General features: G+C 36.1%; 8 protein-coding genes, 2 non-coding genes and 1 pseudogene across 14 annotated transcripts; 6 read left to right on the top strand and 5 right to left on the bottom strand.

The window, feature by feature from the left end:
* Nucleotides 1-8,728: 8,728 nt before the first annotated feature.
* On the top strand, nt 8,729-11,764 carry LOC117925334 (probable LRR receptor-like serine/threonine-protein kinase At3g47570). The gene is made up of 3 exons (XM_034844328.1): nt 8,729-11,174; nt 11,388-11,695; nt 11,728-11,764. The coding sequence occupies exons 1-3, from the start codon at nt 8,729-8,731 to the stop codon at nt 11,746-11,748; spliced, it is 2,775 nt and encodes a 924-aa protein (XP_034700219.1). The 3' UTR covers nt 11,749-11,764.
* Nucleotides 11,765-22,263: 10,499 nt separating this feature from the next.
* Nucleotides 22,264-25,001, bottom strand: LOC117924948 (metalloendoproteinase 3-MMP-like). The gene is made up of 2 exons (XM_034843697.1): nt 23,988-25,001; nt 22,264-22,914 (listed from the first exon to the last, which is right to left on the bottom strand). Exons 1-2 carry the CDS (start codon nt 24,571-24,573, stop codon nt 22,541-22,543), a joined length of 960 nt encoding a protein of 319 aa, XP_034699588.1. The 5' UTR covers nt 24,574-25,001; the 3' UTR covers nt 22,264-22,540.
* A 1,549-nt stretch (nt 25,002-26,550) lies between these two features.
* Nucleotides 26,551-31,839, top strand: LOC117925333 (receptor kinase-like protein Xa21). The gene is made up of 4 exons (XM_034844327.1): nt 26,551-26,703; nt 28,547-28,805; nt 28,929-31,205; nt 31,319-31,839. Exons 1-4 carry the CDS (start codon nt 26,551-26,553, stop codon nt 31,666-31,668), a joined length of 3,039 nt encoding a protein of 1,012 aa, XP_034700218.1. The 3' UTR covers nt 31,669-31,839.
* Nucleotides 31,840-36,700: 4,861 nt separating this feature from the next.
* Nucleotides 36,701-36,828, bottom strand: LOC117925773. The gene has a single exon (XR_004653039.1). It is a non-coding gene; the product is annotated as a U11 spliceosomal RNA (small nuclear RNA).
* A 912-nt stretch (nt 36,829-37,740) lies between these two features.
* On the top strand, nt 37,741-38,707 carry LOC117925332 (annotated as a pseudogene).
* A 5,077-nt stretch (nt 38,708-43,784) lies between these two features.
* LOC117925331 (photosystem II CP43 reaction center protein) lies at nt 43,785-44,471 on the top strand (the record flags this gene model as incomplete). Its single annotated transcript, XM_034844325.1, has 1 exon — nt 43,785-44,471. A coding segment is annotated over one exon (654 nt), but the record flags the coding sequence as incomplete, so codon positions are not given.
* A 1,580-nt stretch (nt 44,472-46,051) lies between these two features.
* On the top strand, nt 46,052-66,360 carry LOC117925555. 4 transcript variants are annotated; one of them, XM_034844596.1, is made up of 10 exons: nt 46,054-49,025; nt 49,109-49,213; nt 49,367-49,519; nt 57,550-57,713; nt 57,884-58,031; nt 58,288-58,410; nt 58,544-58,631; nt 65,458-65,641; nt 65,870-65,920; nt 66,010-66,360. In XM_034844596.1, exons 1-8 carry the CDS (start codon nt 46,563-46,565, stop codon nt 65,622-65,624), a joined length of 3,411 nt encoding a protein of 1,136 aa, XP_034700487.1. In that variant the 5' UTR covers nt 46,054-46,562; the 3' UTR covers nt 65,625-65,641; nt 65,870-65,920; nt 66,010-66,360. The 4 variants fall into 4 exon arrangements, with proteins under 4 accessions (XP_034700488.1, XP_034700487.1, XP_034700486.1 ...); XM_034844595.1 differs by having other exon boundaries at nt 65,738-65,920; nt 66,010-66,297; XM_034844594.1 differs by having other exon boundaries at nt 46,055-49,025; nt 65,458-65,920; nt 66,010-66,297.
* Nucleotides 66,361-73,953: 7,593 nt separating this feature from the next.
* Nucleotides 73,954-75,602, top strand: LOC117925527 (transcription factor MYB36). The gene is made up of 3 exons (XM_034844550.1): nt 73,954-74,130; nt 74,280-74,409; nt 74,644-75,602. Exons 1-3 carry the CDS (start codon nt 73,995-73,997, stop codon nt 75,470-75,472), a joined length of 1,095 nt encoding a protein of 364 aa, XP_034700441.1. The 5' UTR covers nt 73,954-73,994; the 3' UTR covers nt 75,473-75,602.
* A 2,252-nt stretch (nt 75,603-77,854) lies between these two features.
* LOC117924930 (protein DETOXIFICATION 16-like) lies at nt 77,855-96,175 on the bottom strand. 2 transcript variants are annotated; one of them, XM_034843669.1, is made up of 8 exons: nt 95,824-96,175; nt 79,523-80,067; nt 79,332-79,418; nt 79,181-79,237; nt 78,862-79,100; nt 78,404-78,522; nt 78,226-78,312; nt 77,856-78,135 (listed from the first exon to the last, which is right to left on the bottom strand). In XM_034843669.1, the coding sequence occupies exons 1-8, from the start codon at nt 96,091-96,093 to the stop codon at nt 78,091-78,093; spliced, it is 1,449 nt and encodes a 482-aa protein (XP_034699560.1). In that variant the 5' UTR covers nt 96,094-96,175; the 3' UTR covers nt 77,856-78,090. The 2 variants fall into 2 exon arrangements, with proteins under 2 accessions (XP_034699562.1, XP_034699560.1); XM_034843671.1 differs by lacking the exon at nt 78,226-78,312 and having other exon boundaries at nt 77,855-78,135.
* Nucleotides 96,176-97,723: 1,548 nt separating this feature from the next.
* On the bottom strand, nt 97,724-97,919 carry LOC117925779. The gene has a single exon (XR_004653043.1). It is a non-coding gene; the product is annotated as a U2 spliceosomal RNA (small nuclear RNA).
* An 861-nt stretch (nt 97,920-98,780) lies between these two features.
* LOC117925330 (protein DETOXIFICATION 16-like) lies at nt 98,781-100,516 on the bottom strand. Its single transcript, XM_034844324.1, has 5 exons — nt 100,012-100,516; nt 99,821-99,907; nt 99,643-99,699; nt 99,317-99,555; nt 98,781-98,953 (listed from the first exon to the last, which is right to left on the bottom strand). The coding sequence occupies exons 1-5, from the start codon at nt 100,491-100,493 to the stop codon at nt 98,781-98,783; spliced, it is 1,038 nt and encodes a 345-aa protein (XP_034700215.1). The 5' UTR covers nt 100,494-100,516.
* Between the last annotated feature and the right edge of the window lie 25,615 nt (nt 100,517-126,131).

Here is a 126,131-nt window from a genome sequence, read left to right as displayed (position 1 = left end):
CTTGTTCAATATATCAAGCCTAAACATGCAAGGTGCAAAGGCGCAAAGCCATTTCCTACCGTCTGCTATGACTGCATTAACAACATTCCCATTAGCAATATCTTGAAAAAAATAATGTCAACATTTCGTTTGAAAGCTCAGATACAGAGGCAGGCTTTAATTTCAGTAAGAAGTGTCATCGGCCACTCTCACATGTGAGGTACACCTATGGATAAATAGCGAATGACTGACATCCAAACTTTATATATTTTACTTGATTAAAAAAGGCATCAAAGAAGAATAAGCATAGCAATATGCTTGACCACTTAAAGGTCTTATAAGTCAACAAACCGGGCATCCATGAAGCTTCTTCTCACCATCCTTTCCATGAAGTGGGGTTTTTAGAAAGTTTTACAAAGTGGGCATCTTGAAAGCTTATTCTCAGGGTAAGACTTTCTATCTCTTTTCCCAAAAACTTTAGTTTCCAGTGTGAAATGTCTCATTGTTGATAATATTCACAAGGAAATTCATATATTGCCTTTGTCTCTCATGCCAACCATTAAACTGTTACACTTGTGTCATTTTAGAAGACTCAAGTCAACCTTGCCCCCGAAACAAGTTGTGGGGTGGGGTAGATAGCCTCTAAGTCCAATGAAGATATGCAAAATTTCAAGTGGAGGTGAACTTTTTCTTTAAAACGTCTAGGACACTCCTTTGTCCCTCTTACCATCTCAATCACGTGTCAACCCCCTTTTTCATGTGGTGGTGGAAATTTGTCTCACATAATTTTTTTTTTCTTTTTTTTGAAAAGTTTGTTTTTTTGGACAAAAGTAAGTTGACCAAAATTCTAATTATATAGATAACTTTAGAATGGAAGGGACAAAGGTGAATAGGTGATGAATGAAATTTATTAAAATGACTAGTTGTGGGAAAATTATAATCATAAATTCATAAACTCTAATTTATTATTTGTCAAAATTGAGTGTGATTGTTAGATCTAATTTATAGTTATAAAGTACTTGACAAAGAATTAAAACAAGTGTCTATTAACAACCAAATTATATATGGGAAAATTATGTTTTCACTCCCGCTAGACTTGGTAATTGAGGTAAGATTTTCCTATCATTCATAATTAAACTCAAAACCCAATGAAAAAGTAGAAATTGAGAAGAAGGATATTATCTTTAAAAAATCCCTAAAATACCCTTAACTATTAAATGAAAAAGCTAATCGACCACCCCACATTTTTAATTTTTTTTTCTAGCTCTTTCACCCTTCTCTCACTTATTTATTAGTGAGACCAAGTTGAATAATTTCCTAATCATTTTTCTCCATCAAATTGAATATGAAAGATAAATGGTTAAAAATTATTATTACTAAATATGAGAAAACTTTTGGGTTAGAATTGAAAATCGTTTTCGAGTGAAAAATCTTTGTTTAAAATGGGTTGATTCACTGTGTTCTTCATCCTAACTCTCATATTGTTCTCATATTCAACTGATTGGGGTAAAATCCAAGATTCTTGTTGTGTGGACTCAAGAAGAGGTTGAGATTAAAGTTTGGAGTGGATTATAAGTGTTTTCCTGAAGAAGAAAAGTGGAAGCTGAAGCTTGAAGGTTTTAGGTAAGTAGTTTAGAGTATGATAGAAGGTTTGGGCTAGGCAAAAACCTTGTACTCAACTAATTTTTCTTCATAGTGGATTATTTGATTGCTTGAGGCTCGTGATTTTTTTTATCTCTTCGTAGGATTTTGACATTTAAAAAATTGGTGTCATTGTCTTTCTATTTTCTTTTGTCTTTGATTAGCATTTCGTTAGCTTATGATATTTTTTATTGAGTTATATTGAAGCTTAATTGGAGCATGAACTAATATTTGTTATTGGAGCTTCGAAAGAACAATATATATTTTAGTTTTTGTTGATTGATATCAAGGGGCATGTGAAAATGAGTGTGTTGATGCAATATCTTATATATTGTGTTTGGGAAGTGTTGTTTCATTTGCATGTGACTTGCATTGAAAAACTTGTTTGGGAGAGTGTTGGTGCATCCATTATTGCTTGTGATTTGCTTATTTGTTCTTATTGTTGAAAAAGAAAATTCATTCATAGGAGAAAAACACCAGAATTGTTAGCATTTGTAAGACACTTTCTCTAAATGTTGCAAAAACACATATTCACTCCCCTCTAAGTGTTATCCATAGGTGAGATTCATCTTCCATTTCCATAGCAATTAAGTAGCCACTTGGTTCACATCTTTATTTTTAATATTTCACAAGTTTTTATTTTTATTTTTTTTTATACATAAATAATTTGACCAGGATGTAATTATATCTTGATTATAGAGAATTCAAATCCTAGATATAATTTGGGCCTACCAAGTGTCAAAATGAGAGGTAGGATAAATCCCTCAAATAGAGTCTCCAAGGTGGCTACAAAAGGTAGGTTGTATGAGTAGCAATGGACCACAAGGGAATTATTATAGAGTATTGAAATAACACCTAAGGCATGTGCTAAAAGGACAAAATGAAGGGTCTACACATGTTTTTCATTTCATATATTTGGTACTGAATTAACATAATATTCTAAAATATTTTGATTTAATCTATAAATAATTATATTAGTTTTTTGAACTCAAAATTATTCTTAAGAATTGAAAAATTCATTAAAGAATTTAAATTATTATTTATATCTTACTTAATTTATAATTTATTTACCTAAATTTAAAAAATATAGTTATTTGTATAGGAGAAATAATAAAGTTATGATTCAATTTTGATGTACTATTTTTTTTTAATGATTAGATGTATTTTTTAAGTTCCAAATTATTTTTAAAAATTATTAAATCCATTAATAAATTTAATGCAAAGTGTCACTCGAGTTGAGGTTCATTTTTATAATGACAAAATTTATAAAAATATAATTATGTGTAGAAAAAAATTAATAGAGTTATTATGAACCGACTTTTATCTATAAATTTTTTAAATTAATGAGTTTATTATTTAAGTTTTAAATTATTTTTAAAAATTACTAGACTTGTTAATAAATCTAACATATTAAATCTTGTTTAATTTGGAGTTGATTTTTCTAATAAAAAAATTAGAAAATAATTACCACATGATTTAAATCTTAATAGAATTGAATGCTTAACATAAAGCTCGTATGTTTGTTTTTATTAAAATCTAAATGCTATTGTGTTAGGTTGTTTATTTTGTATGCTAATAATATTTGAAAATAAATAGAAAAAAGGAAAGAAGAAAGAAAAAAACTTTTTTTTTACTAAGATAAATGTAAAAAAAGTATCTCGGCAATCTTGAAATGAATCACCTCACTAGTCTACTACCTCAAGAAATCTTTACCATCCTTTCTCGATGAAGTATCTCTATAGCATATAACAGTTTTTCTAGACTGCAGACTCTTAGTAGAGCAAACTATGCAGAACAATTCTTGAGTAGGCTTTGGAAACATTATTGCTTTGGGATGCCATATACCTAAAGGGATTAGTTCTATGAGAAACTTGGTTACATTTCAACTGACCGGAAAAAATGGGATTGGCAATTGGAGGCTTGAAGCGGTAGAAAAGGATGAATTTTCTGATTTAAATGTTGAGAAATTTTTTAACATTATAGTTCCATTGATTTAAACGATGATTTTTATACTATGGATATTTGGGTTTATCATAAACCCTAGTTTTATTATTTGTTGAAATTGAGTTTAAGAATAAGATTTTATATCAACAGCCGAAGAAAAACCTTGATTCAAATTTAGTCCATTTTCTATATTTAAATTAACAAGTTAACTACATTTCTAAAGAAAAATAACCTCTCGACTTTTAAGAAATACCAGTGAACTTAATCATTCATATTCATTCTTGCATATTCAAATGAATACTTACATACTCATGGGATCGCATATATACTCATATATACATATCTATGAATACATAAATTTATGTATATTCCCATTTATACAAATATGCATACAAATATCTCGATTTTACTTACTGGATATTGCCTTAGTGAGGATGTCTGCTAGTTGGTCTTTTGCTTTGACAAATGGGAATTGAATTATCTTAGCTTCTAAGTTCTGCTTGATAAAATGCCGGTCTACTTCCACATGCTTAGTTCGATCATGTTGGACTGGGTTATGAGCAATATCAATGGCTGCCTTGTTATCACAAAGCAAGTTCATCTTGCAACTAGGAGGAAAGCCAATTTCTATCAACAATCTTCTCAGTCAGAGTAACTCACACAACCCTTTAGCCATTCCTTGAAACTCCGCCTCTGCACTAGATAGTGCTATTACTTTTTGTTTTTTACTTCTCCATGTTACCAGGTTTCCTCTAACAAATGTGAAGTAGCCTGATGTGGATTTCTTGTCGAAAATATTTCCTGTCCAGTTAGCGTCAGTATACCCTGTAATTTCCAAGTGCCCATTCTTTGAGAACATAATTCCCTTCCCTGGGGTTCCCTTAAGGTACCTATAAATTTGAGTCACTGCATTCATATGATCTTCACTAGGGCAATGCATGAACTGACTCACTACACTGACTACATAGGTAATATCAGGTTCGGTATGTGAAAGATAAATTAGTTTTCCAACCAATCTCTGATATCTGCCTTTATTAGTGGGGATCTGGTCAGGGTATTCTCCAAGCCTGTGATTCTGTTATATTGGAACATTTGTCGGTTTACAATCTAGCAATCCAACTTCTGATAATAGATCGAGAGTATACTTTCGTTGGGAAAGAAAGATACCTCGTTTAAATTGAGCCATATCAATTCTTAGAAAGTATTTCAACCTACCTAAACTCTTCATTTCAAACTCTGTTCCCAACAGTTTTTGAAGTTTCACAACTTCCTCAGTATCATTTCTTGTGATGATCATATCATCTACATACACTATTAGTGCTGCTATCTTGGCTTGTCGATGCTTTAGAAATAGTGTGTGATCAAAATTGCTCGTTTGAAACCCATACTTTCTCATTGCTAGGCTAAGGCGTCCAAACCAAGCTCATGGAGACTGTTTTAAGCCGTATAGGGTGCGCTGCAATTTACACACTGTCTTGCCATACGTTTCAATGTACCCAGGGGAAATATCCACATAAATTTCTTCCTCGAGGTCACCGTGGAGGAACGCATTCTTTACATCAAATTGGAGTAGCGACCAATCAAGGTTCGTTGCAAAGGATAGAAGGACTCTTACAGTGTTCAACTTGGCTACAGGTGAGAAGGTCTCCATTTAGTCAACTCCGTACCATAATCATTTCACTAAAAGTTTCGCTTTGTAGCGCTCAATCGACCCATCCGCCTTGTATTTGATGGAGAATACCCATTTGCACCCCACTATCATGTGGCATTCTGGTAAAGAGACAAGAATCCATGTCTTGTTTTTCAACAATGCTTCCATTTCTTCCTTCATCGCTTAGACCCACTTAGGGTCTTGTAGAGCCTCCTCTACACTTGTAAGAATGTGATGCGCCGATAATGCATTAGAAAAGCTTTTTAAGGATTTTGAGAGCTTCTCTGTTGAGACGTAATTGGCAATCGGGTACTTTGATTTGTGTGTCTCAATATCTGGAGAGTAGTGTTTTGGTGGTTTGCCATGATTGTGCCTATGAGGTAACTGATAACAATCGTCAGTTAAATGTTTTGTGACAAGAGGAAAACTTACCTCAAGAATCTCTTTAGGAATATTCTCAGAAGTTGGGTCATGAGGTATTGTAGAATGAGGGGGTGTCTCAGCGATCGGAGTTGGTGTCTCAATAGTCGACATTGGTGGCTTTGTAGTCTGTTCCATACCCATGGTAGTTGGTAGCTCTGTAGTCAGTGGGATGTCTGGGATGTCCCTGAACCAATTCAATTCTTCATTGTGTGTCTTCCCCTAAAGAGAAGAATTGGATGGATGATAGAACATCTCGGACTCGAGGAAGGTGACATCCATAGTAACATAGAGCTGCCTATTTGTTGGATCATAGCACCGGTAACCTTTCTGATTGGTGACATAGCCTAGAAAGAGACAACGATGAGCACAAGAGTCGAGTTTGGTGCGCTGATTGCAGTGAAGATGACCGTAGACAACTCATCCAAAGGTTCGGGAAGGAAGCGTCATAGTCGGAAGTACTGATATACTCACGGTTAAGGCCTGGAGAGGTGTTTTGAAACCCAGAATCCGGGATGGCATTCGATTGATGAGATGCACGATAGTTGTAACCGCAACATGCCAGTGAGAACTAGGTACATGTGCCCCTAATAGGAGGGCACGCGTGGTCTCGAGAATATGGCGATTCTTACATTCTGCTACACCGTTTTGCTTTGGAGTATGAGGACACGAGGTTTGATGTATCAACCGATGCTGGTGGAAGTACTCCTGGAATTGTCGATTCATGTATTCATCGTCATTATCAGAGAGAAGAACTCTGAGTTTGATAGAAAATTGGGTTTGAATCATTGTGTGAAAAGAGCAGAAGACAGTAAAAACCTCATCTTTGTTTTTCAGTAGGTAGATCCACGTCATTCGAGTGCAATCATCAACAAAGAGAACAAATTAATGATAACTTGATAGAGTAGATTTTGGGGATGGTCCCCACATATCATAATAAATTAAGCTAAAAGTTACATCACTCTTATTGTTATGTAAAGAATAAATTGCCCGGTGACTTTTGGCAAAAATACAGGTTTCACATTGAAAATCTGAGATGGATAAATCAGAAAATAAACTAGGTAGTAAATGCTTCAAATATCCAAATGACGGATGGCCGAGCCGTCGATGCCAAAGCCAGATTTGTTCTATTTTGGAATTACCTGATTGTCCCACATGATGTGCCTGTCCCATTTTGAAGTCATCCATATAGTAGAGTCCCCCTTTCTTAGTACCACGCCCAATAATTTCCTTCGTGAGAATATCCTAGATAAGACAAAAATTAGGGTACATCAGTGCTGTACAATTTAAGTCCTTAGTAAGTTGACTGACAGAAAGCAGTTTATGAGATATGGATGACACAAATAATGTATTGGAGAGTGACAGGGCTGGTGATAGCATCATAATTCCAACCATTTGTATTGATGAAATAGTGCCTTTAGCATTCGCAATGCTAATTCACCTAGGAGCGGTATGCTGATAAAAGTCCTGTGCATCAAATGTCATATGATCCGTGGCTCCGGAATCTAGGATCCACAAGTTGCATTCACTGCTTCTAGTAGATCCAAGAGATGCTAGACCTGGAGTGTTGTTGGTAGAGTCAGTAGGAATTAAAGACCAATGGGGTTTGCTGCTGCTACTACCATTTTATCAGTACTGGGCTCAATATTGGTGCCATTATGTTTCTTTTTAGCCTAGAGCTCGTGCCACCAGTCTGGGTATCTATGGAGCTTAAAGCAAGTGTCCTGTGTGTGTTTGGAATTTCCATAATGGGAGCACTTTAAGCCCTCTGTCCGTTGATTTGAATTTGGACTAGTGGGATTAGATTTATTGAGTACTAGAACTTCGTCTTTGCCAAATGGGTTGGGGCCCGTTTTCAACTCCTTGGAAGCCAACCCAATTCCCATCCCTTCATCAGAACTATTCCCCATCACTGTCTGTAGCACCATTTCTCGTCAGATGCACATGTAGGCTTGCTCAATCGTTGGAAATGGCTGCATCTGTAGCACGATGCTCTTGACTTGGTCGAGTTGATCATCAAGGCCGTCGAGGAACACATAGACCCTCTCCTCCTGGAGAATTGCGGTGTACCATTGCACATCCTTAGGGCACTCCATGGGATTTGGTCGCCAAAAATCTATTTCCCTCCACAAGCCTTGCAGTTCGTTATAAAATTTCTCCAAAGATCCACCATTTTTCCATAGCCTACTCACTCGTCGCCGGAGCTCATACACCTGAGCAGTGTCACTCCCGTTGAAGAAAGTGACAGCAATGGCGTCCCAAACCTCTTTCGCAGTGGGATACCAAATGAACGTGCTAACAAGGGATGAATCCATGGTGTTGATGAGCTAGCCTTTGACGATGGTGTTTTCGGTTCTCCATCCTCGGAATAATGTATCAGTCGGATTAGGTTGGGGTAAATCACCGTTAATGTACCCTAATTTGTCTCTCCTAGAGATAAACATCTCCACAACTTGGGACCATAGTGCATAATTTGATCCATCGAGTTTTATGCCAATCGGGGCAGTATCCGCTGCTGTAGTTGGGGTCGGGGCCTTGTTCAACACCTCGGCCATCTTCATGGTGAGTTTTGATAAAATAGAGGTTGTCGTTGGTGGAGACCCTCTTGTCTGAGAGTCTGATTCAGACATTTTCCTGGGTCGTTGTTAGGTTGTTGGGGTTGGGTAGAATCAAGAAGTTGATACCAAAGAGCAGAAACAAACCTACTTTGATACCATGTTGACGAGAAAGGAAATAATTTGTATATATGGAATTTGTATACACAATTGCTATATTAAAATGGTACAAAGGAGCTCAATATTTAGCCCATTTACGATCTTAATTTGTCTAGAAAAATGTCTAAGGAAAGTTGACTAATCTGATCCCTTCAGTTACGCCCAATCTAATCCCTTCAGTTATGCTTGTAACGGATTGTACAACTCATGTCCACATATAGAGCTAAAATTTAGTAAACATTCCATCACATCAATTTGAAGCTGCCAGGGAGTTTGAAAATGACGTGTTTCAACTAGACCTCTTAATTTTCTTAGGTAAGCCATGCTCATTCTTCTTTAGTTGTGAGTTTTCTTGTTGATCAAACAAGACCTACGAAACATGTCTGTGGAGAGGCTTTTCATGGAGTCCCTTGTCGGAGTGCTGTTAGTACACTCATGTTTGGCCATTTCTTCCTCCAACGTCACTGATCTATCTGCTCTGCTTGCGTTCAAGTCTGAGATCAAGCTTGACCCCAACAACATTTTGGGGAGTAACTGGACTGAAGCTGAAAACTTCTGCAATTGGGTTGGCGTCTCTTGTAGCAGTCGCAGACAGAGAGTAACACTTTTGAGCCTTGGACACATGGGTCTCCAAGGCACCATTTCTCCTTATGTCGGTAATCTTTCCTTCCTGGTTGGACTTGATCTTCGTAACAACAGTTTTCATGGTCATCTGATTCCTGAAATCAGCCATTTGAAACGCTTGAGAAAACTCATATTACAACTGAACATGCTGGAAGGATTGATCCCTGAAAGCATGCAACACTGCCAAAAGCTTCAGGTCATCTCCCTTGCAAAAAATGAATTTACAGGGGTGATACCAAATTGGTTAAGCTACTTACCCTCACTTCGAGCCCTATACCTTGGAAGGAACATTCTTACAGGTACTATTCCACCTTCCTTGGGTAACAATTCAAAGTTGGAATGGCTTGGTTTAGAACAAAACCACCTTCACGGAACCATTCCAAGTGAGATAGGGAATCTTCAGAATTTGATGGGCATTAACTTTGCCAAAAATAACTTCACTGGGTTGATACCCCTGACAATTTTCAATGTCTCCACCCTAGAACAAATATTATTAGAACAAAATTCTCTTTCAGGGACTCTTCCTTCAACTCTTGGGCTTTTGCTTCCAAACCTAAAGATCCTTGGCCTTGGCGTAAATAAGCTCAGTGGAGTTATCCCTTTGTATCTATCAAATTGTTCTCAACTCATATATTTAGATTTAGAAGACAACCGATTTACCGGAGAAGTCCCCAGAAATATAGGCCACTCAGAACAGCTCCAAACACTATTTCTGGATGGAAATCAGCTAACAGGTTCAATTCCAAGGGAAATTGGTTCCTTGACAAATTTGAATCTACTTGCATTGAGTAATAACAATCTGAGTGGTGCCATTCCATCAACAATTAAAGGAATGAAAAGCCTGCAGAGACTATATCTTGATGGTAACCAACTTGAGGAAAGCATTCCGAACGAGGTGTGCCTCCTTAGAAACTTGGGGGAAATGAGCCTTGGAAATAATAAGCTGTCTGGATCAATTCCAAGTTGCATAGAAAATGTTAGTTATTTACAGATCATGCTGTTGGATTCCAATTTGTTGTCCTCATCAATTCCATCCAACTTGTGGAGCCTTGAAAATCTCCGGTCTTTGGATTTATCATTTAATTCATTGGGCGGAAGCCTCCATGCCAACATGAGATCAATGAAAATGCTGCAGACCATGGACTTGTCTTGGAACAGAATCTCAGGTAACATTCCAACCATTCTTGGGGCCTTTGAAAGCTTAAGTTCCCTAAATCTGTCGGGAAACTTATTTTGGGGGTCTATTCCCGAATCTCTTGGCGAATTGATCACATTGGATTATATGGACCTCTCTCACAATAATCTATCTGGATCAATACCCAAATCATTGGTGGCTCTTTCACATCTCCGAAACCTGAATTTGTCTTTTAATAAGCTGTCGGGGGAAATTCCAAGGGACGGGTGTTTTGAGAACTTTACAGCAGCATCCTTTTTGGAGAACCAAGCACTCTGCGGGCAGCCCATCTTTCAAGTCCCACCTTGCCAGCGTCATATCACCCAAAAATCAAAAAATAAATTTCTCTTCAAAATTTTCCTTCCATGCATTGCATCAGTGCCAATCCTCGTGGCTCTCGTCCTCCTGATGATAAAATATCGACAGAGTAAGGTGGAAACACTGAACACAGTTGATGTAGCACCTGCAGTGGAGCATAGAATGATTTCATATCAAGAGCTTCGTCATGCTACGAATGATTTCTCTGAAGCTAACATCCTTGGAGTGGGAAGCTTTGGTTCTGTCTTCAAAGGACTACTTTCCGAGGGGACACTAGTCGCTGTTAAAGTTTTGAATCTACAACTAGAAGGTGCTTTCAAAAGCTTTGATGCAGAATGCAAGGTGCTGGCAAGGGTTCGACATAGGAATCTGGTTAAAGTCATAACTTCATGCTCCAACCCTGAGCTAAGAGCTCTGGTTTTGCAATACATGCCCAATGGAAGCCTTGAGAAGTGGTTGTATTCTTTCAACTACTGCTTGAGTCTCTTCCAAAGAGTGAGCATCATGGTGGATGTCGCATTAGCTTTGGAGTATCTTCATCATGGTCAATCCGAGCCTGTGGTGCACTGTGATTTGAAGCCCAGCAATGTCCTCTTGGATGATGAGATGGTTGCTCATGTGGGCGACTTTGGCATTGCAAAGATTTTGGCTGAAAACAAGACTGTGACTCAAACCAAGACTCTAGGTACTCTTGGCTACATTGCACCAGGTACATCTTTTAGCCCATGCTACCCTTGAATACTGTAACATAGCACTAAGAAAATTTGAATTCAATGATCTATTTCCAAGACCATTTTTTTTATGTAATATAATTTAAAATACAGAATATCTGTAAGATAAAGTCCAACACAAAAAATAAAAAAATGAAATGGAAATCTTGTTATTCTATCTGCTCCAAAAATTGCTTTTGAATTTTTGATAGAGTATGGCTTGGAAGGAAGGGTATCCTCAAGAGGTGATATTTACAGCTATGGAATAATGTTGTTAGAGATGGTTACAAGAAAGAAGCCCATGGATGAGATGTTTTCTGAAGAAATGAGTTTGAGACAATGGGTTAAAGCAACAATTCCCAACAAAATAATGGAGGTGGTGGACGAAAATCTACCAAGGAACCAAGATGGGGGAGATGCGATTGCAACACAAGAAAAGCTTTTGGCCATCATGGAATTGGGCTTGGAGTGTAGCAGAGAATTACCAGAGGAGAGGATGGACATAAAAGAAGTTGTGGTTAAGCTTAACAAAATCAAATCACAACTACTTTGAAGTGGACATGTATCATTTAAATTTGTCTTAGTCAATTTTCATGTTTTTCCTTGTATGCATAGCCAATGTGCATAACTATTTATATCGATTAAGTTATGAATGCAGTATCAACTCTATGGTAGTTTACGGTTATCAAATTGGTCATCTTTCTATGTCAATTATGTCTTGAAAAAATTGATTGAACAATATCTCTTTTAAAATGGAAGTCAAATATTGTAGTGGCAAATTCATTTAGACCATGGCCTGGGTTTAGATTAAAGAACCTAGATATATAAGTACATATAATTTCATTTTCCTCTATAGTTTTTATAAAATTGAAATAAATAAATTTGACATTTTTATTTTGCTTTTCATTTTTCTTTTCCACATGCTATCTTGAGATTCAAGAGGGCACCATAACATCAATTTCTGGGAATTCTAGAAGGGATGCAATTGCAGCACAAGGCGATCTTGGTGATAATGGAACTTGGCTTAGAGTGTAGGGAGAGGATTGGCATAAAAGATGTAAATCATCAAGCGTAACTGTTAGAATATGAAAAGAAACTAGAACTTGCAGAGAAAGAAATAATTTGAGAGTTAAGAATTGAAGGAAGTCACACATCTATTTCACAAATGAGAATGCCTATTTATAGGCTTACAACCAAATGAAAATTGCAAAAAAAATCTCAGCTACTTTCAGATTTTATTAGCATTACTTCTACTAATTGAAAACAGAAAATTATGGAGTAAGAATCTGATATAAAACAATAACAAAGACTAAGTCTAACTAAGACTTTTTCAAACTTCAGAGGCAAACTCTCATGAGTTCTAACACTCCTCCTTGAGATTAGCCTTGGACATGCCAAGCTTCAACTTCAGGAACTCCAACCTTGATTTAGGAAGTGCCTTAGTCATTATGTCAGCAAGTTGCACATCAGTTGAGCAATAATGCAACTTGACAAGTGAATTCTTTTCAGCTTCCCTTATAGAATGAAATTTTACATTTATGTGTTTGGTCTTGCCATGTTGGATAGGATTTTGAGCAATGGCAATGGCTAACTTGTTGTCACAATAAAGCTCTGTTGGTGAGCTTTGTTCTTGGCCTAGATCAGCAAGCAATTTCCTTAACCATATTCCTTGATTTGCAGCAGTTGCTAAGGAGATATACTTAACTTCTGCAGTTGATTGTGCCACTACTTCTTGCTTTCTTGAATTCTAGCAAATTCAGATTTTATTGGCACTACTTCTACTAACTGAAAATAGAAAATTATGGAGCAAGAATCTGATACAAAACAATAACAAAGACTAAGTCTAACTAAGACTTTTTCAAACTTCAGAGGCAAGCTCTCATGAGTTCTAACACTCCTCCTTAAGATTTTCCTTGGACATGCCAAGCTTCAACCTTAGGAACTCCAGCCTTGATTTAGGAAGTGCGTTAGTCATTATGTCAGCAAGTTGCACATCAGTTGACTAATGCAACTTGACAAGTGAATTTTTTTCAGCTTCCCTTATAGAATGAAATTTTACATTTATGTGTTTGGTCCTACCATGTTGGACAGGATTTTGAGCAATGGCAATGGCTGACTTGTTGTCACAGTAAAGCTCTGTTGGTGAGCTTTGTTCTTGGCCTAGATCAGCGAGCAATTTCCTTAACCATATTCCTTGATTTTCAGTAGTTGCTAAGGAGATATACTCAGCTTCTATAGTTGATTGTGCCATTATTTCTTGCTTTCTTGAATTCCAACAAACGACACCTAAACCTATTGTAAATACATAATCTGAAGTGCTTTTCATGTCATCAACACTTCCTGCCCAATCACTATCAGCATAGCCATCTAGCTTAACTTTTTTTGTCTTTAAATACTAGATGCCAAGATTTTTTGTACCTCTAACATACTTCAGCACCCTTTTTGCAACTCCCATGTGAACATTGCTAGGTGAACTCATGAATCTTGAAAGCAAACCAGTTGGAAACATCAAGTCAGGTCTAGTTGCTTAGGCTGCCTACCAAGCTTCTATATGCAGAGGGTTCCTTAAGTTTCTCACCATCATTGTTTGAAATTTTCTCATTTTGTGCCAGCAGAGTTGTTATTTCTTTGCATGATTCTAGCTTGAATTTCTTGAGAATATCAACATCATATTTTCTCTGTGAAATGAAGATACCCGAGCTGCATTGGTATATTTCCATTCCAAGGAAGTAGTTCATGATGCTAAGGTCAGACATCTCAAATACATCTTGCATTTCCATTTTGAACTCAGCCAACAATCGTACATTGCTTCCAGTCACTAGCATGTCATCAACATAAAGTGACACTACCAATTGCAAACCATCCTCATTTTGTTTCAAATACAAAGTAGCTTCATTTTCACTCCTCCTAAATCTAAGTTGGATCAGGTGAGAGTCAATTCTGCTATACTAGGTCCTTAGTGCTTGCTTCAAACCATAGAGAGCCTTGTGCAGCTTGTACACTTTGTGTTCATGGCTAGTAACCTCAAATCCTTCTGGTTGTTGAACATAAATTTCTTCAAGAAGTATACCATTTAGAAAAGCTGACTTGACATCTAAATGGTACACTTTCCATCCTATTTGACCAGTAAGTGCAAGTAGCAGCCTTATAGTGTCATGTCTGGCTACTGGTGCAAATGTATCACCATAGTCCACTCCAGCAACTTGAGCAAAACCCTTCACAACCACTCTAGCCTTGTGCTTGAAGATTGAACCATCTTAATTGAATTTGGTTTTGAAAACCCATTTTTCACCAATTGCTTTCTTAGCTTCAAGTAATTCTGTCAACTTCCAAGTTCCATTTCTTTCAAGAACATCAATTTTAGCTTTCATAGCCTCAATCCATTCTAGAAATCTTACAACTTATGTGTAACATGTAGGCTCAGCATGTACAAGATTGCACTTCTCATACACATCAGATAACGACCTTACCTTAAGCACTGGTGTGTTTGAAGTTGCTTCAACATCAAGTGGATCTTCAATACTTGTACTTTCTATTACTGGTTCAAGAATAGATGGAGTGGTTTGATCACATTTATGGACTTTCTTCAAGTCCCAATTTCAGTAGGAATTTTCATCAAAGTGCGCATCTCTACTTATCACAATTTTCATTCTACTCAAGCTATAAATTCTGTAACCTTTTGATTCTGCTGCATACCCAACAAAAACACATTTCTCAGCTCTTTCATCAAGCTTACCTCTCTTGATAGATGGCACATGAAGGTAACACAATGAACCAAACACTTTTAGGTGCTTGACAAATGGTTTTACACCAGACCATGCCTCTATTGGTGTTTTGCTTTGAACAAACTTAGTCGGTAGTCTGTTAAGCAAATATACTGATGTGCTATTTGCTTCAGCCCATAGAAGCTTTGGTAGATTCTTCTCGAATTGCATGCACCTCGCCATCTCCATTACCGTTATGTTATTCTTCTTAGAGACTCCATTCTGCTGCGGTGAGTATGGAGCTGTCAGCTGGTGTACAATTCCAGCTTCTTGACAAAAAACATTGAACTCTTTTGAGGTATATTCACCTCCATTATCAGTTCTTAGCACCTTAACCTTCTAACCACTTTGAGTTTCAACCATTTTCTTGAAGCTTTTGAACACAAAGAGCACTTGTGATTTGGTTTTTAGAAAATAAACCCAAGTCATTCTACTACAATCATCAATAAATAGTGCAAAATATACATTGTTGCTCAATGAGGCTATGCTCATTGGTCCACAAATATCTGAATGAACTAATTCCATCTTGTGAGTAGCTCTCTTGGACATATTTTGAGGGAATGATTTGCGATGTTGCTTCTCTAGCTCACAACTTTCACAAGTTTGAGCATTAATTGTGATTTCAGGCATGTCTTCAACCATACTAGCTTCTTGCATGAACTTCAATGACTTCAAGTTGAAATGACCATATCTTTTGTACCAAACAACACTCTCATCAATCTTGGCACTAAAGACGTGACCTTCAACTAAATCAAGCTTCAAATAAAAGCTATTTCCATTCATTTTAATTTTTTCTATCTCTGTTCCATGTACATCAGTGATAAAACAAAAATTTTCTTTAAAAGAGACTGCATATCCATTTCTTAGCATTGTGTAACACTAAGAAGATTTTGATCTAGTTCTGGAATGTAAAGAACATTAGTGACAGTTTTTGTACCTCTCTTGGTGCTGATAGCAATTGTCCATTTTCCTTTGGCTTGCACAACTTCACCATTTCCCAACTTGACCTTTGGTTGAACTGATTTGTCAATGGAGGTAAAAATTGATAGATGTTTGGTCATGTGACTGGTGCAGCCATTGTTAATGAGCCAAGTATTTAGTTCATGAGAATTGAGTGCCTGTGATGCCATAAATAAATGCTTATCATCTTTTTGTCTTTTTCAATCACATTTGCATGTTGTTGTGTTTGCTGCTGAGATTGTTTTTTCTTGGCTCTGCAATACTTCTCATTGTGGCCAAGTTTATTGTAGAAATTACAATTAAAAAGAGGTTTACCTTTGTACCAACAATCTTTCTCAGCATGGTTGGTTCTGTTGCAATGAGAGCAAGGCGAAAAGTTTCATTTTCTTGAAGATCCTTCAGCTTTCCCTTTGTTATTCTTGAAGAACTTATTTCCTTGTAGGTTTCTAGAACTCTTTCCCTTATGATTTGCTTGAAAAACACCTTCAGTAGCTTCATTACCTCTCATTAAGACCCTTTGCTCCTGTGCATGAAGCTTGCTGGTTAACTCTGCAATTGTGAGACTTTGCAAGTCACAAGACTCTTCAATTGTAGAGATCTTGGCTTCAAACTTTTGAGGCACTGAAACCATGATCTTTTCTACCACCTTTTGATCTATAAATGCCTCACCAAGAAGCCTCATTTGGTTTATAACATCCATTAACCCGCTAGAATAATCTTTCACAAATTCGTTGTCTTTCATTTTCATCAATTCAAACTTTCTCTTCAATGTGAGGAGCTTGATAGTTTTGACTCTGTCACTGCCCTCAAATTCACCTTGGAGCTTGTCTCATACCTGTTTAGGTGTTTCCAAGTCCATGATTTTGGTGAAGATGTGGTCTGCAAGTCCTGAATGTAGGTAGGTGATGGCTTTGTCTTTCTTAAGTTTTTCCTCCTCATATGCTTTCATCTGAGCAACTGTAGGATTTGCTCCCAATGGTGGTGGATCAGCTTCAGACATCACAACATTCCACAAACCTTGAGACCTTAAGTAAAACCTCATCTTGACAGCCCAAATGTGATAGTGTTCACCACTAAACACTGGAATTATAGAGGAAGTACTACTGGAAGTAGACATGTTTGCACCATAGCTGCTTGAAAAAATAAATCACTTAATCTCACTGTGTTTAGCACTCAAAACACTCAAAGAAACTTTGCCTCACAGCCCGTAGGAACAGGTGCTTTGATACCACTCTCAGAATCTGAAAAAAACTAGAACTTGTAGAGAAATAAATAATTTGAGAGTTAAGAATTCAAGGAAGGCACACATCTATTTCACAAATGAGAATGCCTATTTATAGGCTTACAACCAAATTAAAATTGCAAAAAAATCTCAACTACTTTCAGATTTTATTGGCACTACTTCTACTAACTAAAAACAGAAAATTATGGAGTAAGAATTTGATATAAAACAATAACAAAGACTAATTCTAACTAAGACTTTTTCAAACTTCAGAGGCAAACTCTCATGAGTTCTAACAGTAACAAGATCAAATCACAAATACTTTGAAGTACACATATATGTGCTTTAATTTATTGCTTGAGTTAAGTTGTACCTTTCAAATTTCTAGTCAATTTTTATGTTCTTGTTCAATATATCAAGCCTAAACATGCAAGGTGCAAAGACGCAAAGCCATTACCTATTGTTTGCTATGACTCCACTCACAACATTCCCATTAGAAATATCTTGAAAAAAATAATGTCCAACATTTTGTTTGAAAGCTCAGATACAGAGGCAGGCTTTGATTTAAGTAAGTAGTGTCATCGGCCACTCTCACATGTGAGGTACACCTATGGATAAATAGTGAATGACTGACATCTAAACTTTATATATTTTCCTTGATTAACAAAAGAAAAAAGCCATCAAAGAAGAATGAGCATAGCAATATGCTTGAATAGATAAAGGTCTAATAAGTCAACAAACCGGGCATCCATGAAGTGGGGTTTTTAGAAAGTTTTACAAAGTGGGCATCTTGAAAGCTTATTCAGGGTAAGACTTTCTATCTCTTTTCCCAAAAACTTTAGTTTCCAGTGTGAAATGTCTCATTGTTGATAATATTCACAAGGAAATTCATATCTTGCCTTTGTCTCTCATACCAACCATGAAACTCTTACAACATTGACTTGGTGTCATTCTAGAAGACTCAAGTCAACCTTGCCCCTGAAACAAGTTGTGGGGTGGGGTAGATAGCCTCTAAGTCCAATGAAGATATGCAAAATTTCAAGTGGAGGTGATTTTTTTCTTTAAAACATCTAGGACACTCTTTTTTCATGTGGTGGTGGAAATTTGTCTCACATAATTCTTTTTTCCCTTCTTTTTTGAAAAGTTTGTTTTTTTGGACAAAAGTAAGTTGACCAAAATTCTAATTATATAGATAACTTTAGAATGGAAGGGAAAAAGGTGATGAATGAAATTTATTAAAACGACTAGTTGTGGGAAGGTAATTAGAAAGCAAGTCTTTCTATAAAATTTGAAACTAAAAATTTTATGGATGGATCCATGTAAACAGAAAATCCCGACTCTTAAGAGATTTCAAGGTGCCCAATTCGTAGACTTTAAACAAGATATACTTTCTTTAAAGTGAGATGAGAAAACCATCCAAGTCCAATTACATCTACTTTATGAAAAGTATGATAAGGTTCTTAAATTTTAGTAGACTCCAATCTTATTAAGTTATAATAGAGCATAACGCTTAAGTCTAAATACTATCATGTGCTAATTTTTTTTACAAGTTAAAAATATATTTAACTAAATGGAGAAGGGAAAAAAAAATAAAAAGTGATTTTTTCTATTACAATATATATTTTTTAAATCTATTTTTTCATTAAAATAAATTTATTGATTCTTCTACAATGTTTTAAGTCTAAAAGCAAATTGTTGCAAGACTCCAAGTTAAAAAAAAAAAAAAAAAAAACCTCTCTTGGTAAATCGTAGGAGTTGTTGCTAAGAAAGTGAAGATTAATGAATCCAACATATTAAGTTTTGTTTAATTTGAAATTTATTTTCCTTGGGAAAAAATAGAAAATAATGATTTTATATAGAAGAGAAACAATATAGTTATTTTAAACTATTTTTTTTTCCATAAATTTCTGGTATCAAATGAGCTATTATTTAAGTTTGAAGTTATTTTTAAAAATTAGTAGAGTGGTTAATGAATCCAAAGCATTAAGTTTTGCTTAATTTGGAGTTTATTTTCCTAATATTTTTTTTTTTTACAAAAATATGATATATATATATAAAGAAAAAACTAACCTTGCATATAAAATAAAATTTGGTCTATGACTATCTAATGTTATTAAGTTCCATGACTTTTTTAATTGAATCGGTTTTTGAGTTTTACATTATTTTTGAAAATTAATAAATTTTACTTATAAAGTACAATTTGATTTGAAATTTATTTGCTTAACGAAAATTTTTAGTGAAGTTAAAAGAAATTAAAAAAACACGTATAATTTAAAGGAATATCATTTTTGAAGATTTTTCATATCACTATTAGATTGTGTAAAAAAAAAAAAAAAGGAATGATATCATGTTCAATTTTATTTGTTTTTTAATAGTTTTTTTTTAACTTTTTTTTATGCTTTCCTTTGTTTAAAAAAAATAAAAATGATGAAAGCAACTTCTATTTGTTAATTATCTAAAAACTATTTTTTATTTCACTTTGTTTTTAAAAACTGTTTTTATAGAACATTGACCAAACAATGTCAGTAATTTTATATAAAAGTTTTCTATTTTTGAAAACAAAAAAAGTTTTTCAATCACATGGCCAAGATGATCAAAGTTCAATCCATGAAAATGCTCTTTAATAAAACTTTATGCCCAACTTATTAATTTTAACTTGTAAACTACTTGGAACTCATGTAACATACTTGAATTAATCATGATTTACAATTTTTTATTGGTAACTATATCAGATTCATGGGCTAACAGAATGTTATCAAATGGCCCTCTGCGTGGGAATTATTATTGGATCTAAAAGGAGCCTCATTTGACTCGCCATAGGAAATAGCATTAAGATAATCACATATCAATAATTTTAAGAGTTCGTTTGGTAATGATTTTAGGAAGTGTTTTCAATATTTGAATTTTTTTATCTTTTCAAGTATAAAAAATATTAGAAGCATTTTTTAAAATCACTAACAAATGCACTCCAAATTGGCTGATAGTGTTTCTGCTTCTTAGGACCCTTTTACCTATATTGAAAAGGAAAAAGGTATTTTACCGGGAGTGATAACTATAGTCAATCAAAGATGCTAAGGCTTTAGATAATTTGAATTTAGATTGAACATGACCCAGAAGACAGATAAAAAATAGTTTGAAATTTAGTACTCAATCAGCCAAATTGTATTACTTGCATTAATCATTGATACACACCTATTACCGGATATTGAATGTATATATTACAAAGTGAACAATTCAAAAGTTTCATTTCATGCGTCTGCATGTTTCTGAAATCTATACGACATATGCAAGAACAAGAATAAGGGAAAGAAGCAACAAACATCCCAATTGATCTGCATCAAACAATCCCAAGACCATGCCATGGAAAAAAAACCTAGAATCCAAATTGCTAAAAACCCGCTCTGATACCAATTGAAAATGTGAATCTCAATAATGGACTACACTTAGGGGTGGAGGGTGAATAGGTGTTGTAGAACAATTTAAAAATTCTCCCAACAAAGATTACCTAACCTTAAAATTTCTTAATGTTAAGAAATTTCGCTTCCAACAATTATTCAACAAAGCATAACATCCACAAGTAAGAATGTATGCAACAACACTCTCCCAACAATTTATAAATGCAAACTACATGCAAATGCTTCGACAATCCTAAAAAATAAATCAAAAGAACAATTATCTATTCAACTCACATCAATTCACTTCATGATATCATTAACTAAAATGAGTAGAAAGATTATTAAGGATATTCCATGGATCATCACACTTATATCACCTCATATTTCTTCCATTCAACATGTATACCCAAGTAATCAATGATATCAAAAACAAAAATTAAATCAAAGTGTAGAGTGAGAGAAAGAGACAGTTAACACAGGATTTTAACGTGGAAAACCTTCGAAGAGATCAAAAACCACGGGCCTACCATCGATTGAAAAACTCCACTATGAAGAATAAAAACCGAGTACAAGGTTTTACCTAGCTCAAGCCAACCAACCCTTCCTGGACCACTTGACTAGTACCTTCACTTTCAGCTTCTCACCTTCATCTTCCGGAGCACATTTGGAGTCCGCACCAAGTTCAATCTTGGCCTCTTTTTGAATCCACACAAGAAGAAAATGAGTTTTTGCACAAACTCAAATAGAATGAGAGATTGAGATATGAATGAAGGAATGAATCAACCCGTTTATTGCTCAAGAAAATCCATTAAAAACTTGTTTGGAAAACATTAAAAGAAATGGATTTTCTTTGCAATAAAAAACGTCAAATTAGGAAAACAATATGAGAAAATGAAGAACACATGGGGTGGCTTTTTAAAGAGTAAAGAGAAGCCCTTAATCTAAGGGCTGAGATTTGATTTAAAAAAAAAATTTAGTTGGATCGATCTCCCCCTTACACCTGGATCGATCCAGAAACAGGGGAATAAAAGTCTTGCACCAAAAACTATTTCTCCCAAATTTTTAACACATTTAAAGATTAAAAACTGGGTTGATTCACATTCAGTCACCACACACTCGGCTACATACCTCGACCTCTTAGCAAAGTCTTAGTCTTCAAAGTCAAGTGGTTCGAAGAGGAATTGGAAAGCAGAGTTAAGCGACACTTAGGAATTTTGTTCGGAATTGCCAACCTAGCTAAACACTCATAGGGTCTACCCATCCAAGTTGCATCTAAGCCGAGGCAACATGCTCTTGTATTGCTACTACATACACCTATGTAGGCGGACCTTGTGTGTGCCAAGACCTACCCTTGGCCTGCATGTTGTGTGCGTCCCCACGCGACCAGCTCTGTGTCCCATGCATGCTGCCCGAGTTCCCCCATGTGTGGTTTGTGTGCAATCCGTGTGTGTGGCTTCATGCACCCGCCCAAGTCCTACATTTTTTCATCCAATTTGATGTCATAAACCTTTCATCACCTTAGTCCTTCTCTAAGGGCTCCCTCATGGGTGCAAGATACCCACTTATGATGCCCCTTAGTGTCTTATGGTCTATGTCTAGGGTCTAACACTTGTCTTTTATGTCTTTTCTCTTTTTCTACATACTTCCCTATGTTGAGCTTTACTAATTTTCCAATTCTTATTATTGTTAGATTCTGTTGAACTGTCAATTTTCTTAAAAATATAAACTTATAGGATTTAGGCTCGTAATATATATATATATCATTCACTCTAACAATAATATCTCCAATTCCAAGAATGTGAATTGTCCTTTTGGTTGATTATACAGTGGTGAGAAAAAGAAAAATTTCAAGTTGAGTTTAATTTCAAAGTATTTAGTGTTGTGCCTTACACTTATACTGCTACCTGAATTCATGTTTGAATATGGAAACTGATTTAGTAATGTCCACAAATATTAGTCTAGAATTAAAACAAAAATAAAGTTTACATATATATTTTTGGGAGAGAGCTCCATATCCACCACATCTACATAATTTCATAAGAGCAAGAGCCAGTTCTAGTCCTAAAGTTGTAAAGAGCCTGAATTCCTTGAATGTCATCCTCATTCAAACCCTTAGTCACTCCATAGGCAATGGTGGGAAACATGATAACGCCTTCAACTGAACTATGACCAAGTCTAAGAAGATGACCTATCTCATGCAAGGCAACAGTCTCCACGTCAAATGCACCAGCAACAACACCTACTACCCATGATTCATCCCCATCGAAATGAAGCCTTCCATCAGTTGGGGGAAAAGAGTGAGCAATGGTTCCACCGGGGCCATCAAACGGGTGCCCATCTCCATGATCACCCCTCTGAAAACCAATTTTCATGTCAGCATTCGTGTAGTCTTGAGTCTTTGTAACGCCCAAGTTTTTTTTTAAAGGGTAATTTAGGAAAGTTATAATAATGATATTAAATTAATTAATTAATTAATTTAATAAAATGGAAGAGGGGTGAAAAGGTAATTTTACGAATAATACCCTAGGTATAAATAGAAAATTCTCTTCTTCCTGTTCTTTTCTGAATCGCATTCCTGTTCGCAGAGAGTTTCCAGAGAACGTGAAGTTGAGGTCAGATTTCAAGGTTTGAAGAACAAACCTCTATAGGTAAGATTCTAACCCCTAGATTATTATTTTAGATTCATTAGTTAATTTCAAGCACATTAGATACATTTTTTTTTGGAAAACCCCAAATCTAGATTAGGGTTTATTTTTTTTAATTTGTTTTAATATCAAAATAGTGAAAATTTAAGATTTTGATTTATTGTTGGAAATTGTTTGAATCAGAAATAAATGCATACAGTTAGAAATTTTGAATGTATTGGCAAAAAAAAAAATAAAAAAATTACTCATAGCTTTATGAAAATGATTGATTACAATATCTCCTATTTTGCAAGTGAGTTTGAAATATTTGATCCATGGACTGCATTAATGTTCCTTATTGGGCTGTGAGCTCATTCATATTTGTTGACTACTTTTCAGGTACCCTTAGTTCGGGTGAGGAGTGATGACTAGGCTGAGGAGTGGTCATCATTAGGATTTGACTTAGGATTTTATGTTGGATTTTGTTTAACTGTTAGTTATGTTCAATTGGATCTTTTGGTATTTGAAAGCTATTTGAATATTGATCCTTTAAATTTTATGTTAGTTGAAAGTTGAGTTTTGGAGATTTTGAAATTTGTTTTAGTACTTGAATTGTTTAAGTTTGCAAATATTTGGACAATGGATTTTGGATAGTGGATGTTTTAGTATTTTGAAATCGAATTTTGAGGATTTTAGATTTTGTTCCGCTACTCTGAACAGGTATTTGATAATTGGTAACTTCCGATTACAAGATAATTGTTTGGGTTAGGTTACACTGTAAGCCTTCGGGTTTGAAGTGTGAAATGACCGTCATGCCTTTGGAGTGGGTCTTGGGGTGTGACAGTCTCTGCAAAGGTGAAGTCCATTGCAGAAGCCCACTGGCCAAAAGCTCTCGTCACAGCGCTCATGGTCGTACTTGAGGTGCCAGAAAGAAATGCATAGGTGAGATGGGTATTGGAAGGTGGCCATCTTGGGGATCCTGCGAAGAAGGAATAATGAGCTACTGTATGGAGAGAGCCATAGCCATGCGGATAGCTTCTGCTTCCCGACCTCATTCTGCTCGTGCCATTGATGATATCTGCTACGCCACAGCGAGGCTTCACCATCACGGACACTGTTTCAGAGTCTAGATTTCCACTGGCCTTGAGGTAGTAATTGGTCTGGTAGGTTTTGATGGCAAACTCTAAGAGATCATCAAAATCATCATTGTCGGCATGGGTTTCGTGTTCGGAATGGCTATAGCTCAAGTAACCAAACTGTTGAAGGTATTTCTTGAGCTTATGGATGTCTTTAACTTTGTGTCCCTTTTGACATCCCTCGAGATCCTTGATAAACTCAAATGGAGATGGGTTTTCACCATTCGCATGAGATGTGATAGGAAACAGGAAAAGCAAGAGGAGAATGAATGACATGGGAGAAAGATTAGGTGCCATAACTAAATACAGACATAAGAGAGAGCACTCTGTTAATTCTCGCAAGCCAATTTACATGTAGACTTGTTCTGAGCTGAAGAAATTGAGGTCATCGGGACAATTCCACAAAGCAATTAATGTCGAAGAACTATTATACTAAATGTCAATGAACCCGGTAGATTGAGTAAAGACTTTGCAAAGCAAAAGAAGACTATTCCACATAGAAGTCAAAGGTTAGTAGCATAGATCACACGGTAGTGGCAATTCAATGGTCAACGGTCCTCCACTGCAGCTATATGCTTTGGTTTTTTCTGAGTGGTGGAGAGCTGTTCTAATAAGCAATAGGATAGAAGTAGTTGCTTCATGGAAAGTATTGCACATTTCTAGAATATCCTTGAGTCACGTCAAGGGGTAGAAGAAAATTAAACAAATAAATGAGGGGTTTTGGGCAGTTGCATATTGGCAGGCTGCGAGTATTTTTAAAATCAATCGTAAGAAAATAGGGAAAAATATGCGAAAACAACTAAAAGATGTTCTAAAAAACACTTTTTCTCCATTTGAAAAGTGTTTTTAAAAATAGTTTTGAAAAACAAATTTTAAGAACAGTTTTTACAAATTATTCTTTGTAAGGTCATATGGACATTGAAAGACTCAAACCATTCCTCAAAATTATTTCCTGTAAGAGGCTTGATGGTAGACAATTGTAGAGAAATACCAGGATTGCTAGTAACAGGAAAATAGCAAAATAAAACAATATGCATGTTACTACAAAATCATGCTATTTGCTAGTTTCCAGAATTACTCAATTTACCAATAGCTTGGAATTTTGAAAATTCCACAACGGTAAGGATGACCAATTAAATATCACAATCAAGATGCACTAATTTTATTACTGAAAGGGCAAAGAAAATTAGTACGGTTCATAATATATAATTAATTTCCTTCACCAATCTAAGCATCCTACCAAGTATTATAATCATCGATAGGACAATTACAATACCCGTATGGACCTTAGTAATCATAATAAGAAAACAACCAAAATGCGGAAGATTAAATACATCAACAAAGACAATTTGACACATATAGGATCACGATAGGTAACCACATATATGTTCACTATTATCATGATGAATTCAAAATATCTCAATTTGCACAACTTGACACACTTAGAATTGCGATAAGCAATCACACAAGTGTTTTTCAATGTTATAATAAATTAAGATATTCAACAAAATAGCTTAAGACAACATTATTGGTATAACACAAAAATTATACCCAAAAGAACAATAATAATAAAAATAATTGTCCCAATAAAGCCAAATTTCATAAATGCATAATAATTCCAACATATGCATTATCATTCCAAGAATGCCAAGACAAACAAAAAAAATTTGTTTTTTATTTTTATTTTATAAATATGATGTCACGATGACGTCATCATCTTCTCCACGAGTTGAACAGCCCTGGTTCTGGCAGTACAGATTTGGAGAAGGGAAAAAAAAAAATTTCATGCCAAAAAATTATGTAATTTCCGACGCAAACATCCGGTTTTCCATCATCAAACATTAATCCATCAATCTTGACAAAAAATTTGCACAAAAACAGATAAACGAAAAGCCATAAGAAACCCTAGTTTTCGAAATCCCATCAATTGAGTTCCAAAAAACCAAAAGAAATTATGGGTTTTCCTCCAAAAGGTGTTTTCTACAAGTCTCCCACATCAATTTTGCTTCAAAATGGAGAATTAACACCAAACGAAAAAAAAAACCCCAAAAATTGACTTCGGGAAAACCTTGATTAATCCGAAAAAAAAAAAAAAAAATTGCAGCTTAAATGTCATCCATGGTTGCTCTGATACCAATTGTTGAAAAATATAAACCATAACCAAGATCTCATGAAAGACATTAAAGCATACAATAAAATAAATTGTGAATTAAGAAAGGTTGACCTTGATTGATTCCATAGAAAGTCATTCCTGTGTTCGTATGATGTTCAAAGATGCCCTCAATTCGCGAGATTTCCACTGGCCTTGAGGTAGTAATTGGTCTGGTAGGTTTTGATGGCAAACTCTATGAGATCATCAAAATCATCATTGTCGGCATGGGTTTGGTGTTTGGAATGGCAATAGCTCAAGTAACCAAACTGTTGAAGGTACTTCTTGAGCTTATGGATGTCTTTAATTTTGTGTCCCTTTTAACATCCCTCAAGATCCTTGATAAACTCAAATGGAGATGGGTTTTCACCATTTGCATGAGATGTGATAGGAAACAGGAAAAGCAAGAGGAGAATGAATAACATGGGAGAAAGATTAGGTGCCATAACTAAACACAGACATAAGAGAGAGCACTCTGTTAATTCTCGCAACCCAATTTACATGTAGACTTGTTCTGAGCTGAAGAAATTGAGGTCATCGGGACAATTCCACAAAGCAATTAATGTCGAAGAACTATTATACTAAATGTCAATGAACCCGGTAGATCGAGCAAAGACCTTGCAAAGCAAAAGAAGACTATTCCACATAGAAGTCAAAGGTTAGTAGCGTAGATCACACGGTAGTGGCAATTCAATGGTCAACGGTCCTCCACTGCAGCTATATGCTTCGGTTTTTTCTGAGTGGTGGAGAGCTGTTCTAATAAGCAGTAGGATAGAAGTAGTTGCTTCATGGAAAGTACTGCACATTTCTAGAATATCCTTGAGTCACGTCAAGGGGTAGAAGAAAATTAAACAAATAAATGAGGGGTTTTGGGCAGTTGCATATTGGCAGGCTGCAAGTATTTTTAAAATCAATCATAAGAAAATAGGGGAAAATATGCGAAAACAATTAAAAGATGTTCTAAAAAATACTTTGTCTCTATTTGAAAAGTGTTTTTAAAAATAGTTTTAAAAAACAGATTTTAATAACAGTTTTTGCAAATTATTTTTTGATGTTTTATAAAATAAAAGTTTGTTTAAGAACTTGAAATACTCTAAATATGTATTTTTTACGTTTTTAAATATGTTTTAAAAATAACTTTTATCTGTAATGTTTTATTTTTAATTATTTATTTATATTTTATAATTATTTTTTAAAATAATCCTCATAAGACAAGTAAAAACAACTAAAATATATTTTTTAAAAATACTCTGATTTTTGTTTTTATTTTTGCTTTTAAAAACAAAAAATATTTAGCTACTAAACATGTTTTTTTTTAGAGAACAAAAAACTTTTTTAAAAAATAGTTGTCCAACAAGGCCTAACAATTACTATCTATAACTCAAAGTATTCTATTAAACCCTCCTACGGTATAAAGTTAAATAAAAACTCTATGTAAATCATCAAATAAAATTTGATTTTATCAAAGATGAATAATATATAATTTAATTAGATAATTATATTGTAAATGTAAATTAGTAATTAGTTTATTAAATCTAAAAATTTAAACATTTTTAAAAGTATTTAACAAAACACCAAATACAATATTACCAAAAAAGAAATATATTAAAATTTATTTTATCACGTATATTAAGATTTAAATAAAATTAATTTATATTTATTTAGGCTAGAAGATGAAGAAATTAGTTGAGCTTAATCATGCTTTGCAGGATCGTCCATTGGATTGATTGGATACTGGTTTGTTTCAATCAGCTTTGCAGGAACCCAGAGATTTCTAACCGCTTTTAAAGGTCAAATGAGAAAAGAAATCAGCAATAAAACATGAAGATTGTCTATCTTTTATCTGAGTACGGGAGCAGGAATGTGACCAGGAAGGTACACATTTTCACACTCGAAGCTAAAGTTTTTGTGAAAAGAGATGGAAAGCCTTACCCTGAAGAAGCTTCCAGGATGCCCAGTTTGTAAAACTTCCTAAGAAACCCACTTCATGGAAAGTGTGGCAAGAAGCTTCAGGGATGCCCTGTTTGTTGACTAAAAAGACCTCTTCAAATGCATTTTTCTTTTGTTTATCCAGGAAGATTCATAGAGATTTGTTGTGGGTCAATCGTTATTTATTCATAGAGGAAATTCAAGCCTGCCTCTAATTATCAGCTCTCAAACAACATGTTGATGAAGAAGCACTTTTACAAGATCTCCCTTATGGGAATGCTGATGGTGCATTCATTTATGGTCAGCCTGGCTATTTCTTCCTCGAACGTCACTGATATATCTGCTCTACTTGCCTTTAAATCTGAGATTGTGGGAAGTAACTGGACTGAAACTGAAAACTTCTGTAACTGGGTTGGAGTAACTTGCAGCCATAGAAGACAGCGAGTAACAGGTTTGGACCTTGGAGGCATGGGTCTCCAAGGCACCATCTCTCCTTATGTTGGTAACCTTTCCTTCCTTGTTAGGCTTGATCTCTCTAACAACAGTTTTCATGGCCATCTGATACCTGAAATAGGTCATTTGCGTCGCTTGGAAGTGCTCATATTAGAAGGGAACCTGTTGGAAGGAGCGATCCCTGCAAGTATACATCACTGCCAAAAGCTTAAAGTCATCTCTCTTTCAAAGAATGGATTTGTTGGAGTCATACCAAAAGAGTTAAGCTTCTTATCTTCACTACGTCACCTATTCCTTGGACGAAACAATCTTACAGGTACCATTCCACCTTCCTTGGTCAACAACTCAAAGTTAGAATGGCTTGGTTTAGAACAAAACTACCTTCAAGGAAGCATTCCAAATGAGATAGGGAATCTTCAAAATTTGCAGCAACTTAGCTTGTCTCAAAATGGCCTTACTGGTTTGATACCCCCCTCAATTTTCAATATCTCCTCTCTACGAGGAGTGTCCTTGTCATTCAATTTCCTTTCAGGAACTCTTCCATCGAGCCTTGGGCTTTGGCTTCCAAATCTTGAAGAACTTGACCTAGGAGGTAATCAGCTTAGTGGAAATATCCCTTTGTGTCTGTCAAATTCTTCTTACCTCAAAAAATTACGTTTAAGTTCCAACCAATTCTCGGGACCAGTCCTCAAAAGTCTAGGCCACTTGGAACACCTGGTAGAGCTTGATCTGGCAAGAAATCAACTAACAAGTCAATCAGGAAGTCTTGAACTTAGCTTTCTTACAGCTTTGACAGGATGCAAATCCCTGGAAAAGTTGTCTATAAGCAATAATCCATTGAAAGGCCTACTACCAGAATCTGTTGGAAATTTGTCAAGTTCCCTTCAAATGTTTATTGCTTCTTCATGCCAAATAAAGGGTCCAATTCCAAAGGGTATTGGTTCATTGAAAATTTTGAATAGGCTTGAATTGAGCAACAACCACCTGAACGGAACCATTCCATCAACAGTTAAGGGAATGAAAAGCCTGCAGAGGTTGCATATCGGTGGCAATCGACTTGAAGAAAACATTCCAAATGAGATTTGCCTTCTAACTAACTTGGGGGAAATGGAACTTCAAAACAATAACCTGTCAGGATCAATTCCAAGTTGCATAGGAAATCTAATTCATTTACAGATCATGGACCTGAGTTCCAATTCACTATCCTCATCAATTCCATCCAGCTTATGGAGCCTTGAAAATATCTTGTTCATGAATTTGTCATGTAATTCACTGCATGGAAGCCTCAATGCCAACATGGGAGCTTTTAATTTGAAAATGCTGGAAAGCATTGACTTATCTTGGAACCGAATCTCAGGTAACATTCCAACCATTTTTGGTGACTTTGAAAGCTTAAGTTCTCTTAACCTCTCAAGGAACTCATTCGAGGGACCTATTCCTGAATCACTTGGTGAATTGATAACATTGGATTTTATGGACCTCTCCCACAACAATCTATCTGGTGCAATACCCAAATCTTTGGAGGCTCTTTCACATCTCCAATACTTGAACTTGTCTGTCAATAACCTATCAGGGGAAATTCCAAGCAGAGGGCCTTTTGAAAACTTCACGGCAACATCTTTTCTGGAGAATGGAGCGCTTTGTGGGCAAGCAATTTTTCAAGTTCCGCCTTGTAGAAGTCATGGGCCCCGGAATTCAAAATCTGCATCTCTCTTGAAATATATTCTTCCAACTTTGGCATCGGCGGCAATCCTTGTAGCGGCAATCCTTGTAGCTCTCATTCGAATGATGATGAAGAACCGAAGGTGTAATGCAAGAACATGTGAAGATCTGGTACGTGAAGTGGATCAGATAATTTCATATGAAGGGCTTTGTCAAGCTACAGATGATTTCTCAGAAGCCAACATTATTGGAGTGGGAGGTTTTGGTTCTGTATTCAAAGGAATACTTAATGACAAGTTCACGGTTGCCATTAAAGTTCTAAATTTGCAACTTGAGGGAGCTCTTGCCCACTTTAATGCGGAATTTGTGGCTCTCAGAAACGTTCGGCACACGAATCTTGTTAAGCTCATATGTTCATGCTCTGAAACTGAGCTTGGTGCTCTAGTTTTACCATATATGCCTAATGGAAGCCTGGAGAAGTGGTTGTATTCTGAAAACTACTGTTTGAATCTCTTCCAAAGAGTGAGCATCATGGTGGATGTTGCATCAGCCTTGGAATATTTGCATCATGGTTTACCAGACCCTGTGGTTCACTGTGATTTGAACCCCAGCAATGTCCTCTTAGACAATGACATGGTTGCACATGTGGGTGACTTTGGCATTGCAAAGATATTGACACATAAGAGGCCTGCCACACGAAGCATTACTCTAGGTACCCTTGGTTATGTTGCACCAGGTAAATCTTTCGAACCCATGGATAAATTATTTTTTCCAAGATTATTATCACAAATTTGTTTTGAAGTTTAATCCAAGCTTACATATTTGCTTTGAAATATTGAATTTTCACAGAGCATGGCATGAGAGGAAGGGTGTCAACAAGAACTGATGTTTACAGCTATGGGATAATGTTGTTGGGGATGCTTACAGGAAAGAAGCCCACTGATGATATGTTTTCCGGGGAACTAACTTTGAGGCAGTGGGTTACGTCTTCAATTTCTAACAAAATAATGGAAGTCATAGATCGTAAACTATCGAAGACCGAAGATGGAGGACATGCAATTGCCACAAATTGCAATCTTTTAGCCATTTTCAAGTTGGGGTTAGAGTGTAGTAGAGAGTTGCCGCAGGAGAGAATTGACATTAAAGAAGTTGTGATCAAGCTTGGCCAGATCAAATGGCAAATGACAAATGGAAACTAGAAAAGTTACTTGATATGCATATTGAAGCAGTACCATTTAGAGTACCATTCCTGAATTTAACTTTTTATTTTTATCTTTATCTGAAAGCTGAAGTTACAGCTAAAACCATCATTTGAAATAATCTATCTTCGTGTGTATATATATATATATATATATCACCTTCCAAAGTAATAGGAGCCCAGGAAGCAATGTTTGATCAAATTCTTTTCAAAATCATTGTGCCAGCATTGCAGCAGTACCAGTATTCATAGCTCTGTTTTTATGCTGAGAAAATATAGAAAAGGTAAAGTTGAGATTCCAAATTTCATTTGACTTATTATTTGGAATCTGAAGCTTCAACTTTCCACACATTGCTTCTGTGAATCAACCTGCTTATATTAGGAAGCTTTGGCTTGGTATACTATGGAATTCTTTCTGATAGGACAACTATTGCTGTGGAGGTCCTAAAATTGCAACTTGAGGGTACTTTCAAAAGTTTTGATGCAGAATGTAGGGTTCTGACAAGAATTTGACTCAGAAATCTGGTTAACGAATCCTGAGATGAGACCCCTGTTTTTGCAATACATGCCTAATTCTAAGTAATTAGTTGAAAGATAACCTTGCACTAGAGATTCGGAATTCTAATTGGCTCTGCATCATTTGGAACTAAATAAGTTTCAGTAATTACTTCAAAGATAACCTTGCACTAGAGATTCGGAATTCTACTTGATTCTGCATCATTTGGAACTAAATAAGTTTCAGGGTCTCGGTGTTTTTAGTTTAGTTGTCGTATAACTTCTTTTCGAAAGAAAGTCTTGAAATAATCCACCCAAAATGCTAGGGGTTTTGATTCCTCTCTTGAAATTCCTTCCTAAAGGGAGCCATGATCTTACTATTTTTCTTTATATACACACCAATGCCATACCACCTAGCAAAAGAGTAGTCCACAAAGAATAGGCCTAGTTAAGGTCTCTGTCGATCTCTGTCCCCTTCTTAAGCCATGGCATGTCTACTCTTCTACTGCAGGGAATTCTCAAACAGAGGAAAGCCCGTATTTTTGTCCTACCTTCTTCTTTCAAAAGGCAAGGAAAGCCTCAACCTCTTCTCTAAAAATTCCTTTAAATAGGGCACATGTGATATCAAGCTCACTATATCGAGTTGGGTCCCCCGTTTAGTCCATGGACATTTGATATGCCAACTCTGATGTGGAACCTAGGAGATCAGCCTTTCTTTCCTACCCCCTCTACTGTAGGTGATATCTATAGGAAAGAAACCCAATGGTGAAATGGTCACTAGAAAACTGTGTTTGAGGCAATGGGTAAATGTATCACCTCACAAAAAATAATAGCAGTTGTTGATGTTGGCTCACTGAGCATAGAAGACAAAGAAGCCAGAGGAGAGGTGATGGCCACAGGAGGTAATATTTTTCTGGCTGTCATGGAATTGGTCATATCTTGAATTTCCAAATTTCTCAACCTAAATTTCATTACAAACACTGTCAATAAACTCATGGATTGCCCTGCTGTCAATAAGTCAAGTCCTATAACAAAATCCTAAAGCAATGAAAAAATTCCAGAGAATCAGCACTTGATTGGTGGTATATTTTCCATTAACAATGTGAAGAAGGCCAACTTTATACAAAGTATGACCAGGTATTTCAATCATAATATCACCCATGTTGGTTGTTTACTGATACTGGTAACACAGACTGGCTAAAACTTTCTCTTTCTCTCAAAGAACATGTTGATGGGAAGGTTTCACATGGTCTCCCTAGTAGGGGGTGGTTTTTGGGCATTCATGAATGGTCAGTTTTGCCCTTTCTTCCTCAACATCAAGGAAATTCATAGCTCGACTTTGCTCCTCTAACCAACCATGAAAGTCAATCTTGAGCTCCAAACAAGTTGTATGGTGGGTTACATGGCCTTCAGATCCAAAGGGGATGTGGAAAATTATGAGTGGAAAAATAGTGAAAGATACATTCATCAATAAGAAAGTAGTTGAGCTTAAGCATATACTGTTATAATTAAGGTTGCTGCCATGCTTTGCAGGAGCCATCCATTGGATTGATTGGATATTGCTTTGTTTCAATCAGCTAAACACAAGAGTGTCACAGCAGTCAGAACCCAGAGATTTTCTAACCTCTTTTCAATATTTTCTTGAACTTCTGATCAATCAAACTAGCTGGTTACAAGTTCGATCTTAGATATAAACTAGCAGATCCTGTAGCTTCTGAGAGTCATGCACCTTTTCTTTTTTTTTTTTTTTTGCATTATTTAACTTCAAAACTAATGGTCCTAAGCAGTTATAAAATGAAAATGTTTCTCAAAAACTGTTATTTCATTTTAGTCAATATATATGTTAATAATTTTATCCAAGATATTTTCTATAATTAACGAAAGAAAAGAAGAATAAAAAATTATGTGAGAAAAATTCCCATACCACATGATAAAGGGAGGTGACACTTGATTGAGATGGTGAGAGGAGCCAAGGCGTGTCCTAAACGTTTAAAAGAAAGGGTTATTTGATTAAAAGGGTATCTCAAAACTTAATTTTTGAAATTTAACCTTAAAACCATTTTTTGACATTATTTGGACAAAAATGCTCTCATTATATTTTTGTAAAAATAACCATTTCTTTTAAAATCTACGTGTAAATACTTGAAATAAAAAAAGGTATTTATATAAAAAAAATTTGGTTACTTTTTCAGAAAAAACATGGGATAGGTTAGATTTCCGATTTGGGGATTATTTCATCATTTTTAACCAAATTTTTCTTAAAAAAAAAGTTCACTTGATAGGATTGAAACTGACTGATGGAATATATCTCTCCCATTCTTCCACTTAAAATTTTCCATATCTTCTTTGGACTTAAGAGGCCATCAACCCCACCCCACAACTTGTTTGGGGGCTAGGTTGACTTGGGTCTTCTAAGGTGACACCAAGTCACTGTTGTTAGAGTTTCATGATTGGTATCAGAGACAAAACCAAGATATGAATTTCCTTGTTGGTATTATCAATGGGACATTGAAAGATTCGTAAAAACAAGCAATAATGAGACATTTCACAATTGAAACTAAGGTTTTTGGGAGAAGAGATAGAAAGTCTTACCTTGAATAAGATTCCAGGATGCCCATTTTGTAAAACTTTCTAAGAAACCCACTTCATGGAAATGATGGCAAAAAGAAGCTTCATGGAATCCCTGTTTGTTGACTAAGAAGACCTTTATGTGTTCAAGCATATTGCTAAGCTCATTCTTCTTTCATGGCTTTTTTCTTTTGTTAATCAAGGAAAATAATAGAGTTTGGATGTCAGTCATTCACTATTTATCCATAGGTGTAGCTCACATGTGAGAGTGGTGACACTACTGAAATTAAAGCCTGCCTCTGTATCTGGGCTTTCAAACAAAATGTTGATGTCATTTTTTCAAGATCTTTCTAATTTGGAATGTTGTTAAGGCAGTCATAGCAGACAGTGAGTAATGGCTTTGCGCATTGAATCTCTCCCATCTTCAATCCTCAATGGATTGCCGTCCATGACCTCCATTATTTTGTCTGAAATTGAAGCCTTAACCCATTGCCTCAAGCACAGTTCCCCAACAAACATATCAAGAATCTCCAGTAACATTATGCCATAGCTGTAAATGTCACCTCTTGTTGACACCCTTCCTTCCGAGCCATACTCTGTCGAAAATCCTTGTTAAATTTTAGGAAGAAAGCATAACCAAATTTCTAACATATTGTCATGAGAGTTCAAGAGATTTAATATCTCTCACCAGTCACCACAGCGACAACATTAACACGAAGGCAGTGCAGTCAATCCATTATGAGGTTAGTCATGAAATACTTTCAACCTCCTTTTCACTGAAAAACTTTTCAAAGGCTTTGTTTGGTAGTCCTCATCTTGGGTTGTGAAAAACTTTTTTTTATTTTTATTTTGAAGAGAATCACTAATTTTTTTCAAAGATTCTTAGTTTTGGTTGTTGTTTTGTGTTTTTTGTTGTGATTTGGGAGAAAAAAAATTTGGAATCTCAATCGAATTCATCGAGTTTAACTGATTTTTGATCGAGTCTTTATTTGAAATGATATTAAGTATCGAACTCGACTCGTAAAAAAGTTGATACGAATAAGGCTTGATTGAGTCGTACTGCACTATCATTTATTAAATTTTAATTGGTTAAAGGAGAAAAAATAATCCAAAATGTTAAATATAACCTTACTATTTTTTATTTTTTTTAAATAACTTATTTTTAATATAAATATTTTCCATCATGTAAATTAAAAAGAAAAATGTTATTTTATAATAAAAAAAAAAAGTGAGAATACCCCTAACCTCCTACATAGCCAGGCCCAGACTTGGGTTAAAAATCGGTTTTTTAAAACTGATAGAAAATCGGGCATGGAAAGTCGGTTGGACCGAATTTTGCCGGCGCATTTTCCGAGTTTGCTGAGTCTCACGACTAGGGCAAACTACTCTTAACAGAGAAATGTTTATTAAATTAAATATATACTAATGGTGTAATTTAAAGCTTTTTTCAAATTAAAAATAAAATATAAAATAAAGTTTTAATAAATCAGTTTATTTTAATTATCTCATTTTTAAAGTCTATTTAATTAATTATTGATGATATAAAAACATCATAATAACAAGTAATTTTATAAGTAAACATAAGATATGTAATTATAAACTAACAAATAAGTCAAAAATATCATTTTTAAATAAAAAAATAGTTATATACATCATATTATTTTTTATGTGAAATATATTTATGGAACTTTTTTCTATCAAAATTATCATTGATATTTCAATGAGTTTTTAATACTACCCTTAAATAAAATTACAAAAAAAAAAAAAAAATCATTTTAAAAATCAAATTGAGGATATTTTTATAAAAAAGATAATAAATAAATATTATATCTTCAAATTTGAGTTTTTGCCTTTCTCGTAAATGTTAAACAGAGCCGCTATCTAAAATATTCCAATTGGGCCTTAACGACGGAGCAAAAGATTATAAGAGTAGTGGGCCTTAACGACCGAGCAAAAGATTATAATAGTAGTGAAGGGTCGGCCAGAGGAGCCAACCCTATAAGGTTTCCATAAATTATGTCGGCCATATGTCTTGATAGCCATACAGCACTCACCAGACGAGGGTGAGAGTGGCATATTTAGCCAACCGACCCTTTTAAATCTTGAATTTTATAAGTTCTCCTTATTTATATGAAGATCCTTTCAGTTGGTTATTACGTCCAACCGATGTGGGATTGCTACACAGCATCCTTTAAATCTGGAGCAACTCATACTAGGAGTAAATCAACTTTGTGGGAATATTCTTCGGTATGTTCTCGGCTCCCATGGTTGGAATCAGCTGCAAACCAATTTGCGGGTCAAGTTCCCACAAGTCTTGGCCTCTTGGAACACCTCGTCTCACTTAATCTGGTAGAAAATCAACCAAGAAGTCAATCAGAAAGTCATGAACTCAGTTTCCTTACTGCTTTGACAAGATGCAGATCATTGGAAAGGCTGTACAGAAGTAGGAATCCATTGAACGGCCGCCTACCAGATTTTGCTGGAAGCCTTTAAAGTTACCTTCAAATATTTCTTGCAGATTCATGCCAAATAAAGGGCTCAATTCCAAAGAGAATCATGTCCTTGAAATATTTGAATTGGCTTGATTTGGGGGACTACAATCGAATGGAACCATCCCATCAACAATTACGAGAATGAAAAACTTTGCGGAGATTGTATCTTGGTGGTAACCAACTTGAGCAAACCATTCCAAACGAGATTTGCCTCCTTAGAAAATTGGGAGAAATGGACCTCGGGAATAATTAGCTGTCTGGAACAATTCCAAGTTGTATAGGAAATCTTACTCATTTACAGAGCATGCTCTTGAGTTGCAATTCACTCTCCTCTGCCATTCCATCAAGTTTATGGCAACTTCAGAATCTCCTTTTCCTGAATTTGTCATTTAATTCACCAACGACAATCTAAAACTAAACTTCAGTTGAAATTTATTCTTCCAGCTGCCATTGCACCAACGACAATCCTCATTGCTCTTGTGCTCATCATGATAAAATATCAAGAGTGTGGAAACACTGAATGCGGTTGATGTATTACCTGCAATGGAGCATAGAATGTTTCATATCAGGATCTTGCCATGCTACAAATGATTTCTCTGAAGCCAACATCCTTGGAGTGGGAAGCTTTGGTTCTGTTTTCAAAGGAATACTTTCTGAGGGGACACTTGTTGCTGTTAAAGTTCTGAATCTACAACTGGAGGGTGCTTTCAAATGTTTGATGCAGAATGCAAAGTGCTGGCAGGGGTTCGACACAGGAATCTGGTTAAAGTCATAAGCTCATGCTCCAACCCTGAGCTAAGAGCTCTTGTGCTGCAATACATGCCCAATGGAAGCCTTGAGAAGTGGCTCATTCTTTCAACTACTGCTTTAGTCTCTTCCAAAGAGTGAGCATCATGGAGGATGTGGCATTAGCTTTGGAGTATCTTCATCATGGTCAAGCCGAGCCTGTGGCGCAATGTGATTTGAAGCCCATCAATGTCCTCTTGAATGATGAGATGGTTGCTCATGTGGGTGACTTTGGCATTGCAAAAATTTTGACCGAAAACAAGACTCTAGGCACTCTTGGCTATATTGCACCAGGTAAGCATTTGGATCTTGGAGTGATATTTCTTCTAAGATTATTGTCACTAGTTTTATAGCGCATAGATCATGTATGAGTCCATAAAAGTGATCGAAATTTTACTATGCTTTCTTCCTCAAAATTAACTACAGATTCTTAACAGAGTATGGCTCAGAAGGAAGGGTGTCCACAAGAGGTGATACTTGTAGCTATGGAATAATGTAGATGGAAATGATTACAGGAAAAAACACACTGATGATATGTTTGTTGGAGAATTGAGTTTGAGGCAATGGGTTAAGGCTTCAATTCCGGACAAAATCATAGAGGTCATAGATGACAATCTACTAAAAAGTGAAGATGGAAGAGATGCGATTGCTACACAAGGTAACCTTTTGGCTAAAATAGAACTGGGCTTGGACGGGTAGCAAAGAATTCCCAGAGAAGAGAATTGATATAAAAGATGTTTGGTCAAGCTTCATATGATCAACTTGCAATTACTTTGAAGCAAACATGTTTTGGGCTTTGATTTATTGCTTAAGTTGCTTCTTTGAAGCAGTACCATTTAGTTGCTTCAAAGCAATGTTTCTATAGGTATACTTCAACAAATAATTTGGTTGAACTAGCCCATGTACTATTATTTGTTTTTTTAACTTTGATCATGGTTCAAATTCATTTTTTCTTTCATTGAATTCTTAATAGCTTTGCACCTTATTGCCATCAGAATGAGCCTATCCGATATACTTCCTATCACCTTTTAGCTCTTGACTTCGATCTTACGAGACTTTTTCTCCCTCATCTATCTCCCTAGATCTCCAATGACAATCAACTCTTTTGAATTTAATATTTTCAAAATACCTTAAATTTTTTTAAAAAAATTACTTTAAGGTAAGAATTAAATCTTAAGTTTTTATGTCAACAAATAGAACAAAATTTATAAGAATGTCATCTTAAGTCCTTAAGTATTGCCCTCAGTTTCATCGGGGGCACCACTTATATTTTACAATTAACAAAAGAAAAGGGGGGAAGGGGAGAAGAACATAATAAAATTAAGGAAAAACGATTCACTTGTAGTTTGTATGATCCGAACAATGATGATATCTTTGATCATTCACACATTGATTGATGGAGTATATCTCTCACAACCTTAAACTTATAATTTAATTTAATTTCCATACTCCTTTGAATTTTGAAGGGTCATTGACACTATCACCCAACTTATAATAAGCTGAATTTAGTCTTGTCAATATACACGACAACGATTTGAGGAAAGGTGATTAAGACTACCTATGAATTTCCATGGAAGTGTTTTGGTTTCTCCTTGTAATGCACTGCAATCAACACCATGTTGAAAGTTCAAGATATGCTTGAGTAATTTATAAATGGTAAAATAATAGTGCTTGTTTGATGAAGATGGATCCTCCTAAGTAATAAAGTTATATACCACCACCAATATCAAGTGTTGGTTGTATGGAAAATTTTCTTTGACGTAGGATTTTGTTGCAACTTATGAGTTTTATTGAGGAAACTGTAATTGTAATCAAAATTAGGTGGACAATTTTGCAAATTCGAGTTACAACTATGATCAAATTGAGGCTCCATGGTGGATCTCAACATTCCTAGAGAAAGGAAAAAGAAATTCTCAAATTCTCTTTACTTGATCAATGCAAGAAAATAAAATTCAATAATCAAGATCTCTAATTGATAACCTTAATTTTAGCCTAACATGAATTTTGAGTTGTTTGTCTGAACTATAGTAATGTTTTTATTTTACCTATAAAAATAAATAAATAAATGTTTTTTTTTTACTTGTGTTAAGAAAAAAAATTGGCCAAAGCTATTCATTTCAATATAGATCGTTGATAAAGAAAAGAACCAATTGATAATAGAGGACTAATATCCTGTTATCAATATATCAATAATATAATTAAAATATCGTCGATCATACATATGGGCTATTCGTGTGGACTAGAAATGTTAAAATTGATTGGAAATCTAAGGTTATGTTTGGTTTTTGAAAAAATTTATAGAAAAATATGAAAAAAAAAAAATGAAGGAATAGTGTTAAGGAAAATAAAATATAGATTTAAAATTAATAAATTATTTGTATATGCTACTTTTAACTCATTTTCCATTTTTTTAATTATTCTATATAAAAAATAAATAATTTAAATATATATATATAATTTTTTAATTAATTTTAATTATATTTGATTTTCTTTTATATTTTTTTATAATAAAATCAAATAAGAGAAAACTATTTTTCTTAATGTTTTTTTCCTTATTACTTTCTTAGAACCAAACATAGTGTAAAAGATACCAATAATAAAAATACTAGAAATTCATGGAATATTGATGATTGGATTAATTAACAAAAATATTATATAGAAATTCTAAAAAACAATATATTGAAGGAACAAAAATTGATAGAAATGTTGGAAAAAAAAACTGAATAACAAAAAAAATAATAATACTCATATTGAAGTTTTCTTTTTTTAAAAAAAAATATATGTATGATAAAATTTGTTACATTAGGTAATAATATATTATGAAAAAAAAATTTCAAAAATATATTCGGTACTAATGCAAAGGTAAAAATTGTTTAAACCAAGTTTTTTTTTTTATTATTATTTTACCAAAATCATACACATGTTACATATGTGGTAAGCTAACCAAGAATATAATATGTACTCATAACAATATAAGTTTAGAAAGTGAATGCTGAATACTAACGTGAACATAAAAATTTTATTTAATCAAATTTCATTATATGAAAGAATAATACATTTTAACACTTCAAATATATTACATTCATAAAACAATTTAACTTCTACGCAAATTTATTTGATTTTCTACGTGTATCACCGATTGATATTTCAATCCTTGAATGATACTGCTCCCTCAAATAGAACTAAATCAATAAATTGAAGTACATATAATATTCCTTTCGAAGTAGTTGTAATTTGATCTTGTTAACGTTAACCGTTAACCACAACATATTTTATATCAATCCTCTCTTATTGGAATTTCTATCTTTATTACACTCCAATGGCCAAAGATTACCTTCTGTAGCAACAAAATATCCTCCATCGTTAGTCCCAATGAATTGTTATCTATGACCTCCATTATTTGGGAATTATTGCATTCACTCAAACTCATTGTTAAATCGCAACAAAATCTTCTTTCTTGTAACTACAACAATTTTATTCCACAACTTATCATCAAGAATTGGAAGTTAATTTTGAGGAAGAAAATGTAATAAAATTTTCATTATTTTTTGTGTCATGAGATTTTAAGCATGGTTGAGATTTTTTATGGACTCCTGTATAGCCTATATATATCCTATGAGATTTTTTATAATCACATTCGAAAAGTAATATCACCATAGGTCCAAATGCTTACTTAATGTCATGTAGTAAAGAATACAGAGATGGTCTTAGATGGTGTTTATTTTTTTAATTTAATATTAAATGTAATTTGTTTTCTTATTTTTAAAAAATTTTAATTGAAAAAAAAGTCAAAATATTTATTTTTGTTGAATGCTAAAAATACCTTTTTGAAATAACCAAAATACAATTTCAACAAAACCTTCATCGGATTATCACTTAATACTTAATAGAAATAAAATAATAAAAAATAAATAACATAATATTTAATACTTAATATTGAGAGTTAAGTTAAATTAAGTTTTATTTAAACTTAAGTAAAATAAATAAACCAACTCCATTTTAGTTTGTATCATAACCTTATTTTTGACAAAAATTTGTTCAATGCCAAAATAACCCACATGAGCAACTGTGTCATCATTTGTTATGGTGCTTTTTAATGAATATGAGCACCAAGGTTATTTACTTGGTTCCATGCTCCATGAAATCATAGAAGCTAATGACAATTAGGAATTAACATCGTGATTAAGAATTGAAAAATAAGTATTTTGTAAATTGAATGTGTTGTGACCCTTCTTCTATTTTATTATTTTGATTTTGTGATTAGGCTCAAGGCAAGACAAAAAAAAAAAAAGAAAGGAAAAATTAAGAACTCGGAATTGTGAAGTTTGTAAAATTTTCGTATGTGAAATTTTTTTAAAAATATCAAAAAAACTTATAGCAATGAAATATAAAGATTACTAAAAGTTCATTTATTTTTCTAAAATTTAGTAAGAAAATAAAGTCATATCTCACAATTTGCTCGTATTCCTTTTGGATGTTTTTAATTATTAGATGCTTTTTTTATGTTGAAATTTTAGACCGATCCTTAGATTTTTTATATTGTTATACTAATATTATGTGATAAAAATTTAAAATTTTTGTATGAAATATTCTCCATCAATTCCATTTTGATCCCAAATCACCTATTTAGAAAGTGAGTGATGATGGTGATACATTTATATCGACTCAAAATAATTACAACACAACAAAAATGGGAGACTCACAAATATCACCCTCCCTCACATATGCGTCTCTCAAACCCATCACACCACCCAATTCTTTTTTGTATCTTCCTCTACCACCACCATCACCTGACTGTCCCACCACCACCACTTGCCATCCACCCATGGTGGCACCACCCCCTTTTCTTAAGATCATCCCCTATTTAGAGTTGTAAATTTGGCCCGTTAGCCCAAATCCAATCAACCCCACTATGCTTGCCTGTAAAAATTGTGCAAGAGCCACTACAAAATTAAATATTGTTATTTTATATTTATAAATAAACTTATTAAAAGTGATTGAGGTTGAGCTAAAAATTAGATTAAGTGGGTGTTTGATAAACTAATTTAATAACTTAATTTAAGTCATTAATTAAAGATGTAATGTAAATATCTAGAATCTATTTGGTCGTATGATTAAAAACCGGTTTTCTGTTTTTAAAAACAAAAAACTATATTTAAAAATTCAGAAGAGTGTTTCGCCAATGTTATTTGAGAATAATTTTTAAAAACAAAATGAAATAAATAATAGTTTTTAAAGAATAAGTAAAAATTATTTTTATTAATTTTTGAAAACAAAAGAAAAAAAAACATAAAACACAAATAAAAGTGGATATGATATCATTCTTTTTTCTTACTTCACCGTCTAATACCAATGCCAAAAATGGCTTTTCTAAATTTCTTTTTTTTTTTTTCTTAAAAAAAAAATCTTCATTAAACGTATAAATTATAAATCAAACTATATTTGATACATAAAAATTATTTTTAAAAATAATTTATCCAAGTTTTTTATTTTTTATTTTTTAAAATCTATTTTTAAAAACAATTGCCAAACACCTTCATTTTTTTTATAAAACACTCAAAAACACTTTCTTATCCTTAAACTTAAAAACATGTTTCTAAAACAAGATTCAAAAAAGCATGACCGAACAACCCCACAATTTTTGGTGTATAGAAATTTTTGATTTCAAACTTAGAAAACAAAAAATATATTCAAATGAATATTTCATTTTTGTAAATAAAATAATGAAATTTTGTTGATTCCTTTTATTAAAATTCACCCCAAAGCTAAAAATTAATTTCCGTGGGCTCGCCGTGCACTTGTATGGTCTGGAGAGGCTTACTTGTCTTATAGTTTAGGTGCTTTAGCTATCTTTGGTTTCACTGCTTGTTGCTTTGTCTGGTTCAATAATACTGCTTATCCTAGTGAGTTTTACGGGCCAACTGGACCCGAAGCGTCTCAAGCTCAAGCATTTACTTTTCTAGTTAGAGACCAGCGTCTTGGGGCTAACGTGGGATCCGCTCAAGGACCTACTGGTTTAGGTAAATATCTAATGCGTTCCCCGACTGGAGAAGTCATTTTTGGAGGAGAAACTATGCGTTTTTGGGATCTGCGTGCTCCCTGGTTAGAACCTCTAAGGGGTCCCAATGGTTTGGACTTGAGTAGGCTGAAAAAAGACATACAACCTTGGCAAGAACGGCGTTCCGCGGAATATATGACTCACGCTCCTTTAGGTTCTTTAAATTCCGTGGGTGGCGTAGCTACCGAGATCAATGCAGTCAATTATGTCTCTCCTAGAAGTTGGTTAGCTACTTCTCATTTTGTTCTAGGATTCTTCCTATTCGTAGGTCATTTGTGGCACGCGGGAAGGGCTCGTGCAGCTGCAGCAGGATTTGAAAAAGGAATTGATCGTGATTTTGAACCTGTTCTTTCTATGACCCCTCTTAACTGAGACGGGAGATCCAATGCTTGAAGTAGGAATCTATTTGGTGTAGCATTCAGAACATAAGCCAGATGATGGAACGGGAAGACCTAGGATGTAGAAGATCATAACATGAGTGATTGGCAGATTTGGATTCCTATATATCCACTCATGCGGTACTTCATTATACGATATATATATAAGATCCATCTGTATAGATATCATCATATACATCCAGAAAGCCGTATGCTTTGGAAGAAGCTTGTACGGTTTGGGAAGGGGTTTTGATTGATCAAAAAGAAGAATCTACTTCAACCGATATGCCCTTAGGCACGGCCATACATAACATAGAAATCACACTTGGAAAGGGTGGACAATTAGCTAGAGCAGCGGGTGCTGTAGCGAAACTGATTGCAAAAGAGGGGAAATCGGCCACATTAAAATTACCTTCTGGGGAGGTCCGTTTGATATCCAAAAACTGCTCAGCAACAGTCGGACAGGTGGGAAATGTTGGGGTGAACCAGAAAAGTTTGGGTAGAGCCGGATCTAAGTGTTGGCTAGGTAAGCGTCCTGTAGTAAGAGGAGTAGTTATGAACCCTGTAGACCATCCCCATGGGGGTGGTGAGGGGAGAGTCCCAATTGGTAGAAAAAAACCCACAACCCCTTGGGGTTATCCTGCACTTGGAAGAAGAAGTAGTGGCTTTCAAATTAAGTTCCGAATTAGTGGATGCTACCAAAGGGAGTGGCGATACCATACGCAAAAAGGAAGAGACTCATAGAATGGCAGAGGCAAATAGAGCTTTTGCACATTTTCGTTAATCCATGAACATGATCTATATAGACACATAGATCCATGGATCCAATCCATACATCTCGATTGGAAAAGAATCAATAGAAAAAGAAAGAATCGGAATTGATCGATATATTTCTCGAAACAAACGAAAAGGAAACTAAAGATGAAACATAAATCATGGATCCACTAAGTCCTCTCGGGGTTTCTACTCGAATACATGACCCTAACTACATATTCTATAAATAAAATAAGGGACTTTTTTTTTTGTTTTTTTTGGTAAAAAAACTGTCAATTAATTATAAATTGAACATGTAAAAAACTATCTCATTTCTTCGTATCTTATAAATGATTCTATTATTCTATATTTAAATGTTATTATTATTATTTTCTACCTTGACCACATTTTTTTCCTGAGTTTCATATGATTTTCATTTTAATTTAGTCATATACTTCAATAGCTTATATTGCAATTTTTTTGTGACATGAAGATTTGATCTCACTATAATATTAATAATAAAGTATGATATGAAAAAGGTATCATTAATTAGGAGGTCGTGGATGGACATCTTAATTTGGTCATATTGTAATTTTATTTTGTACCTTAATTACAAATTTATATCTTAATTATTTATGTTTTAATTTTATATATTTGTCTTAATTATTTATACACTTGTACTGTCGCTTAAAAAACGGCTCCGATTGACGGTGGAGTATATCAAATTGGTGGCGTAAATTTTTCCAAAAAGGATTTTATTAGTTGTACACGAATCTGGAGTAAGGGGACGCGCGGGAGGAGCGTGCAGGGCGGAGGATAGAGAGATGCTTTGAGCTGCGGAAAGGAGGTGTTGCCACGTGGGACATTACCTGGCAAGCAGGCATTGTAAGGCGGGGCTATGGCGGTCCTTCGTCTCCATTCATCATCATCCACATCATCATCATCACCATCATCATTTTCACATCACACAGAGAGGCAGACGAAGAAGAAGAGGTAGGGAAACCACATCATCAGAGCCATCGTCTTCTTCTCACCACTTTCTTTCTCCCTACTTTCTCTCTCTATCCTCCTCCGACTGCCTCCACGCCTCTCCATTTTTCAGGTACTTTGATTTTTATTTTTTTCGGATTCCGAATCCAGATCGAGGAATTAGGGTTTGTTTTTCCGAGCTGATTTTTCTTTTCGGTTAGAATTGGGGTTTTTGATTCGTCGCGTTAGGGTTTTGGGTGAATTTTTTTGTTTGTTCGTCTGTTTTTCCGATGGAGAATCGATTGATTTGGAGTGGGAAACTGGGGGGTTGCGGGTGTGCATCGGAGGTGGTGATTGGGGAATTCGTGGGCCGTTGTATGGCTTGAATTCCATACTCATGTGTAATAAAGGAATTGCACGCGTGAGCGACTCTGTTGATCAGAAACAGCACCAGGCTGTGTATTTGATGGATAGCCCTTCTGCGACTCCTAGTTCAGCCCCTGGGTCGAACGATGAGAACCCTCGTGTGAAGTTTTTGTGTAGTTTTTCTGGTAGTATATTGCCCAGGCCACAGGATGGGAAGCTGAGGTATGTGGGTGGGGAGACGAGAATTGTAAGCGTGCCCCGGGATATTGGTTATGAGGAGCTGATGGGGAAGATGAAGGAGCTTTTTGATATGGCGGCAGTTTTGAAATACCAGCAACCTGATGAGGATCTTGATGCTCTTGTCTCGGTTGTGAACGATGATGACGTGACCAATATGATGGAGGAATATGACAAGTTGGGTTCTGGGGATGGGTTCACTAGGCTTAGGATTTTTCTGTTTTCGCATCCCGACCAAGATGGTGGTTCTTCGCATTTTGTTGATGTTGATGATACTGAGAGGAGGTATGTGGATGCTTTGAATAATTTAAACGATGCTTCGGATTTTAGGAAGCAGCAGGTGGGTGAGTCGCCGACTATGAGTGCAATTGATGATATTCATTTGGCTGAACAGTTCTTTAACTCCATAAGTCTTGAGGGTGGTCTCCATAACCAGAGAAACTGTGAGATGCCTATGTCTCAGTTCAACTTGCATCACCTTACAATTCCTCATATGGGGTCGGGGCAACACCAACCTGTTGCTCAGAGGTATAATGAAATGGAGTCTCAGTGGAACCCTGCCTACTTTTCCCCTAGGCATCACGGACACCATGATGCAAGGCCGCTGGCAGAGTATCCATCTTCACCTTCATCTGCGAGGTTCCGCATGCCATTTGGGGAGTTACCAGATAAATGCATTGATAGAGTGCCTGAAGAATACAGTCGGCAGCCAGTGAATCCCCAAGCTCCATATGATCATCAACCACAAGCTTCAGATAATGTTGTATGGCTGCCAACAGGAGCTATATCCAGTGAGAAGGCAGGTTTTCCGGGTAGCATGCTTCATGGCCCCAATGTTTTTGAAGGGAATAGTATCTGTGAGCATTGCCGGATGACTTTCCATAGACATTTAGAGCAACCCAACATGGGGAATGGATTGCCTCCAGTTGCTAATCCATGTGCAGAGTGCCCCCCAGGTAGGGAGTCTTTTTTGTTGAATACAGATGCAAAAATGCAGCATGGAATATATCCAAAAGAGCACAATGATCCTCGATCTCTGTATAATGAAACTCATAATCATGAACGGGGATGGATTCTACAGCATCAGTTGAATCCTCGGGCTGAGGATGCAAGAGCTCAAATCTCTGGAGCTGGAAGGTTGAATGATCCGTACATTGTAGATGGTTCTGGCGTGAATTTTCCAGTTGCACATGGTAATTTGCCGGATAACCATCACGTGTCTTCAAATTATGTCCATCATGAAGACCCACGGTACATTCGAACTGGACCTGAGTTGGGGAATGGAGTATTCCATGACCAAGCTGTAGCTGCTGGCCCTGCTATCAATGTTCCTCCTCTGGAAGAGCGTGCTGTTCGCTATGGCAATTTGCCTTATCCTTATGGAGCTGATAATCTTTACCAAGTCTCACACGGACATGTACCTGCACATGCTTTATGGAGAAATGTTCAGAACCCAATGCATGGTGCTCCCTCTTATGAAGCATCCACTTCAACCTGTCAAGCAAATGGTTCAGTTAATCCAGGACCCATTAGGGGTACACGGGAGGGTAGTCCTAGGTTCTGTGTTGGGTTAGATAATCAAAATCCTTGGGGTGAATCATCACAGAAAATACTAGGTTTTGATGGCTCTGCTCTCCCTGATTATTCTTATGGCCATGCTACAAAATTGAACCCAAACACTCATGGTCAGGAAGGCCAACACCCATTTGCTCCAGGTCCTGTTCCATCCCCATCTGACATGTTAAAGTTTGCTGCTCCTATGGAACCATTGCATTTCACAAATTCATCTCCAACTTTAATGGATGATAAGTTTGTTGCTTCAGCCAATTTGAGTTACAATCCAGAATCAAGGGATGATAATAATGTAAATCAAACAGTTATAATGGAGGCTAAACAAGCTTTTAGAGAAGGAAAGGAAGAGATTCACATGGAGAAGGTTGAAGATAATGATATGCCAGTTACCTCCCTTCCAGAGAAAAACAATAATGCAGATAAGAAATGTGAGGTGGCATCTCTGGAGCCTGTCAACTTACCAGCTGAAGATAATGTTTTTAAACCTGTTGTCAACGATTGTGCTCCTCTTGAAGAAGATGCTAAACTGGATGTTAGCAATTTGTCTTTCTTACCAGAGTTGATTGCTTCTGTCAAAAGGGCTGCATTAGAAAGTGCTGAGGAGGTGAAAGCTAAAGTTCAAGAAAATGCTGATGCAGTGCATGCTTCATCAACTAAAGAGGCTTCAAACGAATTGGAGACAGCCGTGAGTCAACTGAACTTTTTTTTCTGAAAGATTGCTCTTTAATACTATGTTTTCTTTTTCTCAAGATATCCTTTGTCCTTTAGAATGCCCTGGGGGATTTGGAGTTGGATTCTGACAATGATAATGTGAATACATTCAAGATTGAGCCAACAAAGGCTGAAGAAGAAGCTCTTTCAAGGGGATTACAGGTTCTCGACCAATATACACCATTATTTTTGTAAAACATCTCTTTGGAAATCACACCTTTATCTCTTCGTTATCTCTTCTCTATCTTAGTGTCTTTTTACTATTTCATGCATTTTATTTCCTCCGCCTAACTCGAATTTGTGTTCTTTCTTTAGACAATAAAAAATGATGATCTGGAGGAGATTCGGGAATTAGGTTCTGGTACGTATGGATCTGTTTACCATGGAAAATGGAAGGGGTCTGATGTAGCAATAAAGAGAATCAAAGCCAGCTGCTTTGCTGGGAGACCATCTGAAAGAGAACGTTTGGTAGTAACTGAATCCTTTTAATTATAATTTCTTGTTTAATCAGCTACTTTTGGTGTCCAAGTGGTGCGATTTTTGCATATGATTGCATTATTTTTCATGTATGTATATAAAGTCGAGAAAGAGATAGTTTCACATATGTAGTAGTATGTGCTGTTATAACAGCAGTCTGCATTTCATGATTAGCACTTAAATTGAAGGCAAGATATTTTGATAGCTTCAAGCTAGTTCCTTACTATCCCAGCATCTTTTTTAACTTTCAAAATGGGATTAAATCAATTATTTTAAGCCTGTATATTTTCATTTTAATCTAATATAGACATGTCTGTTGATGCTCTTTAAATTCAGAAAAAGTTCTGAAATAGTGTTAAACAATTTCTTTTTAGCCAATAGAGGTTGTTTACTTATTTCTGAAAAAGAAAAGAAACAATTTGAACTGATTACTTATACTAATCTGCTTATACCATGTCTAGATTATATGTTTTGCTAGCATTGAAGTTGGTTTTCCTCCGGTGCCATCTGTATACAATATAGGCCTTGTAGGATTTATAGCAGATATGAAAAAGTCTTTTTGCATTATGAAAAAGTCTTTTTGCATTATTGACTTGGTGCTGAGTGATGCTTATATTAAGGTATTCAAGTTTTGAAGTTTTATGTGTTGGTGTTCCGGAGAAAAGAGGAAGGTGTGCAATTTGAGTCTGCCAAATGCCGTTAGAAGTGGATGAAATACTTCGCATTTAAGGATGAGTATTTTCATGGGAGATGATCTTAGATCCAAGGTCTGGGTGGTGTGTGATGTGAGGAATTCCCTTGAAGGATTGTTCCTCAATTTTGTTTAGCATGGTAGCTCATGAAAAGGCTTGGGTGAATGGGATAGGGTGGGATGTTGGGGCTGCTGGAACTGATATTTTTAAGGAGTTCCAACGTCCAATGATGGGGAGTTGGAGTTGAAATTTTCTTCTGCACTGTATACACTCTGAAGTTGTTTCAGGTGGTTGTGGTGATAGATTGGTGTGGAAGATCTTTAGAAATGTTTGCTTCTCTATGAAGCCTTTATGTGAGTCAAATTTAGGGGCCTCCTGTTGCGAATAAGTGTGGGATTCTGAGGTTACATCTATGTTGGATTCTTTGCATAGGAGAGCAGTTTGGAGAAATGATTAGCTTATTGTTGGGTGGGGTTGGACTTATGTGAATTGGTGATGCTTATGTAAACAATGGTGTTGGCTAAACGTATTTTCATGCACTGTGGGAAGGCTTGCTGTTTGTGGACTTTGTTATTTCCTTTGCCTGGGGTTTCTTGGGTGCTTCCCCATACTCTTAAGGATATGATTTTTTGTTTTTAAAAATAGTCTTATATTAAATGTATGAATGCTGTTACAAAACATACGTACAAACTTTGTGTACTTGAAAACACTTCTTAAAATTTTTTTGTTATGAGGAAGTAAAAAGTTTTCACTTCCTCAAATTTTTGAAATTTTGTAAACAGTTTTGAAGGACACACTGTAACTTTCTACTTTTTGTACAAGAATTCTTATGTTTATATAGGGGTTTCTATTTTTAAAATTAAAAAAAATAAAGTGCATCCGAAGGCCACCTTATTTATTTACATTTTTGTAGATTTCTTGGGTTATTATGCAATTATAGCACCTGCTGTTTTTCCCTGTTGTTTCTTTGGCCTTCAGTGAGCTGTATATAATTTCTATGTATTAGGGTTCAGTCACATTTTGCTAGGCACCTGTTTTTTCCTGTATATAATTGGCATGTGAGTTATTCGGTTGTAGGATCTACCAGTCACTGTCTTGCTGAAAAACTGAAATCCCTTAAAAGGGACCTAAGAAGTGGAACAAGGAAGTTTTTGGTAACGTTTCTGCTAAAAAAGCCGAGGCTCTTTCTTGAATACAGTTCTGGGATTCAAAGCTGAGTCTTAATCTCCTGTCCTCTGAGGAAGCAGAGGCTCGTTTGGGGGATTTGGAGGAGTATAAGAAGTGTGTTTTAATGGAAAAAACCTTTTGGAGGCAAAAATCCAGGGAGACATGGCTAAAGGAGGGGGATAAGAACACCAAATTCTTTCATAAGATGGCCAATGCCAGGGCGAGAAAGAACCTCTTATCCAAGGTGAACATTAATGGAAACTCCCTTACTAGTGCGGAAGATATCAAGGATGGGGTGTGTAGGGCTTATAGGACTTTGTTAGCGGAAACCGAGGATTGGAGACCGAGGATGGGGAATCTATAGTTTCGTATATTGGGATCTGAAAGGGCCAGAAGCTTAGAGGAGCCTTTTTCAGAAAAAGAAGTTTTTGAAGCCCTTTACAGCCTCTTTGGAGATAAAGCGCCAAGTCCGGATGGGTTCACCATGGCCTTTTGGCAATTCTCCTGGGATTTTACCAAAGCTGAGATTTTGGCCTTTTTTGACGAGTTTTTCCGCCTTGGCACTTTCCAGAGGAGCTTAAATTCCACCTTTCTCGTCTTAATCCAAAAAAGGGGGGTGTGGAAGAGCTGAAAGACTTCAGACCAATAAGCTTGGTAGGGAGCCTTTACAAATTACTCGCCAAAGTCTTGGCTAATAGGCTGAAACAAGCTATTGGGGAGGTGGTTTCAGAGTACCAGCATGCATTCATTCGGAATAGGCAGATTCTGGATGCCGCTCTCATTGCAAACGAGGCAGTAGACTCTAGGCTGAAGGTTAACATCCCTGGACTCCTCCTGAAACTAGACATTGAGAAGGCGTTTGATCATGTCAACTGGGATTGCCTTGTTTCAGTTATGTCCAAGATGGGGTTTGGGCAGAAGTGGATAAATTGGATCAGTTGATGCATTTCCACAACCAACTTCTCAATTTTGATTAACGGGACCCCTTCAGACTTTTTCGAAGCACTAGGGGCTTGAGACAAGGGGATCCTTTATCCCCTTATCTCTTCTTATTAGTCATGGAAGTTCTCAGCCAGCTGCTCTTCAGAGCCAGAAGTGGGGGCTTCATTGAGGGGTTTAAGGTGGGAAACAATAACGGAATAGAAAGGGATTTGATTCATCTTCTGTTTGCTGACGACACCCTTTTATTCTGCAAGGCTGACAGTGGGTAGCTACGTTACTTGAGTTGGGTGCTCTTATGGTTCGATGTGATCTCAGGGTTAAAAGTGAATAGGGATAAAAGTGAGGTGATTCCTGTAGGAAGGGTTGACTATCTGGAGAATATTGTCTCGGTTTTGGGGTGTAGAATTGGGAATCTTCCCTCCTCTTATTTGGGACTTCCCTTGGGTGCTCCTTTCAAATCTCCAAGGGTGTGGGACGTAGTGGAGGAGAGATTCAGAAAGTGCTTGTCCTTGTGGAAGAGACAATATCTTTCCAAAGGGGGAAGACTTACCTTGATAAAAAGCACCCTTTCAAGCCTCCCTATTTACCTAATGTCTCTCCTTGTTATTCCGTGGAAGGTGTGTGCAAGACTTGAAAAGATCCAAAGAGACTTCTTGTGGGGCGGTGGCGCTTTAGAGAAGAAACCGCACTTGGTGAATTGGAGCGCGGTTTGTACTGATATGAGACAAGGAGGCTTGGGTATTCGCAGTCTTGTGGCCCTAAACAAAGCCCTGCTTGGGAAATGGAACTGGAAATTTGCTATAGAAAGGAATTCTTTGTGGAAACAAGTAATTATAGACAAATATGGGGAAGAAGAGGGAGGTTGGTGTTCTAAAGAAGTGAGGGGTGCCTATGGTGTGGGATTGTGGAAAGCCATCAGAAAAGATTGGGAAATCATTCGCTCAAGATCCCGCTTTATAGTGGGGAATGGGAGGAAGGTCAAATTTTGGAAGGATTTGTGGTGTGAGGACCAAGCTTTGAAGGATGCCTTCCCCAACTTATTTAGATTGGCGGTCAATAAGAATCAATGGGTATGTGATGCTTGGGAAGAGGAAGGAGAGGTGGGAAGCTGGAATCCTTTGTTTTCAAGAAGCTTTAATGATTGGGAAATGGAAGAGGTGGAGGGCTTGCTCCAAAAAATACACCCTCTGGTTTTGCATAGTGATGTGGAGGATGCTTTAAGTTGGAAGATTAGTAAGAATGGCTCCTTCTCTATTAGATCTCTCTACCGATCCCTCATAGCTACCTCTAGTGAACCTTTTCCTTGGAGCATCATTTGGAGATCTTGGGCACCCATGAGAGTTAGTTTTTTTGCTTGGGAAGCGTCTTGGAACCGAATTTTGACTACTGATCAGCTTAAAAGAAGGGGCTGGATACTACCAAATAGATGTTATTTGTGTAAAATGGAAGAGGAAACTAGTGACCACTTGCTCCTATTCTGTAAGAAGGCTACAATGTTATGGAGCTTGCTTTTCTCCCTTTTTGACGTGCAGTGGGTCTTGCACTCCTCAATCAAAAGGAATTTGATAGCTTGGCATGGTGCTTCTGTGAGTAAGGGAAAGGAAAAAGCTTGGAGGGCTGCTCCCCTTTGTTTAATGTGGACATTATGGAGGGAGAGAAATGAAAGAGTGTTCAATGACAATGAACGTACCGACCAAGCTCTAAAACTCTCTTTTTTTGTACACTTTTGTGAATTGGGTTAGGGTATATTTAGAGACTCATTCTTTGTCCTTGTTTGACTTTATAGAATGACTTTTGTCTAGATAGAAGAAAGGTCTTTCTTTTTGGCCTAGCTCCTTGGGCGTTGCTTGTATACTTTGTGTGTACTCTTTTCGCCTTTCTAGGCTTTTATAATACATCCTCTTATTTGCCTATAAAAAAAAAAAAAAATAATAATTGGCATGTGAGATGCATGGATTGTGCTAGAGGTTTGCCATGACTCAATGTTTGTGCATCATGTACAGATTATAAGTTCAACACCAAAAGCTAAGAGTTTAGTGTCTCTCAACAGATTAAATTTCAAGGTCATGTAAAGTCTTTTAGATGTGACACCAACACTGCACGTGTCATATGGTGGGACATTGTCATGTAGAGTTTGCTGAGGTGTGTACCTTAATAATTTGAGACTTATATTTGGTGCATCCTTCTCATTGTACTCTCAACCAATAAGTTGGATATATCTGATGCCGGACATACATAAGGTTGACATCTGTGAAGCAATGATACAGAATCAGTGGGGTTTTCTACACCCCCAAACCATTTAAATGAACTCTTCAAGTTAACCTAGAAGACCTATTTAAAGTTTATGGCTTATGTATAATAAATACCCCTACATTTCTTTAACTCTTATTAAATTTCAGTTCATATTTTGACCATTTACATTGTTTTCTAAAAATTAAAACTATTCCTCTTATTTACAAAGGACATTACAAATGCTTTGCTGTTCTTACTAAATGCTTTGTTCTTAGTAATTATTAGCATATTGCTCCTTTATTTATTTATTTCTTTTAAGCCTCTCTCTCACTGACACATGCACATAAATGCATTTGTATAGATGCATCTCAAACACACTGTTCATATTCTTAGTGGGTTCTACATAGTTCAGATTCCTATGTCGGCTTCTTTGCGTTCTGTAAATGCCCTTGATCTGTGTTTGAAGTTTGGATAAGGAATAAAGAAAGATGCTACAAGCAGAAGAAAATAATTTGAAAGGGAAGTTGAGATTGTTAGTGTGGAAAGGACATTCAAAAAAATATGATTCATCTTCACTCAGAATCCTCTAAGAGGCCCAGAAGAATGTACCACCTCAAGGAGTAGAAAGAATTCATGTTTAAATTTATATAACAAACCAGAAAAGTCTCATTTAAAGAATCTACAAGAGTTTTGAATCTCTTGCTTTATGTCCTTATGCATCTAAATACATTCCTTTTCAAGAGTCTGCAGCCAAGGTTGTCCCTCGTTTCCTTGGCCAGTTGATCAACTCTTTATTTTTTGAAATAAAATAAGGAACTATACTTGTATTTTATTAGATAGAAATAAGTAAAACACTTCGGCTTGGACAACTACCCACCCCCCTCCCGCGTCCCTTCTCTCTCTCTCTCTCTCTCTCTCTCTCATGTTTGGGTGGTGGTGCAGGGATGTCTGTTGTGTGGGCCACTGGGTCTGGAAGTATTTGGCTTTATTTGGGGATCTGTTTTAAACATGTTCAGGCTCAAAATTGGTGATGGGTTGCACAAAAATTGGAGTTCATCTACAGTTCAATATGCTCATGCTATACATAAGATGACATGCTCTTGATAGTATTGTCTGTTCTACCTTCAGATTCTGAGATTGAGGACTTAGAAGGCCTCATGCGCTCTCTTGATGATTTGTATCTCTCTCCTTCGGTCCCAGATGCTAGATTATGACCATTACCTCTTCAGGGCTTTTTTCAGTCAAATCCTTTTTTCTAGCATTATCTCAATCTTCTGGATCCCCTCAAAACTTTCCTTCAAAGTTCGTGTGGAAGTCTCAAGTTCCTTTCAAAGTGAAGTCTTTAGTCTGGTTAGTGGCACACAAGAAGGTGAATACTAATGACATGTTGCAAGTGAGAAGACCCTACAAAGCCCTTAGTCCTGATATTTGAATCCTGTGCATGAGGCACGGGGAATCAGCAGATCACCTTTTTCTTCATTGTTCCTTGACAATTGGGTTGTGGCACAGGCTATTTCAGTTAGCTAAGATGGATTGGGTTTCCCCAAGGAGCATATATGACATGATGTCCATCAAATTTCAAGGCTTCGGTAATTCTAAGAGAGGGGTAGTTTTGTGGCAAGCTGCGAGCATAGCTCTAATTCGGGTTGTGTGGTGGGAGAGAAACGCAAGGATTTTCGAGGATAAAGCAAGGAATTCAGAGGTCCTTTGGGACTCTATTGTTTTCCTTGCTTCCCTTTGGGTTTTCTGTTCCAAGGCATTTAAGGGGACTCCCCTTAATGTGATTCAGTTGGATTGGATAGCGGTGTGTTCTCCTTAGGGATTGGTCCTTAGTGGGAGGTCGTTTGTTTTTGTGTATTTTCCTGTTGTTTAGTTGTCTTTGGTGGGAGGATTTCTCATCCTTCTTCTTGTACTTCTTTTTATATTAATATATCTTTGTGGCGTTTCCAATCAAAAAAAAAAAAAAAAAAGTATTGTCTGTTCTACCTTTTAAAAGTAGTCTCTTGCATATTCTTTTATCATTGTTTAATTAGTGAAAATGATGGTGTAAGATGTAGGTGTCCTTTTAAGTTTTATGCATCATAAATTTTTAATTCCAGTTTTTTATATATATGGCCCACAAATTATGTTAAATCCTGAATCCTTGTTGGACATAATAGTATATAACACACACACACCTTGGTAAGTAAATGTGCGTTGCAGTTGCTCATGTATTAATCTAAAAATAGTAATGGACATATGACTAAATTAATTGTTAGCTTCTATCGGTTTTATTTTATTTTTTATTTTTAAAAATTTTTTTGGGCCTTGGTAAGTTTGTGGGAACTTGTAAACTTCTGCTGTTGTTGAGTACCAGATATGGCGAGTTTTTTTATTTTTTATTTGCTTACAAACAAGAATGTGCTTAGTTTTTAAGAAAATTACAATTCAGGACAAGGAACTAGAAGTATGTATCCTTGAAGTTCTCATTTGATCTCTTCCATAATGGTTTAATTGTTGAGCCTTATCATGTCATCATCGTTATTTTAGTTACTATTTTAGCTTGTTGACAAATGTGTGTTGAGGAAGTTGAAGTCTCTTGCTGGAGGACACTTTTGTGATCATTCCATGCTGGTGTGGTGCCCCTTAATTTTTCCTTTTCTTTTTTCCTTTTTCCCTTTTTCCATTCATTCTTTGTAAGCCTTGCTAAGGGACTTATTGCCCTTTTGCTTTTTAATTGGTTTCTCATAAAAGAAAAGGCATATGTATCTGATTGTCATAGACAGGAATGTTTTCAATTGGCAGCGAGTCCATCTTATGTTAGTGCAAATCGTCAGGCCCTTTCTACATATAGAATTTATTTAGAATTATTTTTTGAATTTTTCTTTCTTTCTGGGAAGCAAGCTGATGAGAATAATTTTGCAACTTCAGTGTTCTGCTGTAGTTCATTACCAATTACACTTGCTTCAGTTTTCATTGACTGTTTGTCTATCCGTCTTGCCGTTACAGATCGCGGATTTCTGGAAGGAGGCTTTGATATTGAGTTCATTACATCATCCAAATGTCGTTTCCTTTTATGGTATAGTTCGTGATGGCCCTGGTGGCTCTTTAGCAACTGTGACAGAATTCATGGTTAATGGTTCTTTGAAACAATTTTTGCAGAAAAAGGACAGGTAATTGTTTTGATGGTGGTTTACTGAATTGCAGTTTATGAGTCCTTTTAACTTTCTTCTGTTTTAGGATGTAGGCTATAAAGCATATACTTGGAAGTGCTCATTTTTTGCTGAAAAGAAATGAAAAATTTATTTCCTGTGGAATGTGACAATTTTATGCTATTGAACAGGACAATAGATCGTCGGAAGAGACGCATCATAGCTATGGATGCTTCATTTGGAATGGAGTATTTACATGGCAAGAATATTGTACATTTTGACTTAAAATGTGAGAATTTATTAGTAAATATGAGAGATCCACATCGACCTGTTTGCAAGGTATGTTTGCTATAATTATAAATATTAATTTTTGAGCTTTTCTGCGGCACCTAATCTTGTGAATTATGTTATTCCCTTCCATTATTTGTCCTAGAACAAGGATGCTTGGGGAGAACAATGAAACTTTTGGTGTCGGACTCTTGTTAAGGACATTCTTTAGCAGATTATGTTGCATATTTACTTGCTGTACCTAATAGTAATCATATATATTAAATGGGATTGGATTTGGGAGCTTATCCATTTCATATGCTTGTAGATTGGTGACTTGGGTTTATCAAAGGTTAAACAGCATACGTTAGTATCAGGAGGTGTTCGTGGAACACTTCCTTGGATGGCACCAGAGCTTCTTAGTGGGAAAACCAACATGGTAACAGAAAAGGTAGGGATTAATCTTAAATTCAAAAACTTTTAGTGTTGTTAGTATATGATATTTGCCAAGGCCTTCTTTAAGATCTCCAAGTCCTATTCTTTATCTTGTTTCTTACTTGTTTATTTCTTTTTCTGTGTTGTAGATTGATGTATACTCATTTGGAATTGTGATGTGGGAATTGCTTACTGGGGACGAACCTTATGCAGATATGCATTGTGCTTCTATAATTGGTAGGAGCTATATTGAAACATAACTATATGTTCTGTTTCATTTACAACGTAATTTGTTTCTATTCTCCCTGATCTTGATATGCATGTGGTCATTATCATCTAATTATTATAATATTAAGGAAATAGTTGGTTCCAGTTCTCCGCTTCAATCTGCTCAGTCTATCTTATAGATGTGTTGCTCTGAAAGGAATAAACAGTTCCACCAAGAAATGATGCTTGAACATTTTAGTGGGCATGGGTATTCAGGAAGGAATAAACAGTTCCACCAAGAAATGATGCCTGAACATTTTAGTGGGCATGGGTATTTGGGAAGGAATAAACAGTTCCACCAAGAAATGATGCTTGAACATTTTAGTGGGAATGGGTATATTTGGGAAGGAATAAATAGTTCCACCAAGAAATGAGTTGGTTTAATTAGGATTGGTGATGCAGCTCATTTATTAGTTGGTTTCAGTTCTTCACTTCGATCTCCTTATCTTGTAGATGTGTTGCTTGGAACTTTTTGGAGGGAATGGGTATTTGGGAAGAAATAAACAGTTCCACCAGGAAATGAGTTGGCTTAATTAGGATTGGCCTTGCAGCTTATTTACTAGTATTTCACACAGCCCTTCTCCTCAATTATTTTGGATCATAACCTGAATAATGCTGGGCAAGGAAATCATCCTTTTGTTTACTGGGTGGTGCTGTATGTCATTTTTCTATGTTGGGCAGGGGTGCAAGTGTTGGTATCTAAAATGTGTACTAATGTTGGATTTGAAAAATATAAATAAATTAGGGTTCTTGAACACATTGCATTTGAATAGTATTATTTGTGAACTTAAGATGTTGGAAGAACATAAATTGAATAGATGGTACATATTAAGAATTTGATCATGCATTCCATTTATGTAATTATGTTGGATTTGATCCTATTTTGGTCTCTCATGTATAGATCCAAGTGCATATCTCTGTGCATGGACTGCCAACATTTAAAAGGAAATGATTTGTTACCTAAGTCATGGTTGTTCACTTATGAAATTCATGTAATGACTTATGCTTTGGACATGTAATGATATTTTAAATGAGCAGTGTCATAACAAAGCCATGTGGGTTGGAATGACTTGTTTCTGATTGTGGATTCTAATGCATTAAAACTATTCATCTTATGCAACAACTTTAATCCCAACTACCTGTGGTTGGCTACATGGATCCTTTCTTTGCCATAGGACTTCTGTTTGATCTTTGTGAATTGTATGTCTTTTTCATTGCATCTCTTTTTGGACCTTGCATTTTAACTTTGTGGACATCATTCCCTTGTCTTTTTGATCTATCTTCTACTACCACATATCCATCCTAATGGTTGAATAATAAAACATTGAATTTTATTATATGTGGATAACATTTTAGTGAGGGCTCTTAGAAATTTAGAGTTCAGATCTTCCCCACAATTTTAAACATGGAATTCATTAATGGCCACAGGCTCATATCTCCAAGGAATAAGTGAAGGTATCAATGTAAGGAATATTCGATAATCTACTTTTCTTTTTTCTTTTCTTTCCTTTCTTTCTTTGGTAGGCAAATGAGCAATAAAATTAATAAGCCTTAGAAAAGCAGCACAAAGTACACAAGAAGTATACAAATGCACTACAAAAAGAAAAACAAGAAGACAAAAAACAAAACATGCTCCCTCCCCTTACTTGCAGCCTAATCCATTGACAAAATCAAACATGTACATGGACCCAACCTCTAAGCCCCCTTTTGTCCACTCTAGAAAGTTACACATAAACAGGGATTTAAGCTTTTGATCTGATAACTCAACATTTTCTAATGCCCTTCTATTTCTCTCTCTCTCTCTCTCTCTCTCTCTCTCTCTCTCCTGATAGTCCAAAACAATCATAGAGGACCAACATTCCATGCTTGGCTTCTCTTTTTTCCAACGAAATGACCTTACCATTTCATGTACTTATTCTAAATGATTCAATATATGTTGCAAGACAGTTTTCATATAGACCTGTGCTTATCACTAATATCATAGGTGTATCTGATTATTCAATTGGATGCCCTTACGAGACGGTGTGTACAATAAACGTTAGTAGGAAAAGTAAAATTTTGAACTTTTTCTTAAAGAAGATCATTATATTATTGATTAAAGGATGCTTTTCGGTAATGTAAGTTTTAGGAAGTCTCTTTTGTGGCGCTTAGTAAAAAATTTTGTATGCAATTTTTCTTTTTAATTATTATATATTAAAAATGGGTAATCAAATATAAATTAGAAGTGGGTTGAATGATGGGAGAAAAGGGGATGATCTTGTGTGGAGACGAAGTGTATGTGTTGTTGAAGGTGTACTATCGAAACTGGAATGTAATTATTGTTGCAATAGAAGGGAGCTTTATTTGAGTGAAACACATGATTTGGTTAAATAGATGACAAAGAGGGAAGAAAGAGAGACCATGATCTTAAGTGGGAACAGGTACAATTCGGATGATCTGAATAGTAACCTTAAGGATGATAATAAATATAGAATGATTTCTTAATATATTACTTTTTCCTTTTAAATTTATCTTCCCTTCTTATTGAGGGAAGGGCTAGGAACAATGAATTTAAGAGTATAGAAATCTTAATATGAGTATAAGCAAGTATATGGTTGTAGATGCTTGTCGTTTCTTTTTTAGTATAGTAGTTGGAGATTTGTCTCAAGTTTGGAATATCAAACTACAGTTAAAAAGTTAAGTTTATTTTTTGGATTTTTTTTATGAATCCATGTTATTTGTCATATGTTGTTAAGGTTGTTTCATGAGAACTCTAATGTCCAATGCTACATGTGTGGTATTATAGATTTTATTTATCTATTTTTCCCTTAGTATCTTTTATGATGTTGGTTAAAAATTGTTATTTTTTCTGTATGTATGTACTCCTTATTTATGTGCATATCCTTGTCTATCTATTTCCCAATGTACAGAAACACAATATGGTTTACAATATGACAATTGGATACAAGTCCTTATATTTGATGCAAATGCAAGAGAATCAAGGCTTTGTTAGTCATCTTGAGAGCTCTTGTAATGTATCTATGGACAGTATCAGTACTTGATCTTACTGTTTAGCAGAGTTTTTGTTTGGTTATGTGGCTAAGATGAGCTCCTATATTCACTTGAGATTTTTTTTTTTTAATTATCATTCAGGTTTTAGTTGTTTTTCTTTAAGAACTGTAATTTTTCCTTGTTATCTTTTATTTGTAGGGCTGCTATATAATGTTTCCATAAGCAACCAGCCATTGTCTTTGGTTTTCTAACCTCTAGAACCCCATTTTTGTCCCTTCTACCTTTGACTTTTACCAAAACATTCCAAAGCCTAAACTAGTTGCTATCCAAAATTTCAGTTGCCCATTTGGAAGTTTCCTCAATACTTGTACTTCACGTGTGAGAACTAAATCCATAATCCAACTTCACAACCATAGACCCATCTATTATCCCGAGTATGTTTTACTTTACATTTCAGGAATTATTATTTTGGGCCCTCTACCAACGTGATTAGGGATTTGTATCTTGAATTAATCAAGTGAATGCAAGTGTAGGAACCATCAAATCTATTCTTTGACCTTGAGCATGACATATACTCATCCACATATCCAAGCACAAATCGGTATCACAACCAATTCTTGGATATCTTTTAAACATATTAGAGTAGATCTTTATCAAAAAGAGATCATCTAGTTAGCTGGGATGTAGTGTGTAAGCCAAAGACGAAAGGGGGATTGGGATTTGGAAAGATTTCTATAAGGAATTTCGCTCTCTTAGGGAAGTGGTTGTGGAGATGTCCTAGAGAGGGTTCAGCTCTGTGGCATCAGGTTATTTTAAGCATTTATGGATCACACTCCAATGATTGGGATGTCAACAATATAGTCAGATGGTTACATCGTTGTCCTTGGAAGACCATTGCACAAGTCTCCTAAGAGTTTTCCAAGTTTACTCGGTTTGTGGTAGGAGACGGGGATAGAATTTGGTTCTGGGAAGACTTGTGGTGGGGGGACCAACCTTTGGGGGTCCAATATCCAAGACTACTTAGTGTAGTCATGGATAAAAATATTCCTATTTCTTCAATTCTTGTATCTACTCGCCCATTCTCTTGAAACTTTAACTTTCGTCGAAATCTTTCCGATTCTAAGATAGAAGATTTAGAAGGCCTTATGTGGTCTCTTGATTGTCTACATATATCACCTTCTGTTCCAGATATGAGATCCTGGTCTTTATCTCCTTCAGAATTTTTTACAGTCAAATATTTCTTTCTTGCCTTATCTCAATTTTCTGATTCGCCTCCAGTTTTCCCTACTAAGTTCGTTTGGAATTCTCAAGTCCCCTTTAAAGTCAAATCCTTTGTCTGGTTGGTGGCTCACAAGAAGGTTAATACTTATGACTTGCTACAGTTGAGAAGACTCTACAAAGCACTTAGTCCCGACATTTGTAAGTTGTGCATGAAGCATGGAGAAACAGTAGATCATATTTTTCTCCATTGCTCTTTGACGATGGGGTTGTGGCACAGATTATTTCAATTAGCAAAGATGGATTGGGTCCCCCCAAGGAGCATCTCTGACATGTTATCTACTAATTTTAATGGTTTTGGATCTTCTAAGAGAGGGATTGTTTTATGGCAAGATGCGTGCATCGTTGTAATGTGGGTGGTGTGGCGGCAAAGAAATGTAAGGATTTTTGAGGATAAAGCAAAGAATTCAGAGAATCTTTGGGATTCTATTTGTTTCCTAGCTTCTCTTTGGGCTTTTTGTTCTAAGGTTTTTAAGGGGATTCCTCTTAACGTGTTACAACTTGATTGGTTAGCGGTGTGTAATCCCAATGAGTTGGTCTAACTAGAGTGTTTGCTTGTTTTTTCTTTGTATTTTCTTATATTTGATTCCTTGTAGTTTGTTTTTCTCTTGTGGAAGGATTCCTCATCCTTCTCTTGTACTTCCTTTTTATCAATATATTCCTTTGTCGTTTCCTATAAAAAAAAAAAAAAAAAAAATCCAATCAACATTTGAATTGTGTTAATTTGATATGAAGATTTAATACTAGCATGTGCTGCTAGGTGGCTATCATTACATGCACAGTGAACATAAGATCTTCATCTCTTGATACTCTAATTTAATCTAAATTGAATTTTGAAGTATTATTTATTTATTTATTTATTTATTTTTTATAATTGAGGAATCTTCCATGACCAAGCTCTTAGGACTCTCCATGGGGACCCAAACCTCGGGGTATTGACCACCCCGCAACAACCAGCATTGGGTAAATTCAGGGTATCATCAGTAGCAGGATTCAACTTAGGACCATATGCCACTTACTGTGACCACACTGAATTTTGAAGTATTATTGGTTACTGTGATTTCTGGTTTGTGCCTTAACTCTAAAGGGAATGTCCGCTCATCTATCTCATGGTACCCTATGACATCATCGTTCCTTTGTGAACACCCATGACATTTTGAAGAATATGCAACACGAGAAGTAATGTCGTTTTTTTAATTATCAAACAAAGGAGCATGAAAATTTTAAAAAATACTTTGTACAAAGGAAACCTGACTCATAATCTACTTAAAATTCCTAGGAATCTAGGATATACTTAAAGAGCATATACTGACCAAAGGTTTTGCAATAGTATTCGCATTATGTTTTTCCTCTTAAATGATTCTTGGGAGGGCTTGTGATTCACTATATTTATATTCAACAAGAAAATTATGAGCTTCACCCATGACACCTAAGTTTTACCTATAAAATTTATTAACTACATGTATGATGATAGAACACATACATAATATCCTTACTTGCCTTCCCATATCATAGGTTGATGATTCATGAAATAGTATCTAACATAATCTTTGCGTTTGCTGTTATGTGAGTGAGGTGGGTAGATGTTGTGATGTAGGACAACCCTAGGATGGTTGCCTACACTCAAGGGTAGGTGGGCTAGGGTTTTATTTTTAGGGTGTAAGGAGAGGAACAAGGAATAAACTTTATGGTAGAGAAAATTATAAGATAAGAAATAGAGAGAAAGAAGAAACAATGAAGAAAAGATGGAAAACCTTAGAGTCTCACTAAGGCCTTCTAGGAGTCTCACCTAGAAGAAAATCAATGGAGTCTCACCATTGAAGGTTGCAATCTTGCAATGAAAGAAAGTATAATATTATTCATTAAAATTCATTCCTTTGATTTACATTGATTAGCCTATTTATAGGCTTCTCTAAGAAATCCAAAGTCTACTAGGACTCTAATAACCTATTCTACTAGGACTCTAATAACCTATCATGACTCAAATTCTAATTATATTATAACTCAACTAGCTAATCCTAATTAGACTCCAACAAATATTAATCCTAATTTAATTCCAAGTAATAATAATCCTACTTTAATTACAATTAATACTAATTCCTTTTCTTGATATATATCTTGAATATTCATCCTCATCATGTTGCCCATGAAGTAATGGTCACTCTGAAACATGTAGGACATTCAATTAATATCTCCAATTGCCTTTCATCCTCAAGATCATCTTGACATTTCAACGTTGAAGTTAATGCTTTAGTTATATAATACCTTTCGTTTTGATATTTTCTGAATTAGGATTGGGGAAACTTATACATCTTGAGGAGATTGATTTTGAATAATTTCTCCTTTTAGAAGGGTGTGATTTTTGATACAGCATATTTCTAAACTTCAAGTTGTGTATGTATGAGACTAAAATAGAAAGGGACCAAAACCTAATAAAGTAGTTGGCAATCACAGTAACCTGGGTGTTAGTACACAATCTCTAATTCATTTGTTTGTTTCTGTTTCTTTCTTTCCTCTTCTTTTATAGGAGGAATCGTGAACAACACATTACGTCCACAAATTCCAAGATGGTGTGAACCCGAATGGAAATATTTGATGGAGAGTTGCTGGGCTTCCGATCCAGCAGAGAGGCCATCATTCTCAGAAATCTCTCAAAAGCTGAGGAATATGGCTGATGCCCCAATTACAAAATGATGCTGGACTTGCAACCGGTTTGTTTGCCTACCCTGTACAGTAGCCCAAAAGTGAAATAAGAAATCTAGATTTTGCTTTTTATAGTCACCTAATGGTTCCCTGTGTATGCACAGGCTAATAATGCAACACTATGCCTTCGTCCATCTTGAATGAAATGAAACTTTTATAGTACTCCCATGAAATGATATTTGTTCTTTATAGAGTACACTTATATATGCACTCCAAAACTCTGAACTGCATTACAGTAGGGAAAATTACCTAATGCGACAAGAAGAGCTGCAATGCACAACTGAAATGTGAGTTTTTCCAATTTATATCACTCTTTTAGAATCTTCTGTTCATTGAAAATAGTCGGATATGAAACGTTTTTAACTTTCCTTTGCAGGTCCATTATTTTGAACATGATTAGGATGGTGGCACCAATCTTAACGACATGGGTGCTTTCTATAATACTCTATTATATGTCCTCGAGGAGAAACCAAGCTACCATGGAAGGATGTGTATATAAATTTTATTCTAATAGAGTGTTCTAAACTTCATCTTCAGAGTATAATGATATGCATTATGCTCTATAACTATGGATGAAACTTGGAACTTGGATTCATGAGATATTCTTTGTTGATTCTTCACTTATATTTTTATAATATACCTAGGGTTTTTCATTCATCATTAACTCTCTCTCTAGTAGCTGTAAGATGTATAATGATATTTTTGTAGTAAGAAGCCTGTTTTCTTATCTATTAGGATTCTTCCACCGTCTTTGTCCTAACAGATTCATACTGGAGTCTGAAGTTATGCTGTCTGTAAATCAATTATATTGTGTGTTGATTGATTAAATATCAGACTATAGATCTGGGATGATGGAAATGAACAAACTTCTAGTGGGAAATGGGAGAATGGTTTAATTAACCTTGTGGCTCTATGTTTTAGAAGGTCAAATTGGAAGGATATCAGCCCTTTGTGTTTTCCTTTTTTGGGTTTGAGCTTCTTTGCTAAGTTTTCAGGGTCTTTTTATGGTTTGTTTGTAAGGTTTTTGGTGCAAAATGCCGAAATGAGAGCATCTACCAAACCCCAGGAAGGGCTTCTTTCTCCAGTTTGTCTCAGTTCTGATTCGCTGCTGCTTCATTCTGTGTATTGTACAGGGTGTTGATTAACCTTTTATACCTAGCTGTACAATAATGGTGGATAGGAAAATTGATTGTTTATGAAAAAATTATAATTTTTTAAATTTGATTGTCTATGAAAAATTTGAAAGAAAGGAAATTAAATTATTAAAGAATTAGTTTTTTAAACCTTTTTTTTTTTTATTTTTAACAAGAGGAAATTATTTTCTTCTTTTTATCCTTAATATGTATAAGATATATATATATATTTATTTTTTTTGAAAAATTCTTTTGGAGACAAACGTGGCTTGAAGGAAAGAGGAAGGGGAAGAAATTCAAATATTTTTCTTTGGTTTGTTGTGAATATTTGGATAAAGGAAAATTAATATTTTATTTATTGTTTTGCAATCTAAAAAATCAAACTTAAGCATTAGAGTGGTATTATGTTTACTCTTTGAACTGATCCATAGGTCTAGTCTTCCTCTTAAATTTTATCGAGTCAACAATTTAACTGTATTGTTCCTAACTCAAATGATGAATTGGATCGAACGGTTTGATTGACCGATCTAGTTAGATTTTTAAAACATTAGTTTTATTTGTGGGCTTATTTCTTTTCATATTTTTCTTTAAATTTTTTTGTGATTGTAGGGAAATACAAAAAAAAAAAAAAAAAAAAAAAACTACAATTATCATTAAAAATTTAAAAGGAAAATTACACTTTTACCAATGTGAAATTCATAAAAAAAAAATTAAAAAAAATCAGAAGCCAATAAATGGAGATAAAAAGTAATTTAATTTTTTTTTAAAAAAAAATTGAAAAATTGACATTTAAACTTTTTACCTAAAATATAAAGGAATTAACACATAGTATGAAAGAGTGATTTCAAGATTTAGAATATTGGGTGATTATGGTAGGCCCCAATAGCTACCAAACCAAGGAAAAATAAAAGACATTCAAATATCCAGTTGACTTGATTCTCCGATAAGGGTATAAACCCATTGATTTATATAATGGGGTGACACCAACTCTGTTAAGGCCAATTTCTATGACGCCAATCGACATTACCTAATACGCGCCTTTGACCTACGTTTTAAGGTCAATCTTCCCACGTGCCAGGTCACTCCTTACACGTGTAAACCTCGATGTAAATTTCTAATCTCTGGGTTTGGTAAATCAGAGATCCCAATTTTTAAAAGTGGACTTTCCCAAATGTCTTCAATCTTATGGAAGCAGTTGAGTTGAGGGGCATAATTTTATGTAAATAAAAAGGAGATTATAGGTGTAGCCTCCTTTTTATATTTAAATCAAAGTGCCTTTTAGATGTGAGTAATCAAGTACACGTTTTACTACTTTTGAGGCTGCAAATTAGTTTGTTAATTGGGGTTTTGAGGATTTTAAAGATTATAGATTTTTTTTTAATTTTTATTTTTTTATTTTGATATGATATAATCTTTTTCTTTCTTAACTTTTTCACCTAGACCAAAAATAATAATAATAATTTGTATTCTTTTTCTTTCACAACTTTTTACTCATACATGTCTTAAATGCTATTCCCTTTAACATAAAAACATAAAAACTCCAAATTTGTTTGGAAGGTTGTAAGGAAAATATTGGGAGAAAGAAAAAAGAAAAAATATATTTAAACTTAATAAATCTTTCTCAAATATTCTTCTAATTTATTTTTATTTTTTCCTATTCTATATAAGGAATAAATTTCTATAATAAATCTACTCAAATGGTCTTCCAATTTTTTTTCTTCTATTTTATATGTAGAGAATGAATTTATAATTCTTTTTTTTTATGGTAAATCAAACAAGAAAAGTAGAATTTTATTTTATTATTTATTTAGCATATTTCCAATATTTTTGTGATCTAGAAAAGGTCCTTAAAGAATTGCATTTGGCAATAATTGAGCCCCCAACAGTGGTCTTTCCAAGGAGGCTTGTCCTCCATAAAGATGAATCAAAATAATTGTGATAAGAGCAAAGTCAATTCATTGGATGCTAAAAGGTTGCAGGGTTGTTAGTAAAAAAAATTTAAAAAGAGAGATGGGTTGACAAATGTTAGATAACTTGGAGAAGGGGTTGAGGCCACATTGAGCTCAGCAACTGCGTCTGTTAGTAGCATACTTGTTGATTATTTTACGTAAAAGGCACCTGGGTGCTACTTATTTTCAATCCAAATTAATCAAAAAGTCATTATATTTTGTCTTTTTTCAAGCAACTTCGCATATCATTAACATATGATGATACATAATCCATGAGTCTATATTTCATGTTTGTCAACCCTAGTGACGAATGATACATGATCTTATAGTAATCTTTGATGACAATATTCTTAATTACATATTTACAACTAACATTCCATTCGGCATATAGTATCATGCAACCAATTAAGCTCTTAGAAATAAGTCCCTCCCATAAGTATACTCTATAAAGTGTTCATTGTTAATTTAAAATAAGGATGAAAATTTAAGTTGGAACTTGCTAACATGGGTTGTTTCAGATATGTGGCACTTGTAGATAAGATTAATTATGGAGGTTGATTGTGTTGGGAGACTTGTAACCATTATGGGACTTTTTTTTGCAATGTTTTTGAAAATTGTTATCAAAAAATACTTTTTAAGATTAGTTCTTCTAAAGAGTTCTTAATTGCCTTCATAAATACAATTTTGTTAGGGAATTTTGACTTTTTTTTTTTTTTTTTTCATAATGGTACATATATGTGTAATGCAAAAGTTCTCAAAATATTCTCTATATTTTTAATCGTTTATCAAAATATTATACAAAAATTCTTGAAAACACTTTAGATTAATATTAAACTAACTTTTTTGTGTTTAAAAATTAGAAACATGTTTTCAAAAACATTTTTGACTAGATTCTTTATATCTTTTTTTTTTCTTTTTTTTTTTTTTAAGTTTAGAGCAAGGTTATAGATTAGGATTGAAGGTCATTGTGAGTACTGTGTTCAAACTAAAAATTGATCGTTTAAAGATGTGTATGTTGGTTTTGGAAGCCTTGCGGAAACAATTTAAGAAAATTTAGGCCTTAATTGAACTCTTAATTATGAAACAATAAGAATCATGTGACTAAGAAGGAAAGGGGGTGGAAAACATATTTAAAGCTTAATTTATTGAAGCTCATAAGGAGAGGTTGAGTAAACTTTAAGAGCTTTCAACCCATGATCCTTGGAAAAGAGGGAGACCGTAATCATCGGATGCACATGGTAAAGTTATCAAATTCTTTTCTTTATTGAGATTCTTAATTTGAGTATTTAATAACTTACATTTTTAGGTTAAATTAATAATTTAATAGCTACGTTATCAAATCCTTAGATTCACCAGAGCTTAGGTTTTAGGCTGACCGTGATTTATATTCCTATATATTAAATAATTGATGATTCAAAGAAAATGGCATGTGAACGGAAAATACTTATGTTACTTATAAATATTATTAATTATGAGTTTGTTGATCCCTGACAAAGAGGGAGATGTAGCAAATAAGGTTTGCAGGAACCAATTACCTCACACTAAAATTGAAGTACTGAAGTAATGTAGAGGCGGGAAAATCTCTCCTACGTGTGACAATATCATTTTTAAAACCCATAACAAATTATGCATAGTGTAAGCACTACCATGCATCTTAAAGAAAAAAATGTATCCACACCATGGAATATAAAAGAAAAACATATAACTATTGTTAATAAACCACGTATACACACAAATAGAAAATAAAGAAAAAAAACAAGATTTTTATGTGATTCGACGATTAATGTATCCTTACATCCATGGAGTGCACTAACACTCAATAATCCATTAATAAAAACGAATAAAAAGAGTTACAATAGTAAAACTTTCGGTTATTGCTATACTTTCTAAAAAATAAAATTTTAAACAAAAAAGGTTTAAATATATAATAGAGATAAACTCGTCAATTATCATAAAAAAAAAAAAATTCTTCAAAGAGGACTATCCCCTTCAACCTCTATGAGCTAACTGAGTAGCTTGATACCTATGAGCTTAGTAGGGAGCTCGACCCCTACGAGTTGATCAGGCAACTCGGACACTTATTTGTTGAGGGGAAACTGATTCAATTCGGAGTTGTTGATGTCTATAGCGATTAATCATAAAAGAAAAATTCTGATTCAGTTCAATTCGATTAAACTTCCTTCTTATTAATATGGAAGTTCTTTTTAGATACAAGGAAATGATTCAATTCCAAAGCCAAAGATCGTAGTTTTCAAACGAGCAATCGAAAAGACTTTGGAGCATCCTGAGGGTTAGGTATTGTTCCTCCAATGATCGTAGTACCAAGTACTCCTAACATTCCGAGCAAAACATAATAAAACTGATTCAAATTTTATAATCTAACAAATATAACTTGTCATTAAAAGAAAATATTAACTTAATGTTTTAAGAGAATTTATTTGTCATGTTTCGATATTATTGCTTTTATTTGAAAAAGATTAAGAAAAATTTATACTGGGAACTTGCATAGGTAATTAAACTTTATCCAAGAGTTTGTGAAGACAAGGGATTGATATCTAATTCTCATTGTAATGATCCTCACCTAAAATTCTTAAATTTGATACTCTCTTTTCTTCCCATCATTTCAATACTTATTCGTTTGAAAGGTCTAATCTCCATCAAACCTCACCGGCCGGGCGAAGGGGAAGGAAGGGATGGGTGGTTCGGGAATAACAAGAGGATAACATCTTGTGACATGCTAGATTTGTGCGTATTTGTGTTTGCCTGATTGAACCTTTAAATGCATAAGCTTAATCCATTAATTCTGTAGTTTTTTTTTAAAAAAAATATTAATTAGCCTAACAACTCAAAGTCGGGGTTGTAAAACAACCTTCAATTAAATTTCATATATATTTGGAACTACTTATATTAGTTATGAAATAGTAGTTCTCCAAAGTATTTCAGGACATTCTTTTCCAAACATTAATCTTTACGGGCACAAGCTCTTGTGAGTAAGATCATAAATAGAGAATAATTTGTTTTCTTAAAAATAAATAACTAAAACCTGATATATATTGATTTCAAAAAAGTTGACAGTTTTTCTTTTAGGTTATGTTCTGTTTTCAGAAAGAAAAATATAAAGGGAAGAAAATAAAGAAGAAAAGTGGAAAGAAATAAAAAACTAAGGAAAATAGAAAATAGATTCAAAGTTAATAAATTATTTTTGTACGCTTCTTCATATTTATTTCACTTATTTTCCTCAATTATATAAATTTCAAATAATTTTAAAATGTATAATTTTCTAACTAATTTTAATTATATTTAATTTTTTTTTTTCATATTTTTTGTGATGAAACCAAATATGAGAATATAATTTTTCATAGCATTTTTTTTTCTTTCATTAGTACTTTCTCGAATCAAACTTACCATAAGTCTTAAAGTTCCATTAAAATTTATACACGTGTTTTAGATATTTTTATTTATTAAAATGGGTTTCTAACTTGAAAAAGTAAATTAATGTGGCCTGGAATTCCCATTTTGGCTTATTTTGGAAGTTGTTTCAGACTTTCCAAATACCATTTTTGACTTGAATTTATGATCTGGCTTCAATTTTAGCTTCTAATTGCCAAAGACTCCAAAAAAAAAAAAAAAAAAAAAAAAAAAATTCCTCAAAGGCTAGATTTGAAACTTACGTACACTCATCACAATTCACAACAATTTCATTGTAACCCTAAATCAAGTTTATTTCGCAACTCTGTAGGAAGAAGGCAGCTGTCATGATGTCTCTGCTCGACCAGACCATTTGCTACCAAAAAAGGTAAAGGATATATATATATATAAGAAACAGGCCTGTTAGACCAATTTTTGATGAGCGGATCGAAAACTAGCAAGGGTTAGTACAATAATTCCACATTATTTTTTGTATTTAGTCAGTAGTGATCCATGTTTATCCTCTTATCATCAGGACCACCTTCACCAGCTCTCCTTAGAGACTTTTTAAGTTTTTGGTCTTGCTGATGATGAAATGCAGTGCCAATGGGCGGAGATTCTAGGGTTGAGAGAAAGACAAGCAGAAGCATGTTTTCTTCATCCCAAAGATCTGACTCCATTTGATGAATAAGAAATTAGTATTTGTAGAAGTGAGTGCTTTCAAACTTTGATAGTTTTCCTCTTGTTACTTCTGTGTGGGTGGGGTTCTTGACCTCTTTCATGTATTCTTCAATATAAAATTGCTCATACAAATATTAGAGTATGAAACCGAGGTCAATGAATGGTGCTCCTCTCCAAAAGCTTTGAATTTTCATGCCTTTCCTTTTGGTGTTTTCTTCCATTCTCCTTAAATATTGCCTTCCCTCAATACTTTAATGCAAACCCTAGCCAACTTGGCCAGTAGGGTTCTTCTTTCCTCAATAATTAGAGAACCTTGTGATGCTCTGATTGGCTGCAACTCGGATAATTGAGGGCGAAATCTCGATTCAAACCTACCCAACACACTTTTTGCAAGACCTTGAACCTGCCTAGTTGTGAAGGTTTTGGTAGAAATGACATTAACATGTTGTGTGACCATGTCTACTTTTGTCTAGGGCACCCCCATATTATAGTTATGCAAGTTTTCCGAAACTCGCTTCATTGAAAAATGAATTGGTGGGATGTGTTTTGTTTTGTTTTCCCTAAGAAACACTCATCAAGAACCATGTACAGCAATGCATGGTCTAGAAAAATGCATCCGAATTCAGATGATTATAATTTGGTATTGTCAAGGGGGTTGATATTCCTTTTTCATTAAAATTTCAGGACGGCCAATGGCCGTGTAAATTTCTCTTACATATCGAGGATGTTGGCAAGAAGCATAGAGGATGTTGGCAAGAAGCATAGAGGATGTTGGCAAGAAGCATAGAGGATGGAGGCTTCTTTTTGCTCATATTACCTGTAGCATTGGATTCAAATGATAAATAAATGAAAGGAAGAAGCTTCCCAATTTAAAATGATAAGAGAAGAAGAAATTCGTGTTATACTTTGTCTGGTTGTATAAGCGAACTAATCCAAAAGGCAGAGAGAGAGAGAGAGAGACGACCTTGAACAAACCCTAGAAGAGAGATATTTGAATATTGAGAAGGGAGAGGGTGAGGTGTAAGACTTTTTTGTCCCCATAAGCATCACATCAGCCACTCTTCCTACCTATAAAGGTCGGTCTTCCTCTTTGCAGATTTTCCAAACAAGCAGAGACAGTTTTCTTCTGATATATTCTATCAGATTAGCTGGGGAAAGAGAGGAAAGAGAGGAAAGAGGAAAACATAGAGATGGGTCGAGCTCCATGCTGTGACAAAGCCAATGTGAAGAAGGGACCATGGTCTCCTGAAGAGGATGCTAAGCTTAAAACTTACATTGAGCAATATGGTACTGGAGGCAACTGGATTGCTCTTCCCCAGAAAATAGGTATACATGCATTTCTCTCTCTCTCTCTCTCTCTCTCTCTTTCCTCCTCTTCCTCTCTTTTTTATCTGTGTCTTTCTTCCTGTTTGGAATTTTGCACATTCTAAAAGTTATTTGTATGCCTTTCTGGTGGAAATTAATTTAATTCACAGGACTTAAGAGATGTGGAAAAAGTTGCAGACTGAGATGGTTGAATTACTTGAGACCTAACATCAAGCATGGTGGATTCTCTGAAGAGGAAGACAGCATCATCTGCAACCTCTATATAAGTATTGGTAGCAGGTCTCTCTCTCTCTTTCTCTCTCTATAAATTTTAGCCTAAGTTACTTCAGTTTTTTTCTTTTTTTTGTCCATGATGGTTTTTCTGATATACTAACTTACTAAGCTCATGATTGATTCAAATCCTTTTATGTGGCTTTGCTTTCTATACCCTTCAGTCCCCCCCCCCCCCCCCCCCCCTCAAATTCTCTTCTTGGTATAAAAGCTGATCTTTTTTCGAATTTCCTCTACTTCTAGGTGGTCGGTAATTGCAGCCCAATTGCCTGGAAGAACAGATAATGACATTAAGAACTACTGGAACACAAGACTGAAGAAGAAGTTGCTTGGAAAGCGTAAACAATCTCATTTCAATCGACTTTCGGTTGCAGGTCAGGACCCTAAAGATGCAACTGGTGTAGAAGATAATCCATATTCACAGGCCTTAAGCAATTCTGCCCTTGAAAGACTGCAGCTCCATATGCAGCTTCAGAGCCTGCAACACCCCTTTGCTTTCTACAATAATCCTGCACTGTGGCCCAAGCTGCATCCCCTCCAAGAAAAGCTGATCCAGAACCTCCAGAATGAGCTCCCCAGCCCTCTGATGCAACATACCGCACCTAGTTCTGACCAGATGGGACAAGAACAGAAGTCTGGGTTCTATGAACCGCCCACTGCTTCCATCACACTTCAACAAGAGCATCCGAAAATCAACAATCCAAAGGGAGATGAATTTGAGAAATCTTTAAATGTTTTGCCCTCCTCAGACAGTTCGATGGCCTACAACAGCGAAAATATGGTTGGTGCACCTATTATGTCTAAACCAGATGGTGTAGACCAATCCAACATTGGACAACAAGCAGTATCAACCTTTCAAGCTGAGCTTGATGACTTCCTTAATAACAAAATGGTTGGTTTCCTTCCACAGGAAGAGCAGATGACTGAAATATATGGCTCCAAGGACAGCTTGGCTTGGTGGTCTAATGACTTTGACACAAAATCGGCATCCTCACACTCTTGGGATTCCACTCCTGTTATTCAGTCTGAGGGGATGTTCCAAGATTATGTATTAGGTTACAGTCTGCAGTGACAAACCATAGAAGGTTTGATGATGTAAGCTTAATATATTTGTAATGCTCATAAAGAGTGGAGGAAGACAGGAGAATCTGTTAGCTCGGTCTGTGAATTATGTGAATAATAATGTTGATTTCCTTAGTGTCTTCTTGAATCTAAATTAGACATTATCAGTAGAATAAGATCGGGAGTTAGTTACTGAAAACTACTAAAGAAAGGAAAAAAAAGAAAAATATATTAAAGAAAATGAATTTCTTACATTTTGGATAAAGAAAAAAATAATAATAGTAGTAAAGAAGAAAAGAGAAAATGTTAAAAAGTTGTTCTCCTTCTTTTCCTTAGAAAATATAAGGGAAGTTGGGAATAATTGTATTCCTCAATCAATTTGGGTTGGTCTCCTTCTTTTCCTTAGAAAAAAAATGGAAAGTTGGAAATAAACGTATTCCTCCGTCAATTTGGTTCTTTGCCATTCCACTTGGTAGTTAAAATCATGGTGAGAGAGAGAGAGAGAGAGATTAAACATATTTCTTTTCAGTTACCTAGCTCTACATGCATGTAATACCTAGGAAGTCACTCCTCATGTCATTCCTCATTTATTTATCGAACTACCAATTTTCCTAAAATTTGGACTTATAGGAAGTGTAGCCTCTCTTTTTGGGCTTCATTGTGAATTTAATAAATTGAGGAAATAAATATATGACCAATTGAGGTTCTAATACCATGCCAACTTTTCAATTTTCTTAAAAATTTAAGCTTGTAAGATTTAGTTTCTCAATATAAATCATATTCTCCAATATTTACCAGTTTTGCTTGAGCTACAAAGAGGAAGAGGCTTTGGTAGAGGGCTGCGGTGTGGTGGGCTAATTCATCAGGGCTACAATCAAGCCATGGATTTCCTTTTTCCAAAAGTAAATAATAATGTGAAGATAAAAGCAGATAACAAGCAAACTGAAATTCATGTAAACATGAAATTAATGGTACTGATGAAGGTTTTGGTGAACAAAAGAGTGGAACAATGGCTCTTCACAAGCAGCTGGACATTTCTCGAGTTCCTGATAATGACGGATGAAGACGATAAAAAGGTACATGGTTACTTCGTGAGACAATCATGTCTATTATCTTCCTACATTCATCCAAAATACAAGGGTTTCATTGATAACAGATGAAAACAAGGAAAATAAAACAAAACAAAGCGAGAATTACAAATTAGTTTCAAATCTCTGCTTTCTTTTGTCTTCTTCCAAATATATTCTTAAGTAACCCTATGTTGAGACTTTAAGCCACATTCTTGTTCTTGAGAGACAGCCAAAATGAGAACTGTTGGCTATTCCCAATACCAAACTGTGGTAATCACTTTGGGTGCTGCAGTAGAATGTGGATTTATCCAAATAAGAGACCAAAGAGACACAACAACCATTACAATCCTCCAAGCTACATATCTTAATAACCAGACCATGATGCACCAAATGGCATGTGGTCAATCACTAAGGTCCAATTATTTTTAGTGGCTTCTATCTCATGAGAACAGATACAGAAGAAGGTAACAAGAAAGTTGTGGTCATCGTGGGGCCGAATTGGCCTTTCTCATGGGAACAAATCTTCTTCTGTAGAGATAAAAGAAGAGCAATAAGGCTTCTCTTTCTCACAAGAACAATTCTTATCTAGGGATAATTGGAGAAGACATTTGACAAGAAGCCTGTTGTCCTGGCAGTGGCCCTATCCTCGAGAATATGGGCTAAGGGTCAGGCAATGGATAACAAGAATATGGGCTTCAGAGTCCACATTGGTTTCAGGCCGTGAAAGAAGAATCCATGCATTGCAACCAAATAGAACTTGGCTACTTGTCCCGCAGCCACGATATGCTAGTGTACTTAGCTCTAATTAAATGGGTATTCATAACACAATTTAAAGAAAGTGGATCTATTCATGGATTCAAAGTCCATCCCGTGGCTAAGGCCAAGTCCCTAGCCAAGATTTCGACAAAACTTTCAATCCAGTTGGTAAGCAAACAACAATTCATTTAATTCTCTCCATTGTTGTCAGTACTTGCAATTGGGAAAATTGGTCAAAAACGTGAAAAACACCTTTCTCCATGGACATTTCAAGGATACATGAAGCAATTAATCGCCAGGGACTATAGGGCCTGTAACAAGCCTCTTGTCACTGGCTCAACCAATTGTCTATTTCAGCTAATTAATTAGTTTTGAATGTAGTAAGGCTGATTCTTTGTTATTCATGTTCAAAAGTGATTGTCAGTCAAATTAGTACTTCTCATTCATTTGTGTTGATGATCACTCACAGGCAATGACAATTTGTTTGTCAATAAACTGTTTCGGCTAAAGGGCACTTTGCTGGCTATCAAGGATCTCAAAAAATTCAGTACTTTCTGGGTTTCGAAGTTCATTAATCTCAAAGGGGCATGAAAAACGCATGTTACTGGCAAGCTTTCAACAAGTCAATTTATAAGATACACATTAATGGAAATGAACAATCCCGGAATGCTGAACCAAATAGGCTTACATGTTAAATGCAAGTTGGTTTCTAGTCATGAATTACAAACAAGATTGAGAATTATTTATATAGATTTAGTTAGAAAATCAATGTTACTTCGATGCCAATTTGATGATACTGCATTCACAGGGCCATAGAGTCATATACTCTGTCAATAGCCTTCTTTGCCTGCAAAAGAAAGAGATGAAAGAGAGAATTAGCGAATTCAATAAGAAAATTTTGAGCCACGTACATAGATATCGGTGAAAGCAACTATACTTCTTTCTCCCAATTAGTACAAAGAATTACGATTGCAAGAGATATTGTTTGCACAAAGAGTGAAACTATAACTCCCGTCCAGAGTCCCTGTGTACCAAGCAGAAATTCAAATGGGTTAATTTTTTTCTTCTTCAAGATGACAAGTGGGAGAAAGACTGAAGATAAGAGCAAGAGTTACCTTTCCTCCACCATGATAGACGAAAGCTATTACTACACCAAGCGGAACTCCAACAAGATAATAAGCTCCTAAGTTAACCAAAGCGCCAATCTTTTGCTTGCCACTTCCTCTAACCACGCCTAACAAATATTATTAGAGTCACCCAATTGATTAAAATGTTGATTAAGCTTTTCTTTAGATAATAGGATAAGTGTGTTTTCATTACTTATTCATAGCAACTAGTTAGAAATAAATTCTTAATTGAGCCAAAGAGTGGGAAACACCAACATATGTTTGTGTATTTTAAGATATTTCATGTAGACATAGTGGGGCTAATACTAGAGTTAGACATATCTAATATATATGCATTTTCATTTTTTCATGGTTATAGTTTTAGCATAAGCAAATATGCATAAAAACTTTGATCGTTATGAACGATCTAATTGATAAGTAAATACATAATGCAGATTGGCACAAACCTGAAAGTACCGATTGGATGCCATCAAAAAAGTGGGATATTGCAAGCAACAACATCATTTCTCCAACATATTTCACTACACTTGCCTCATTGCTATACGAGTAGCCCCAAAAATTACGCCCTAAGATCAGGGCGGTGGCTACTAAAATGCCTTCTATGGCGACCATGAATAACACAACATATATTGCTAATTGTGCTGCTTGTGGTCTCCCAGCCCCCAATTCGTTTGAAACTCTTATGCTGAAGGGGGAAAAAAAAGAATAATTGAAGCAACATGCTGATTTATAGGAGTTTTAACAATTAAACTAACTGAAACATACCTTATTGTGCCACTAAATCCGAAGGGTATCATGAAAATTACTGAAGACGTGTTAAGGCTACAACATAAAAAACATAATTCATTAGTAATTAAGGAATTGTTATATTAAAACTTTATACTCATTTGAAGTGTGCAATTATGGGATATGGTACCTGATTGATAGAACTGATGTCTCAAGCTTTGGATTAGGAAGAAGACCAGATAACAATACCATCATTTCAAATGACCAGATTGTCAAGCTGTTCCAAGACACCAAACGAATGAAACTACATGATATATTCTAGCTAATATTTCTAATACACAACAATTTTATTATTTGAGTGAAAGGGCACCTGAAGATTACCAAATCATTACAGCCGAAGGAATAGCTAGTCTTAGAAATTTTAGCACATCATGGAAGGCCTGCATTGAAAAACCTGTCCAAGTTTTCTTGCAGGAAGGGGAGATCCTAATGTAAATTGCTAATAATAGGACATTGATCCAATAAGAGATGGCATTTGCAAGTGCAGCCCCTTTGTTTCCAAGCCCTGATTTGAAGACCAGCATCCAACAAGCGAAGATGTGGAGTAGAGTTGTGAATCCTGTGGTTATCATCATAGGAACCACAGTATTTTGAGCTTGTAAGAATCTGATATGACATTGTAGAAGCGCAAAAGCGAAAATGCTAGGTATCATAAAGTGAGCATAAAGTCCGGCTTCAGCTGATATCTCTGGATCTTGTCCCAATGATGCAAGAATATGGCCTGTATTGTTCCAAATAAAAGCAACAGGAATGCTAACCAATAGAAGCACAACCATGGCTCTTTGCTTGTGTACACCAAGCATATGATATTGTTTTGCTCCAAATGACTGACCGCAGAAGGTGTCTAATGCACTTCCCATTCCTATCTATTAAACAAAAGTGAAATTAATGCTAAAAACATCACAAAGAAAATGTTACATAATGTGTCACTCATATAAAAATTAGTTTTTTGTGTTTATATTTTGTGTGAATATTATTCATCCATGTAGGGACATTTAATTGATTAAATTTGTTAAAAATGTGGATTGCAATCTTCAAATAAATTAGTAGTGGAATATGAAGAAATAAAAAAACAAGGCATATAGGTAATTAGAGACTAAAACGTAGAGAATAATGGAAGATTCAAATTAAAATTTGATGGTTCAAGGATAGAGAATAAAAGTGTTTCAAGATGGGTAATTAGAGACTATAATGGTACTATAAAAATGGTTACAAGTAGGCATATAAATAATGCTTTAATAATTATTGTAGAATGTATGACTTTAAAAGATGACTTGTTAATTGCCAAGAACAATGAGTTCTTAAACCTAGAGATTTGAGGGAGACTCGAGAATAGTTATAGATTGTTATAATAAAAGGAGTAATATTTCTAGTTCTATTATGTTATTAATAGGGGATATTTGAAAGTTATCTCAAGATCTAAATATTTATAATTATCATCATATTTATAAGGAAGCAAATAAAATAATAGATTGCCTAACTAAGAAAAGTATTGTAATTTAGAATTAATTATTTGGTGGTCAAATTTCTCTAAAGATGTTAGAAAGTTTAGTTTTGAAAATTAGTGTGGTTCATTTTTCAATTGTATTTGTAGGTATTCTACTTTTTAGTCTCCTTTCATAAATATATATATATATATATATATCAAAGATATCAAGTTTTAGTTGAGTCTTGCGTTTTTAAATATCCTTTTTATTTTCAATTTTTATCCCATATTTTTTTATTGAAATAATAACCAACAAAAGTTGAATATAAGCCAACAATTTTACATTTTCATATCCTACTCTAACTCTTCAAATTGTTTTGTTGTTGGATAGCTTTGTGTTTGTAGGTTTTCTCTTAAACGCATACTTTCTCTTCTTTCTCCAGGCATTCTTCTTGTCTTTTGTCTCTAGTGGCACACTCCTTATTTATGGAATCTTGATAAACACATATTATATTAGAGAAGGGGAATTCTAAGTTTTCTTTTCTTCCTAAAGACCGGAATCCTTGGCAATGAAGCTAGGGTTTGGTGGAGGAGAGAAATGGTAAATATAAAAGGATTTTGTATAAAGAAATAAGGTATAAGTAGGCGGTTCTCTCTCTATTGCCTTTTTTTTTCAATGCTTCAACCCAAGAAGAAAGAGAAAGAGAAGAAGACGGTATTGTTGTGGCTCAATAAGATCGTGTAAAATCAAAGTTGTGCTTAATGAGCTCAACAACCCAGTTGCTATTTGAGAGGGAAAAATAACAAGGAACCTTCACCCTGTAAGTAGAAAAATCAAGGATTTGTAGAGTAAATCAGGGGCTATGTTGATTTTCGTGCAACGATTCCTGGTGAAAAATGAAAAGAAAACACATAAATTTAACGTGGTTTGACAAATTGTCTATGTCCACTAGAATAGGGAAGAGGAATTTTACTATATATCAAATTAGGGTTACATAAAAAGGTATTTATACTAACCCTCAGGTAATGAAATTCCAAAAATATCCCTGAATCGAACTCCCTTCCGCACCCCCCAACCCATCATTTGCCCTTAACAATAAAAATACAAGCTTGAATGACAAATGTCGTCATTCCACTCCGCTCCACTCCAACATTTGCCCATTTTTATCCATATATGTCTTTCCCTTAATATGAGTCACATACTACGACAAGCTAGTACAAGTAACTAAAGTACAAGTTCTCAATTTTCTTTTATTCCATTATTTGAAGGGGAAAACCATGATTTTTGGTGTGTGACAATGAAACTATCATTTATGTTTCAAGATGTTTGGGATTTTGTTGAAAATAGCTTTGAGTGAACCTAAAAAATGCAACAGTAGTGACTCCAATTGAAAAAAATCATCAGTTAAAATTGTTGAGAAAAATGGATTCAAAGGCTTTTTTATTTTTATTTTTTATTCAATAAGGTGTTGACAATACTATTTTCCCAAGAATTATGAGAGCTTCCAAAGCAAAAGAAGCATGAGACATCCATCAATAGGAGTTCCAAGGAAATAGAAGAACATGATCAATAATGCTCCAAACTTTACGAAGAAAGCTTAAAAATAGGAACACAAGGAAAAATGGAATTTTAAATGAGTTTTCTTCCAAATTCATGGAGTTAGCAAATTAGATTTAGTCACACTGTGGAAAAAAAAAATAGTGATAAAAGACTTGTTGAGACACTTTTAATTAGCTTACTTGATAAATTTGACCAAATTCTAGCTATGGTTGAAGAAATAAAAAGACCTCTTTTTGTTAAACTTACATGAGCCATCTGGGTCTTAAAAACTTATTTACAGGGACTATTGAGGCATTATGAAAAATCAATTGAAAGTGCATTTTAGTCCAAGTTGAGCTTTAACTCAAGAAATGTTGAAAACAAACCCACAAGCAATGAAAATAAAAGCGATTCATTTAGAGTTGGTAGAAATGAATGAGAAAGAGGAAGAGACAAAAATATAAGAGGTAAAGAAAGATTCAACGGTGAAAGAAAATTCACTAATGCATTCTAAAATGTAATATTTGTAATCCAGGATTGGTAGAAATAGATGAGGACGTGGTAAAGGAAGAAATGGAAGAGGTAGAGAAAGATTCAATAGTGGAAGAAAATTCACTAATGCATTCCAAAAATGTAATATTTGAAAAAAAAAATATTCATGTTGAAGAGGATTGTTGGTTTAAAGGGAAGCCATAATTCTTTAATTATATTTAAAAAAAAAAAAAGAAATTGGGCTTGTTAAAAAAATTGTAGACTTAGAATGATAAAAAAACAAGTTGTAGTGAAGAAAAAGAAGGTAAAAAATATGTTTGTTGAAGCACTATTGAGAAAATGAATAATATGTGGTTTGTTGACATTGGTTACACAAACCACATGTTTTGTAATAAAGATATTTTTCTTGACATGAATACAACCATAAGCTCACAAGTCAAAATAGGTAAAGGGTAATCTGGTGCATGTAAAGGGAAAAGACATAATTGGTATCCAATCTAATATAGGAACCAAATATATTAGAGATATTTGCTTGTTTCAACTTTAAATCAATATTTGCTTTGCGTGGTAAAGAGTACAAACTTCACTTCAAAGACAATGAGTGCACCATCTATGATAAGAGACAATGAAGAAGTGTAGTGAAGAAGATAGAAATAGAAAGAAAAAAAACATGCATTCCAATTGTCTTTAGATATGCTAAGAATGTGGCTTTCAAAGTATAAGATGTTAAAGAAGGTTGATTTTGCATAGCAGGTTTGGGTATTTTGAACTTTAAGATAAATTTGAAGTTGCTATGCTAAAAGAAGATAGTATAAGGATTGCCTAACACAATTGAAAAAAGAATGAAGTATGTAAAAGCTGTGTTCTTGGAAAATATCACAAACAAGTATTTCCCAAGGGAGTTTCATGGACAGAAAAGGAGGCATCTGATCACATTCACCCTGATGTTTCATGGAGAGAAAAAACATATTTGAAACAATTATTTGGTGTTCTTTAAGAGGTAAAATTTTAAAATGTTAGTGGTCTTAAAAATTTTCAATAGTTTTATTGAAAAACAAAGTGGTTGTTATGTAAAGACCTTGAGAAGTAACAAAAGCAAAAAAATATGTTCCATGTGAATTTGGGAAGTTTTGTTAAGATGAAGAGGTTGAGAGATAACTCATTACTACATATACTCTTCAACAAAATGAAGTAGTGAAAGAAAAAAGTCAAACTATTATGAAAATAGCAAAAGCAATGCTACATGAGTTACCTAAAATCTTCCAAGATAAAGTTGTTAACACTACCACATGCTTATTGAATAGATGCCCAATAAAGGCATTGTTAAACATAACTCCAATTGAAACATTGGGTGAAAGAACACCATTCATGAGACATTTGATAGAGTTTGGTTAAATATGTTATTCACAAATACCAAAGGAAAAGAGGAGTAATGTGGATGAAGCAAGTGAAAATTGTAATTCCATGGATTAAAACTCAAAATCAAAGGGCTTAAAGCTATAAAACCTAAAATTAAATAAGTTGATGATAAATAGAGATATCATTTTTTTTTAATGAAAAAACTACTTGGAATTGGGAAGAAAGAAAAGTTAAAACCAAACAAACAAATTTCTTTTATGAAGTCCAACCAAAGCCCCCATGGAAAATGATAATGGTGAAAACTCAATTTAATCACCTCAAAACTCCCTAAGTTTAGTTTCATTACCATCCTCAACCGAGTCTTCAACTTCGTGCTCATCATCACCATCTTTAACTCCAAGAAAAATGAGGAATTTGAGTGGCATTTATAAGATATGAAAATTTTGCATTACAACCTCAAAGCTTTGAAGAGGCAATAAAAAAACGAAGATTGGAGGAAAACAATGGACTAAGAAATTGATGTCATTAAGAAAAATGCAACATGGCAATATAAAATAGAGTGGCAAGGAGATTGAGAAAATAAAGGCTATGCTTAATTAAGAAAAACACCCAAAAGGGGGAGGGGGGAGGTGAATTGGGTTTTTAAAATCTTTTCAATCACAACAAATTCAAGCACAATATAAGCAAAATAAAGAGATAGAGTTAGAGAATTCAAATTCGGGTTTTATAGTGGTTCGATACTTTCTTGCCTACGTCCACTCTCCTCAATCTCCTAACCGAGTGAGGGTTCCACTAACTTGAAGCTTCAACCAAGCTTCCAATCTTCTTACACTTGGATTCCGGCTCCAATGGGCTTTACACAGTCTTTTCAAGATTCAAACCTCTTGAAGACTTTAACACTCAGATTTTACAAGAAGGAATCCCTCAACCTAGCTTAAGGATAGGTCAAATACAAGACAAAGCTAGGATGACAAACAAGAGTGCACTAAAGGATATGCAAGTGATGATTTAATGCACTAAGAAAGAAATGAGAGCTTTTTGATCAAGAACAGGTAGGTAGACTATTGATTGCAAGTTTTCTCTTGTCAATAAATGAAGTGTAGCTCTCAATTTATAGGTTTCTAAGCTTGGGAGTCAAAAACAGCAAAAGGTAACCTTGACCGGTCGAGCTAGGGGTCGACTGGGAAGAGAATCACCTCAACCTGGAAGAGAAGGCCATTGGGAGAGAGAGAAAGTTTTTGGTGCATCCTCGACCGGATGAGGGCAACCAGTCGACCGGTTCCTCAATCGGTTGAGCCGATTGGCCATAGCCTCGACCGGTTGAGCCTTTTGGCCCGAAAACCTATCTTTTTCGATTCCTTTCTTTTCTAACACTTAGGCAAGGTCTTTAGGTGAATTATTAAGCCAATTATAAAACATTTTGCCTAAGGTACATTGGTTAAAAACTCAGGTTTTAATGAAATCAAAGTTTTAAAGAATAAACCGAGTTTTCTAAGTTGCATGAAACATGTGAAAATCCTAAGTGCACTCATGCATTCATCTTACATTAGTTTCCTATGATCACAAGTCTTCCAAGCACCTTGATCTTGTATCCATTTTGTCCTTTGATGAATTTTCGAGTTTATGCCTGAGATTCTTAACCATTAAACAAATTAGTCACTCAACCATGATTTGTTATCATCAAAACCCGATTAGGAGAACCCTTGGGCTAAGAAAGATGATTAGAGTAGAGTGGTTCCATAGGAGTGAAACACCATTTTGATAGTAGGGTTTAAATGTTTGATGCAAGGTTGATTGCAATTCCATAAGACTTTTGCTCCTATTGCTCGTCTTGACACTATTAGAGCTATCATTGTTGTGGTTGTGGAGAAAGGTTCGTTACTATACCAACTTGATGTAAAAAATCTACATTTTTGAATGGAGATTTGAATAGAAAAATTTGTACTAAACAATCTCAAGACTTTGTTGTTATTGGCCTAGGAAACAATGTTTATAAGTTGAAAAAGGCTTTGTACGATTTGAAACTTCATGTTTGGTATATTTAAATCACTAGCCACTTCATTGAAAATGACTTTAACAGATGCAAGAGTGAGTCTAGCTACTCTATATTTCAAAGGCAAAGGTAGCTTTAAGATCCTTATTGTTGTTCTTTATGATGATGATTTGATTTTTTTTTTTTTTTTATTGGAAATGATGAAAAAATGATTGAAAAAAATTAAAAAAAATGATGAAAAAAAACGAAATGAGTGACAAGAGATTGCTGCATTATTTTTGGGAATTGAATTCCATCAAGAAGATCATGCGTTTATTTGCTAAAAGAGGTATGTTGAATATCCTAAACAAATTTGGCATGGTTGGTTATGAACCTTTAAATGCTCCTTTAACGGTGAATGAAAAATTGAAGAAAGAAGATGAAAGAAAAAAGGTGGATGAAACTCATTTTAAAAACTTGGTTGGAAATATCTTGGAGTGTTGGGACATTGATAATGCTTACTAAATAATTAACACATGAAATCTTTCTCAAAATTTCCATACATGGAAATAAATAAGCAGAATTTATGTAAAATAAGTAACAACTCAATCGAAACAGATGGACAAATTTACTTACAAAGCACAAGTACACTATTCTTGATACTAGTAGTTATTCATCAATTACTATACCCCAAGTTTAATTTAATGATGTCGGAGACATAAATTTTTTAACTAAATTAAATATACACCTACCGCCATGCCAATAAGGTATACAAGATTGCTCTATTGATTAAGACTAGAACTCCAAAGAACTCCAAGCGAGGATAAGGTGCTCATGGATTAGGCCCTTTACTATTCTTGATACTAGTAATTATTCATTAATCTAATGATGTTGGAGAAACATATTTCTTAATTGGAATTTTATTTCTAGGGCACCCTATAACTGCTTGGTCATGTTGAAAAATAGCAACTAATTAAAAAATAGCAAGTCATGAAAATGGTTCACTAAGACCATATGAAACCATCTTTTGATACCTTTACAATTATATTCTCATTTTTTTCTTATCTAAATCTTGTTTTCTAATGCTTAGCTGATCAATTTGTTATATAATAATAACACAACAACAATAATAACAACAATGACAATAACGATATATAATAATAATAATAATAATAATAATAATAACAACATCAATATGTTACAACTGAAGTAATGAATGCCACCACATTAATTATAATAAATGTTAATTAAGTATTATTTATGACTTCCATTAATACTCATTAATGGAAACCATTAATGTTATTTATGAGTTCCATTAATATTCATGAATGGAAAATTAATGGAAGCCAATTGGAAAGCCCATAAAAGGGCTTCCCATCCCTTGTAATAAGCATCCCTAAGCAAGAAAGAAATTTCTTACTTTCTCTCATTCTCTCCGTCTTTCATTCTCTTAACTTTTTCAATTCTCTTTTGTGATTTCTTCTTCCTTATTATATATTATTATCAAACTAATATATAATTTATTTCTACTACTTTATTTGTGTTGCATTTGTTCTTGTTTTACAACACATTTGTAGACCCTCAATTTTGTCCCTCGACATTGGCATTTATCCTTCGGGTGTCACATCCACCCATCGTTCGCATATGGCACCACTAGGGCCCCTTTTGGGCTTAGTCGGTGTCTGAGCCTCGTGTGGGTTTGTCTGTGGTCCATTGTGGTGCATATGTGGTTCATTTTGGAGGGTCACCATGGCCATTTTCCTAGTCATTCACATCACGCTATAGGAAGGAAGTGGGGTCATCCCAATGTTTTAGCTTAGTTGGAGTTTATAGGGGCATGTTGAGGTTCGGAGCACTCGAGCTTGTTTTGATCGTATCTCCCTTATCCAAACTCGGAATCAATAACCGTTTCTTTTTATGGATTCCTTATTCTTCCAGGAACATTCTGTAAAATTTTCAAAATTTTTTGCAACAAGTCAGCTGGTTGGCAGCCGGTTCAACCGGTTCAACCGGTTCATCGAGTCAGCCGGTGTAGAACACTGATTTTTGGTAATTGTTTTGATCATATCTCCCTCTTCCGAACTCTGAATCATGCACCATTTTTTTTCATGGATTCCTTACTCTTCTAGGAACATTCTATAAAATTTTCAAAATTTTTTGCCATCGTTTCGACTGGTGGGCATCCGGTTCGTCCGGTCCAGCCGGTTCATTGAGTCAGCTGAGGTAAAACACTAATTCTAGTAATTTTGGGGCCCAAATCCTACATGGCTCAGGCCCGTAAGCTCCAGATTGGTTTTGGGCAATGTTGTGGGTCCATTTTGGGCCTTGGTTTGGGTTCCTTGCAGCCCACCACGAATCCATATGGATTCTTGGTGGTGAAGCAAACTGAAAGCTGAAGGGAGTGAGTTGGCCTTGTAAGTTTAAGAGAAGTAATGAGGGGTGTGGTTCCCATGCTGATGAAGGGGATTTCGGTGTTGAAGGGGAAGGAACCCAGGAGGCTCAAATGCTGAGAGGGGTATGAGTATAAAAGGTGGGAAGAGAGGAGAGCAAAGAACCTTTTGGCATTTTCAGAGAGAGGGGAAATTTTGCTGGTGAGAGAAACAAAAAGGTCAGGAACATCTTTTGAGTTGAGGGTGTGGGGGAAAGCTTCAGCACTGTGGTTTCTTTGAAGAGGAGAATGATAGCATCTTAGTTTTGGGAGTCATCATTGGCATACACGGATCATATTTGGTGGAGATTTGAGGTAAGCATGCTGAATTTTCTTTGCTGACAGTTTATCTTCCTCGTCTTTATACGTTTTTCTCCTTCCTCATCATCTTTTCTTCCCGTTGATATGAATATTGTATTGCTTAGGTGTGGATAAAAAAGGCCACACATGATTTTTTTTGATTGGTTATGAATGGTTTAGGAACTTTCTAACTGAATTTGGGATTTTTTTTATCAACCGGATGAACCGGTTCAACCGGTTCAGCCCCATAACTGGCTACCACTGTCAGCCATGGGGAACACCTGCTTTTCTTGGCCTGGTTCTCACTCATCCGGGCTTGGAATTGAGAGCCGTTTCTTTTGTTTGATTCCTTAATCCCTTAGGAACTTTCTGACCAAATTTGGGATTTTTTATCAACCGGATGGACCAGTTGGGAACCGGTTCAACCGGTTCAGCCCCATAACTGGCTGCCTCTGTCAGCCATGAGGAACACCTGTTTTTCTTGGCCTGGTTCTCACTCATCTGGGCTCGGAATTGAGAACCGTTTCTTTTGTTTGCTTCTTTAATCCCTTAGAAACTTTTTGACCAAATTTGGGATTTTTTATCAACCGGATGGACTAGTTGGGAACCGGTTCAACCGGTTCAGCCCCATAACTGGCTGCCTCTGTCAGCCATGAGGAACACCTGCCTTTCTTGGCCTGGTTCTCACTCATCCGGGCTCGGAATTGAGAACCGTTTCTTTTGTTTGCTTCCTTAATCACTTAGGAACTTTCTGACCAAATTTGGGATTTTTTATCAATCAGATGAACCAGTTGGGAACAGGTTCAACCGGTTCAGCCCCATAAGTGGCTGCCTCTGTCAGCCATGAGGAGCACCTGCCTTTCTTGGTCTGGTTCTCACCCATCTGGGCTCGGAATTGAGAACCGTTTCTTTCTTTTGCTTCCTTAATCACTTAGGAACTTTCTGACCAAATTTGGGATTTTTTATCAACCGGATGAACCAGTTGGGAACCGGTTCAACCAGTTCAGCCCCATAACTGGCTGCCTCTGTCAGCCATGAGGAACACCTGCCTTTCTTGGTCCGGTTCTCACTCATCCGGGCTCGGAATTGAGGACCGTTTCTTTTATTTGAATCCTCAATCATTTAGGAGTTTTATAGAAAAATTTAGGAATTCTTCTCAATAGGTTGTACCAGTTGAGAACCAGTTCAACTTGTTCTGCTGAAGGACTTTAGGTAGCCCTCGTTTTTGGCATTTTTCGAGCCCTTATCCATTGGGGCTCAAACCCATTTGCTATAGGGCACTTGTGAGCCATCTTGAAGGTTTAAGTCAGTGTTTGATTTCAGTTAGTATGGGAAATTTTGAAGTTATGGGTGGGGTGGTCTAGGTAAGTCTAGTTTGATTTGTATGACATTTGAGGAGTCCATTACCTGATCTCAACCAACCTTCTTCCTTTTTGGCACAAAATTTGATGCTTGATTCTGAATACATGTTGCGTGGCTGACTCACCCTCTACTGTAGCACATGGCTAGGGACCACAGGTACGCATCGTTGGTTTTGATTGTTGAATCATATGCATGCATGGTGCCTAATCCTGAATTTTTGTTACATGTTTATCTGTGTTTGACTGACCTTTTATGCAGCGCACGGCTGGGGACCACAGGTACGCACCCATTGTTTTGGGTTGGTTGAATTCATATGCATGCCAAATACCAATTAGGATTATGTGATTCATGACATCTATTTAGCCTAGGGTTCCATCTTTGACCCATTTGCTCCCACATACCCCAATTCATTAGTAGAGACCGAGTTCCGGGCCTAGAGGGGTGCTACCTCGCATGAGGTACCTTCCTAATGGGTAACCTGATCCCCGGACCCAGAATCTAGTTTTCGTAGACCGCTTTTTTTTCCATACTGGGGTCATTAGGGGTTTTGGTTCTTACTTAATTTTCCCCTTTTTTAAAAAAATAAAAATAAAAAGTAAGTGGCGACTCCATACAACACCGTTCCTCACCGGGGTCGGGTTTTTCAAAACTGGAAACCTCCAACTTTTTCATTCATTCTTTTCTTTTAATAGCAAGTCGCGCCGGTCCGATGGATCGGGTGACGGTCCACAACATTATCAACACGAATTGCTTTGAAGGTAATTCTCGTATCTTAAACTTGAAGTTATTTATATAGAATAAAATTTTACATATTTATATTATTGTTGATTTTTTTTGTTATACATTGTTAAAAGTTATAAACAAATTATTTGATTTTGTTTATAATCAAAGTCATACCAATGCTATCAATTTATTATAATTGATTCTAATAATATTGTTTTGTCATATATATGAAGTTATTTGACAATGTCGAATCTCACAAAACTCGAATTTGTGACACTTAACATTTCGGGAAATAACTATCTATCTTGGATCCTTGATTCTGAAATACATCTTGATGCAATGAATCTTAGAGCTATGATCAAAGAAGGAAATCAAGCATCCCTGTAGGATCGCGCAAAAACACTAATTTTCCTTCGTCATCATCTCCATGAAGGTTAAAAAAAAAAAAAAAAAAACTTTTGATGAGAAATCACCAATCTCGTCCAATTGGATCTGAACCATTCCCTGAAGTGAATGCAATATCGTCCCAAACTCGTGGATGTGGACGAGGACAAGGACATGGTCGTGGTTGTGGAAGAAATCCCCGATTCCATGGTTCTTATAGTAATAATTTTCAGAAAAGGAAAGCCTCATTACACCACTAAAAGTGGAACAATACCGAGGAAACAAGAAAATGGGAAGTGTTTATAAGATAAACCTCCTAAGAACCATGAGAATAATTGTTATAGATGTGGTAAGAAGGGGCATTGGTCGCGTACCTTTCGTACGTCCAAACATTTGGTTGACCTTTACCAAACATCAATAAAAGCAAAAGGAAAAGAGATAGAGATGAACTTTATCGATGGTGATGGATTGGACCTAACCTACTATGACATTGATTTCTTTGGAGGTCCTAGTGAAAAAACAGACCATTTAATAAATGATGAGAAGATTAACATTGATTGATATTACTTCATATATCAAATAATATATTATTATTGCTTATATTTACATCTAATTTTTTGTTGTTATTTACATTATGCCTTGTTTTTTTTAGTTATATCTGAAATCCATGTGTTATTTGGTCTCAGGATGAATGAGGATGATGTATGTCTCGTAGACTGTGCAACCACACACACAATTCTTCAAGATAAAAGATATTTACTCGAATTGACATTAATGAAATCTAATGTAAGTACCATATTTGATACTACAAACTTAGTTGAAGGCTTTGGTAGAGCAAACATAACGTTACCAAATGGAACTATATTCCATATAAATGACGCTTTATATTCTAGTAAATCCAGAAGAAATTTGCTCAGTTTTAAAGATATTTGTAGAAATGAATATCATATTGGAACTATGAATGAAGATAATGTAGAATATCTTTACATTACTTCCATTATATCTGGCCAGAAGCTTATAATGGAAAAACTCCTGGCTTTGTCCTTTGGGTTGTGTCATACAACTATAAAGCTTATTGAATCATATGTTGTCATGAACCACAAGTTTAATGACCCAAAAGTTTTTATCCTTTGGCATGACAGGTTAGGTCAGCCAGGGTCTTCAATGATGTGTCGAATAATCGAACACTCACATGGGCATCCACTAAAAAACTAAAAGTTTCTTTCGCCCAATGAATACTCATGTGCTGCCTGCTCACAAGGTAAATTGATAGTCAGACCATCTTTTTCTAAAGTCATATCTAAGTCACTAGTCTTTTTAGAAAGAATACATGGGGACATATATGGGTCTATCCATCCACCATGTGGACCATTCCATTATTTTATGATCTTAATAGATGTTTCTACTAGATGGTCACATGTTTGTCTCATTTTTACACGTAACGTTGCCTTTGCTAGACTCCTTGCACAAATAATCAGATTATGAGCACAATTTCCAGATTATCCAATTAAGACAATACATCTTGATAATGCTGGTGAATTTATTTCTCAAAAATTCATTGGCTATTGCATGTCAGTAGGGATAAATATTGAGAATCTTGTTGCTCATACTCATACCCAAAATGGTTTAGCAGAATCCTTCATCAAACGTCTCCAATTAATAGCTCGACCATTACTAATGAAAGCTAAATTACCTATTTCTGCCTGGGGACATGCTATTATGCATGTTGCAGCTTTAGTCCGTATTCAACCTACAACTTACCATGAATACTCCTTTTCACAACTTGTGCTTGAAAAAACAACCAAATATCTCTCACTTACGAATCTTTGGTTTTGTAGTATATGTACAAATTGCACCTACACAACGCACTAAAATGGGTCTTCAATGAAGACTTGGGATTTTTGTAGGTTTTGATTTTCCATCTATCATAAGATATCTTGAACCTTTGACAGGCGATATTTTTACAGTCAACTTTGTGGATTGTCATTTTAATGAGAGTGTTTTCCCATCATTAGGGAGATAAAAGTTGATTCTTGAAGAACGACAAGAAATTAGTTGGAAGACATCTACTATGACCCATCTTGATCCTCGTATAAGCCAATGTGAACTAGAAGTTCAAAGAATCATTCATTTGCAAAATCTTGCAAATCAATTACCAGATGCATTCATTAATACAAAGAAAGTGACAAAGTCACATATCCCGGCTGCAAATACTCTAACATGGATTGATGTCCTTGTAGAACAGTTAACAAATGAATCTAAGATACGCTTGAAGCGTGGTAGACCTATCGGCTCAAAGGATGTAACTCCCCGGAAGAGGAGAACACAAGAAAAACTTGGCACTCTAGAGGAGGCTATCAATACAACTTATCAGTTTTAAATTGATAAATCTATAGGCCCATAAGAGGCACATATTGAACGAGAAGCCCTTGAAGAGGCACAGGTACCTGAAAATTGTGAGATCTCAGAAAGTTATGTGCACACGGGAGAAAAATGGGATTGAAATAATATTGTTATTAACAATATTTTTGCTTTCCAAGTGGCCTCCGATATCATAAGAAATGATGAAGAAAAAGGACCCATTTCGTTCTTGCGAAAAAGATGAAGAATTACTTAGTTCTGAAGTACCATATCTTAGTGCTATTGGTGCACTTATATATCTTGCCAATTGTACACGTCCAAACATTGTTTTTTATGTCAATTTATTAGCAAGATACAATTCTGCTCCAACTCGAAGACATTGGAATGGTATCAAACATATATTGAGTTACTTTCGCGGAACTACCGATTTAGGTCTATTTTACTCAAGGGAATCAAAGCAACAATTGGTTGGATATGCAAATGCAGGATATATTTCAGATCCATATAAAGGTAGGTCACAAACAGGATATGTGTTTAATTGCAATGGTATTGCTATTTCATGGAGATCTGTCAAACAAACAATGGTGACCACATCATGAAATCATTCAGAAATACTGTCAATTCATGAAGCAAGTCGTGAATGTATATGACTAAGATCTATGATCCAGTATATTCGGGAATCATGTGGACTCTCCTCTATCAAAGGTGACCCGACAATATTATTTGAAGATAATGTTGCATGTATTGCACAAATAACAGAGGGTTATATTAACGGAAATAGAACTAAACACATTTCACCAAAATTCTTTTATACACATGAACTTCAGAAGAGTGGTGAAATTGATGTGCAACAAATACGCTCAAGTGATAATCTAGCAGATTTATTCACAAAATCATTGCCAACCTCAACATTCAAGAAGTTAATACACAAGATTGGAATGCGTCAACTCAAGGATATCGACATGAGGGGGAGTATGCTTGTAAAAGGGTGTTAGTGTATTGTACTCTTTTTTTCCTTCGTCCAGGTTTTTTCCTATTGGGTTTTACTGGCAAGGTTTTTAATGAGACAGTCTTAACAAACCAAGAGCAACTTAAAGAATTATAAGAATATTGTACTCTTTTTCCTTCGCTAGGTTTTTCCTATATTTTTACTAATAAGGTTTTAATGAGGCATATTCTTCAATGTGGTGGACATCCAAGGGGGAGTGTTATAACTAAAGTAATGAATGCCACCACATTAATTATAATAAATGTTAATTAAGTATTATTTATGACTTCCATTAATACTCATTAATGGGAATATTAATGGAAGCCAATTGGAAAGCCTATAAAAGGGTTTCCCATCCCCTCTAATAAGCATCCCTAGGCAAAAAAGAAATTTCTTACTTTTTCTCATTCTCTCTGTCTTTCATTCTCTCAACTTTCTCAATTCTCTTTTATGATTTCCATTTCCTATTATATATTATTATCAAAGTAATATATAATTTATCTCTATTACTTTATTTTCTCCCATTCTCTCTATCTTTCATTCTCTCAACTTTCTCAATTCTCTTTTATGATTTCTTATTCCCTATTATATATTATTATCAAAGTAATATATAATTTATCTCTACTACTTTTTTAATAATAATAATAATAATAATAATAATAATAATAATAATAATAATAATAATAATAACTATATCCTCGGGCAGTAAACTATACCCATAGGCATATCCACTTTTTTATATCTATTTTTTTTTTAAATCTAGAATATCCATATTATAATAATTATTTCTGCTGACATCCTTTTCTTTACCTTTTTTTTTTTTTTTTCTTATTTAACATTTTTTTTTTTCGTTTTCTTGTTTTTGTAACTTCACATACACAGAGACAGTTGTTACGACATTACTCACACAATACCACCACTGCTTTGTCCAATGTAGAGTGGGCCTAGAGTGGGTCAAGAGCCAAGAGCCTTGAATCAAGAAGGTTGAAGGGACACTGTTGTCATTGTATGAGATAAGAATGGACAAATGAGACAAATTTTCGGTCCAGAAAGGAAACTGGAAAGGAGCTGTTGAAACAAAGGTAGGATGGATTCCCAACAATATTATAGTAACCTCTAAGTTTAGATAAATATTTTCTGATCTATGTCATCAATCCAATGAAGAACTCAGTATAACAAATAAGAGATAGAACATATATTTGAAAGGGTACAACCCAAAAGGAGCTAAATCAAATGTGGGTAATGTGTAAGAAAATGAATAAAAAAGGAAGAACCCATGTTACTTACCATCAAGCTGAAGCCAGTGACTGAAGCAAAGGAAGTGGCCATGCAAGCACCAGAGAGAGATAGCTCTCCCAGATGACCCACAAACATTACTGAAATCACCTGTAAGCTATATAGTAGAACATTGACTAACATCAAAGGCCCTGCTATTTTCAACTGTTTCTTCACTTCACCCAAGATCTCCTCTCTTTTTGCTCCATTCCTGGAGTGAAACACAGCTTCTTGAGAAATCAATGGTGATTCCAGACTTGGTTTCTGGTCTTCTCCATCCATGGAGATAGGGCTGGTTACTGTTCACGCCGCTCGGGATACAAATCACAAATCTCAGCCGACAAAGCTGAAGATGTTATTATAAAAGTACTCTTCACCTTGAACTTCAAGTATCTTCATTTTCTAATATTTTTTTTTCGTAGAGTCTACATATAGTCCAATATTGATAGACCAAGCGTGTCCAGTGGGTTCCTACTATTTTTCCACTAATTCAAATTTAAAATATGGTTCTCAATCTTGTAAGGTGAGATATTTACTAAATTTTTTGTGACAGGAAATTGAAAATATATATATATATATATATATAGAATCAGAATTTAATACTTTAATTATTAATATATTTGTAGTAGTGGCTGAAAACAAAATTAATGAGATAATTTTATGATAATCTCAATACTCATTTTTATTTTAAATTTATGATTATAAAGAAAAAAGAGGAAAAAATTAATATTTATTAATTTATTTTTCCATTATATCATAGTTTTGTTTGGTTAAAATACACATAGGAAAAAAGGGACATTATTCTCCAAACAAAATTTGATTCTTTAGCTTTACAAGAGAACCCCATTTTGGATGATGGAAAAATAAATTAATTCTAAGGCCACCACACTTTGTTGGGGAATAAGTAGAGATTCTGCCAGTGAAGTGAAAGCAGATAGAACTAGTGGGTCCTTGTAAGAAATGTAATTTATACGATCCTTCACCTTTTAATATTAGTTGGGGTTTATCACTTTGTCACTAGATTCTTGGACTATTACTAAATCATAATATATTCCCTTTTTTTCAAAATGCCTTGTTACCAACTGTGTTTCAAGTTGTTACAAAATAATTTCAAAAGCCAAATTAACATATTTAAAATAAAGTCAAATAAATTACCAACTATGGATATTAATGAAAAAAGAATTGTAAAAAGATAATATTATCTTTTATTTAAAAAATTTCTAAAAAAAAAGAATAATATTATCCTTACTTTTGTATATCCATATATTAGAATATTATCCAGTATAGTAAGGAGGACGAGGAGGAGGTATTTTATTAGAGTTAAGTGTGGATTCCCATATATTAGAATAAAAAAAAGTAGTATTTAGATTAAAACATAATTTTTAGCTTTAATGGAAGCAATGCACTATACTGACAGTGTTGATATTTATTTGTCTTTAGTTTATTACAAGCCTTCAAGAACATATTCAATAAAGCATTTTCAGAAATAAGTAACCTATGATCTACTCACGCCCAACCCTGATAGAGGACCCATCTATCAATAGTGTCCGTTGGCCATTGCCTCTCCATCCTTCACCTCAACACCTATTGTAGTTCTTAAGCTACTATATAAATCCTTAAGCTATTATATATAGCATTTTTTCCCTTCGGAACTGGGTGTTAAAAAGATACAAACTATTTTTTCATGCTGGGGCCTAAACGTGGTTCACACAACTAAAGGTATGGGCAACGTTTGTTCTTCAACTTTTAACCTTTAAACAAAGTTCAGAAGCAAGTAGGAAGGATCGATCTTACCGTATTAGACAAACGAATTAATCAACTATAACTGCAGTACAATTAATTCTAACTACAGTACAGGACCTTGTGCGTCCCCCGCCCAGGCATGCTGGTAAAAATTTATCAACTATAATAGGAGGGGTGCGCCAGGGCCTAGCAGTAGTGCAACGCAAGGGCGACGCGCGAAGACCCCAATAGCAAGCTATTGTGATGGGCCCTCCCCCTAAAAAAATAAATTTAATATCATGTGGGACGATGTCCCACGTATCAGATATTAAACTGATAAGAACAGATACTACACTTGATCTTAGCCAAAAGGCCGAGAAAGGTATGCTTTGTACCGTCTTCTCGACTCCGTTTTATGCTATGTCCTTCTACAGCCACATTTCATATCATATGCGGTCCCTGGATGTTCTTTCTATTACTACAATGAAATTAGCTGGGAGATCTGCTATGGTTTGGGACTGTAGCTATCTCCAGCGGATTGTATGTTTAAGTCACTTAGTTCCAAGCTTTGAACAAGTAGGTTTAGATAGGATTAATGGAAATTGGGTGTATGGTACAAGACAATGTAGTCATACAGATAGTAATGAGAACCAACAGATGCAAAAATGAGGTCATTTCAATATTCCTATTGTAGTATGAGGACTACAATACACCCTTGGTTTTAAGTATTAATGTATTGCTTGATCAAAATTAACCTTATAAGATTACATTAGTGGAAACGAACAATCCCAGAACACTAGACAGAACAACCATGAGCTATTCCAAACTGGCAGGGCTTACATGTTCAAAGCAAATTATTTTATAGTCATAAATTACCTTTATTATTATAAATTATCAAACAAGATTGAGCATAATTTTTATAGATCTAGTTAGAAAGAAATATTACTTCAATGTCAACTCGATGATATTGCATTCGCAGGGACCATTGAGTCATACACTCTATCAGTAGCCTTCTTTGCCTACAAAAGAAAGAGATGAAATAGAGCATTAGTGAATTCAACAAGAAAATTCTCATACATACACAAACATCGATGAAAGAACCATACTTCTCCCAATTAGTGCAAAGAATTATGATTGCAAGAAATAATGCCTGCATGAAGTGTGAAACTATAATTCCTGTCCAGAGTCCCTGTGAACCAAGTAGATGTACAAATGGGTTAATTTTTCTTTTTCTTGGAGCATATAAACTAGAACGAAATATGAGAAGTGGGGAGAAAGATTAAAAATAGAGTAAGAGTTACCTTTCCTCCTATATGATAGACGAAAGCTAATAATGCACCAGATGGAATTCCAGCAAGATAATAGGCTCCTAGGTTAACCAAAGCCCCAATCTTTTGCTTGCCACTTCCTCTAACCACGCCTGGAAAATATTATTAGAGTTGCTCAATTGATTAATGTGTTGATTAACCTTTTTTTAGATGATAGGGTAAGTGTGATATCATTACTTATTGATAACAACTTTAGTAAGAAATAAATGCCTAGAGCCAAAAAGTGGGAACTACCAATATATGTTTGTGAATTCAGATCATATTTCATGCAGACAGCGTAGGACTATACTTTAGGAAGATAATTTCTCTATCTAACACTGGGCTATATATATTTTTGATTCATTTTCATCTTTTCATGGATATAGGTTTAGTATAAACAAATTATTATAGAAATTTCAGTTGTCATGAAGAATCAAATTAAAGATTATAAGTACATATTGCAAATTGGCACATACCTGAAAGCACTGATTGAATGCCATCTATAAAGTGGGATCCTGCAAGCATGAACATCATTTCTCCAACATAGTTCACTACTTTTTCTTCACTACTGTAAGAATAGCCCCAGAAGTTACGTCCTAAGATCAGGGCTGTGGCTACCAAAATACCTTCTATGGCGACCATGAATAATGCAACATACACGGCTAAAAGTGCTGCTTGTGGTTGTCCAGCCCCTAATTCGTTTGAAACTCTTGTACTAAAAAGAAAAATGGAAAGAAGAATGATTCAAGAGACATGTTGATTTTCAGGAGCTACAACCATTAAACTAATTACTGAAAAGTACCTTGTTGTGCCACTAAGTCCAAGGGGTATCATATAAAGTACTGTATATGTGTTAAGGCTGTGATGAAATGCACATAATCCATTAGTAATACGTAACTAGTTTAGTAATCTTTAAGGAATTCTCAAAGGTTATTAAAGGTTTATGCTTATTTCAAGTGCATAAGCATGGGATATGGTACCTGATTGATAGAACTGATGTCTCTAGCTTTGGATTAGGAAGCAGACCAGATAACAATACCATCATTTCGAATGACCATATTTCCAAGCTGTTCCAAGACACCAGACAAATAAAACTACATGATATCTACGAATATTTCTAATACACACAACAAATGTGCTATTGAAGTGAAAGGTCACCCAAAGATATTACCATAGCATTATAGCTGAAGGAATAGCTAATTTGAGAAACTTTAGCACATCATGCAATGCCTCCTTTGAAAAACCCGTCCATGTTTTCTTGCAGGAAGGGGAGATCCTGACATAAATTGCTAACAAGAGGACATTAATCCAATAAGAGATGGCATTTGCAAGGGCAGCCCCTTTGTTTCCCAGACCTGATTTGAAAACCAACATCCAACAAGTGAGGGTGTGGAGTAGAGTTGTGAATCCTGTGGTTATCATCATGGGAACTACATTGTTTTGAGCTTGTAAGAATCCTATATGACATTGTAGAAGCGCAAAAGCGAAAATGCTAGGTATCATAAAGTGAGCATAAAGTCCGGCTTCAGCTGATATATCCGGATCTTGTCCCAATGATGCAAGAATATGGCCTGTATTGTTCCAAATAAAAGCAACAGGAATGCTAACCAATAGAAGCACAACCATGGCTCTTTGCTTGTGTACACCAAGCATATGATATTGTTTTGCTCCAAATGACTGCCACAGAAGGTGTCTAATGCACTTCCCATTCCTACCTATTAAACAAAAGTGAAATTAATGCTAAAAACATCACAAAGAAAATGTTACATAATGTGTCACTCACATAAAAATTAGTTTTTTGTGTTTGTATTTGGTGTGAATATTATCAATCCATGTAGAGAGATTTAATTTATTAAATTTGTTAAAAATGTGGATTGCAATCTTCAGATAAATTAGTAGTAGGAAATAAATAAATACAAAAGGAGACCAAGTTTCAGTTGAGTCTTCCATTTTAAATATCCTTTTTATCTTCAATTTCTATCCCACGTTTTTGGTTGAAATAACAACTAACAAAAGTTGAATAAAAGCTAGTGATTTTATGTTTCTAACTCTTTCTCTAGCTCTCTAAATTGTTTATTGTTGGATAGCTTTGTATTTGCAGGTTCTGTCCCAAACTCGTACTTTCTTTTTCACTCTCTCTCTCTTTAAGTATTCTTCTTGTCTCTTGTCTCTAGTACTGGCATGCTCCTTGTTCATGGAATCTTGACAAACACATATTATAGTAGAGAGGAGGAATTCTAAGGTTTCTTTTCTTCTTTGAAGACTTGAATCCGTAGCAATCAGGCTAAGTTTTGGTGAAGGAGAGAAGCTATCAATACAAAAGGATTGTTGTGAGGAAATAAAGTATGAAGTAGGTGGGACTGTCTCTGTTGCCTTTGCCTTTCAATGCTTGAACCTAAGTATATAGAGAAAGACGAGGTCGATTACCATTACATGGCGCGACTGCGTAAGGAGAGAGTGAGGGCCCGTTTATCCCACACACCATTTGATTATCCTATTCGACCCTATAGGATGAGTTTGGCTGACTACTTTGTCAGAGGATCGGAGATTCGACCCCGTATAGAGGAGATTCACAGTGTGGTTCATACAGATAGATAGATTGAGCTTCAGCATCTATTTCACCAGTTATAATTGAGTGATAGGGCTCATGGCATTTCTGTTTCTATGGCTACTCCTACGTCTCCAGATCGAGCTAGCATGTTGTTTCTATGCTTTCCGGAGGAGATCACAGATGATGGAGTGATTGTTGATCCTACTAAGATGATTGATGGAGTTGTGCCTCATGATGAGTACCGAGATGAGATGGATAGGATGATCGTGAGCCAGATTACCAGCATTGTTCAGCTTCAGCCTACTTCACCATTTGATATGTTCGGGGTGTCTACCATTGAGGTTCTTGAGGGGACCCAGATTATTCATGTTCCAGAGCTTCTAGAGGATGATAGTAGTTTGTTTGAGGGCCCTGTTAGCCCAGTGGAGGGAGCGTCTGACCTTGTGGACCCACCCACCTCTTTCTTTTGATGTTTTAATGGGATTTGTCTCCCGCTCTGACAATGTTTCTGTTGCTTCATTTATGGATTTGAGTATTTTTGAGTATTTGCCTACCTCTTGTGATAGTACCCCTATATCTGCACCCCACTCACCCACTTCACAGTTATTTGATATAGATGATGAGGTTGCATGGCCTGATCCAGATAGGGACTTTTCTGATCATGACTCTGATCCTATGGATGAGAAAGTTTCACCTGCTATAGGGGATGTTGAGACTATTGATTTTGGCACAGAGGATCAGCCTAGAGAGCTGAAGATTGGTTCACCCCTATCTACAGATGAGAGAGATAGACTTATTCATTTACTCAGGTCATACTTGGATGTCTTTGCATGGTCTTATGAGGACATGCCTAGTCTTGATCCCTCTATAGTTCAGCACCACTTACCTATCCTACCACATGCCAGACCGGTTAAGTAGAAATTGAGATGATTACATCCACGTTGGAGTCTGCAGGTGAAAGAGGAGATTCAGAAACAATTCAGTGTTGGATTCATATCAATGGTTGAGTATCCAGAGTGGTTGGCTAATGTCGTCCCAGTACCCAAAAAGGATGGCAAAGTTAGAGTTTGTGTGGACTTCAGAGATCTTAATAAAGTCAATCCTAAAGACGACTTCCCTCTCCCACATATTGATTTGTTAGTTGATAGCACTGCGGGCCATTCGATGTTGTCTTTCATGGATGGGTTTTCAGGGTATAATCAGATTTTGATGGCTCCAGAGGACATGGAGAAGACATCCTTTATTACTGAGTGGGGTACCTACTGCTATAAGGTTATGCCATTTGGATTGAAGAACGCAGGAGCCACTTATCAGAGAGCCGCTACTATTTTGTTTCATGACATGATGCATAGGGACGTTGAAGCTTATGTGGATGATATGATTGTGAAATCTCAGGGCAGAGCAGATCACCCAGAGGCTCTAGAGAGATTCTTTGAGAAGATCTAGAAGTTTAGATTGAGGTTGAATCCCAAGAAGTGCACCTTTGGAGTGACTTCTGGGAAGTTATTGGGACATATGGTCAGTGAGTGGGGCATAGAGGTCAACCTAGATAAAATCAAAGCCATACTTGACATGCCTATGCCGAGGGCTGAGAAAGAGATCAGGGGTTTTCTAGGTAGGTCACAGTACATCAGTCATTTCATAGCCAAATTGACAGACATATGTGAGCCCATCTTTCGTCTTTTAAGGAAGAACCAACCAACAGTTTGGAATGATGATTGTCAGCTTGCATTTGAGAAGATCAAGGGGTATCTGCTTTCTCCTCTTGTTTTAGTGCCTCCTACGCCAGGACGTCCACTCCTTCTATATTTGTCGGTTTCAGACATGGCCTTAGGATGTATGTTAGCTCAGATTGATGACTTAGGGAAGGAATGAGCTATTTACTATCTGAGTAAGAGAATGCTGGAGTATGAAGTAAAATATGTTATGATTGAGTGCCTATGCTTAGCACTAGTCTGGGCTACCAGGAGATTGAGGCATTATATGACAAAGTACTCAGTGCATTTGATATCCCTCCTAGATCCATTGAGATACTTATTTGATAGACCTGCATTGACTGGTAGACTGATGAGATGGCTCGTACTTTTGACAGAGTTTGATATCCAGTATGTTTCTCAGAAGTCTATTAAGGGAAGTATTGTCGTCGATCACCTAGCCTCACTACCGATATCTGAGGATAGACCAGTTGTTGATGATTTTCCAGATGAGGAGTTTGTTGCTATGACCAACTTATCAGGATGGTGCATGTACTTCGATGGTGCAGCCAATCAGTCAGGGTATGGGATATGTGTTATGTTGGTATCCCCTCAGGGTGATCATATTCCGAGGTCCGTTCGTTTGACATTCTCTGATCGACATCCTGCCACAAATAACATAGTTGAGTATGAGGCTTGTATTCTTGGTTTAGAGACTGCATTGGAGCTTGACATTAGACAGATGGAGGTATTTGGTGACTCTAATCTGGTACTCAAACAGATTCAGGGGGATTGGAAGACTAGGGATGTGAAGCTTAGGCCATATCATGCTTATTTGGAGTTGCTGGTTGCGAGATTTGATGACTTGAGATATGTTCATCTACCTAGAGCACAGAATCGGTTCGCCAATGCCTTAGCTACACTAGCTTCTTTTGTGGACATTCCGATTGATGTAGTTATACGTCCATTGCTGATTGAGTTGAGGTCTGCACCCGCCTATTGTTGTTTGATTGGGGAAACAGAGGTCCAGGATGATCTACTTTGGTATCATGACATTTTTCAATTTCTTAGATTTGGCATATACCCTGAGGTAGCCACTGCCAAGGATCAGAGAGCATTGAGGCATTTAGCCACTAGATTTGTGATTTGTGGAGATACCTTATACAGACAATCAACTGATGGTATGCTTCTATTATGTTTAGATCGAGCCTCTGTAGATCGAGTGATGAGAGAGGTTCACGCAGGAGTTTGTGGTCCGCATATGGGAGGACACATGCTGGCCCGTAAGATTATGAGGACGGGTTATTTCTGGTTGACTATGGAGATGGATTGTTGTCAGTTTGTTCAGAAATGCCTAGAGTGTCAGATTCATGGTGATCTCATTCATGCACCGTCATCAGAGTTACACGCTTTGGCCTCGCCATGGCCATTTTCAGTATGGGGTATTGATATTATTGAGAAGGTTTCACCAAAATCTTCCAGTGGTCATGAGTTCATCCTAGTTGCCATAGATTATTTCACCAAGTGGGTGGAAGCCGCATCATATGCGAAGTTGACATCTGCTAGGGATGCCAGTTTCATTAGGTCACACATCATTTGCCGCTATGGGGTTCCCCATGAGTTGATTTCAGATAGAGGGGTGCACTTCCGAGCTGAGGTAGATACTTTGTTGTAGAAGTATGGCATCCGACACCATAGATCTTCAGCATATAGGCCACAGACCAACGGGGCAGTAGAGGTTGCGAATAAGAATATTAAGAAGATTTTGAGGAAGATGGTTGAAGCATCTCGAGATTGGTTAGAGAAACTCCCTTTTGCATTGTGGGCATACCATACCTCTTTCCACACCTCTACAGGAGCTACACCTTACTCTCTAGTATATGGTATGGAGGCTGTTTTGCCGGTTGAGACAGAGTGGGCTCAGGCTCGGTTTGACCAACTTAACCTTTTAGATGAGAAGAGATTGAGAGCAACCAATCATATTCAGGCCTATCAGAGGAAGATGGCTCGTGCCTTCAGGAAACGGGTTAAGCCTAGACCATTACAAAAATGAGACTTAGTTTTGAGGATTCTCAAAGGTTTGATTGGAGACCCTAGAGGAAAGTTCAGACCTAGTTGGAGTGGGCCTTATGTTTTTCGAGAGTTGACTCCAGAAGGGGCTGCATGGTTGACTGACTTAGATGGAAACCAGTTTTCAGAGCCTACCAATGTGGATCAGCTGAAGAAGTATTATGTTTGAGATTATGGTCGTAGGATGGGTGGCCATCATTTCTGTCAGCCTCACACCTTATCACCTTTACTAATATATTAAACCATTGCTAGCCCATTGAGCCTTACGTGGTATGTTATAGCCTTATTTCTTTCTTATAACTTTGATTACCATTTCTACATTCGGGTTATGGCCCTTTGATGTATATGCATGCTTTGCTAGGAAAGTCTCATGAGCTTTAGACTTATAGGCCTATCTTCTCATTCTTGTTACCGTCCCCTTATCGCCTCGTTTGTTCTATTTCACTATCATTACATTTTCATTCTCTTTCTTGCGTTTATCATTATTTGCTTTATCTTATTTCTTCTATTTCTTGGGTTGATGATTATTCACATCTTGGTGCAAAAGAGGGCAGTCATATCACTCCATCCATCCCATCATTTGGCATTGATTCGGAGATTTTAGTTTGAGAGGTTGTCTCATGGGTTGGGGTGCATGTATTCATCAGTGGTCTGAGAGAGTTTGTTCATTCCTTGTATCTTTCCCATTGGAGTTCGATTTATTGATGATCAGAGCATGCACATCCAAAAATGAAAAAAAGAAAAAGAAAAAAGAAATCAATCAAAAAAACACAAAAAAGCAAAAAAAGAAAAAAAAAAAAAAAGAAAAAGCGCAATGATATGTTTGTATATGGCATCTTGCTCCATTGGGCACTTATGTTAACTTTTGAGGTCTATTTATTAGGTATATTTGTCATCGTGGGTTCTTATGAGATTTTTATATGAGTTTTCACTCCTTGAGCCACTTTTGTTATGCATTTGGAGTGTTGAGGATTCATGTGAGAGTTCTACGGTATCCTATGCTTCTCGGATCATGGTTGATATGTATTAGGTATGAGAGATGAGTAATCTTTTTACTAGGGTCTCCGGATCATTGTCTTACTCATCATTCCATCATTGGTGATATGACTTTCCTTTATTGTACTAATATGAGTTGATCATCATTCATTCCACTTTCTCATTACCTTATTTTATATCCTAGTACCTCTTTCCAGATATTCATTCCACTTTTTATCCATTCCCTACATATTGATACACGTTTTTTATTCGATACCTTCTTCACATCATTCACATGTTTCATTGATGGTTTGACCACTCATCCTTTCTCTCATTTCGCCATTAACATTTCCTTTGGTTACCTTTAGGTCCATGGCTCACGAGATTTTTCTACGCATTACATCCGGTACACGAGGGTATGGGTTTGATCATTGGGTATTTGAGCCTAGTTTCCCTTCACTTCTTTCACCCTATCACCCTGGCCTAGGTTACGTCCCGTATCTTAAGACCACCCTGAGGCCATGAGATCAGGTGTTATCTTTAACAGTCTTCACTCGGACAGGCTTTTGTAAACTGGATGAAGTATAGTCGTTATCATGTTTTCTTTTATGGAAGATACTTTTGGAAGCACTTGGTCTCTCTCTTGCTTGACGTATTGATGTTTGATGGATTTTTTTGAGTTTGGAGACAGTTCATTGATGATATCGGATTCATCCTTTTGTCGACATCAGATATCCATACTGGGGCATATTCCCCTTTCATTCGGTTGAGATGAGCCCCTAGTGGAGCACTTTCTTTGAGCCTGGGCATTTTCATCGATCAGAGATCCCTAGTGGAGTATGTTGAGGTGATATCAATTCTAGTAGAGCATTGTTGAGCTCATTGGCAGTTTTCATGACTTTAGGTTCCATCTGTAGAGTATTTTTGAGATAGACTAGTGGATCATTTTTTGGTTGGAGATAGTTTTCAATGCGGTGTATAGATTTTATATATTGGGGTATATTCCCCCATTTTGAGGTCAACAGATTCCTATCAGATTTAGTTAGGAATTCATCAGAGACGTGCTTCTACTCTTAAGATTATCATATTCCTCGTCATTTTGGTTATTCATTTGAGATCAGATTTAGAGCGTCTTCCTTGAGGAATCGACTGATACTTCATTCTGATTTCTTAGCGGATTATTGTTGAGTTGGAAACAGTTGATTGATGATGTTGGATTCATCCTTTTGATTGTGCGTCAGATATCCACACTGGGACATATTTCCCATTTTCTCTGAGGTTTCTAGTTGTTGTTGGATGATATGACTATTCCTATCCATGATTATAGAGATGTTTGATTGATTTTGAGATATCCATACTGGGGCATATTCCCCTCTCCATGATGAGATTATGTTTGGGCAGTTGTATATAGATGGATGATCATTGTTGGTTGTTTATCTCATGACTTCGACATCAGATATCATACTGGGGCATATTCCCCTATCCTTTGTAAGATTTGTTTGGGCAGTGGTATGAGGATGGATGATTAGTGTCGGTTGTTTACCTCATGATTTTGATATCGAATCTTATATTGGGGCATATTTCCCCATTTTCTTTGAGTATCCTTGAGATCGAGACAGTGGCCAACTTGGTTTTAGATTGAGATTAGTTTGGAGCTTTCGGCGATTGATTATATCAAGACCTCCTTACATGGATTTGTCGAGATAGAGATGGATCACATTGGCTTTCACCAGAGGAGCATGGGTGGGTCCTTTAGCCAGATGTTCATGGGATAGGGCAACTTTTCAGACACAGAGAGTTCTTTCAGCTTAGACTTTTCAAAGGTTTGTCATGATGCATCAGTTTCTGACCTATTGATTTCAGCGAATGATTGATTTACTGGTTGTTTTAGCAGTGTGAGCACCCTGGATATTGGGTCATATTTCCCTTCTTGAGCTCAGTAGTCCGACTCTTGTCACTTTGAGTATACGACTTTGAACCCATTTATTTCCTATCCAATTTCGAGTTGGTCTTTTTTATCTGTTCCTTCTAGGCCCTGAGCCTCATAGCCCTGAGCTATCCACTCCTTCTAGACCTTGAGTCTTATGGCCTCGATTTATCCGTTCCTTCTAGGCCTCGAGCCTCATAGCCCTGAGCTATCCACTCCTTATAGACCCTGAGTCTTATGGCCTCGATTTATCCATTCCTTCTAGACCTCGAGCCTCATAGCCCTGAGTTATCCATTTCTTCTAGACCCTGAGTCTTATAGCCCTGAGCTCTCTTTCTTCCCTTAGGCTCAGGCCTTGTAGCCCTGAACTATCATTTCTTATTTAAGACCAAGAGTCTTTCCAGCCCTAGCTCAACCATCATCATTTGGTCGCCCATGAGTGGTATGACCTGGAGTTTGTGTATCACACTTTCCTTCTAGCCGATCAGTCATAAAGCCCGGAGCTCATAACCCTGAGCTATTCATTGTAACCTTGAGATACTCATTGCACCATGACCCAGAGTCATTCATTCCATCTATAGCCCGGAGCTATTCATCATAACCCTGAGTTACTCATTGCACCACGATCCAGAGTCATTCATGACATATTGAGCCCTGAGCTCACAACCCAAAGTCGTTTGCATCCTTCACATCCCTTAGATGTTTCGTTTCATCATTTTAGCCACTTGTGAGTGGCCTTGACCCGGCACCATGAGTCGAAAATCATCCTGATCAGCTATCCATTTAGAGCCCTGAGTTCTCGACCCAGAGTCTATTTTCATTTATGACCCAGAGTCATTTCTTTCGATTTAGAGCCCCGAGCTCATGACCCGAAGTCATTCACTCCATCTTGACCCAGAGTCATTCTTAGCATTTATAGCCCTGAGCTCATGACCCAGAGACGTTCATCCTATTTCCGACCCAGAGTCATTCATCCTATTTCCGACCCAAAGTCGTTTGTCCTATTTTTGACCCAGAGTTGTTCATCTTGCCCATGACCTAGAGTTATTCATCTCATCCATGACTTTGAGTCATCATCTTCATCTTTTTTCCATCTTTGTGCTACTCATCACATACCTTTCTCTCTTTGCTGCCATTCCCCCACATAGAGTTGTTCTATCCTTGTCGTTGCAGCCCTATGTTCCGACTCTACTCTCGCTATGTGCTAAGACAAAATCTCTGGTCCTTCTTTAGTTCTTCGATACAGTTCACTTCGCTCTACTCATTATTCGTTTTTTTTTTTTACTCACATTCCTTACACTCGTGATCTCTACCGAAGAGGGGCATATTTGTAGACCCTCAATTTTGTCCTCTTAGCACATATCTTATTAGATACTTGTTCGATACTTTACAATTAGCTCCTTGGTGGCCCATACCTACTCACGCTACTTACCTTTTTTTTAGCCACCTCGGAGACTTTGGTTGATGGATTATTTAACCCCTTATTGTGACCCTTGGCAGCCCTAATTTAGACTTGAACTTTTCATTCATTTTTAGGATAGTTTTTAGATACACTTGGCCCATTAAGCACCACCCTAGGCCCACTTAGACTCACATTGACCCGCTAAGACCCACCTAGGCACCTTCTAGCCTACACACACTCACTTTAAGTTCATGTAGGCATCTTGGCCCACCTATGTTACCTTTTAGGTAATTCTTATGTGACTTGCATAATTTGCATGATTTGCATTTTTAACGCTGACATGTACTTGACGTCTTATTTCTATTTATTTATCTATTTATTTTATTTATTTATTTACTTATTTATTTATTATTATTTGGTTAGTTATTTGCTTTTATTTATTTATTTTATAGAATATTGCATGAGATTCATGATTAATTCCGTAAACTGATGTCTTAATTATTTTTGTATACCTATGATAGACATAATGTTTTTAATTGCATAATTTTAATTAGTTTTAATTTTCAATTTCATGACCTTTACTAATTTTAATTCTTATTTTATTTTGCATGAGATTCGAATGCACACATCGGAGAAGATCCTTGATGTACACGACTGCATATATGTGGGGATATTCTATGCAACATGGCAAGGAGATTTATATCCTTAAATAAAGGAAAGCAGATCATGGCTGAATGGAGGATGGAAATGAGATTTAAAGTGTTAAAGAAAGGAAAGTAGATTTAAAAAGGAAGAAAAGAACAAAAAGGAAAGGGGGATTTTCTTTTTTGTTTTGAAATAGATTTGGGTCTTTGGGGATTGATATATATACGTGAGAGAGAGAAAAAAAAAAAGAGGAAGAAGGAAGAAAAGGAAAGGAGATTCTTGGATTTGTTGTGTGAAAAAGCACACAAGAGCGGAAAAGAGGTAATTAAAGCCAAGGTTCTTCCAGGTATGTTTCTAGTTCTTCCCAGAATTTTTACTCATGTTCGATTTCTCTATGTGTTCGTTTCTGAATATTTAATATACTGTTGATTGGTGTGGACGTTGAGGGCCAAAAGTTGTTTTACTGGGATTGGTCGTTTACTTTTTCACCTTATTTTGATTTTGATTATTTTATATGTCATTGATGTCTTCGAAAATACATAAATCCACGCCTGAATGTGATTATGCTCTATTTTTTTTCTCATTTAAATCCTATTCTGCATTGTTCCCTCCGCTCTTAACCCATGGATTAATACTTGAAGTAGGGGCTATTTATGTTTACTGATCAATATCCTCTGCACTTTCCTTCTCCGAGTTTTACTTTGTTTTTTATTATTATTATTTTATTTGTTCTATATTCCTTTCCCCGTATGGTGTTCCAATCCTTGCCTTTGTATTTGGGTGCGCATTGGGGAACGACGGAAGTGTTGAGATATTAGGAATGCTTTCCTTATATCATTATTTCCTTATATCATTTAGTGTTTAGATATTAGGAAAGTTAAGATATTATGAATATTGAGATATTAGGAATATTGAGATATTAAGAAAGTTGAGATATTAGGATATTAGTTGTTATTTCCTTATATTATTCTTTCCTTGTATCATCATTTCCCATTCTTAGAATGGTGATTACCCTCTATATATACTCTGCACATGAACGAAAGAAAGTATGAATGAAAAACTACCATTCATCAATTTGAACATGGTATCAGAGCCAGGGAACTGAAATCCTGGATATTTTGTCGTAAGGCTAACAATTGCCCCTCCTTTGCGAGAGAAAAAAAATGAGTGAAAAAGTACTATTGTTTTTCAATCTGAAGGTACTTTCAATTCAGGAATTATTTTGACTGAATCAAACTATGACGTTTGGTCACAACTCGTGGAGATGCATATTGCCGAACGGGCAAAACTTTCCTACATCCGAGGTAAGACAAATCTACCAAAAGAGTCAGAAGATGGATATGAAAAATGGTATGCTGAGAATCAAAAGGTGAAGAGATGGTTGTTAATGTCCATGAGTCCAGAAATTATGAAGTGTTACTTACGCTTACCCACCGCTCAAGAAATTTGGAGTGCATTATCAAAGGCCTTCTATGATAGAAGTGATGAATTACAAGTTTTTACTTTGAATCAAAAAGCCTTCACTGCCAAACAAAACGGCAGGTCTCTTTCTGAATATTATGGAGAGTTAACTAAACTTTTTTGCGAATTGGATCATCGGGATAAGGTAGTCATGAAAGACCCTGAAGACATTGCAGCATACCGGAAATCCATTGAACGACAACGGGTGCACATCTTTCTTGCTGGATTAGGTGGTGACTTTGAGCAAGTTCGAGGAGAGATTCTACGCAAAGATCCTCTTCCCGATTTGGAAGAATGCTATGCACTGATTCGATGAGAGGCAGTACGTCATGCTAGTATGAAAGCAGAATTTGACAACCCTAACACCTCAGCTATGGTAGTCTGACAACAATTAACCCGAAATTGGCAGGACCAATCCAAGACCAACCATCCTAAGACAGACCCTAATATTGATAAGTCAACCTTCAAATGCACTCACTGCAATAAGACTAGTCATACCAAGAGTCATTGCTTTGAAATTGTGGGATATCCAGACTGGTGGGATCACAATCGTGATCAACGGAAGAAGGATTCCAAGAAAACCTCGACTGTAGCTATTGCCGAAATAAAAACAGAGGCTAATGTTGATGAGAAAGCCTCTGCATTGATAGCCGCTACAGATTATGGTGGTAAGTTTTTAAATACTTCTACACCTGTTATTAATAATGCATGGATAATTGATTCTGGTGCTACAGATCATATGACTTTTGATTCTAGACAGGTCTCACCCGTTAGACCTTCCTCACAAAAATTTGTTTCCACAGGCAATGGTAACACAACCCCAGTCATTGGGGAAGGATCCTTAACTCTTACTGATACTTTGAATTTGGATTCTATTTTAGTTGCTCCATCCTTAAATTACAATCTTTTATCAGTTTCTCAAATCACTGCAACCTTATCTTGTATTGTCATTTTTTGGCCTGAATTTTGTGTTTTTAAGGACATCCAAACAAGACAGACGATTGGTTTTGGTATTAAGCGGGGAAAACTCTATTATTTGGACTTGCAGTCAAAGGATTCAAATAAGTTGTGACAAGCCTTGATGGCAGATGGATCTGAGGGGGAGAAGAAAAAGTCTGAAATTTGGTTGTGGCATCGACGTCTGGGACATGCTTCCTTTGGTTATTTAAAAAAATTATTTCCTAATTTGTTTGCAAAGAGTGATATTTCTGGTTTCCGTTGTGATATTTGTGAATTGGCTAAAAGCCATCGTGCTTCATTTCCATTAATTTTGAATAAAAGTCCGTCTCCTTTTATGGTTATACATTCTGATGTTTGGGGCCCATCCAAAGTCCCAACTTTGAGTGGTTCGCGTTGGTTTGTTACTTTTATTGATGATTGTACCAAAATAACATGGTTATGCTTGATGAAGACCAAAGATGAAGTGAACTTGTTGTTTCAAAAATTTCATAAAATGATTGAAACTCAGTACAATGCAAAGGTTCGGGTTCTGCGTAGTGATAATGGTGGAGAATATCAAAGTTCTGATCTTCAAAAGTATTTGGAAGGACATGGCATCATTCATCAAACTACTTGTTCCAATACACCCCAGCAAAATGGAGTCGCTGAACGAAAAAATCGGCACTTGTTAGAGGTTGTTTGTGCTTCCTTGATAGCAGCAAAAACACCGATATCTTATTGGGGAGAAGCAATCACATCTGCCGTATACTTGATCAATCGGGTACCTTCTAGCTCAATTAACTTTCAAACACCTCTCCAAGCTCTTACTAATGTCGTAGTTGCCCCAACCGTCCCAAATCTACCTCCTCGTGTTTTTGGTTGCGTGGCATTTGTGCATCTATACAAGCACCAACACACTAAGTTAACTTCCCATGCATTGTAATGTGTGTTTGTTGGATATGCATTGCACAAAAAGGGATATTGATGTTACCATCCTCCAACTCAACAAATGTATATTACAATGGATGTGGTGTTTCATGAAGATTCGATGTATTTTTCATTTGAGTCTGAACTTCAGGGGGAGTACCAATAAGGAAATTCAGACTCTTGATTATGATTATCATATCTCTAAGGAAGATGAATCTGGACAATCTGAACTAGTGAACCAGAAAGTGGGTGAGTTGGATATGAGTGGTCAACAATTTGGGTCCGAAGATGTCTTCACTGAAATACCAAACCAATCGTCGTCTGTTGAGGGTGTTATTAATTTGGAACCCGATCCATTCATGAAACGGTTACCACATCGTCATAATAGAGGTATTCCTAAATCCACATATGAACCTGATTTGTCTACCAAAGTCAAATATCCCATGAGCAACTAAGTGTCTAATCATCATTTGTCTGAATCAAATAAGTCATTTGTAAATCAATTATCTACTGTAGTTATTCCTAACAGTGTGCAGGAAGCCTTAGTTGATCCAAGGTGGAAAGCAAGATTGGTTAGCCGATATCCTCACCAAAGTTGTCTCAAGTCAAGTATTCTCAAAATTTTTTAAACAAGTTGGGCATGTGTGACATCTATGCACCAACTTGAGGGGGAGTGTTGAGATATTAGGAATGCTTTCCTTATATCATTATTTCCTTATATCATTTAGTGTTTAGATATTAGGAAAGTTAAGATATTATGAATATTGAGATATTAGGATATTAGTTGTTATTTCCTTATATTATTCTTTCCTTATATCATCCTTTCCCATTCTTAGAATGGTAATTACCCTCTATATATACTCTGTACATGAACGAAAGAAAGTATGAATGAAAAACTACCATTCATCAATTTGAACAGTGTCGATATGAGGGATGAGGCGTGTAGCAATCCTAGTGTATTCCGGATATTGGAAAATTCTGGAACCTGCTGATAATTTGCTGAGAAATTAAAGACTGAAGCTCCGCTCAAGCCACTGCCATAGTTTAATGGTGCCAATTCTTCCGATGCAAAGATGTTTCAAAAGACATTTTGTTTGGGAAACCCGACAATCTCTTCAAACAATCCAATTCTCTACTGATGTTATTGTTGAATCTTGAACCGTGATTGACTTGTTAATGGGATTTTAAAGTGTAGACCCCCATTTGGGACTTTTTCTTTTGTATTTCTGCAGGTTACTCTTTTTGACAGGTGTAAAGCTCTTAAGATGACAAGTGGAGAGTTCTCTATGAGCCAAATGCTGCCTCCTGGTTGGTCATTGTGGAATCAGATATTGCTTTTTGAAGAGCTATCAGGAGGCGACACCTGGAGGAGGAGATGCAGAGGACGTTGAGAGTTTGTTAGAGGGGGAGCGTCTTCTGCAGGTGAGAGGGGGCTTTTTCAAGGTGTGGCTGGCAGCTGCTAGGGAGGAGGGGAGAGAAAACAAAAAGGAAAAAGAAATCCGAGAAGAAGGGGGGTGGCAGAAATCTTTTGGGGGGAAGAGCCTTTTGTTGGGTTGCTTTAGGAAGTTAGAGGCAGACGAGGGAGGTGTGAGGAGTGCTGTCGTTAGAGATTTTTGGGTGTGCCAAGAGAGAGAGAGGAGCTAGGAAAAACAGAGGAGTTTTTCTGGGATTGAAGGGAGGCTGGTTACTAGAGGAGAGGTGCTTTTCGGAGGGCTGCCGGGAGATATTTTGGGCAGGGATCCTTTACGAGAGGTACCGGGAGGCATGGAGATATTTTAGAGAGCATCTTTTGGCTGGAAGAAGACATCAGAGACAGAGTAAGGAGGGAGCATTCTCAGGTACCTTCATCGTGGACTCCCTGTTATTTTCTACTGGTATGTTTTTTCTGTTCTGTTTCCGCTGATTCTTAGATGATGTTTATTGACTGGGGGTGAGCATGTAGATACTTTGCTAATGGTCTTTCTGTAGTTTGGTTTGCTCCTGTTTTGTTTTCTTCATGAGATATTTCTGTAATAGTGTTCTATCTTTTTATTTGGTACTCATTTGATTCACCCACCCTCACGAGCTCATTGATTGATATATGAAATGAGGCTTGAGTGAGTTCATTTTGTTCCTATCGCTTGCACTCTGTTTTTGCTGTCTGCCTTGTTTCTGGTACCCATACCCGGAGTGTGTTATTTTTCTCATTTCTACCTTTGGAAGTAAGGAATTACAGAGGATCATCCTCAGTAGGAGAGTGCTTGGTGAACACTTAGGCACAAAGATGACATGTTCATCAGGGTAGGAAGGCCCTGAGTGTGCAGCTGCTGGGTTGATTCATTGCCTGATATTATTGCCATGCGACACAAGAAAAGTTGTCTCATCATTTGAAAAGAATCTTGCCTGGCAAAAGGCTCTTTGACTATGGGACTGACGAGTCTTGACCGGAGTTATGCTCATCCGTGCATGGTTATGAAATACCAGATGTGACTGTGCAATATTGAGGTGTCTCACCTGTGGTATTGAAGGAGCTAGAAACAGAAATATTAGAAGCCTATGAGCAGGCTCCGGAGTCAGATAAATGCTGCGCGGGGTATACCGTCTAAACAGTCATCATGGACTGGGCTTTGAAAATTCTTGGGTCATGGCAAGCGTAGCACCAGAAGGTTTATGATTTGACGCTCGTAATTGTGATGCTAAAACGGTTGAATGAGTTTAATGGATGGACGGAATTTCTTCATATCTCATGATGAGATTTTAAGATAATTTTGATGCTATGGGTTTGCAAGAAAGTCGTCTCCGGGCAGCTTGTTTGAGAATTGGTAGAATGTCACACCTCGATTGCATGTAGCTTGTAATCCTGGAGCAGAATAATTCACGATGAGAGGGAAAATGGAGGAATTTCTGATAGACCTGATGCTGCTGTGGGTGTCTTCCATACGTATTTTTGAAGTCGCAGGACTCTTACTTCTTGAATATCCAGGGATGAAAGCCGTGATCCAGTTTCTGTTCATCGTCATCTTTGTCGAAATAGCTCTTATCATGATCCCCTTAAAAAAAGAAAAACCCATCTCCAAAAGCTGGTCATCATGGCCCTGGATCGGGTTAAGCGTGGGAGAGGTCCCATCATGACCCAGAAGTTCGCTGGTACTGTCTTTATGGTGTTTATGTCCAACATTTATAGTATGATGAAGATCCCAAACTGTGTTTAGCTTGGAGAAGGTACAATGCCTGTTAGCTTCAAAGTTCTTCATGATCCTATTCGGAAAACGGATACTCTTATTGCAGATTTCGGTGAGAGTGCAATTGGACGAGTGGCTCCAGTTGACTCTGGGTTCTGGTGGATTGTTCTGCTCCGTGCCTATACCAGGTTCACTGGGGATTTCTCTTTAGCTGAAACACCAGAGTGTCAAAAAGGGATCCTGCAGCTCGGGTTATGCAGGGTTGGCACTCACAGCGTCTTCTTGATAGCGGTGAAGTTGGTGACCCCATTACCAAGGATAAGAGCTCCATTTCTTTGCAACTCCCATTTTTTTTAAGGAGAGTGTAGTGGTTTCTACTGATTCTCGTGCTAGCATGGGAGGATGCGGCTCATCACAATCAGTTACAGGGGCTAAAAAGCTGCTGGCAAACGTGAATACGTCAGGAAATCTTCCCATTATTCCTCAAGTTTTGTTCTCGTCTCCATCAATGCTTCCTTGCCTAGGTTGTTCTAGCTATTCAAGTGCACGCTCATATCTTCCGAAAGGGCCTGGAACAGTGCTGTTTTGTTCTCGCCAAGTTCCTCCACACGCTCACCAAACTCGATGTCCTAATAGACCTCCTGAATTTTATGTATATTAATATTTCGTCAGCAACCGCACCTACTGCACTGCTGGACAAGGCGGATACCATGACAAAGGGTGCACAGTTTGCCTTGCACCAAGTGAATTGAGAAGTCCAATCCCCACTTCTTCAACTTGTGATCATACAGCATTGCTGAGAAAGAGAGATCTTCAGATTGGCAAGATGGAGAAAGAGATAAGAGAGTTGACTAGGCAGCGTGACATTGTTGAATCTCGGGTTGAGGATTTGCTACAAATGATTGGAAATGATCAATCTTCAAGTCAATGGACTGGAATTCGTAATGATCCTAAATCACAGGTGTCAAAAGCTTCAATACAGCCCAGTATTCTGGCAGAGGCAGTGGGAGTAATACTCATGAAAAATATCATCAGCTTCCACAGTACTCTGAAGGCCATTCTCCATGTGATGGACCTTCTTCACCGACATCAGTTAGAAATGGGTGTGTATCCAAGGAACTAGATTTAGGTTCTGAAGCAGCGGTTTCTCCAACTTCTATGGTTGCATATAAGGATAAAAAAAACAAAAAAAAAACAACAGCTAGTCATGAGTGCATGTCGTTGGGTGATTTAACCAGCTTGGATGCCTTGGGGTTTTCAGATAATCGTTATGGTTCTAGCGAACTGTCGGATGCGATCAAAGCTTTGGCAACAGTGGGGTCCCCAGGCTGGTGACAGAGAGGGCGAGTTTTAAAGAGTGAGAGGTTCTGGAGAGGCTCAGCTGGAGGGGAGGATAGTAAAGGGGAAGAACCAGAAAGCATAATTTTGAAAGAGATTCTAGAGATTTGTTGCTGAAGAGCAACATTTTCAGATAAATATTTCTGCTGGGACTCTTGGCTATTGATTAAAATTTGAGGACCAATCTGCATAAGAAGTGGCAGGTAAAGCAGCTCCCAGTGAGAGAAACTGTAACCAAAAAGTCCCTGGATCCATTGTGGTACGGCCAAAATGTAAACTAGACCATGCTCGGGTGGTCTATTCAGCATTAGATGATGATCCTACTGAAGCCAACGTCTCTCAAGTGTGTGGAGCTCTTCTCCGACTGCTAGTCGAAGCTGGTCATAGGGAGAGACATGAGCTTGCAATGAAAGATGAATGGAAGCCTGGTGATCATGGCAGATTCAAAGGGAGCACCCAATCGAACCTCATCGGCAAAAGCCTTGCATGCCCACCATTAAGCCACGTTCCTTTCTTTTGTTTGTTTATTTATTTATTTATTTATTTTTACTTCTTCATCTTTTATTTTTAAAATAGATTCCTAAACTCTAGTTTGCAAATAATTTTTCAAATTCTTTTTTTTTTAAAATAATTACATCTCTTTAATTTTTCTCCTTAGTTTTTTTGTTTATGTTCCAAAAATCCGCTTTTCAATAAAATTTGGCCGCTATTTTCTTTTCGGCGAGCCACTTTCGAATTTTTCATCATTTTAAAACGTTTTAAAATAAACATGAATTTAAATTCCGTAATTCCGAATAATGGAATTTATGGGATTAATTCATGCAAAAATAAACGGGCTTTGGTGGGGGCCCCACATATGTGACTTATGATTGATTGATTACTTGATTGATTCGATTGATGTGCATGATTGATTTTATTTTGCTCTATGACATGCTTGAAATTATTTCTTTAATTGTGCACTAACCATCTCTCTTGATAGCGCATTGATCGTTTGATGCCAAGGTATGCCCCACTCTCACTTCGATCGTTCTTTGTTGAGTGTTTTGATTCTCACATGTGCATGATAGTTTTGGGTATTCATCGTTTTCCTTATCAATTGCCATATCAGCTTCATTCTATTAGTAGAGACCCGACTTTAGGGACTTAAAGGGGTGCTACGGTCTGTACCGTACCTTCCTGATAAGTAACCTGACCCCCGAACCTGACCCGGTTTTTCGTAGACCAACCTTTTCCAAAACAAGGAGTCACACTTAGGGTTTTTCTTTCTTATTTTGTTTACCCTTTAAAAATAAAACAAAAATAAGTGGCGACTCCAAGTCATTTTTGAATAATCAATAAAAATCAATTTTTTTAAATAAAAATCGAGTTTCGCCATCGAGTGGGAAACGCATCGAGCAATCGAAATGCGGGGTCCACATAAAGATTCGTATGTGGCAGAGGAGTTTTTGCACCTGTTTATCACATGATTGCCAGGTCTTCTGTTTATTATCTTTGAGCAAATTAGGGATCAGATTTGAGCAGAAAACAGAGGAAGGTGATTGAGCGGGAATTAGTGACGAGTAGTTCATCCAACTTCGCATTTTTCGTGTTATAGTTTCAGTTCACAGAACAATCAAGGATTGGAGTTCCAATGAAGCCTCTGTCACAACTCTCAGAACCCAACTTCCTTCATCTTCGACTCTTTGATCGGAGCTTTCACATCTATAGCAGAATTCTTCTTTCTGCTGGTTATCTGGCCTCTGATAACTACGCTTTCATGTACTCGGTTCGTACCTCTGCTCAGTTATTGTCGCACGGGACTGTTCGTCTGTACATGGTGCTGTTCTGAAATATGGGTTTGAGCATGACTCACATGTTCAAAGTGGTTCAATTTACATGTACGCAGGATTGGGTGGCTTGGCTGCTTGCTATTGGATGTTTTCATCAATTCGTGAGCCGGATTTGGTGTGTCAGACTACAATGGTCAGTGCATGTGTCAAGATGGGAGATTTTACTTTTGCTCGGAAGTTGTTTGATACAATGCCCTACAAGGACCTAACTCCCCTTAAGCTAGATATGGTCAAAGCTGGCACTTTTTATAATTGTCTTGAGCTATTTCCCGTTGCACCCAATTCATTATTGAACTGTTCCGCATCTTAACGAATGGTAGTGCAGTTTCTAAAGGCGCAACTGCTGCAAGAGTGTGGAACCCCCTTTTCATGGTTTTGCTCCGTTCAGATTTCAGTATGTGAGAGACTGATGATGGGGATTCAAAGCAAGACGAAAGAGGGAATTCTGGGGACGTTTGCCGGTCATCAGACTTTTGGGAATATTATCGTATTTACTCTATTGAAAGACAAAACTGAAGGAAAAGAACTTTTGTCTTCCAAAACTAGTTTGAATGTGAGAAGAAGGAAAAATAATGATGCAGATACAAGTGGCCAAATGTCTTTATAATGCACTGTGAAAAATTCAGAAACAAAGGAGAATGCAAATCCCAGCTGCCTGTTAACATGAATACGAATGGTCATCTATCTAGCAATTTGTTTGCGGCAAGGACTCAAATGAAATATGGTTCTGGTGCCAAGCTCAGTTTCTAGAGTATATTAGAAATTGTAGAGAAATTATGCGGATCTTTGCATGTTTATCATCCTGAGGCGCTCCTAATGAATATATATTCAGGCGATTGGAAACGTGCTTATACAGCTTTGTAGCATCTCGGTGAATGTCTCACTTCTACTCATGCTCCCGAGCAGAAACATTCCACTGCAAAGTCTAGCCACATCATCCTACAGATTCAATTGTCAAATTATTTTAAGGGACATCTCTCAAAAGCTTCAACTGACATTGGATTTCAATGGAGCGGGGAGGATACTTTAGTCACATCGTCTGCACAATTAAAGAAAGCTCCAATCCAGTTTTCAATTCAGAGTCTGATGCTCACAGGAATATGTTCTCTTCATCTTCTACGAAATTTGGACTCAGCAGCTTTGATGAAGCCACACTTTCTATTGATGATTCTGTAGAATACATGGGAGCATTGAACACGGTAAATTTTGGAGCCGAAATCTTCGAAGCCAAAGCCACTATGTTAGACGACGCTCATCCAACCGTTCTAAAGATTTGAAAGCCTATTAAAGGAGTTGCTTGATCAGAAAAGTATTATGAAGCAGGCATTATATTCCAGAATGGAGGGTTTAGGGATTATCTTGCATAAGATTCAGAATACTGTCACAATTATTAATGAGAAGGAAGTTGTTGTCATCCAGTCAAAAGATGAAGTTCTTTGTCTCTCCTATTACTCATGCTACAGTGCAATCTAAGGTTGGATTTGACCCTTCCGAATCTGTTAAAGTTTTGAAGCATTTAGCTAAGTCAAATTCTGCAGTAATATATATTATTGAAGAATCTAAGGAGAATATCATCGCCAAACACATTAGGGAATGAATGCCTTAAAGAGAATATTGATACAAAATTCGTTGAGGATGACATGTTTATTGAACAATTATTCCTGGAATGAGATGGCTCTCTCAGTCCCAGATTAAAGAGCAAATGGACGCAGTAGTTCAAGTACCTCCAATGGTGATTTAGGCTCTTCATCAAGTGATTCGGACCCGGGCACTTCTTCAGGTAGTGAATCAAAATGTGCTTCTATAATTTTGGTAATGACCCTGCTAAAGATATATGGTTACTGTGATCTTATAATGAGGGCTCCCTATTCCGTATAAGGAGAAGGTCTTGATCTGAGGTAGAAAGAGACATGGTTTAATCAGTGACCAAGAGATACCTGGTTTTCGAAATTGCTTGGTTCAGATTTCGCAGCTTTCAGCAGAGATATTCTGGTCAGAATCATGTATTCCAAACTATTGTGGGCAATCCACTTCCAACCCGCTTTCCCAAAGTCTCACAAGAAAAGTAATTCTTGTTGGATAACAATACAAAAGATTACTGCCAGTGACTCTAATGTTGATTCAGAATGGGAGTCTTTTAGTAGTATCATAATGCATATGTGCAAAAAGTCAAGATTGATTCCTCCAAAGCTCATGGATACAGTGTCATACACATCCTGGGAGTTTCTTATTGACTGCAAATTTCACAAGAACTACTCTAAACTTAATTTGATCACTGGGATCTCTTCCAAAATGTCACTTGAGTTGCAGAAATCAGATTCTTCTAAATCATATTCGGATGGTGGATGAGGCTCAGAAAAATTATCCTATTCTGAGCCTTTGAAAGAGACTTTGAATTCCCTCCATGCGGTATATGAAAGTTTGAAATTAGATAATCTTCGCAAAAGGGACTTGGGACTTCTGGTGGTTCTGTTATGCAATGTTGCTAATTTTCTAGGAGAGGGAAGTTATTTGGACCATTATGTTCATGATTTTCCTGGTATTTCTAAGAAACTTGGGATGTGTAAAGACTATCTTTCCCGGACAACTCCTCCTCATCTATTCAGATGGCTTGAACACTGCTTGCAGTAAGGATGTAATTCTGCTAATATAAATGACCTTCCACCTCTGATTCGTAAAGATGGCCATTCAGTTATCTGGGCCTGGAAGATAGTTTCCTTCCAAAGTCTGTTATCTGGTGCGAAACCAGTGGGGAGAAAACTTTCATCTGGTGTTTATGGTAACCTTGCTACAGGAGCATCTTCCAGTTCTGAGGAGTTGACAGCCTTGGCAATGGTTGAGAAGAATTTGGACTTCAACAGCTGGATTTACTGCTTGCTAATGTATCCCTTCCTCTTCGACATGCATTGGATAAGTGTCGGGAATCTCCTCCCATTGATTGACCAGTAGCCGCATATGTTCTTGGTCACAGGATTTGGCTTTGTCATGTTTGGCTCATTCACATAAATACAAGGAACCTGAGATCCAAACCAACGCGAATTTAATTTCTATGTCTACCCTTTATACGCTACATTTGCATCCAGTTATTATTCCTTCTACATCTTATAATACAATTAGATTGGACAATACCAAGTTTGAGGATATAGATTCTGTTGATGGATCCATGGCAGATGGCATGGAGCATACCTTCGATTCTAGCTCAGGCATACAAGCATTTGTACGTCCTTGCGACGGGAGCTCGCTGGATTCAAACAGTTAATGTTGACACAGGGCTACCAGTTTATGCCCCTCTTGAAGTCACTATTAGGGAAACGGAACATTTTGCAGAAACAAGTTTTTTTTTTAGGTCACCCCTTGCATACTACCAATGCCCAAAAGCATCAGCAGAACATGAACTCTTATCACCTCATCATGGAGCAGCCTCTATGCTCTCTACAAGGCCCCTGGTTGATTCTAATATGGGAATATCACCTCCTGACACTCATAAACCACCCTCTGCACTCATTCCATATGATGTGGATTTATGACATCCTCAAACTCCATCAGCGGCTGAAAATGCCTTTAATGGAAATGCCGAAGTCCATGTCCGGGATTAAGTTTCTTTGTTATTTCCACAGATATATGAAGGTTTACATATAGTCGGTTTATATTTGATCAAAAGTTAATCTGAACAGTGCTGGAGTCGCTTATGCAGCCATGCTGGACATTGGAAACTTGGTGCCTGCAGGCCACGACTCCACTTATTCGTGGCAGAAATTCAATCATCCAACAGACACAATATTACCCACCCAGATACTGAATCAAGGTAGCAAACTTGCCGCTTTTTTCTCGGAGGTGAATTATCCAAGTGGAAGATCCATGATTATATTGCACACTGACCAGAATCTCGTGTTTTACACCACTGATTTCTCAATGGATTCCGCAAATCCATACTTTGAATTGTATAGAACAAGAAAGTTGCTTTGATGCTCCTTCAAAATCTTGTCTAAAAGAATCTTCAAGCGAACCTTTGGTCTCAGAGTTTTCATTGCAGTCAGCTAAAAATAAATTAGAGAGTCCTAAACCAACAGTAGATCCATCAAAACCAAGTTCAGTTTAGAGAGGTCTGATCATGGCTTACTGAGTTCACAGGAAAAAATGGTTTGAATCTGTTCTTACTTATACAAACTGTTGAAGGTATAACTTCAAGACACACACCTGCATCCTTACAGAGAGAATTGGTCCAACCTCTGGACCACTTAGCATTAGAACTCGCTTTAGAAGAAAATGAGCTTTAAAGCACTTGCCAAAATTCATAAGGGGCACCACACACGTACAACTTGGAGATGTTGCAAGAGTCCGTGTATTTATTCGAAAAGCTACATCAGTGAATTTTCCCATGCGAGCTAAAGAAGATCAGTTAGTACTACTGAAAGGGCAAAAAATGAAGTTCGTGATGAGCTGGACAACTCAGATTCCGAACTACAGAAAAATCCAGAAGTGAACTATAAGAAAATTGATGAATCAGATGAACTTCTGAGTGAAGATTTGAAACTTGAGAATGAGTGGCAGCAAGTGAGCACATGCTCTAAAATGAATATGGCCAACTCTACTCCAGACATGCCATCAATGTACAGAGGCCTCTTCATACAACCATCAACAATCCAACAACAGCTAAACCTCCCAAGCTCTAGTCCCTCATGGCTCTCTTGCTACACACACCTCCTCCTCTCTTTGCTTCTTTGATTGGAAATTTACTGTTTTCAATTGAATTTTTGAATCCTTTTACGACTAAGTGTTTCCAGCTTTGAAAAATCCATCTTTAGAACCCTTCTAGTCACTAAAATCCGGATTTTAATACATTTGCTGCCACTTTCCTCCAAGCATGCATTTTCACTATTTTATTTTATTTTCAACTATTTTCATGGTTTTCTCGATTTTCAACAAGCATGAACAAACCTCATGATTCCAAACAATGGAATTCATAGAATCAACTCATGCGAAATTAATTAGGGCTTTGGTAGGGGCTCGACATTCACGAATATTCTTTTTGATAGTGTTTGTTTGATATTCGACTGATTGTGCTTCCTCTTTGTGGTATATATGAGATTATTTTTAATCTGTTATCTGGCTAATTTTGTTTCCCATGGAGGAGTACTAGCTTGCTATCCAGGTACGCTCTTCCTCACCTATTTTCGAGAATTATGTGGGCACGTATGCTATTGGTGATTATATCCATACATGATGTGATTCTTAGGTGTTTAGATACATGCTTGATTGGCTTGGATAAAACAAATGTTGTATCACATTCTCAGACTAACCTTTGATGTCTTTTGATAGCGCTTAAGAAGCGGTTCAGGTACGTACCCTAACTCTCCTTTATTGTGATTTGATCCTATTTGGCATGTTATTTTTTGAAATCACCTTAGTCAACCTGGGTATCCTTAGATTAATCAATTAATTGCCACATCTCCCTCAACTTAGTCAGTAGAGACCTTCGTAGGGCTTAAAGGGGTGCTACCTCTTAGAGGTACCTTCCCAATAAGTAACTTGATCCCCGGACCTAGACTCGGGTTTTTCAAAGACACTTTTCCAAAAATTGTGGAGTCATTTTTTTTAGGGTTTTATTTCTTGTTTTATTTTCCTTTTAAAATAAAAATAAAATAAGTGGTGACTTCAACTTTTCTCTCTAAAAATTAATTTTTCACAAATAAAAAGCGAGTCTTGCTGATCGAGTGGGGACGCACGTGAAAAATGCGGGTCCACACCTGTATTGTTCCAAATAAAAGCAATAGGAATACTAACCAATAGAAGCACAACCATGGCTCTTTGCTTGTGTACACCAAGCATATGATATTGTTTTGCTCCAAATGACTGACCGCAGAAGGTGTCTAATGCACTTCCCATTCCTACCTATTAAACAAAAGTGAAATTAATGCTAAAAAATCACAAAGAAAATGTTACATAATGTGTCACTCATATAAAAATTAGTTTTTTGTGTGAATATTATTCATCCATGTAGAGACATTTAATTGATTAAATTTGTTAAAAATGTGGATTGCAATCTTCAAATAAATTAGTCGTGGAATATAAATAAATAAAAAAACAAGGCATATAGGTAATTAGAGACTAAAACGTAGAGAATAATGGAAGATTCAAATAAAATTTAATGGTTCAAGGATAGAGAATAAAAGTGTTTCAAGATCGGTAATTAGAGACTATAATGGTACTATAAAATGGTTACAAGTAGGCATGTAAATAATACTTTAATAATTATTGTAGAATGTAGGACTTTAAAAGATGACATTTTAATTGCCAAGAACAATGAGTTCTTAAACCTAGAGATTTGAGGAAGACTCGAGAATAGTTATAGATTGTTATAATAAAAGGAGT

This window comes from Vitis riparia, chromosome 11 (assembly GCF_004353265.1).
Source record: "Vitis riparia cultivar Riparia Gloire de Montpellier isolate 1030 chromosome 11, EGFV_Vit.rip_1.0, whole genome shotgun sequence".
Taxonomy (NCBI): Eukaryota; Viridiplantae; Streptophyta; class Magnoliopsida; order Vitales; family Vitaceae; genus Vitis; species Vitis riparia.
This window is presented reverse-complemented; position numbering and strand designations above follow the sequence as displayed.

Excerpts from the sequence above, each read along its gene's own strand:
- LOC117925334 (XM_034844328.1), top strand. The coding sequence starts at position 8,729 with ATGTCTGTGGAGAGGCTTTTCATGGAGTCCCTTGTCGGAGTGCTGTTA. Across the intron at positions 11,175-11,387 it reads TCTTGGCTACATTGCACCAG|AGTATGGCTTGGAAGGAAGG; the intron begins GTACATCTTTTA and ends AATTTTTGATAG. Across the intron at positions 11,696-11,727 it reads ACATAAAAGAAGTTGTGGTT|AAGTGGACATGTATCATTTA; the intron begins AAGCTTAACAAA and ends ACAACTACTTTG.
- LOC117924948 (XM_034843697.1), bottom strand. The coding sequence starts at position 24,573 with ATGGCACCTAATCTTTCTCCCATGTCATTCATTCTCCTCTTGCTTTTC. Across the intron at positions 22,915-23,987 it reads AATGGACTTCACCTTTGCAG|AGACTCAAGACTACACGAAT; the intron begins AGACTGTCACAC and ends TGGGCGTTACAA.
- LOC117925333 (XM_034844327.1), top strand. The coding sequence starts at position 26,551 with ATGCCCTCAATTCGCGAGATTTCCACTGGCCTTGAGGTAGTAATTGGT. Across the intron at positions 28,806-28,928 it reads TAGAAGACAGCGAGTAACAG|GTCATTTGCGTCGCTTGGAA; the intron begins GTTTGGACCTTG and ends TACCTGAAATAG. Across the intron at positions 31,206-31,318 it reads CCTTGGTTATGTTGCACCAG|AGCATGGCATGAGAGGAAGG; the intron begins GTAAATCTTTCG and ends GAATTTTCACAG.
- LOC117925555 (XM_034844596.1), top strand. The coding sequence starts at position 46,563 with ATGTGTAATAAAGGAATTGCACGCGTGAGCGACTCTGTTGATCAGAAA. Across the intron at positions 58,032-58,287 it reads CACATCGACCTGTTTGCAAG|ATTGGTGACTTGGGTTTATC; the intron begins GTATGTTTGCTA and ends ATATGCTTGTAG. Across the intron at positions 58,411-58,543 it reads CCAACATGGTAACAGAAAAG|ATTGATGTATACTCATTTGG; the intron begins GTAGGGATTAAT and ends TCTGTGTTGTAG.
- LOC117925527 (XM_034844550.1), top strand. The coding sequence starts at position 73,995 with ATGGGTCGAGCTCCATGCTGTGACAAAGCCAATGTGAAGAAGGGACCA. Across the intron at positions 74,131-74,279 it reads TGCTCTTCCCCAGAAAATAG|GACTTAAGAGATGTGGAAAA; the intron begins GTATACATGCAT and ends TTTAATTCACAG. Across the intron at positions 74,410-74,643 it reads TATATAAGTATTGGTAGCAG|GTGGTCGGTAATTGCAGCCC; the intron begins GTCTCTCTCTCT and ends CTCTACTTCTAG.
- LOC117924930 (XM_034843669.1), bottom strand. The coding sequence starts at position 96,093 with ATGGATGGAGAAGACCAGAAACCAAGTCTGGAATCACCATTGATTTCT. Across the intron at positions 79,101-79,180 it reads GGATTTAGTGGCACAATAAG|CATAAGAGTTTCAAACGAAT; the intron begins GTATGTTTCAGT and ends TTCCCCCTTCAG. Across the intron at positions 78,136-78,225 it reads GTACTAATTGGGAGAAAGAA|GCAAAGAAGGCTATTGACAG; the intron begins GTATAGTTGCTT and ends TTTCTTTTGCAG.
- LOC117925330 (XM_034844324.1), bottom strand. The coding sequence starts at position 100,493 with ATGCTTGGTGTACACAAGCAAAGAGCCATGGTTGTGCTTCTATTGGTT. Across the intron at positions 99,556-99,642 it reads GGACTTAGTGGCACAACAAG|TACAAGAGTTTCAAACGAAT; the intron begins GTACTTTTCAGT and ends TTTTCTTTTTAG. Across the intron at positions 98,954-99,316 it reads CATTCAATCAGTGCTTTCAG|GCGTGGTTAGAGGAAGTGGC; the intron begins GTATGTGCCAAT and ends AATATTTTCCAG.